Source organism: Triplophysa dalaica, chromosome 16, assembly GCF_015846415.1.
Source record: "Triplophysa dalaica isolate WHDGS20190420 chromosome 16, ASM1584641v1, whole genome shotgun sequence".
Classification (NCBI taxonomy): Eukaryota; Metazoa; Chordata; class Actinopteri; order Cypriniformes; family Nemacheilidae; genus Triplophysa; species Triplophysa dalaica.
The window spans coordinates 7,977,742-8,121,920 of record NC_079557.1 but is presented as its reverse complement, the minus strand read 5'-3'; the positions used below and the strand labels follow the sequence as shown (position 1 = coordinate 8,121,920).

General features: G+C 39.3%; 1 protein-coding gene across 4 annotated transcripts; it reads right to left on the bottom strand.

Annotated features, from left to right (window-relative positions):
* Positions 1–67,175: 67,175 nt before the first annotated feature.
* pcdh19 (protocadherin 19) lies at positions 67,176–119,144 on the bottom strand. Of its 4 annotated transcripts, none has more exons than XM_056770018.1 (5): positions 115,972–119,144; positions 113,001–113,346; positions 90,667–90,725; positions 87,932–88,104; positions 67,176–69,755 (listed from the first exon to the last, which is right to left on the bottom strand). In XM_056770018.1, the coding sequence occupies exons 1-5, from the start codon at positions 118,161–118,163 to the stop codon at positions 69,193–69,195; spliced, it is 3,333 nt and encodes a 1,110-aa protein (XP_056625996.1). In that variant the 5' UTR covers positions 118,164–119,144; the 3' UTR covers positions 67,176–69,192. The 4 variants fall into 4 exon arrangements, with proteins under 4 accessions (XP_056625996.1, XP_056625998.1, XP_056625997.1 ...); XM_056770020.1 differs by having other exon boundaries at positions 113,214–113,346; XM_056770019.1 differs by having other exon boundaries at positions 113,001–113,328.
* Between the last annotated feature and the right edge of the window lie 25,035 nt (positions 119,145–144,179).

Genomic DNA, 144,179 nt, shown 5'->3' with positions numbered 1-144,179 from the left:
GCAGGCTTGTTTCCGAAAGTGTTTTACCACATTTTTTATTTATACATCAAAAGGTTTTAATTCTGTCTTTAAATAAATACTTGCAAAACCTGAACTTTTTTTAATTCGCTTACTTCTCCTTCTTTCTTTACTTGGCAAAAGCCTGAATCCCCTTCAAAAGCAGCCTTGGCATCGTCTCAGGATTTAATACAGACAGACGTTAATTTGCGCAATTTGCAAAATAATGTTCTTGTTCTCACTATAGAACACGCACTTCTGTTGAAGATTTATGAATGTGGATCTGCACAGTACATCAAAACGCTACAGATGTTAATTTCTTATAGGTAGCATTAGATTTATGAGTATTTACTCGGTGTCGGCAAGCCGCATGCTGATGAGCTCCTGAGGCGTGTAGATCGCTGTATACATTAGGTCTAGAGAGATTCATGCACCTCTTGGTAATTTGGATTACAAATTCACATTCTGCATATGTGGCACTGCTGAATTATTGGAAAGCTTCATAAAATAAGTGTCTTACAGTTGTTTTTAAACTATAGCTTCAGCATCCCGTAGCAGGTTACTGATGTTCGGGAGGGACGTGTAGGCCCGTACAACTTGTTCATCAAAGAGTCTATTAATCTGAAAGTGTTATGACTGTGTTTACACAGACTGTGTGGACCTTTGCCAGTGCCTCACATTGGCAGCTTTTGAACTCGTGTCCCTATGGACTTCCCAGGTGGAGTCCGTTACCTAGGGGTTGATCTGGAAGAGCATGCGCTGCGCTCCGTGATTAATTAATTAAAATTTTCTGCTCAATAGGCCTCTGAGGAATGGAACACAGAGTCAGCAGTTTCCAATGCAACGTAAGTCACACAGCACACTGCGTCATTTTACAAATTAGTATTGGCAATTCGATAGCAAAGCTTTAAGTGGCAGGTTCATTACGCTCAATGTTAAACCAATTTTTAAAGAAATTAATAAACAAAAAACCCATAAGCTATTAAAGAAATGTTGGACATGCTATCTTGAATTAAGTGCTTAATTAGAATTTAGGAACCAACTGAGATTTCATCATTTTGTAATGAGTGTAATTTATTCATATTATTAATGCATTTGGAAATGCACTTACAGTCCCGTGGTACAGTAATGATTGGACTGTTCCTGTGTTGTATTCATACAGGTCGAAGTAAAAATGTAGACTTTTTCAGTCAGTCAAAGAAAGCACACTGGCTGCATGCAAAATCAAATCAAAGGGAGAAGTTTACCAGGAATAAATTCATGCAGTGTCATTTTTTTAGCATGCTTTTCACTAAAGGAATTATGCAAATCATGTAATGCCCAAAACTTATTTGCTGAATCCAATTTGCCACAATTTTAAAGGTCGTTTCTGAGTATTACTGTAGGTACGACAAACAACCAGAAACCACTACTGGGCTCTACGCAATAACTTCACCACCACCTGAACAGGCTCTTTAACAGGTGTGTTTAACAACGCTGACGACTAGACATGTCTTGATATACCTGATTACCATGCTGTTGTTCTTTATCAACTGATGATCATGTATAGAATTACGGCTGACATGATCACAAGAACCTAAATCACCCGCTTTCTGTGGGTGGTAATAGTTCTGTCAATAGTTGGACACAATCTATAAGGGGAAAAGAAAAAACAACAATGTATGGATGTTTGTACCAACACAATCTCACTGCAAAACGAAACTGTTTTACAATTTGGCAAATTCATATGATTTCGCACAATCTCATTCGTACATTTCAGTACGATTTGCTTTCGCACCAGTGACGTTCGGGTTAGGGGTGGGGTTTCATTATTGCTTTTATCTCGTAATCTTACGTTTTTGCATGATTCACAACGTACGAATTCATATGAAAAAGCCACCTTGTAAAAAAGTTACATTAGGAATTCTTGTTAGATCAGGTTGGTTTGTTTTCATAGCAAGATTCATAGCAGAATTTGTCTGATTCAAAAATGGAAGACAACTACTTTCAGATCACTTGTTTATATAAATTTTTTCCAAAGGTCATAGTTCATCATTAGGTACAGCAATAAGTACAGACTGATGAGGAGTGAACCTGGCAAGAACTCTTCTTGGTGAATGCTTAGAATGGAAATGGGGATATTCATTTTCCCAGGTGTAATCGTAACTGTGAACAACTAAAATATGTTTTATAAACAAAGTTCGGGAGGAGCACGTGCAGATTACTCACACGGCTGGCTTGCTATGATTAATCTCACCAATCAGATAATCAACCCGGCTGGCTTTCCATGACCAATCTCATAAATTGGACAACTAACTCAGGTGGTTTCCTATAACCAATCTCACCAATCATCACATTTATTCATTTGGCAGATGCTATTATCCATAGCGACTTACTAGTAGGAGAGCATATAAACATTTTGTCAACACACAGAACCGTTAGTTTAAAAAGCCACTCTACTAGGAGGATTAAAGCTGGAGTAAGCAACGGAGGGAACATTTTTTTCATCCTTTTAGCTTGGGAAAAACCCTTAACAAATACACAAGACTTTTTCTCTCTACATTTTCGCATCATCCCTCCTCCACTCCACACGATCAGCCCGTTTTTACCACAGTATAACGGGAGGGAACGACCTGAGTCCAGGCACATACCAGGCCCGGGGCACTCTCCCCTGGACAAGGGGCGGCGCTCCGAGTTCGGAGGAACTACCAAGTTTGGAGCCCTCTCCACGGGACAGCACACCAAATAACAATTCTATCCGTCCCTTTTCATCCATACTTATTATCTGCGAGGCAAACTCGTGAAATAAGAATTGATAAAATTGCGATTTTTTGAGTGCTTATGCATCAAATCATCATTGCTGTGAAAGGAGCACCATATCAAATGCTTCAATGTCTCAATGATATTAAAATTTTAATTATTTTCATTTTCATGAGATTTTTTTAATTTTTAAAATGAATTCATGTAAAAATGTCATGTAATCTTGCTTTGGAATAGGAATATAATTATATAATTTTAGGAAAAGTATATGTATTTTAAAGATGGATCCTCTTTATATGTGTTAACACCAAATATGTGGAAGCTTAGTAATAAAAACTGAACAAATCGCTGATGTGTGTGGTTTTTATTTTTAAGTGTTGATGTGGAAAAGTTTGATTTTTTTGTACAATTACATTTACAAAATTAATTAAACACCCAACACATTTCCATGGCTGATCCTGTAATCCTTTCCAATTCTTTTATGTAACACATAGTGGCCCTGTTGATCAAATCACGCTGCATCTGTTTACAGCTTTATGTTGTGTTAGTGTGTCACATCTCTTTATGTTACATTTCCATATGCAGGCTTGTCTTGACATTTGAATAACTGGCCAGCTGAAATATTGGAGTTTTTGCTAAGCCCCGGCTTTAAAGCTGGGCCTGTTTTCATCAATTTGTCCCTGTTGGAAGAACTTTGGCACGTATAAGACATTCTTCTCACAGCCTAATTCAGTCCATTTCACCCAAACAGCCATCTAAACAATCTAAAATGCCCCCAGTGGAAGTGAAAGACCAGAGTCTGCTAACTAGAGGAGAGAGAGTGTGTGCCTAAGTGGACATCTGTGACAGCCGAGTGTGTTTCCAGACATCCTGTATTGTAGATGGTCCTACTAAAAGCACCATATATGCCAGAATAATTTATATACGAACAGATGTAATTGTAGAGTAAGAAATAAGAGCAAAACAAATAAGTGTTTAGAAGAATCAGAATAATTATAGTGGGAACACTGCTTTTGCACAAAAGTCTAAAGATAAGCTGAAATGCTCCAAAGGTTTCTAGAGAAGTTTGAGAATATTGTCAAAAATGTGAAATATTAATTCATTGCAGATGAGTGATAATACACAACACGCTATTTTTGTAGAGTAATAATCACAAACATTGTAAAAACATTATATATTGTTACACCACATCATATATTATTATCTATACATCATGCTATTTAAAACAAATGAATGATAACTTTGTTGCATTGTAACACTTAAAATACAGTTAAATACAACTTAAAAAAAGCAATGCATTGTAAATACAAACAATAAACAATATATAATATACATTATGTTATATATAATGTCTAATATACATTGCATAATAAGCATATATACAGCGGCGGACATCATTAAGATAAAATTTTAAAAACCATTTTCAGTTCTTCTATATTTTCTATTTACAGGTATACGTTTAGGTAAAATTATCATTTTTGTTTCATTCTGTGAACAAAAAACAATATTTCTATCAAATTTCAAACAAAAATATTGTTTCTATTTGCATCTTTTTTCTGTAAATGAAAATTGAAGAAAAATGTCTAAATAACAGAAAATGTGTTATGCATTTTTTCAGACATCAAATACTGCAAAGAAAACAAGTTCACATTCACGTTTATGCAATGCAACAATAATATTTGTAGATGTATTCAGTAAAGGTTCATGTAGTTATGTGGTAACCTTGGTTTTTAATCACAGTCTTGTCATGCTGTCAGTCTTTCTGATTTCTGTTGGTTAGTCAATCCTGAGGTTTGAGTTTTATTGAAACTTAACAAACACTGGACTAGAATGGCCACAATACATCATAAAATGCTGCTTAAATAAAACTTTGGAATGGTCTCATAATTTTTCTTTGGCTGTACATGGGCCTACAAAGTGTAAGTATATATTGTTTCATTTTCAGTACACATGATACTATTCTGTATTTTTTACTCACCTTCTCCAGTATTCACATTTGAAATGTAAATAAACAGATCCAAGAGATAAAATCAATTATGGTAGAAAGTCAATAACTTTAAATCCCAATTATCATACGTGTGTCATGTCATGAGAGATATGAGAACAAATCAGATCTGGAGTTACTTTACTGCCATGCCACCATTTTTAAATTTAAATTTTTTATTTAGCTCAGTAAGCTCAATATAAATATAAACATAGATTTGGTTCTGCATCAGAAAACATTAATTAACCCACTGGAGAGATTTGGATTACTTAATGATATATGTTTGTGATTTTTGAAGCACAATTTTTATTGACATTATTTTATATTACATTTTAATTTCAAATGATTTGTGTTCAACTAAAAAACTTGCATACCTCTGGGACAGCATAAAGGTTATAGTTTCTGTGAACATATCCTTTTATTTAAAAGAATGACTTAAAATGGCTCTTGTGCATGCAAAGTTTATTAGAAATTATTTTTGTGAAATATGGTGTTCTGAATGAAAGATTTGAATTTCAATACATAATTTGAATAGAAAACAAACAGCACATCAGGATGTCATGGACACACTTGAACCCTCGACATTCAAGGAGAATGTCTCCCCAGCACTCATTGAAGAATACATTACGTTGTGAAATTGGCTTAGCAGAGCCTCGAAATACAGGAGATAGAATTCCGCCCCACTAGCCAGATGCCATAATATCAGTAAATGATAGTAAGATATGCAGTGTGTTCCTCTTTCCTCCCCTCCTCTTGACATCAATATGGAGCCCATTGGTATTAGGCTTACCACTTTATCGACCTGGGGCAGTGCAGAGAATAGAAGGGCTTTACCTCTGCATTTTACTGCAGAGACTTCTCTGAGATAAGTGATTTTAATCACACCGACCAGTGCTATTGATCAGGAAGGTGTTGTGTTCAATATAAAACTAATTTCAGAACCAATTACTCATTAATAAGAATGTCCCGGCCTTTTCTGTACATGTCTGATTTGTCTCAGCAGCTAATGGGTATAAACGTACAGTGCAGAAAGGAATTCAATACAATTTTTTGTCCGAAATGAGTAAAAGGTTGAAGATATGCTATTCTCTTTGTAGTCAAATTTAAGAATTTAAAATTCATGAAAATCCATAAAACAAACAAACTGTTGTAACAGTCCTTTCATATTCACATCTGACTGTCAGCAAACCACACAGCTTCCATTTTGCCAAGCCATTGGGTGTGGTGTTGAGAACATGCTAAACATTATTGGGACAGGTGGCAGCTGCAGCTATAAAGCCGACACAATGGAGGATGACAATGAAAAGATGCAGTCACTGAGCATTGGAAAGAGTCTTGAAAGCACTACAGGGCTTTTATGAAAAGCCGCCGGTCTATTTGAGCTTTATGGCACCGGGCAGAGTTATCAACCGTACACATTCACTCTGTTGGAAACAACAAACAAAAAACGTGACTATGCAATCAGCTGATTATACGCCACTTAGCACTGAAAACAGAAACCTGTTGTATCTGTAGGGTTTTGTTTATCATTCAGTGCCCCCATAGGAATACAGTACTGTAAGTGTGTAGAGCTAGCCTGAGGGTTAGGATGGTGTTCGGATGTATTGTTAAGAATGCAGTGAGTGACTCCAACTAACAAATTGGTGCTGTCAAGACCAGGTGAAAACGAAAAACACTTCTTTGGGAGGAAAGTGGCCTAACCAAGTGGCAGATTAGCTAAAAATGTCCTTAATGTGACCCACTGTCTCCCGGGAGGCCAAATTGCTTGAGTATCCAAAAAAAAGCGAGAGAGATTGATTGAAAAGTTAAGCAAGATGTGTTTGGGCATGGCACAGAGAGAATGAGCAAGAGGTCTGACTGCTAGCCAGCCGCTAGTGCTGCAGACCTCATCCTTCCTCATTACTGCCTCTTGTTTCCCCAGCAATCCTATGAGTGAACGACAGACTTCAGGAAGAAGTGCTGTTCTGCACCCATGCATCAATGGCACCAAATTGCATGTTGGATTGGTTTCTTCCTTCAGGCTGGCTACTTCTGAAAATGGACCATAGCACATTATGTGTGGCTGGGCAGAGTCCAGATCAAAAATGATTTCCGTTCTCCTGCATGCAGTCCATTTCTGTTCTCGTTTGCATATACAGCAAGCAAATGATCCAAAATTGGATATCACCTCCGATAATGGGTTGCAACGATGCAGTGAAAACATCCACCTGTGCTGTATTTTTTCTTCTTTTCTTCTTCACTGCAGTTTACCTGAAACCCACGAAAGGCTTAAACCCTTGAAATGAAAAATAATACAATTTCAGATGATCTTATTGCAGGCCTCGACAATCCTTTAAGAAATCAAAAATCTGAGATTTATTTGCAGTGATTTATTCAAGGTGTATGTGAACATAATGAAATGTAGCCTGCATGGTTTTATATTCCTCTCAGGTTTGGCAGTAATTGCATTCTCTTGAGTCATTTAGAATTGACACTCCACTTCAACAATGACAGTATTATAATTGCTCTGAACAGTCAGGATTCTGCATTGTGAGATATCAGCAAAGCAAGAAGAGTTGAGTCTCTGTCTGCCGTTATGCTTTTCCAATGAGACAAAAGTTCTGCCACTTTGCATACACAAATGATCCTTTTCACCAGACATCTGCTGAAGACATCCTGGTTTATGCAAGCTGTGTAACAGGTAAATGAAGTTGTATCTTACAGTCAAATTATTTATTTATGGCTATATTATGGCTATAATATTCCTTATTAAATTTCAGGCACTCAAAACCTTTAAAAACAAGTTTTTTTATGGACCAATTTGTATCACCATGTTGGACTTCTATTTCTGTTATTTCATTGACCTACAATATACTTAGGTTTAACATAAGATGTTGATAAAAAATTAAGGAAATATTTAAATAAATGCCTGAAAAATTCAATAAAAGTAGTTAAAGTGTTTTTACAGGGCTGTGTAAAATGATTGATTTGTTGATAGAAAAATTATTATAAGTCAATTGATCAGTTCAATAAGGTATAGACAGTTTCATCGGTCGCTCCTGCGCCTGACCCCCAGTTAACATCCGGTTTGTGTTTGGATAGTGTCTAATAATGCTATATATAATGCTATATATATTTATTTATTTATGTTAATATAAAGCGGTATCATTATTTTACTGTATAATGTTTGTTTGAAATAAACGATATGTTGTATTTTGTTGCATATTCATTTTTATTAAATAAACAATTTGTTGAATGGGTCCGTACGTAGTTTTGATGCATTTAAACAAACTGTAAGGTGCATTGACATGTTGCGGTTAATCTTAGTGTCGCAGTCTAACTTCAAAATATTGGCGAGACAAGTTACGCCAAGTAGGCTAACGGTTCTTCTCGTTCTCTTTTGATTGTTATCAGAATCTACATGCACTCTATGTTTGGGAATATGTACCGGAAGTTTGTTGATAAGATGAAACAATCTATTGAATGTAGGAAAGATTCGACTTATAGTTTCAATAGGGCCTTAGACATTTCTAAACAAATTTCACAAAATGACTGACGTATTACCCAATGTGATTTGGTATGAAAGTTTCTTAACGTTTGTGTTCAGAAAAGGTAATGCGCACTCCTATTTACTGATGAAATAAAACATTAAATTAGGTGTCCTTCAAATACGGTGGCCGCTAGGTGTCACTGCGCTGCAACAGAACAAAACACATGCAAACACAAAAAAAGCAAATTCAGAAAGCAGCTTCATTAGTTTGGCGACACATGCCCTGCAAATAGTCAAAACACAAACAAACACAGAAACGCGTTTCAAATACTCGCAACACAAACAAACACAGAAACGCGCTGCAAGCTGCACAGACGACAACGGAAGTGTTTCCGGGGGACCGCAAAAACTGATGCACCTGATTGAGACGTGCCTCATTTCGACTGTTCAAAATTGGTTAGTGGAGTTTTCAGCCACTATGAAGGTATTTGCTTTATAACTTTATTTTAACTTTCTTAACGTATGTCCGTAGGATATTATTAGCCTGTCGAATTGAACAGTTTAACAAACACTATGAGACGTAGTAGCTGCTCGACTTACATAAACAAGCGTCACTATAAAAAATGTAAAGGTATAAAAAGATGATTAAAAACTTGTCAACTTATTCTAATCGACATAGTCAATATGGCTGACAACTCCACTAACGAATTTGAACAGTCAAAATGAAGCGCGTCCCAATCAGATGCATCAGTTTTTGGGTTGTTTGTTATTCTGTGTTTGTTTGTGTTGCGAGTATTTGCAGGGCATGTGTCACCTAACTAATGAAGATGCTTTCTGAATTTGCTTGTGTTTTTTTGTATTTGCATGTGTTTTCTTCCGTTGCAACGCAGTGACACCTAGCGGCCACCGTATTCAAATCTGTCCACAACGATTTCTATTAACAAAACCACTGCAGTTTACTGTGCCGCAATTTAACTTCAACGGGTAATCCCATGGATTGTCTTTTTAGCATTGTGCAGAGGTTGGCGATGACAGATGAGGCACGTGAAGGATGAGGGAATGTGTAATTAAACGTAGAGAATCCCTCCAGGTGTTTTAGCGCCGTTCACAAGGTCGACGGAGTCAAGTTTAGTGCTGGTGCGTGAAGCGCAGCTGATGATCCGTGAACGTCCGCGCTCGCGAGGCCCTGCAGCGGCGCGGCCGTTGAACGGAAATCGGGCAGATTCCTCGGTAGAAACGCATGTAAAGCCTCCCTCCGAATCGATGAAGCGCACCATCGCCCATCACACAATGATATATGACTTCATCTGTGCGATTACTGAGACAACAACAGCTCTGGAAATGTCCAGCACACAATCATGACAAAAACGGACGAAATCCAATTGTGCCTGATCCACGATGCAAAAGATTACAAGGAATTGATTGACGCGATAGACTTTATTATTAAACACGGTTTATCAAACTTTACCTGTGTGTAAACTACACATATAAATTATCCCAAAATATTTGACTATTTCATTGGTCAACTCAATCGTGAAGCAAACTAGAGAATGACCGTCGTTTATATTATAAACTGTACAGCAATGTTGCTGTTTCAGTATTGAGATTTAGATGAACAACAAGATAGGCCTATTTTTCATTTTTATAAGTGCTGCAGACGGACTAGAATTTGGATTTAACTGGAAGGTGAGGAAGGCGTGTGTACGTCTCCTGCGTAGTGGCGTCACCTGCTACGTTTTTAGCGATTTGGTAGAGTATAGCGCTAGACAATGAATTTTCCCCATAGCCTTTGAAAGTTAGCCAAAATAAGTTTGGCGATTGTTTTTTTTAATGTTTTTTGGTAAATTACCTGAAATGAGGTCTATAGCTTACAAACCCCCTAAATATTTTCACGTTTTACTTTATGACATAAAACACACCAGTTATAACCCGCTTGTTATTTTTATTGTGTCTTTAAAACGGCGGTTGCTAACAAGTTGCTAAATGAGACTACTTCCTTTGGCGTGAACGTTAGACGTCATCGCGCATATAAATCTCACAAAAATGCGGCATTCGGACAAAATTGTCTAAAATTATTGTTGCCGATTCATTCACGGAGTAATTGATTACCAGAGAAAATGTTTTTAAAAAAGTTTGAGAAAGTTAGGGAGGCCAACATTGTTCAATAAAAAACTGCCCTGGGTCATTGCAAACATGACCGCCAATTGGCACGACTTCCATAAACGGACTTTGGCTTTACTTCTTATTCTTACAACAATGTGTTAAATGTTTGGTGACATGTTAGATTATTTTTAATCTGGTTGCCTTGCTGCTGAAAAAATACATCTAATTCTGTCACAAATGTCAATATGTAGGACCATCAGTTGTTTACACTTTCATGAATTTGGCAGACGCTTTTATCCAAAGCGACTTACATTGCATTATCCTATACATTTGTTTCTAAGCAGGCAATCCCCAGGGGTCAAACCCATGACCTAGGCATTAACGCCATGCTCTTAACACTGAGCTACAGAAAAGCTGAAAGAAGGATTTGATGATGTTATTGGTTTCCATTGGTTTCCATGCCACTAATAGAACTCAATCCAAATGACCAGTAGAGACGGGACCATTAGTTTACATTAAATCCAATGCATTTATCATTGTAATGCATTCGATGTTTCTTTGATGGTTTCTCTTTTATAAGCAGGGGTGGTTTGTGTTGTTATGTGATAATATTTGATCTCAGTTCATTGACGTTCCAAAATGATGTGCATTGTAATTGTCTAGTTCTGAGAGATCATGGAACTTGGATTTGAACTTCCGTTATTGCAGGTTTCAAATTCTGATTTTATGAGGCGACACAAGCCCACAGTCAACAAATTTAAAAAGATAATTTGCGAAAATGTGTTTGTTTAAAGCAAGGAAGATGATCAAAGATAAATGTGTGTAATTTGCCTGCTGTCTCCTGCACTTTTGCAGGAATTGTTTGGCAGTGGTACTTTTAGACTAATAATACAGTTGTTTATATGAAATATCCATATTTAAATAAGGCCTAGTCCTGTTTTAAGATAATCTCTGTCCGGGAAACCGCCCCTCATCGCTCATTAATAGAATAGTACAAAGCATATGGGTGTAAAGGTTATGCAAGACCACCTGTCAGTAAGGTGAGAAAATTGCTATTTTGGTCACAAGGTGTTAATAATGATACGTAGTGTCAGGGTATCTTAAAACTGTAGCTCAGTGGTCAAGTATAAAAGAATTAGATTTTTAAACAGATAAGTACAAAGGGTTTAGAATTGTTTGAGGATAATTGATCTGGTTCACCTGGCTTGTTAGAACTATTTTTCAGGAATTTTTAATGTATGGTTTTTCTTCTTATGGACTACATTGATTTTGACTAAATTGACTGTAAAGCGCTCTCTCTTTCTCCCTCTCTCCATTCTCTGCTTCACTTGTATTTTCACATGTTAACTTCATACATAATGTCAGTATGTCAATTATCAATCCCTTTGGTTTCCGCAGCAACAAGGTAGAAATTCTTAAAGTCAGCTAAGTCAAGAATATTGAAGTATGTAAAACTGAAAAGCAACCATTTATCTGACTGGCTTTTTTCAGATTTTTTTTCCAGATGTGGCTCAACAGCAGAGAAATCTTAGAAACTTACAGTTATAGAAGGCACTTTGTAAAAATCCTTTCACATGCAGTGTTATGATGTCCAGTGTGTTTTTCAAATAGCAGGCCTTTGATTTTTTTTATAGTCAGTCGGTGGGCAGGTAATAAACACAGCATTAGTGCTAAATACAGGTGAATGTCAGTGCAGGATTGTCCTCAAAGCCAGCTTTAATCAGTTAGAAGTCTCTCTGGTGGGATCGGCAGCTTGCGAAGATATTAACTTACCCTGCCGCAGCAGGCGTGATCCACATGTATGAGGGTTTAAGCCTTTTATGAAAAGATTGAAATTAATTATGAGACATGCATACATGTGAATGGGATGGGCCGAGGTTGTGTATGTCCGCATGAGTTATTGTTTTGATGACTTCAGAAATGGTCAATCACTGGATTACGTTTATTTTAAGACAACTGGCTTTGAAGAAATGTAGAAAATGGATGAACGCCAGTAAAATATGGCAACAGGTTTGTTTCTCTGTAATCTCCTGTTTGAAATGCTTATCGTCTGACATGAGGGATGTGCAGAATCTTAGAGGAAGTATGAGAGACGTGTGTGGGTTGGGATTTAGAAGGTAATTGCACAAGTAAATCTGGCTGAAGTATACAGTTGACAGACTTCCCAGAACTGTATGTGTGTGTGTTTGAGTGTGTGTTTGATAGGGTGGATCTATGACTGTGTGCTTGCTTGAGAGTATGTGTATTTAATGGGCCCTCACTTTGGCTTTGACACAACTGTGCAGATGTGCTTATTTAGATATCCAAGTCTCTGAAAGAAAACAGGATGTGGGTTTTGTTAAATGAAGAGAGTGTGAATATATCATCGAAGAATACGGCCTTTTTATTCATTTAATTTACAACATTATCTTCTCAATTTGAAATTTGTCATGAATTGCAGTGCTGTTAGTCAAGCCAACGTCGTGTATCATCGATAAACGCTTTGATTAAATGCAGGTGGAGATAAAATGCTAGTTTGCCTCATTCCTTGGTTCACTGAGAAACAAACATCTGTAAGCATGTAGCATTGTTTCAGCTGCAACTTGAATAATTAACGTGTAAAATGAATGGCAAACATCCCACTCATGTTAGTATACTGTCACAAAAATGTAACCTTTGACACAAACCAGGTGTTAGTACTCATTTTTTGGAGTGTTTACACAGTCATGCTGTATCCAAGGGACTCTGCGAGGCAGCACTGACTCAAAGCCAATTCTTCCCCTTAAGGGAAAGATGTCTTGCGTGGGATGTGCACACGGTTCTAGATGTATGAACATTGCATGTCATTCGCTGCATGTTGGCCATGTTTGAATTTGATGCTTTCCCAAAAGAAGATTAGCAGCCCTGTTGGGGCTCCACGGACTAATGTGCAGTATGATCTCTGTCACTTGCCAAGTGTTCCCTGGAATTTGGCCGCCGTTTTTTAGGGCCTGCGTACACTGACTATCCTATATGAGCCATATTTTATAGATATAAATATCCGCACGTGTTTGTGTGAGAACACCCCCATGTTTGTCCTTAGCATCCAATTAGGCGCAAATTTAAGTAATTTATGACTGCATTTCATAATATTTCAGTTTTCTTATGGAGGGATATCTCAGTCCACAGCTCATATCAAGATTTCATACTGCGGTTATCTTTTCCCACAGAGTCTCTCCTAATCCTTGGCTCATATTGATAATAAACTCTCATCCATAGATCTCGGGGAAGCATGATTTAATGTGAGCATTGATCAGATTAGCAGTAAACTATCTCTCTTAAACCATACGGGACCTGAACATCTAGAGAAAAAAGTAATAAAAAGTAAGATTGAATTAAACTCAGGAAGACCATGGTTTAGTGCCCCACCAATGACCTCTTTATTCCATAGACACTGTTTGGATTTGTGTTTGTGTGTGTGGAGGGGATTATAATGACCTACATTCTGTGCAACTGACGGCTGCATAGGGGCTTATGGTCCCTAGTTGTTCAGGGATGTTTTGCGTAGGTGAGCTCATTATTCCTGTAACACAGACTGATTTAAGTTTTGTTCTTTGTGATTTACTCTCTTCCTGTTTGTTATTGATTCTGATTACTTGTCTGTGCATCCCTTGATCCTGCACTCGGTTTATGTTTTTAGGTCACAGTGGCCATTTTGTGAACCTTAGGCAGCTGAGAGGGTAGACCTCAATTGTGTTTAGGACCGCAGATACCGTTGATATTGTCAGAGACAGACGTCCTCCATGTTGCTTCAAATATCTGTTCGGAAAGTAAACAGACTCATATTAATGGACGGAGGCACTCTGACAAACCCGTCAAGAGCCCTCATGACATGTTGGCCGACACTTTGCCCGGTCCGGTTCTTGAGTCTGTCATTTCGATAAGTACCTGAGAATCCCAATCACACAGACTTCAAGAAGTCATGAGAGAGGAAGCGTTGCCAAAATAGGACAAATAACAGTCATTTGCATTGGTAATAGACATTTCCGAAGTCCCCCCCACACACACACACATACTTGTCATTTTATTCAATAAATACCCAAGTGGTCTGTGTTGCTAGGCAACTATGACACAAGTACTGGTTGGGTTGTTTTAACACAATGTCAATGCCGGGCACAGGGCCCACTCTATGTGTAACCGAGGTGGCTAAAGAATTTGCATGCAGCAGATCTCACCTTAGAGTAAATTTAAAACCATGAAGATGTGAGTCAGTGTTATAAATGATGATCGTCGTATAACATTGCAGAACAATTTCTTTACGGCAGATGACATTAAATTGCTTTTCACACAACAAGAAGTAGAACAAATAAGACCAAAATATCAGTAGAAGTGAGTTTTATATTTATACACTAGACACAGGATGATGTATTTATTAATATTGTTATGTTGATGTCTATTAAATAAATGGTGCAGATGTGTTATAAAGCCGAGATTTTGTGTTTTACTGCATTTGTGGCAGGGCTAATGGCGCTTTCTCAAACTGCCCGTGTCCTTGAAGTGTAAGAATGCCTAGTTCACATGGCGTTCTGCCTCGTAAAGTGAACCTGACGTCTAATCAACACCTGCAACCTCCACACCCGGCCATGTGTCCAAGTGAGACTTCTAAAGTCGGGCCAAGCTTATACTCGCGACGAGACTTGAGAGAAAGGAGGGACTTTAATCAAAGCTCCACAAACATGAAATTATTTTCCCTCCTCGAGCATTTTATAACCTGGGCAGCGCCGTTCGGCCCTCATGTCTCTTTGAATTGTAGGATAGCTTTTTCTCTCCAGTCGACCAGAGAGCAGTTGTACACCTCACCACTAGCTTACAATGTGTATCTGGAGAGCCTTCACCTTATATTAGATTTGCCTTCACATTGTACTTGGTGGGAGTACTGCAGTGGCCATTCAGCTTTTTCCAATATTTAGACAATAAATGCCCCATGAAATACATACAGATCCACAGTAATGACTGCCATCCATCCTGGCCTGCATTTCAATTGCTTGTGCATGTACTAGAGCCTTTGTGTCTTCTCATTCTTAACCCAGCTGATTCACTTGGAGCAATTTGAGTGCTGATGCAGACTCTGTCTTTCGATCTAGTTTACAAAAGCGCGACTCTAATACCTCCCTCACAAGATGTCGTGAAAACCTCAAAGTCATTATTCATGCGGAAATTCGGATTGCAGCACGACCAATTGCGCTAACACTCTTCCCGCCTCCGAGTGGTGCGAGAGCACAGCCGCAGTCGGTCTCATTTTATGCCGTGCACAATACACTACAGTGATTTTATTTCAAATATTACCAGGAATTTTCATTAACAAATTAGTCCTAAATATCAACAGCCGGCTTTCCAGACAGGTCCCTGAGCTCAGCTTGCCGGCTCCAGCATTCTCATTAGGCTGCTGGGCCATACTAATTACAATCAATCTGAGGTGACTATGTATGACCTTCGGAGAGGTTAGAAATGTACGGCTGTGGGATTTAAACGCGTTACGACCGACGCTGCAGGTTCGGCCATGGGTGGCAGTCAGATATAGATACATAGGAAGAGAGGTGTAGCACTTTCCTTAAATTGATCCAGTAAACTAAAGTGCTCTAGCTTTCCGCAGCCTTATCTCAGCTCTGTCCCAGGGCTGTAATTGTTGATAATGTTCAGTAACCTGAACATAGTGGCAGTACTGCACACCCTAGAACGTGCCTGGCAACCCCAATACATTGGTTGAGGTGAGTGTATGGAAGACGTTTCCTAATATGGTTTCTCTCTGTATCTGCACAGCGAATGCGGATACAGCAGCGTAATGAAGATGGGAGCAAGACCCGAGCAGCATAATGTATGGAATTGAAATCTAACAGGATCCTAATAGGAGGTATGAGAAGACAGTAATTGAATTTATTGGAGGTATTGTGTTTGGATTGTTGTCATCAGAGAAGAGATTATTGTTATAGTTTTTGTGTTTCTCTGTATTTGAGTTAGTTTGGAATGGAGATTTGAGTAATTGGATGGATTAATAATTTTTGTGTATAGGTAGTTGACAAATAAACCGTAGATGTGTCCTATGTGTATAGCAAACATAGCGAACATTTTGAAAAATAAACAATGAACACAGATCTCTCCTCCGCTATTTTGTGTTATAAATATTATAAAATAATATATGTGGCCCGGGATCACAAAACCAGTCTTAAGTAGCTCAATAACATTTGTAGTAAGAGCAAAAAATGCACTGTTTGGGTCAAAATGATAGATTTTTCTTATATGAATAAAATCATTAGGATATTAAATAAAGATCTTCAAGTTCAATGAAGATATTTTCTACATTTCCTACCATATGTATATTAAAACGCAATTGACGCAGCAAAATCACAAGAATGCTTATCTATGAAATATGTATCTAAAATTTCAGCTTTCTGGTTGATCTATTCTCCACTAAGTCACAGCGGTAAGCCAAAGAAGGTTGCCGGTTTGATTCTCAGCGCTGGCGGGTAACGACTAAGTTGCCCTTGAGCAAGGTACCTTACTCCTACTTTCTCCCCGGTCGCTGCAGTGATAGCTGCCCACTGCTGTGCGTGTGTTCACCACTCTCTGGAAGGGTTACATGCATCCCATCCCAGGTCACATTTCGAGTATGGGTCACCATTTGCTTCACTTCAATAGAGAGTACTTCAATTTAAAACAAACCTGTTTCCTCTTAGCACCGGCCTGCTACAACGCATATGATAAGCAACTTCAAAGGCATTTTTCTCAGATTCCAGAGTTTAAAATAATTGTATCCCTACTGTATAAACTGTATATCTATCTTAACAAACCATATATCAATAGAAAGCATATTTATTCAGCTTACAGATCTTTATGACCTTTATGACTGGTTTTGTTGTCCTGGGTCACATATTACTAACAGTCAACAATTTTTCTGTCACACCATGGGATCATAGTTTTTAGTTTATCTATCAACTACCCATCTAGAGGAAAACATATGCTATATAGCACTTGGACATATAAAGATTTAGATCACACAAAGTAAAATGTAAAAACATATTATAAGGTTTGAGCATTAAACAAAGACTGCATCATTTATCATGTGTATTTTGACTTCCAATATTAAATAAATTGCATGAAATAAAAACATAAATAGTTAAAACAGTCCTTTCAATTATTCAATTTTGTTGATTCTCTTTGTACCAGGTGTGACTGGGGGTTTTGAAGATTTATTTTCTACGCAGTCTGGGCACTTCTCTATTTTAATCTTTAGCATTCCTTTACTTTTTCTTGTGTATCTGCACTTCTCACATGTTGCTGGTACTTTGTCACATTTGAGTCAAAGCGTCATTGTATGAGTGATTAATAGTGATAACATTACACTACAGGGATTTCAGATATTTCCACCTCAAACCCAGAAATAAATGTGTGGAACGGCACTTGAAGTCGGACATGGGACCTATGAACTCTCAGATCGATCAACTCTGTCCTCAGGGAGATGCGTAATTTTTTTTTTTTTAAATTTCTATCAATATCCATTGACATGCCTTAAAAAGAGACCCTCTTTCAACAAATTGACCAATCAATCAGGGTTTACGGAATTCCAGCGAATCAAATTACAGAGGCCAAGCAGCATTTCAGCCGATAAAACTGAAGACAGAACGTTCAGCCAATCAAATTGAAGAAGACAGTCTGCAGATGGGCGCTAATGACTGTCTGTGTAGTGAGATGTGAGAATGCAAACATAGCAAAGCAATGGTTTTACAATAAAAATGAGAAAGATTTCAGAGATGCAAACTGCTTATCTTTTGTGAATTCCATTTACATCCTATTTCCATTTAAGCATTTGGCAGATGCTTTTATCCAAAGCGACTTACATTGCTTTATCCTATACATTTTACATAGGTATTTGCAATCCCGTGGGATCGAACCCACAACCCGAACCTTTACGCTTGCATACAGTGGTGCTCCTTAACTAAATATAGTAAAAAAATTCAGTCAAAGTGACGTGTGAACATTAACATGTAAATTAAACCTCGTAAGAAGAAAGAAATTGGTCTTCCGTGTCAGTTTACAGAAAAAAACATCAGCCTTTTGCTTTCCTGGTCTTCAAAGAATAGTGTTCAAGTGCAATTTGGCCCTATTGACAGAGAAGAGACTTTACAACAAGAGTAGCTAAGACTGGAATGATTACAAAAGGATTTCTAAAGACTTGGACCTCCATCTGGCTTCTAAGTCATGCAGAATTTAACCATTTCTACTATCCCTAGGAGTGGGCGTACTACAAAGATCAGTGCAATGGCATGACATAGAGTCAGACATGAGTCAAAGCAACTCTAGGGTCACGTAAACCTGCTCCTGGCGTCTCTCGAGCTCAATAACGTCACTGTTTACAAATGTATCCGTGAAATGCTCTGCTGTTTTCTTCCGGGAGGTTACCATGGACGAAACAACTAATCTCCATAACATTGCTCCATGACTTAAGTGGGCCAAAGACTACAATGTTGCTTAAGCAATGTTCTAGGGACAGATGAGACATATTGGATTCTAGTAAATGTATACAGATGTATTGAACAAAGAAAACCAAGCACTAAATATCACCAACTGTATAATGAATGTGTCTAGGAAACTGGCCTGCATTTGTTGTAAGACAGACATTTTTAGTTGTAATTAGGAATTTCGCAGTAAAATGTATTAGTGTTCTTCTGTCTCAGCTGGTAGAGCACTGTGTTAAGATTCCCAGGGAACACACAGTGATGAAAAGACGTTTTGGACAGAAGCACCTGCCAAATGCATATTTGTAAATATGCAATGATCTTTAAATTCTGATCCTTACGGTGAGGACCTGCAGTTTGTGTTTGTGAGCACAGAAATTTTTGCATCTGATTTCAGTTTGGAAATGTTAGTGAAATCTAAGTTAAGACTGTTGTGGTGGAGTTTATGCAGCATTATATTGTACTCTATGACCTTATCATTCCCATGTGTTTCCTTCTGCAATAACAGTGATATAACTCATTCCAAACAATAACATGCATGCTGTACATTTTTATGAGACATTCCTTTATTTAGCTTTTCAATTTTTGTTGCATAGCCTATTAAAGCACAGTTTTCTCAGACAAATACAATTAAGAAAACCAATGAAATGGTTTAATAGAGGAAATCAATAAAGCAAGCCTAAGAACATAAAAGATGCTAGTCTTTCTGGTCTCTTCCAGCATAAATATAGTGCTGCCGCTTTGAGACATTTATTTGGCAGACACTTCTGTCAAGCAACTCACAGTACATTCAAACTATACATTTTATCAGTATGTGTTCCCTGGAAATCACACCTTTGACATTTGTTGCGAACACCATGCTCTTCGGGCAAAGAAGACATCTCTCTTTGCATGTAAAACTCTAACCCTAATCTTACCCTGCAATACATTACGTAGTCCAAAAATAATTATTGTAAAATATTCTCTAATGGTAGGTAGACCAAGTTCCTGAACTGTAAAAGGATTGTCCACCCAAAAATGAAAATTCTGTCATGAATTACTCATCGTCAAGGTGTTTCAAACATGTATAAATTTCTTTGTTCTGTTGAACACAAAAAAATATTTTTGGATGAGTTTGAAAAAGAAAAATATGTATTTATTTAATGTATTATTATATTTAGAAAAGCAAAAAGCTCTGGGGAACATTTGACTACCCCAGAAGTCTCAGTTGATAAATTCTTTTAAAATTTGTGTTCAGTAGAACAAAGAAATTTATACGGTTTTGAAACTGAGTAATTCATTACAAAAATTTAAAAATTAATAACATAAATTACAAATTTATGTACAAATTACATTAAATTAAGTTTAATCTAAGATTTTTTTATTTTGATTTGGAGTTTTTTGCGGCTTAAAATTACCTCCCTAGTTCTGTATCTACATTGTGCGTTGGTCTCTTATTTCAGGAGAGTAAGGACATACCTTTTTTATATAAAAAAATGGGATGAAAGAATTTGCTAAATTAATAAATGAAAATGTAATGTTTTTATGGTATGACCCCATTTAATTTTGTGTACAAAATGCAGAAATCTGAAAGAGCCTTAGATATTCCAGTACTGCTTTTTGATTTCTCTTGCTTGTTGTCTTTTTCCAGTGACATCATGACCTTTAGTGCTTTCTCTTTTTCTACCGTATTCACAGACATCCAGAGCATTTGCAGTGAGACTGTTTACAGCTAAACCAGTAAACCTGACTGTGCCCCTTCACCTGGTCTGTCAACCCTACATTGCCACACAAACCTTTCTCCTCAGATGCCAGTATGCAAATATGAATACGAGTGACATTTTAGTTTCATAGGATGTTTAAGTGAAAGCTGTCTCCCTCTTAATCTGTATGAGGGCGAAGTGTCATTAACGGGGCAAAAGAAAGCAACCGAGTCTAGACATAGTATACATTCCTCATGTAAGATATGCCGTATATAATACAAAGTTTCAACTTTGAAAGTGAAATTAATGCTGATAATACATAACAGCTACTTTAGTGATAATACATGAATTAAGTGAATTATAGGGAAAACAAGATTAGCATTTCATAAAATATAGGTATTATCAATGTGGAGAATAACCGAGCACGTTCTGATATGATTGGTTGCCTTCAGACTGCCTCACTCTTTACTCTGTGAGTATGGTTTTCGATTATTTTTCTTATTTTTGTAGCCACTTTTGTAGTGAACTCCGGTAAATCCCTTGCATTGTTACTCTGACTCTGGTGTGATGAGTTTGATGTCTAAGGAAAGATGTTTAAGATAAAAAGTTCAGTTAGGCAGAGCCTCATCACCTTGTTTGTTCCCAAAAAAATCACATCTGACGACCTTTGCACAGAGACAGGAGCACTCTCGCACTTAGTAAACTGATTGCTCTATTAAGTGAACCCAATTAAAATACTTATTTCACCAGGAATCTATTTTATATATCGCAGATTCTTATCATTGCCATGTGTGCACAAGCGATTAGAGATGATTGACGTGTCTATATTCATCTGTCTTCCTTTCTATCTAAATGTATTTTGTTTATAGGCAGACAACCATATGTACTGTAGGTTTGAATGGATGTCATTTTTTTCAGAACTGTCAATCAAGTGACTGGTAAGCTGTTATTACAGCAGAAAAGAAATGTAAATGAGTATGGTTTACTGGCATACTGTGTTAAGTCCCAGATGTTGTACCTCAAAGCCAAGCCCTACATCTGCAGTCTAGTGGCATTCAAAGTTGGTGAGTTTTCTTTTACTTTATTCTTGGTGTAAGATCAAATTCATTTAAATTGGTGATATGTTTTAAGTTTACTTTAATAGTTGAGCGATACGAAGAACGTGCGTTTATTTGAAACTTGCTTACGACTGGCCATAGCCCAAATCCAGAATCTTTATTTTCATATACTGCTACTATGCTCTTCTTGAGTGGAAATAATAAAGGACTGAAGTATCAAGGTCAGCGGTTATGTCTGAACTCCGACAGTTAAGTAAGTGGAATGCATTAAAAGTCATGTCACTGCTGCGCTGCCCGATGTATGAGTAACTGATATAATGGCTTTTGATGTACACCAGCTTATGCCTTACTCATCACATCGCGTGGTACATACTAACAGCTGACCAACTATCTCCTTCCCTTCCGTTTCACCACACGCTGTTCAGATACATGTGTGACCTGCATATAAAACATAATTATGTTTCAATTGAGAAAATGTATGCCTTCAAGAACCACACTGCCTGCCCATGCATGTTGGACACCCTTGTTATATAATCCTTGTATGTGAAATAAAGTTTTGAGGGTAACACATTTGTGGACACCATCACAACATTTGCATTACATTTATACATTTTATCCGCATTGTATGAGATTCTACATTCACTAGTTTCGCTAGTTTGCATTCACTTTGCTAGTTTACAAAATCACTACAACTACAGTATCATTAACTACTTTTAATTCACATAAAACAATTCTCAGGGTCACCAGTGAGTTATTTTTGGCCTCACATATAATGTCCTTTTTTAAGAATCTACCTCCATGCAGGAATTAATGATTCCTCCACCTCCCTGCACGTTGCACAGAGGGAGTCGGCGCAGACCACCCCATAGATTCCCAACACCCTTGAATCCTGATTGAGCTCCAGAGACTCCAGCCGGCACTGATGAATTGATGTGTAACAAGGAGACGCGTAGGCGCGGTACACCCAGCTGTATGCTTTATGCAGGTCGCAGACAAAAGAACGCTCCACGCAGGCATGAGGAATCTGATAATGGTCAGGGAAGAAGTCGTCTCTGCGGGGATCGTCCAGAATTACTAGATCCTTTTCTGAAGTGGTATGGTGAGGGAATGCTAATAAGACATTTTTGATAATGCATTGAGACGGCCAAGTCAAGTGCAAGGTCCAATGCCAGGAGGAGTGAACTTCCGAGCTACTTTTAACCAGGCTCTGACCAAGTAGAGTTAAGACATATTTAGAGGGAGTAGGTAGAACAGAATATCTAGTGGGCATCACCTGCTCTTTTCAGCGGCTTCTTTTAAAGAGGTTTCTTAGGATTTTAATAGATAACTTTGGTCTTTATATTACAATAACGCACCAGGGGGCCTAATTCAATTATGTCTTTATCAAGATTGACTCATATCCAATCAGTACTCGTGAGACATGACCACATCATAATGGAAATGTTAACAGTTATCCTTGGTGGAGTAGATTTGTTTTCTTTAACTGTGCCAAGACACAACTTAAACCCGTTTGCCTGTTTGTGCCCCCCAAAAAGTATGCAGTGTGGGCTGTAAGAAATCTGTAACTCACTCACAGCTTTTTCCTTTGAAAAAAATTATATTTGGGTTGTCGACAAATAAACTGCACATCTTAACAGGCATTTTAGCGCATCTAACGGTGAGGTTGCTAACTACAACAAATGACTCACTCCACCCCACCTTTTGGAAGCACTACAGCCGCTGAAACATGGCTAAGATGTCACCACGTTTTCGGTTCTTTGCCGAAGGAGATAACGTATTTATAAAACGCACTATGTAGAGCAGTTTGTCCGTTTAGGGGTACTGTAGAAAAACAATGGCGAATTCCATACATGGGGACCCGTAGTAAATGTAGATAGAAATAGCTCATGATCATTTAATAAAAACATTACGCTTCATTATGTTAGCTTTTTGTACACCACTGAAGACATAGTTATGCATATTATATTGCTTTTCTGTCAAAAGATCCTCCAAAAAAGAACACACAGCACCTTTAAGGAGAAGTTGGAAATAAAAGCGTTTAATAAATGTGACAGTTTTGTTTGTTGGTTTCGTAGTTATAAAGCGTAGTTTTCAGTTATAAAGAAACCATAGATTTGTGCTTGTTATGCTATAAAAAATGTGATAATACACCAGAGTCAGCTGTCTTCATGCAAAGTGCCTGTGCTGCGATGTGAAGTTTTCAAGGTGCCATTTTTCATGTCATTTGTTTAGATCTCTGATGCAATGCATTCTTTTACATGCAGAGGTTACAGCCCTGATGTCACTGACATTTGCTCATTAAGTGCCAATCAGACATTACCGAAGGCCTTAATTTGCCTGTCTTGTGACTGAGCACCTGTCACCGAGTGGCCATCTCTCACCCTACTTCCGCATGCTGTGCTGTGCCGCTGTCTGTCCAGTTTCTCATTATCTCCATGCCCTTATACTGCCCACATGGCTCTGTAAGTGGGTCAGTGCTGCCTACATTTGCCACAGTCCCAAATTTCTATCCGCTCTCATTGATCAGCCAGGCTGCCATGCTAGGCTGTGACCCAGAAAGCCTGCTTTGTCCGTTCACGCACTTCCCGAAGTTCAGAGAGGAAATGTGATGAGATATGCACCATGTGTTTAGCAAATCATCCCTCAGTGTTACTGTTCTAGAGTAACAGCGTTATTGCCAATGATTGCATCTGTACTTGCACTGGTATAAAAAGACCATATGTTCTATATATGTATCTTCAAAGTTGTTTATTCTTTTTAATGATAAATGGAAAACGGGTGGTTTTCCTTTTACAGAAAGACAGACCGTTTTAAATCATTAGGTATATAGCAGGGAAAAGATTATATTTAGAAAGTGTTTCAGCCAGACTACATGCATATTTTTTGTAGCCCAACATGTCCCCTTCATTTCACACCTCATTTTTGCAAAGAAAGGTATATCAAGATAGTCAGCCCGTTTTCCTCGGCATCTGCATATTACACGTCCTGAGAGATTTGAATCAGATAAATTAGGCCATCTTTGAACCGACGGACACATCTGTCATTCATTAATGCTGTCACAGAATCTGGAGAATTCTGCCAGCTGAGGCTCTCCCAAGAGAAGATCTCTCTCTCTCTCTGTCTTTCACGATGCTCAAGATAAAAACACAGTTAAAACATTAGCTGGAACGTTCTGCTTAAAACATTTTATATTTCCCTTAAACGAGCAGCGCAATTAGGAACGCAAAAACTCTGCAATCGTGGCAGGAGCCGTAATGGAATCTGGCAGCTCTGTGACAAGGGTGATTATGAGAACTTTAATTGACAAACTGTCATCCTTCCACCACTTCCAACAGACGGCAGCGGGTGTTGTTTCATCATTTACAAACACTTAAGAATTCGAAAACATGCCCAGGTCGTAGAGCAAGTGAACCGCCGTAACCCCACCGCATGTATTTAAATCGCGTTCCCCGTGCGGCCCGGATGACCTGAAGAAAGGCAGCTAGGACAGCGGGGTGCAGGCAATAAAAGCCCACCATGCCGTCTTCAGCAGTTCTTAAATAGTGATGATGTGCCCATAAGCAGTGCGGGCAGAAGAGTAATATCCCCTTTGAAAGGGTCCATACATGCGCGCGGCCATGTCTAAGTAAACATCTGCAACCTGACGTGAAATTAAAAAATTCACCTCTCACTGTGACTTTAATTAAAAACACTCGAATCAACAATTTCGCATGCAAGACAGCACTTCGGAAAAAAAGATTCCTGGTGGGTTTGCCTGTTACAGAGCAGTATTAGCATACTCTTATTTGTTTGTTTTTCTGTTAAGCCCTGACGCGTGAACTCCATCGCCTCTGATCGTTTGCGATAGCGTTCCTCGGAAGATTTTCACCAAACTTTCATCAAGATGCATAAGACTCGTGGCTGTGATGTACTGCAGACAACTATATACATGCATCCTTTTTCGGTAATTTAAATATTCTTCAAAGATGATGCACTCCAGGCCCTTTGAACCCGCATGGAAATACGATGTTTTCAGAACGAAGAAAACCGTTCTCTGTGGGATTGCTGGTGAACTCTTTCAAGGTTGGCTAAACAAAGAAAGACAAGTAAAATCAATGGCTCTACAAAGAAATTTCTTCCAATAGTTTGAATACGGTTGGCTTTATTCAAAAGCGAGAAAGGTCCTTACTTGTGTTTGTATATTATCTGTTCAAGTGTTCGCTATGAGCCTTAAATATTGATTCAGGACAATCTTTCTTTGATTGTTCTTCACATGTTTTTATCAGTAGAATTGCGTGTTTTTTCGAAGGATGGATGTAGATACAAATCAGAAAAAAGAACAAGCATCCTCTTGTTTTTTTAATAGTTCTGAAACCATCTCTTATGAAATGTGTAAAGATGCAATTCTACTGAGTGAATGTTGCTTTTATCTCTTTCCCTTCCCCTTGGCTTTCTAAGCAACAACCTGTTCTGACTGACTTACTGATGGTGAACCAGATCAGCCAAAACTTGTCAGAGTGGCGAGGCTCTCCAGAGGGAGCACATTAAAATGCAAAATTGACTCCATCTGGGTTTGATTTGCAATGTAAATCCACTTTGTTGCAACATAGAAACATGACGGTGATCGCAGTTTGAGAAACTCTTTGTTGAAGTGCAGCCATGATCTCTCTCTCGACTTTAGATTAGATGATTAGATTCAACTTTATTGTCATTACACATATACAGGTACAGTGTAACGAAATGTAGTTTAGGTCTAACCAGAAGTGCAATTAGCAAGTGCAGATATACAGTGTGAATAAATACAGAATACAATATTAGGAAAATAATTTACGTTGGGCATGTACTATGAAAATATGACAATCGGTATGTACTATGAACAATATATACAGAAGGCTATATACTGTGAACATTAATGTACAGGAGGTTATGAACAGATAACAATATAGACTATACAATAGTGCAAGTGACTTGAGTGTGCATTAGTTACAGACATTAGCTTTTAAAGTTACAGTGCAGTAGATGAGTTAATGTGGTTATTAAAGGTACGGTGCAATACATGAGTAGATGCAGATATACAGTCACAGTGCAGTAGATGAGTTAATGCAGTTATTGAAGTTATAGTGCAATAGATGAGTAGATGCAGTTTGTTATGCGATAGATGCAATAATGCAATAGATGAGTTACAGTGCAGTAGGTGAGTTAGTGCAGTTATTAAAGTTACAGTGCAGTAGATGAGTTAATGCAGTTATTAAGGTTACAGTGAAGTAGATGAGTTAATGCAGTTATGAAAGTTACAGTGCAGTAGATGAGTTAATGCAGTTATGAGAGTAGTCCATTAGTGCAAATGAGCATTCAGTGTAATGTTCCTGGTGTGCAAGTGAGCAGTATAGAGTGCAAATGATGCGTGTAAACAGTCCGGTAGAGCAGATACATGAAGTACTGGTGTGTACAGTTCCGTCATGCATGGCAGCCCTGTAGTGCAATGTAAACATTATAATAGCAGCATTAAGTTAAAGTTATGAGAGGTAGTGAAATCAGTGGGGAGCAGAGTTCAATAATGAAACAGCTCTGGGAAAAAAGCTGTTTCCTAGTCTGCTGGTTCTTGCCCGGAGGCACCTGAAGCGCCTACCGGAAGGCAGGAGAGTAAACAGTCTATGAGCGGGGTGAGAGGAGTCCTTGAGAATGCTGCGAGCTCGACGCAGACAGCGTTTCTTCTGGATGTCCTCAATGGAAGGGAGTGTAGTTCCTGTGATGCGCTGGGCTGTTTTCACCACCCGCTGCAGTGCCTTGCGCTCAGCAACAGAACAGTTCCCGTACCAGACTGTGACACAGTTGGTCAGGATGCTCTCTATCGTGCAGCGATAGAAGTTCACCAGGATAGTTGAAGACAGTTGGTTCTTCTTCAGTGTCCTCAGAAAGAAGAGACGCTGGTGAGCCTTCTTGACCAGGCATGAGGTGTTGGTGGTCCAGGACAGGTCCTCCGAAATGTGGGTCCCCAGGAACTTAAAACTGGAAACACGTTCAACAGCCGTCCCGTTAATGTGGATGGGGTCGTGTGTGCCTCCTTTCGCCTTCCTGAAGTCCACGATGATCTCCTTTGTCTTTGAAGTGTTAAGGAGCAGGTTGTTGTTTGAGCACCATGTGGCCAGGTGCCGTACCTCCTCCCTGTAAGCAGTCTCATCGTTGTTGCTGATGAGACCAATCACTGTTGTATCGTCTGCAAACTTGATGAGGGAGTTAGATCCATTCACAGGCCTGCAGTCGAGTGTGAAAAGGGAGTAGAGAAAGGGGCTCAGTCTTTCTTCTTTCCAGGATTTTTTTTCGCATCTTTTTTCCCACCCAGATAAAAGTTAATTGAATTGGATCCTAATCTCTTCTGAGATTGTGTCAAGAGGAAAATAAATAAATAAAAATGTTTAGTACGGGGGCACAGAAATCCCCTATCTCTCAATTTTTTGCCCTCTGGGATCGGGAGCATTCTCAAGGCTGTTTCTGACGATTAGGTCTTTGGTGTTCTCAGCTGAATGCCTCTTTTATCAGGAATGCAGGGCCTTTTTCATCGCCTGCCTGTGGAGAGGAGAGCGAGACGGGGCCTGGTATGCCAGCGATCAGCCGCGACTCTCTCCTCTCTTCTCCTGGAGGGGCTGACATTGAGCTAGACTCAACAGATGACCCGCACAATCACAGCAGCACCTGAAAATAAAATCGTCTCCCTTGGGCTCCCACCATCACGGTGTGCACGGAGAGTTTTAAAAGGCTGAAAAAGAAATCTCTCTGTGGTTCAGAAGCATGTGTCTTCTCGCCGCAGTTTATTTGGTATACATACAGTAGGTTGGATATACTGTATGGGTTGATGTGGGGTTTTGATATCGCTAGCATCATCTACGGATGTCTAATGCATACTAGTCCATATGACGCCACTGGCCGTGAGAATATTTGAGACCTTATATGCAAAGGTCAGAAAAGCGGGTAAAATCCATGGGACCTTCTCAACGTATATTGAGCAGCAACGTTCACGGAGAAATGTCGCTTGACAGTTAACACATCCATGTAACGCTGAATTATTGATCAGCTTGAGCATACCAGTGAAGCAGAGAGAGTATTGTAGTTATGGAGCATTCATATTAATGAATATTGAATAAGATTCCAGAGTTCAGTAAGATTTTTAAATAACTATGCTATTCGCAAAGAAATGCTGATAATATTATTCTGCAGCAGAACCTGTTAAAGATCTATTTTTAGCTATCCCACATCTTTCTAAATATTTTAGAGGAAAATAATATTCTCTTATTTTAAGTTCAGAGAATACAGAATATTCTTCAACACACCACTCAAAAGAGTTCAGTAGAATTTATAAACTGCCACATGACCGCGAGGCCTTGCATATTCTGTACTTTATGCCCCCAACCGAACTGTAGCAACGACCTTCCATTTGAACTCGTATTTCTTTTCCTTTGTTCAGGTGAACTGCTGCGACTGATAGATCTCCGTCTCGGCTGCTCCAGCTGAGAGTGATTGCAGAGGACCACAGGACTCAATGTGAGAAGGGCAGAAAAATTAAAGGGCAGTCGCTTCTCCGCCAGAAACGATTTTAAAATTAAAGCTAGGTTTTCAATCTAGGATATCCAGTGGGGAAGAGAATGCGTGAAACTCTTGATGTTGACATCTTATAAAAATGCATGAGACTGAACTGTGTTTCGAGAAATTGAATTATTAAAAGCAAACATTGTACAAAAATAGGTTTAAATCCATAAAACTCCTTCTCCCGGCGCTGTTACATTATCTCGCTAAAATGTAAATCTTGCAGGAGAACAAAAGTACGTCAACACTTCAATGTCTCGTTTATCCTTAGTGGGTTTTTTTCCGAAATTTTACTAAATCAAACTTTACGCGGGTATCTGTAACCCATGTAGGACATGCAATATAATTTACGCAGTTATTAATTTCTAAATGATCGGGACTGATGGCCAGACAAATTTGATGTATTGTTAGATGGCACCTAACTTTTAGACACTGGATTTATGAACCTCACTGCTGGGAGATAAATGTCTTCCATATTTTATGCTGTCATTTTTTATTCACGTCAGTAGCAGTGCATTTGTGCACATTTCTCCAGACAGAATACTAAAATAATGTCAGCGCTACCTGTCATTTATAGACCTTGACTGCAGTGGGTAAGGCGGTGATTCACAGGCTCAGTCTTTACCCACCTGACCAATTAGATGTAAGAGAGGCACACAAGATGGAGTCTGCCTTAAGGAGCAGGTACAAGCCATGCCTGCCTCACAGCAGTTGCTAAGCAACAGCATCTATAAAACTTGTTGCCAGTGGGCAACTATATATCTGAATATATTTATATAGTGAGGGACGGAATATGTGTGACTGTATATATATATTGAATGCAACAGTGTAGATAATAAAAAATAAATCTGTTTTTGCACTTAAATCCGTGGCCTTAAAGGGCATCGAGTCTACAGTAACAGAGAAGGCAGGTACTCTGCAGAACTGTGATTCAAAGCCCCGGCTTCCTGCATGTTTCATCGTTTTTTGCCTTTTACTACATGAAGACTATCTCAGCATGGGTTAATGTGTCAGAAAACGTGGGCTAGCCACTAAGCCACAGCTTTGACATTCAACATTATTTTTCCTGATATATCTGTTTTACAGGATGTGATACTGCTGCATTATTTTTACTGGTTGAGCATAAGACAGCAGCAGAAGGTTGGATATGTTATTCGTGTTGGCTTGGATATTTTGAGATTTTGATGCCAGGTTGGGTTATGGAGCAGGTGAGAGTGTTGATGCGAGACAGGTGATGTATACAGTAAGTACCTCTTTCCTTGATGCATGTGCACTGGGAGGAGATAAACAAAGACACCAAGGACATTTATCAGAATATGAAAGAAGCCGGGACTGTGACCACTCAAGCCTTTGCCAGATTTTGTAAGCCATGGACAAACTATAAATTTTTATACAAACAAAAATGACCTACTGTGTTGGAGTATGATGGCATATGATTGTCTCAGGGTTGTTGGACAAGAATTGCACACCAATACAGAGATGTAAGATTAATGGGTGCTTATAAAATAAAGTTACATATCTGCTTGCATCAAAGACAGCCTGTCTATCTCTGGCACATTTTTGGGTCTGGGTAATTAATACATTCAATATTATATCAATCATGCTGCCCACAGCTGTTTGGTTCAAAGGAAGTTTTGTATCATGGCAGATTGCCCAGGGCCCCGGCGCAGGAGAAAGCCGTGCCAGTTTTGCCAAAGGCTGACTGATCACAGGAAGGAACTTCACTTTGTAATTCAGCGGAGGGTAACGCTGAGAGCCCCACGCTTGTGGACCATGCTATCAGTTTTCTTCTTTCTTTGCACCAAAACCTTCCGTAAGCACATTATTGTCCTGCTTTTGTTTTTGTTTCCTTACCGGATGGTTTGTTTTGTTTCCTGTTGTATTGCCTCGACCAGGAAGATAGTTGCTTGTTGTATGGCATTTACAGTTTACTAAATGATTTGAATAAGCAATGCTTATTTAAGATTGACATGTATTTATAACACCTTTCCCATTAACCTCACGGATATTCAGATTAGATTGGTTTGTTCGAGGCTGTTGTCGAATGCACAAATTGAAAAAAATCACTGCTGTACCTGTGCTGTAAACTGTAGTTGTGACGTGGACAACATCTTTCCCATTTTAAAACCAGTTGTGCTTGGTGGATTTTTACGTGGTCATATAGTTTAGAACATTTGTTCTGTATGCCGTACAGTTGTTTAAATTGCATTCTACATGTTGGAGTTATATGTGACCCTGGATTACAAAACCAGTCTTAAGTAGCACGGGAACATTTTTAGTAAAAGCCAAAAATACATTGTATGGATCAAAACGATCATTAGGATATTAAGAAAAGACCATGTTCCATGAAGATACTTTGTAAATTTCCTAACTTAAATATATCGAAACTTTATTTTTTTTAGTGGATTTGGAGCCACAGTGTCCTTGATTAACAACTTCAAAGGCCATTTTCTCAATATTTCGATTTTTTGGCACCCTCAGATTCCTGAGTTTTAAACGGTTGTATCTCAGCCAGATATCCTATTCTAACAACTCATACATCAAAAGAAAGCTGATTTATTCAACTTTCAGATTGTGTACAAATCTCAATTGTGAAAAATTAACCCATAAGACTTTTTGTCGGTCACATATGTGAACTCTGTGGATCTCTGACTGTGGTAAAATGAGGGCACATCAGGCAGATGCAGAGACCAAGTAGCACGATGAATATAAATGAGCACAATGCCAGATAGTGGGCTTTAAGAGTTATACACATTGATACTTATTCAACTATTGTAGATTCAGATCTCAGGCAAGATTCACAGATTGATATCAGACAATAGCGCTTCACAGGACGGGGGGCCAGAGAGACACGCTATTGTTCTTTTGAAGGTGGGGTCCTGGATCCCCCGCGCATCTCTCTTATTCACGTCCCCGACAGGACTCTGAATTAGCTCTCTTAATTAACATTTACCAAACATCTAGAAGCCATGTTAAGGTAATGGGACACCCTTTAATCATTAATGGAAACAAATTAACCTTTGAATATCAGCAAGAGGAAGGTTGTTAGTCGTACCCTCATCAACCATGTGCTGTCAAGCTGATTGCAGATGCGCGGAAATGTCGCTGCGCTCCGTGTTAAGCTGCCCCATTGCAGAGCTCAGGGCTAGAGGTGGGGAGGGAAGTATCGCGTATGTGGGGCATTAAGAAGCTCATTATAGTCCTGCACAATCAAATCAGGTCAAGGCAATGCGTCGCAACCCGCAGGAAGGATCTGATAGCCAGCTCAGAAATGCCGTATAATAAGTTAATTAGTCATTCGCTTACTCGAACTTGGAGCTACGCTGTTACTTTATTTTATTTTGTTTATTTGAAAGGATTTCAGTGTAGCGTTTTGGAATTAAGTACAAGGATTTTGGTATAGGGAAGCATTGGTAGTACTTATTCTTAGCAAGAATGTTTTTTTAGTAGGGCTTAGGGGAAGGTTTTTAACCAAAAGTAATGTGATGTAACAGTATACTTTGAAATCTATTGATATTTTCACGCAAAGATAAAAGTTCTTGAAATATTTAAATTATTGAACTGCATGTTGCAATGGTTTTCAGTAACTGGATTTTAAAACTTTTTAAACGTTGATGCAGAGAGCAGAACGACTGGCACATTGAATGTCGGTTCATGTGTGTCTTTGAGTCTATGATGTGTGCAGATGATCAGCAGAAAACAGTAAAATGTGAAACCTGTACTTTGGATATTTCATAAATGTATTTTTTGTCATGAATATTCTCGGAGGGTTTAGCATGGTAGTGTGCATGACATATAAATGTATTTGGCCTTGGCCGAATAGATCTGCTACGCTGCTGCTGCGGCGGAGCAAGTAAGGAGACTTGCTACTGCCAATACATCCAAAACATGCTGCTGTGTGCATATATGGAATGCTGCTGATGCACATATGAATACATGGTCACCTTGTAGCAGATCTATTCGGGTGGAGCTGGGGAAGGAGGAGGGTTCTGAACGCGCTGCACTGCTGCAACAATCACTAGACTAGATTTAAACGTAGAGCAGCAAGCTCATTCACTCACATGCCAATCACTTTGCCGTGAAGTAGTTATGTCGGATAGGTTAGACCAGAGCCATTGAGAGAGAGAGTTCTGCCAACAGAAGTCCAAAGCGCTGGAGTGTCACGTGATTCATCGAGCCTTCATATAGATCCAGGAAGTTATATTTTCTCTTTAAATGCTTTATTTCTTTCCTTTTTTTATTCATCAAATGGCTTTTGTATATAAATGCGTTAATTGTTTACCCCAGTTGGTCTGTTTAGTCGCAGCTCCATGCGTAACTAGTAACTTCCAGGAACTATTGAGACCCCGTGTCACGGGATTCATGGAGCCTTCAGATAGTTCCATGAAGTTATATTTTCTCTTTAAATGCTTTATTTCTTTCCATTCTTTCTTCATCAAATGGCTTTTGTCTATAAATGCGTTAATTGTTTACCCCAGTTGGTCTGTTTAGTCGCAGCTCCATGCGTTACTAGTAACTTCCGGCAACTATTGAGAGCCTCCAAAATCCGTTCCATTGGAGTCAACGAAGTTGATGCAACTCTCTCTCTCAATGGCTCTGGGTTAGAGTTAGGACTGCGCCGTCTAGAGTTTCATGGCAAAACTAGTGTCATATAGTTTTATTTTATTAATTTTTATTCAAATATATATTTAAAAAAAATTTAGTTCAAAATTTTGCTTAAAACATTGTAATGTTGTATGTTGCATTAATTAATACGTTATCACTTGTTGATTGTTTGGTAACACTTAACAAGAAGGTTGAATTTGTTAACAATTAGCTAATGTCCTTCAAAGCATATATGACATTTTTGGTAAAAAAATACTTCATGTTCTGTTGTTTCCATTGGTCCACTATCCAAATTCTAAACAAACCAAGAATATAACTGCGCAAAGTACAATGCTGAGGGAAACAAGCTAATTAAACGCAAAATGTAGAGAATTTAAAAATAAACATGTGGTATCTGTATCTCTGACCCAGATACAGATCCCCACCCCTTTTTCTCCATCACCAATTTCAGCTAATCTCAATGTCGTGCCCTGTTCAGGCCCATGGTGATCAGGAACACGGTAATTAATGTGATTGCATTGAGTGAACATCCCAGTGACTCTTACAATATGTGACCTTTAAATATCACACTTGGAGCCGAGTTTGGCAGTGTGTTTGAGGCCGGGCCGTGTGTGAAAGTGGACATGTGGTGATGAGGCTGGGGAATGTTTGACACAGCTGTGAGGTGACAGCTGCCATGAAGCTTTGCTGGAGAGAAATAAACACATCAAGCCCGTGCACAAATATCTCACTGCATCCCGGTCGTTAATTGCTAAATTCAGACCTTTTGAAATGTTTTTATGAATTCCGCAACGCAACACATCTCAGTTTTGACTTTTAAATGAGATGCCGTAATCCTGATATATCTGTTTTCAGGTTCCCTCCTCGGCCACATGTCCGTGTGCCCGCCAGCCTTCGTCAGGGAGAGATCGGAGAGAAAGAAAGAGGAGCTATTTTGCGGATGATAGTTTAATGCAAATCAAATAGAGCGCAGCCATAATTCACTCATTCGTTATTCATGAGCGTACTCCATGACTGGCCGGTGCTCTGCCTGTTGTGTTGCGCTGAAGGGAAGGTCAGGGTAAGGTGAAGTATCGGCATGCCCGCGTCTGTGGCGCGCTGGAGCGGACAGTGACAGAAAGACAAATGACTGTACGTGTCCGTTCAGGGCTAGTGGCTATGATTGTCTCTTTAGAGATTTGTGGGTGTCGGTGAGCGTGTGGGTGTACAGGTGGGGGGTGAGACGGGTCGGATTGCTCCACTCTGCTCGCGTTTAGGGTCTCCTGGGCTCAGACTTCAATAAGGAAGCCTCGCCCAGCCGCTCTGAGCATGAGCAGACATGAGCTCCTGGCTATGTCTCTGCAATAATAATTATAAAAATTAATAAAATGTGTCAATGCGTGAGAGCCAGCGGTGCTTACTAAATCATTTATGTGGCATTGACGCATAGGCTAAATTTTATCACAACAAATCAGCAGAACTTTTCTCTTGCTCTCTCGATCACCCTTTTTTCATTAGATGTGTTTGTAAGTTTAAGAGCCACTGATCAAATTACGGATTGTACCTTCCGAGCTGAAAATAATAGCAGAATTACACAGTGCTTCTTTAAATTCACAGCATTTCTCATTGGTTTACTTTTAAAACGATTTGCTTTGATCAACAGCCTTTTTTTAGAGAGCTTCATTAGTAAACGGTAATAAATATAGTAGATTGTTTTTTGATCATCTACATTTAAGGAATTATTTCAGCAGTGTACTTTAGAACAACAATCCCGCCATTGTAAATTGCAAGCTCGTTAAGGACGACAGAGTAATTACTTTGTGGCCTTATAGTTAGATTTATGCTCATCAGTAAATACAGTACAATCAACAGGCTTTGTATATAGTGCCCCGGCTCCTTTTCACTAGCTAAGTAAGAAGCTTGATAATAAGAAACATTGTATAATTTACATAAAAGGTGATCTGAATGTCACAATAAATGACAGTCATCCCTCCTCAGCGTACATACATGCTGAATCCCATGCATGGCTGTACCTGCTGAAGTGCATTGTGGTACCAGGTGCAAGACTGGAATTCGATATGTTTCAAAAATGATGTATAGCAAAGTTATGAGGTTTCATGTTTTCGCCATTTAGAGTGGCAGCGTCAGACTCATTGTATTACTTAACATGTGATTGCATTGCACAGTCTCATGTTATGGTGTTCCCACTTTGCAGGATCCACCGATAGTAATTTAGCCAAACAAGACTAGTTACAAGGATGTTGTCTTTGTGAATTGCTGAAGGCGAGGTATGTTGTTCTATTCAACATTAAACATAACATGATACACAATACATTATACGGCGGATTAAATGCATCACAGTAACACATGGCCTCTGGTTGCTTAGTGCTTCGATCTTAAAGGGATAGTTCACCAAAATAGTCTTCATTTAATCACCCTCAGATAGTTCCAAACCCATATAAATTTACGATCTCATCCCCCTTTGACTCCCATAGTATTTAATTTCCATAATATGGCAGTAAGGTGGGTGAGATCAGTTTGGTTACTGACATTCTTCCAAATATCTTCCTTTGTGTGTGGCAAAACATGGACATTTCAGTTTGAAGCAACTAGAGGTAAATGATGACACAATTTTATTTTACTTGCCAATCAGATTTTTAAGTTAGAACTTCCCGGTTTATAAAGTACAATACTCTGTTTACCGTTGGTCATTATCTGTGTTGTGTTAAAATGTTGGCAGTGCACACCACTTCTCCACTCGTCATCTTTAGCACAAGACACATTTACCAAAGATTAAATGCATGGGGGAAGCAACGATTATTTTAACAATTTATGCCCTTGGCTCAATACAAAGCAAAAGAACTGTCAGCGTTTAACTTGACAAAGCAATAGTAAAGACAGACAGACTTTAACCTCTCTCCGTTTAAGGATTCACCTCTTCAGCTGAGCGTTTGAAGGTGCCTGCCTCATAATTGGCTGCGTGTGCCCCCGGCCTTTCAGCTGTCAAACACTCATTAGATAAAGATGTGCATATTAAGCTGTTATTGATGGCTTTGTCTGATTTATTTGCATTATGTTTTGATTCAGAGGCACAGAGAGGAAGATGGAGTTATAATGAGAATCATCATCGGGGCAATGAGGTTGAAAGGCAATGGAGCCATACAAATGCCATTACCAACTGTGAAGCAGGTATACTCGATGGAAATATAATGGCAGAGAAATGCACCAATAGGCACAGTGTTTCTCAATGCACCCTAAAGAGGGACGGTAGCAAGGCAGAAAGAGGTGTGTAAAGATAGCATAGAGAAGAATGCTGCAACTGGATTTGAGGACAAACAGTGTTTAGTAGAGATTAAATGGTTAGTGTGAAAATGGACTGCAAGGTTCGGCACACTTGGTTTGGGTAATTTTTTTATGGTAGTTCATATTATGTATTTTAACATTTTTTAATGTATAAATAACTATTCATCCATTTTTAAGATAAAGTTATTTCAATTTCACAAAATGTTGTGAAATCTGCTTTTTACCAGTTGTGGGGATTTAATGCATGCAAGGGCAAGGGACTTATTATGAGAGTGCAGTGTGCAATTGTCTGTAAATGTCAAATGGTGTTGAGTGAACAATGTGAAGACATCATGTTTAGTCATAAATACAAAAATAGACTTAATACTCACTTTGTGTTCTGTTTCTAATCTAATTATCTGTGAACTACATGTAACTATATGGAGAGATACACTTACTCTTAACAATTTATTTAGTGAATATGTTGCGAAGTCCTATTGCTCCGCAATATTTGCCACTTATGCACACCACCTTATAAGACAGGTGAGAAAAGAATGAAGAAAAATAAAAGCACAAACACACAAACAAGAGTAATGACTCTGAATACATTAGACTTACCTGAGGGTAAACATCTCCATGCGGCGTGAATGTACACACTCGCTTTCATCGTAAAACAAGAGATAACATATCAAATGAGGATGTCAGGGGGGAGGTGAGAAGATGTAAGCGTATAAATTTGCTGCCGTCACACAAAGACACGCTTTGTATAAAAAGAGGAAGCGAATGCTATGATCAAAGATCTTTTTGTTACAGAGTACAATTTCATTTCCTTCAATCTGTCTGTAAGATTAAGTGCCAGCCCAGCAAATGATTGTTATTCGTTTTGATGTCAGTGACGGCAGACACTTTGGAACAATGCAATATTGAGCCTACAGACAGACAGATTGTAATCGAGGGATATGCAGTGGAGACATAGGTCTAGCCGCACCCAGACTGGAGGTAAACTCTCTAGCATGTTTTATTTAATGGAAACAGACACAAGCGTATGCGATACACGCGTGCTGGCGTGATGAAGGCACATGTGCATTTGGTGGATACATCTGTCTATTAGAACCACCGCCAGATCATGATGACTCCCACTGCTGTGAAAGCCCATGTGCACGCTCAGTGATGACCTCACTTAATGGTGCACTTGTTGCGCACATACAGAAGGGTATCCCATTTGTCATTTTTAGGCACGTTTTTTAGGGGTACTCGTGAGCGCCCACTTTGCATCCTCCTTGATGCCTGGTTTAGCCAAGACTGAATCTAATGAAACCCTTTTCACTCATCTCCTGTTTGTTTGAATGGAGAGGGCACAAATAGTCTACTCTAAGGTCCCAGACTATTGGATCTGGCTGGAGTGCAATGGCATATAACAGCCACTGGCTGGAAAAGGAGCACACATTAATAACCAGGCGGCTCCACTCCTCCTCTATTAATCATTAAAGCATATTGATTCATAAGAGCCTTGCTTTCCTCCTCAGTTTAAATGAGAATGAGCTCCAAATTGATCCATCAATCCATCACTGGTGCACAGTAAGCATCAAAATAGTTTGTGCTTGCGCCGCTGGTAACCTGGAATTGCCAGACGCCAACAAACAATGTGGTTGATGAAGCCCGTAGGCCAGTGTAAGTTAGCACCGCAGAGAGTCACTTAAAGGTCAGTTGAAGCTGTTAAGTGCTGCTATTGATAGGGCTCTTTACAGCTTGACAAGAAGTACATGAAATGACAATGGGATGGACAAATGTCAACAATTGGACTATTGAGCAATATTGGAGAAAATTGCCTAAACTATATAAATCAGCCTGGCAATGTGTATCAGTATTGAATAACATTATTGCCATTACTACATTTGTTTGGTTCACTGTGGTTCTTCATAGCCAGGTTAATAAAAACAAATGAAATGAGAGAATCAGGTGAGACAAAGAAGATGATTCCCTTGTGTCATCGTGTAAATCAGTGCATTTATTTATTTTAGTAGTTATATTTTAACATAGCATGCATGATTCTAGTATCCTTCATGTTTCAATAAAAACTTAAATGAAAATACAAAAAAAGGGAAACAGGAAGAGCTTCTGGACCGGTGTCGTTTGCAACTGGCAAACTGGTCTATAGAGTCTGTGGCCAACCTTTCAAACTGGAAATCAAAATTCCTTTTAAAGTCTACATGAAACTGAAGTAATGGTCGTATTCTTTATATCAAAACGTATATCCAAGTGAAAAAGATTCTGAAATGAGAAATAATGATGGCCGTTGCTTACAAAACGGAGGCAGATTTGAATATGAGTTTGCAGTCATGAAGGATTATTCCCCACCAAACTCACCATCGGCACCCTCTCATGAAGAAAGCTCCGCCCTTGCGCCATTCCTCATGACATAAAGTGATGAGAAGTCGTTTCGAGAGGGGGAGAAGGATATGCTGGCATATGAATGAAAAAAAAAGAATTGCACAGATAAGTCACTCATAAAAAAATAACACAACAGTATTCCCAAAAATATGACTCTTCAAATTTGATTTTATGCCATCTTTAAACATGCAAATTACTCTCAATTAACGTATATGCTATTCAAAGCATCATGAGGTACACATTTGCGGCCATTAAATATTCATTAGAGTCCTGAATACCCTTAAATCAAGGTCTCGGGCATTATCTGTCTCCTCACGGATGTCATTAAGTTCGGTTACATGCCCTCTTGCTCCACACACTCAGCGCGGCACAGCGCAGGCCACAGATGGACACGCACGGGGAGGTGCGTGATGGGAGCACGGCCTCGGACGCAGAGCTGTCCCTCACAGCCATGTAATAAAATAAACATTGTCACACACAGACACATAGCTGGCTAGTCAAAAGTAAACTCGGTGTGTGTTCGTGCGCACAAAAAGCCAAGAGAGGCCGTAAGCGAGGGAGAGGAGGAGGTGGTCCTGGGGAGCGGGTGTGATTAGCGTATCAAGCATGCATCAGAAGCCCTCCAAGCTGTCAGCGTGTTCGCGGGGCGTCAAGATAAGTAGCTTTAATATTCAGAATTGCAGCGGCATGGCAACAGTTGCCTCGCTCCCTCAGAACGGGACTGGCTTTCAGAGAAGCCAAGCTTTAGAAAGTTGCGCGACCTTTCCCTTGACCCCGCCGCTCTCGGCTTCTTTAGACCTGACCCCCAGCAAGCCTAAGAACAATGAGCGCAGATCCTCAAAGGACGGAGGATCTTGGGAGACTAGACCATAAAGCTGTGCTAATACTTTCTGTTTATCCATTTTAATCCTCTGTGGAACTAGTCCGACCTTCTGCTCTTTGCTCTGACCCCACAAACACACCAGTAACTCCCCCGCAGACTTGGGTTACCGCATCAACCAGTGATCGAAGCTTGTGAACAACCCCAGTTTTCACCCCATCCACTTACTCAACCTATTCATTTATTAGATCCCGCAGCGTCCTTTGGGAGAGCAGAATTATAAGTGAATGAACTGATGGCATTCTGGAAATAATGAAGGACCTTGAATGACAATGCCGGCGATTGTCTACATTGTTGGATGGTTAAAGTTATCTTATTATGAAAATATTTTAGATGATATTACTGATGAGGCTTTAAGGAGGTTGATTTGATAAAGATTGAAAAATTCAGTTAGTTAACATCAGCTTAAGGCATAAGCACTGTTCCCAAGGGTATGCTAAAGAAATCTGATGCTTTCTGTCTTGTTTGTCAAATATTTGTTTGTGCTGTACAGTCTCATTCTTTTTGTGTTGCTTTAGTTATAATTTATAATTTTTTTTGTATTTAGTTTTATTAATAAATAAATAAATTAATAGCTTTAGTTAGTATTAGCAACAAGTGTAATGAGTTAAATCCAGTCCCGGTGACCAACTGTACATTTTGTATGCTACCTTTGTTACAGTATGTATTGTATACAGTATAATATATTCATGGTCCGACTGAAATCTTGAATCTCTAAAACTGCAACTTTACTGCAAGTAAAAAACACTGACAACACAAATTCAAAGGTGATTCTTTTAAATACTTTAGTGCTTAAATGTTTGCAAAACCCACAGATGAAGGGTGTCCAGCAGTAATTTTTTATGAAGAACAATTCAAAACAATGATACTGATGTGTTTCAAGGTATTAAAAAAGTCCAAGATGTTTTCAGTTTAGACAGCTCTAACATTATTTTAGTCTAGGACTGGCCTTAATCCCTGTCCGGGAAACCGCCCCTGAATGTTTACATACTGTATATTCCACAAGACAAAATAACTGAATTTACACAAATTAACCTGAAGTTTACTTTCCATAAATTTGTATTATTGTGTTTTGCTTTCTCCGATCAGTGCCGGTTATTTTATGCAGGAGTCCCTGGTTTGTCTAGTGCAGTGAAGCCCCACCATGTTTAAGTAAACATTATTACACATTCTCCTTCACATTTCCGTTGGAGCTACTGTGTAAAAGTTTGAGATCCAGCATTTCACATCCATGCACAACTTTAACAAACATCTGCAAGTATTCATCGATGCTCAATAAGGCAACACACTATTAGGAGCTTAGGGGATGTAAACTTTTAAATAGGATGTTCTGTATAAATTGTAGTTATTTTGTCTTCTGGGAAATATGTAAATATCTAAGTACCCTTCAGAAACTACATATTTACATATTTCCCAGAAGATTTTATCTAGTAGAGATATGTAAACATCAGTTTTATGAAATGTATGCAGGGAAGTGCTAAGTTAAAAAATAACATTTTTATGATTACAATTTTAAACATATTGTGGCTGCTGCAAGAGGTACGTAAATGGGAGAGTATACTAATATATGTATTAGTTGTGCCCTCAAGTTTAAAAATATTATTTTTATTGTGTTATAATAACAATTGATTTCCATATTTGCCTGAATTTAGTTAAATGACGTGCTTTTAGGTATTCATACTCTTGTAGTACAGTGGGGTTGGTAAAAGTAGATCAGCCTTTAATCCCTTTACGCTGAACCTGTCGGAAATTAAGAGTAGAAAACTTTGAAGTTGGATTTGATGGACAGCCTTCCTTTATTCTGTCCTTGCGCTCACATCATGACTTCTTCAAAACTAACTTTAGCAAAAAGAACTGTTCTAAAGCTGCCCTTTCATTCCAGCTGGATATCTGCCATATCTGTTGTCGGATCCATCAAATGATTAATGGACAACTCTCTTGGGATGGAACTGATCAATTAAAAATAGATACCAAGGCAGTCTGGAAGAGCGATTGAAAAACAAAACGCATCAATTACAGAAGGATGTCGGTTCTCGTTTGGTGAGCCACATTGATGACTAAACCAAATTTGCTGCAAAGCCATTTTCATTTAGTTTCTAAGCTCATGCCATCCCAGCTGACAAAAGAAACATCGCTTTGCTGGAATGCTGCATTTTTGGAAGATCCTTGCAGAACATGCAAGAGGTAATAATTGCGAAACGCTAAGGGCGATTAGAGCAAATAAAGGAAGATCACAAATGACTGAAGCACAGATGGCGCATGCAAAAACTCACTAGCATTTGTCCAAGATGTCTTGCCAGTTTTTTAGATGAATGTTGGTGAAGATTTGATTGTCCTTGCGAGGAGAGCGTAGCATTAGAGCTTTATCATCGGGAGCAATCTCCATTTGGTCTTTATTGAGAAATTGGCACTCTCAAAGGCTGCATCACAATCTAGTCATCATAAGTAGTCTATTCTCATCTCTCTTTTTCTTGTGAAAGACGGATTTTAGTTGTTTGAGCTAGCGCCTGACTGATGGCTCTTTTGGGAGATGAATTATGTGGAATATGTTTGCCCTTGAAAATGAATTCACAGAAGCGTAGAGGGCACAGCCACCAATGGCGCATGAAGCTTAGATGAGTTTTTACTCAACTGCTTTGACCGTTCACCGCTTGTTGCTTTTCTTATGAGTGCCCTTAAATCTTTAAGTTGGCCTTTGGCGCTTTATATGTTCTTTATTGACTCTGGGTAAGAGAACATGTTTTTCACTGTAGCCGTAATAGTCTGAAATGTAATGGCTCATGAGAAAGAATTGGTTTTTATTTGTGTGATCATTTAGGAGACTTTTTTGATGGATGAAGAAATTCGAGTAATGGAAGGCAGAAACATTTGTCTTAGAATAGGAAAGAACACAACTTTGGTCCCATAGGAACCGCATTGTTTCTTCTGTTGTGTTTACTTAAAATAAAACAAATCTAAGAATGCTTTTCATCGCAGATAACAGACAAAAGGCAACCCAAACATAAATGTCCGTCTGTCAATGAAGGTCAAACTTTTATTTAAAGTTTCCCAGCACGACCGATCAATGACATTTAAAGAGGTTTTAGGCTCAAGTGTGCTTCAACCTTGAAGCTCTGATGGCCCTGCGCTGCACACTGCGATTCTTCAATTACAGACAGGGCATTCTCTGACAGGAGATGACATCATGTTTCATCCGCGCCGGACGGATGCTTTCACCCAATTGTGTTTCGTGCAAGACTTCGGGCAAACCTTTGGCTTTGATGAAACCGTTTCGGCCCAAGTTCGTCTTTCTTCCTCGCACAGGTTACGTTAGATCAGTGCCACCAGATAAATTGTTGGCGTATGACCGAAGTCACGTAAGGTGAAAATAGGAACATAAAAAGGAAACTGAGCAAAAGACTGGCCCTGTGCCTCTGTCTCTCATTAGGAAAGTCACATGTGGTTGAGTTCTCCAACAAAAGGTCAACAATGGCCACTGTTAATGCAACCAAGAGTGAAATAATCTAACGTGGGGCGGTGCGGCATATTTTCACATTTCTTTGCAGTCCTCATCCTTCAAAGGCCATGCGCAAAGGTGTGACACCGTCAAATAAATGTTAAAGCATCACTCAGAATACTAATGTATGGATGATGTTTGTGTTGAACCTGAGAAGACATTGAATGACAGCAAGAACTGTGAATAAATAGCACATGAAAATACATGCTATAGTAAAATGCTCTTGGATTATAAATTTTGTTTAAACATATCATGGCTAAAATGGTTTTCGAGGCAGTCTGTCCAGCATATTTTATTATGTGTGGATCACAACTCAGTGCTTAGTGAAAAACGAAAAGTGTTTTCTTACAGTGCAGAAATATAGGCAATACTTTGTCACTGTTCTCCAGAGTAAGAATATGCAATCATCTACTGTCCCGTATACTTTCCCCATGAGTTTCACTCTTTTGTTTATATTCTTCTTAGCAAGTGCACAAGCAGCGTAAGAGACTTGATACAGATAATGGAAATTGTCTGTTCTTGAATTTGTCTCACGGGTGATTTTCTTTGGTGTGACGACATGGAGTAATATAACATATTTTTAGATGGCTTTTTAGGGACACCGAGGTAACTGAGATGACTGACAACAACCTATAGGAAGTAGCTAAAGCAGGCCAAGATGCTAAGAAATGCAGTCCGGTGGTGCTTGTACTCTTTCTTTGGTTGTATATGCTGTATATATGCGTGCTGTCACTTTGTGTACTTTATTCTCTGAGAAAATATGTTTGTCTGAGAAAGGAAACGTCCGATTCAACATAAACAGGCCAAGCTGCTTAGAAATGCTGTCTGGTGGTGCAGTATGTACGCATGCTGTTACTTTGGGTACCTTATTCTCTGAGAAAATATGTTTGTCCGAGAAAGGAAACGTCCGATTCAACATTAAAAAGCTGACTCTTCAGAGGCCTGACAGAGCTCACAAACAAGGATGTGCCCTACAAATGAGGGAGCTGAGAGGAGTACAGCCCAGATAAGTGAACTCAAGTCAAACAAGGCAGTAACATCTAGGGATAGCAATGTGTGGATGGACAATAGAGTCAAAAACTAGCTTACAAAGCACACCTTTCCGATACTTAAATTAGATAATGATTAAAGCGTAGTGACAGTGAGTGAGCAACTTGATGACAAAAAGTTGTGCAGAAATGAACTAAAAAGATATACGGCCAGATGATTTACCTTATGACAAACTCTTTGTTGAAGGAGGCCATTGGTTACTAGGAAACTAAATACTGTTCATTCTTTGTCACATTTTTCATTGTGTTTTATTTTGTTATGGGAAAACACAAATAAGTTCTTCCATTTATTAAGACAATACGTGTCATGTCTGTCCACGGTCTGTTTGGTTGCAGACAGGCTGTGTAAAATCTCTAATTGCTGATCACTGACAATAATAGTTTGTCAACGATAAAAACAATATGTTCCACAAGTTATTGTGTCGGTTGCTGCAATTTGTATACTTGCACCAAGTTTTTAGAAAAGAAAGATACTTAGGAGTAATTGGTATAGTTTGAAGCCTAGAGGGACAGAAGGGTGACAGTAGTCCTACCAGTTGATGTGCTTTGTTCTTGAAAAGGGCTTGCCCTGGCTAGCTCTTTAGCGTCACTATGCCTTGGAGGAAACAGCCAGAGGTTAGAGTACCCAGGTCACAGGATTCAAGCCTTGAAGCAAAATTCAGGTTGTAGAGAAAATCACATCTACCAGCCGTCATAGGTTTGGCCTATGACGCTAATATTAAGAATCAGCTGCAAGCATGGTCGGATAGATTGAAGAACCGTTTAGCGAGGCGGGAGCTACTTTCGTTTTAATTTTTTGTCGTAAAATTCATCAAATACAATTAGCAGTTCAGGTAGGTCTGAGCTGCTAGAAACAGAAATAGACTACAATGTGATATATTTAGTCCACTCAATGAACTTTTTAAATGATTCCATAGACTAGCAGTCTCATTAGATTATAGACAGGTACTTTATGTAGCGTGATGGGTTTTTCTCTTGTGTTTTCATACATTTTCATGCACTTTTCTTGCACAATTAGCAAAGCAAGCTCAGGAAAAGATGAAGGAATGAAGATATATTAATAATACTTGCTTTCAAAGGTCAGGAGTAAATTGTCTGATATCGTGAACGATACCACAGATTATGATGTGATTATCATTTCGAAAATTCTCTGTGATCGTCTTTGGCCAGCTGACATTAGCCTGCTATCTCAATAGGTGAAGCGCACGAGTGCCATTGAGAATGATGATTTCTCAGCCTGATGTTGGAGAGAGTGATCGAGGGCTAGCTTTTCAAGGTCTGCAAGTTAATCATGCTAAATGTTTTAGTGCCATGCAATGTCAATCTTTAAACCGATTAGGCTAGCATATTATGAAACTGTTAACAACGTTTCTCGAAAGGCCGGAGATGCTGCCGTCTCTGCCGTTGAGCTCAAATCGAATCACACACATCTGCGAAGTAAAGTCTTAGACCCAGTCCCTGCTAATCCACCCCCCACCCACAATCCCTCACCCAGTGCGAACAGAGAGCAAGGGACAGACGCACAGGTAAATTAGGGCCATTGAAACCACACGTTGTTCCAATCACACGACCTCATGCGCAATTTCTCTCTCATCAGACGGATTGAATGTGCCCTAAATTTGGAATAAAATGAGGAGAAATGGGGTTGCTTATCGAGGAATTCCCAGGTGGCAGCGCTCGATGTATAATTACGCCGCGTGGCATGCGGCTTGCATTGTGAAGAGAGCACTGCTTTAATTACAGAGCTACCTCTGCTCTGATGATAGGAGCGTCTCGGAGTCTGCTGCCGTTGTCAGCTAAAAACTCTGTGTGATCCCGTGTTCAGATACTCCGCATGTCTCATTAACCTGCCGGCGCTGCTTGTGTTCTTCCTTGCAGAACTGCAAGATGTTCGTCTTCCTAAAGAAGCAGGAGAGAGCCTTCAGCAGCCTCTGTGCTGAAACCAGCTCTATATCTGATGACAGTCTAGCACAGGATGAGACGCAGATGGTAGACATGCAGTCATGTTTAGAAGTATTCAGTGATGAATCATCTCTTGCATCTCATTATTTGTCATAATGAAACAATGAGGCTGGTAAACATAGCTTTCGCGTACCATACAAACATATTATCAAGTCTGTGTGGTGTTTAAATTCTTCGAAGGCTAAATTCAATACACGTCATTGGATAAAGTTGTTTTTTTTTGGGAGGGGGCGCTATTGTGGTAGACACATGACAGCTTCTTCATTAAGGAGAGGGACTTTCAGTCTATTGACCATAAGATAAAGTCCTTGACAAACAGTCTGTGCGCTGTCTGTGAGTGTCTGAAAGGTTCCCAAGAGATCTGACTTTTGCACTCCAGGAAATACTCCCACTTGTGAGCAGCAAAACAATAAGATCTGATCATTATGTGAAGCTTTTAGCTTTAAAATGCCATCAATGTTTTCAACATCCCTTGCCAGCACTTACAAATCTCATTCTTTTTAGCCTGATTGAAAGCTTTAGTTCCTGGTTCTTGTCTTCATCAGTTTCTGGAAATAAGAGAGGTTGCTTCCACCCATTCTAGACTATAGTGCTAGCACAAAGTATTATTATTTTAATAGAAAAAATGAATAGGTTTGTTTTAAATACATTTTTGAAGCTATACAAAGGGGAAAAGACATAGGGTGGTTCCTTATAGAAATCATATGCTGTCTGTAAACTTGGAAAATAGGACATAACTTGACTAACAAGCAAAAATATCCCCTTTAAGCCGTCTTTGTGAAATAATAGATTTAGCTTGTTTGGTTTATGTATTAGTTATCATGTAAGTATAAACAACACTGTTACAGCATTTGTTAATTTCAGTTCATGGTCATTTCAGCATTTACTAATGCATTTTTACTAATACACTAAGTTGCAAGCAATATGGATATTGCAAAAGAGAGCAATTAGAATTGTTAATAATGCAGGATATTTGGATCATGCAAATGTATTATCTTTGAAGTCACGTATATTGAAGTTCATGGATTGGGTAAAATTTAAGACGGCTCAGGTTATGTTTAAAGCAAGACATAATCAATAATGAAAACTTGGGTTTTTTTTGAGAGAAGGATTAAACTTTAGAAAACTTGATACAAGAACAACTTTTAAAAGTAGGTTTTGGAATAGTTTGGATGCTGGTGTTCATACAGTGCTCAAACAATGAAAGGTGTAAAAGGTTGTATAAAAAGTATTTATTTGAAAGATATTTAAAAATATAGAGTCCGACGTGAAATGTTGATGTTATTTTGTCTGATTAGAAAGAAAGTAGGCGTTGTTGCATTGCAAAATATTTGTTGTTTTGTTGTGTCTAACATGAACGAAGATGAACAAATGCTGAAGAACTACAGTATACTGCTCATTGTTAGTTCATGTTAGCTTATGCTTTAGTAATGCAAACAAATACAATCTGTTACCGGTTGGTTAAATATAACATTGACTAAACATCATTTTCTTTGGCCCTCCAAAAATATATTTTTGTGTTTCACTAAAAACAAGAAGAATGTCAAGTGATGATAAATATTTTCATTTTTCTTAATCAAAGCTGAATATCGTTTGTGTCCTTCTGAAACCTTGAATGTCCAAATTTGCTGTTTTCCAGGAAATTAAAGAAAAAAACAGTACTTATTAAATGGTTAGTTGACGAGTTAATACTTTTTAAAAGTTCGATATTTTCAAAACACAGTGACAAACATAAACAGCAACTAATAAGAATTATTTATAGCAAAAAATCACGAAATATGTAGATCAGGTTTCAGAATGATATCAGTAGCATTGTAGCATTGTCAAGATAATTCAGTTAAAACTATATCTGGAAGAAGATTTAAAATACATTATTCAGTAGTGGTGGATACTATTGAGACCTGGAGCAGTATTTATTTCTTTTTTTTAATAATTGCCCTTATAATAGCAGAGCATGTGCATTTTGAGGAAAATTATAAATATTTTTCATGCTGGTCCAGAGCACTATCATTAATATCACTATAGCATCTAGAATGACCTGTGGGAATGTGTTCTGAACAAAACAACTTCCTGTGGCATTCGTCTATTTGATTTCCTGCAGTAACCTTGGTGATCAGTTCTTAGGGCCAATTAATTCAGGTCACAGTTCCATCTTATTGGTCCATGCGGCAGAGAACCGAGCGCTGATGCAGCCTGAATACCAGCCAGGCAGAAATATATTCTCAGGTCCCCTGGCACCTATTGGCGTCTGCCTGACAACACTTCCAAACTGGCAAAGTCCTTGGTCTCAGCTGCCAGAAAAAGGGACCTTTCAACTTCCCTTTTAATTTGCCCTGTCCGTCTTTTACCCTAGAAAAGGCTTTTTGGGGGGAAATGTCGCAAGTAAATCTTTTAGTCTTAGAAGCTATTCGTTTTTATTTGTGCCCCATAGGGGTGGGGTCTAAGATGTCAACATGTTTGCTTGTGTGCATTTGTATGAAGAAAATGGGCAGACTTGTGCTTTGCGAGGAGCTCGTGGATTACAAATTAGGCCTAAACTCCTCATTGGTTATTCAGGTCACTACGGGACAGCAAAAGCTGGTCCACTTACAGCAAGGTAAATTTAGCCGATGGACTTAAGGAAGCTCTGTTTAGTTAGACCTTTGATTTCAGCTCCTCCAATGAAGTGGCAGCTTTGATGTCGGGTAGGTTGGACTAATGAACATCTAATGAGCCGTCACATGGTGGCCAGACATTTCGAATACATGTCTGATCTTACGATTTAAAAGCCTATGCATCTCTATTTGGCTGTATGAGACTTGAGACGTTAATAAATGAAAGATAAAAAAGGGCAGAGTAGTGGCCATGTTACATTAGTTTCAAGGCAACATCAACCGAACATTATTTCCTAGTGTTTGCTCTCTATTCTTCTGTTGTTTTCACGTATTTCCACAAAGGATACTTTGGCAGACTTTGCATTAGTCATGTAAAAGGTCTTTGAAGTAGATGATCTTATTTTGTTTTCTTGCATGTTGCATAAATCCTCAAGGTCGTACATAGACTGTATGAGCGATGTCAGTCCGTCACAAACCATGTAATTTTCTGGCAGTTTACACCAATTTACGGAAATGTCTATGTTGCCGAGCTCTACAAAAAGTCTAGAATTGTTGTTTGACAAGAGTTCTTTCCTAGATGCAACATTAGAACTAGATAGCATCTGAATAGCTTATTCGGGAAAGCATGATTGCTTTTACTCTAACTGTTAATGTACCAGAAACCATTCACCCTGGAGACCATCATTTGTAGTTCAGCGAGAGTTGAGAGTGGAGCGTATAATAATGCAATACAAATCTGTGAATTAGAGCCGATTTGAAGCCATTCGCCTGCCGTCTCACTTTGTTGTGTTATTCGGAAAGGTTATACAGTTTATAACACAGACCGGGCGTGTTTTGTAACCTTTAGTCATGATGTGCCAAGCCCCTCGAGGCTGATTGCTGATGCATTAGTGCTCTCGCTTTGACTTCATCATACAGTGTTTAGTGCATGACACACTCTCAGTTCCCTTCAAAAGCAGTTGCGACCTCTGCTTGCTGTGTGCTGCCGTCTTTTCAGCGTGGCCCGATACAACAACAGAGTTTCCATTGTTACAAATCGAAAAGAGAAAATAAACCAAAGAGACTCTTTGAATTTCATCATTGTTGGGTAAAGCAGAAACTGCAACACTTGCTGTTAGACTATTTTGTTTTAATGCGTATGTATGTACTCCTGTCTGTTTACTTTATGCGGGGTCTCTTCTACGAAGATAATCGCTGATCCTCTCATTGTGGAGGGTCGTGATTGGTCACCAGAGATGCCGGGATGTTAAAGGAACTGCAGTGAGAGCATTGTAATGGGAATGTTTTACAAACTAATATGCTATTTAACACCCAAGTGTATTTAAATGTTTTCTTCAGAATTGAGGCCAAGAATAATATTGCAAGACACTGCGTTATTCCAACCTGAATTCTCGGGTCTTCGTAACTATTAAACGGGGTGGCGTATTCATATGAATTTGTATGTTGTGAATTGTACAAAAACGCACGATTACTAGAACGAAGCTATACTGAAGCCCCATCCCTAACCCTGACGTCAATGAGATCGTACAAATTCATGTGAATTAGCCAATATTAGCCAGATCGTAAAATAGTTACGTTTTTGCTGTGAGATTGTTTTGAATGTTCCATAAACTGTCCGTTTTGATTTCATGAGTACTTCATGAGTACTAAAAATGTTTTAAAATAGATTTCTTATTAGAAAAAATTATTGGAATTTAATTGTCAATATATTCTGTCAAAATATGAGTTTTTTAAGTATTTAATTATTTAGATGAACAAAACTGCTTTCAGATTTTTTTATTACAGTTTTTTTATCTGTATTGTTGTTTGATACATTTTAACAAAAGCAATATGTCTCTTATGCCAAATTTACCCACTGTGATTACAATAATACCTGGCCTTGAGAGGCATTTAAGACATTTAATCACTCCTGTCCACAACCTTGCTACAGAAAGGTATGAATTCTCATCAGAAAAAAATGGCACTTGTCATTCAGATAACTCTTAAGGGCCAAATTGAATGAGTTCTCCCGCTACCACAAAAAGACTGACATCATGCTACCTTTTAAATTTTAGTCCCGACTTGATACCGAAGCCACTGTACTTTTGGCACCACTTATGTATTATAGTAGCGTGAGATCAAAGGCGTCTGTTGTAGGTGGGTTGTAATTGGCTTTGCAGTGGCACTGTCTCTTTTATATGGACCCCAAGAGGAAAAAATGGAGCCAACTTCCTCCCTGGCGCTCGACTGTTTGACTGGGTCTTGATTGAATCCAGAACACAGTACACACAGAGCTCCTCACTCCCATTGCTTTTATTGATTAAATAATGAAAATGTATTTTAATAATACAGGAATTGTATGCTATCGAGAGAGAGAGGCGGCCATCTTTGATACCTTGAATCAAGCTCACAAGTACCTGCATTGTTTAACTGTTCCAGCCTATACAGTTAACATTATTACTAAAAAATTGAATGTGTGTCTGCATGTCCGTGTGTGTGTGTCTATGTCTATGTGTGTTAGTACATGTGCATAATGTGTGTGTGGAGCGTTTGTTTATGGGTACGTCTGTCTTCTCTGTTTTCACCTTTTTCTTGTTTTGACAGGTATATATCTTTATTTGATTTGCTTATAGTCAATATGTCTCATGTACAGCTGCTTTGTAACAATGAAAATTGTAAAAAGCTATATATATAAAGTTGAGTTGAGTTGAAATTGAAAGCCAAACATCAGTCCAGCTTTCATATATTAAACCTGATGGATGTTACACTCAGTCGTTGGGTTTAAAATGGACAAACCCAAACGCTAGTTTTTAAATTATCATACGCTGGGTTGTTTCAACCCAATGGCTGGGTTGTTTTAACCCATTGTTGGATCAAATATAAGCCATAAATTGGGTTTGTCCATGTTTGACTCAAGGATGGGTTGAAATTACCCAACATTTTTTAGAATGTACAGAATTTATATGAAGAAACAATCCATCCACTGATGAGCTTCAGGTCGGTAATAACCTCTCATCTGACACTGACGCTTTGGCTGTGATAACGGCAACTGTGTTCTGATGTTAGAGTTGCACTGTGTGAATATAGATGAGTCTCTGATCCCATTATCTAACCAGTTTAACTTGGAAAATCCCCTTGGCTAAGTAATCGCTTCTGAAAAGCCTTTAAATATGAATGAGCTGTTTGTCTTGCTGTAGGGGTTACGGGGGTGGATGAAACGATAATCAATGTTTTAATGGCAAAAGGCAATGCCGAAATTAGTCATGATGAAGAATTGATGAGTGGAATTATTACAACTAGGAAATTGTATGATTGTGTTATTATGAAATAGGAAAATGGAATTGATGAAAGTGGTTGTGGGTTGGTGTCGTCTCTGCCAACTGCACATCAAGAACAGTGGGAAGATTGGTTATTCGGTTGTATTAAAATCAATGTCCTGGGATAATTCAACATTAAATATGCGGTTTATCTATTGTGATAACAGCTTTTTATCATTAGGGTATGAATATATTGCTCTTAAATGTAAAGTTTTTTAGCACTATTTGTGACTTATGGTGTTCATTGCATATTTTGTGATTATGTAAATCGAACATTCTTCAAGAAAGATGTCATTCTGACTGCGAATTAGCCAACAGTAGACATCCTATCAATTCACCATTAGTTATTAATTAAATTAGAAAAATAAAAGAGTCAGAACTCTCGCAGGAACTGAATCACAGAGGAAAAGGCACAGGGTCAAATTAAAACGCTTTTAACACTGACTATTTAAAGATAAAGAAGTACAGATGTAAAAAAATGTAAGAGACCTTCATAAGCCCTGTGGAAAAATCTTTGAACAAACTTTCTAAAGCTTCAATTAACTGTAAGGTATTTCATGTGATTTCCTTTGAGTTTCCAGGTAGTTTTAAATTCTAAACTATCATATATTCAAACTCTTGCTGTTGTACTATGCCTTTGTCTATTGTTTGATTGACCCGTGACGATTTATATATTTATTTCGGTGTGATTTTAAATTGCATTGAGCGAGGTGTGAAAATCTCCATTTTACAGCACGGCCACCTTCCGTAAATCCTCTCCGCTCACACAATCGGCTGGAAATCTACTAAACACAAGCACAATGGGTCTGTGCTGATGGCAACCTGTTTAATAGGAGCTGATCCCCAGCTGTTTAAATATGCAATTTGTTTTACAGCCTACATCTTGCAAGCTTCGTAATTGATACAAAGACTATTGAAAACAGTATGGCTGCCTTTCGCTGCAAGGTGAGATGGGCTGGAATGCAATTGTTCTCTGTACAAATTGGTGGTCTGTAATGAGGACCACCAGGTCCTAAAGCATTGTCTCTAGTATAATCAGCAATATGCTGCACCCTAAAGATGGTTTAAGGAGACAGTGGGACAGGCCGTGAGACGTTATAAAGCCCATTGGTCAACACCATTCGCAAACATGAGGGTCTTATTTGCATTGTTTGGTTTATTGCCCATTCACTCTCTTGGGGCGTTTTAGCCACCCACCCCCTACCCGGTTCCCTCTATTTTGAGATCTCCCCTTTTTACTCCTAAGCCCACTGTTCTGTGTCTTCAGGTTTTACTTTTTTATTTTATTTTGTACCTGACATTGTCAGGAGTCGGGTTTTTCTATGAGAAGTTTATTGCTAGCATATAGAATGTATTCTTCTCGCTATGAGGGTCAATATGAGTAGATGATGGAAAGGCTGTTGATAATGAAATGTGAGTGGATTGTCTTGCAAGGACGGCAGACACATTCCCCTGCTCAGCCAGCTGTATGGACCTGCATTATGAAAAGAAACAAGAGCAGAAAAGAGAGAGGGAGGTGGAGGAGAAAGGGAGTGTGGTGACACTTGGAGGGGGAGACGGGCAGAATGTATAAAATTGATCTTTGTCATTGTGGCTGCGTGAGGTCAAAAGCTCTGTGTTTAAAGGCAGTTTTTAAAAAGTGACGTTCACCACATTTGACCTTACTGAAAGCCTGGGATAGAATGTGCATTGAATAAAATTCAGAGCTTTTGGCTCGGGTTATGTGAATAGTAAATAATGTTGAAAAAAGTTACATTAACAGGTTAGTTTATCCCAAATGAAAATTCTGTCATTGTTCATTCATCATCCTGTCATTTTAAGCCTATATGCTTTTCTTTCTTCTACAAAACACCAAATAAGATGTTTAGAAGAATGTTGGTAACCGAACAACAGAGGTACTCAATGACTTGAATTGGTTTTGTGTCCATACAATAGTAGTGAATGGCTACCGCAGTTACATCTCACGAATATTTTCATCCAAAGCAGCTTCGAGTACATTTATACATTATTTATTTCTGTATATTTTGGGACTCGACCCCATGACCTTTGTATTATTACAGTAGTGCCATACTCTACCATTTGAGCCATAGAAACCCAATATGATTTTAATTCATTGAACAGAGGAGAGTAACGAAATATTTGTAAAATTGAATAGCCGCTCGTGTGCACTAAAGCTTTTGATTGGCCAGAGACCGCTGGTGTGGAGTTTTCTGATGGCTAATATCTACTCTGGCCTGTGACCTATAACTCCTTTATGAAATGATGGCTTTGAATGGCATTATAATTTCCCTGACCATGCCCACTTGTGGAAAATGGACATGGCAATCGGCGGGTCGTCCTCTCTTGTAAATTTGAAGTGATTTGTGCTGCAGAAATAAACTCATGTGTACGGAGCATTACCCTGTCCGCTCTCAACCTCGATCAGGTCAATAAAGCTTTCGCAATGGATGATATGAGCTCTATTACAGACACAGAGGTAATGAGAGAGCTTTAAATGTGGGCTTGAGAAAATGAATCCGACCTGACAGAATGGGAGGAATGAATTATCTTCGGGTGTCAAAGACAATATTCTGTTTAGATGTTATCATCTGACTATTCAACAAACTTTGTCATTCATTCACACAAGTCCATTAAGTTGCTTGGTGTCTGAGTTGAGGTCTCTCATACTCCTGACATTTCTTCCCAAATCTTGGCACTCTGCCTCACTGCTCTGGACCCTCCTTCTCTGACTCTGACTATCAAAACAACAGTCATTAGACAAATTTGCATTGGTGCAAGATTATGTTAATTATCGCCAAATTATCACTTCATTAAACCGGGCAGAGATAAATTATCTTTTAGATGAAATTCTTGCAGAATGGGAAAATAATGATACAAGCAAAATAAATAAATAAATATAGATTTGAGTAAACTAAATAAATAAGCAATCAGAGGGAGCAGGCAGCAAGCCATTCTCTCACGGCACAATGGAATGTGACAGAACGGGTTTTTTGGAGAACCAAGACCACCCATTTCTTCCAGAAGCCTCCTTATGCGGCGCTTTATGGGGACCCGTACGCTTTCCTAATTGAGGTATACATTAATCATTCCAAATACCAATTATAATGAAGGCCTTCATCATCCTTGCACAGCACCCTTTGTTTCCAAAACACAGTGTGCTGCTCGAAGGGAAGACTGCAGTATAATTTTGTAGATTGATGTCTCCATAATAATCATTATTATTGTAGGTATTATCTTCATGACAAATTTTGCTCTACTTTTTCCGGGCGAATGCAATAACGTTTGAATGCCACCGCCACTGTAAACATGAGAGCGGAGGCATTCAGATGCGTTAAGATGCTGTAGTCTACCGCATTACCTGAATGTGTGTCAGAGAAGATTACAACGCTGGAGCCTGTGCCCAAGTACAGTATGTTCTAACTCTGGTCTGAGAACGGTGGAAAGATTGGATTGCCATGGCAACGTCAGCAGGACACCTCATTCCCTGTTGCTGGCCTGTGGTTGGTGGCACATAAAAACAGATGGAATGGGTTTGGCTTCAGAGAGCATACGCACGGTTTGGTGAAGTCTCTATAGTCATGTTAGGCTTTGTTCTTAATCCAAGGAGGCAGCAGTAGTTCATTGTGGCCGTTTCCAATTAGTCACCCTTTCTTTCTTATTGGGTAGCTTTTGTTCAGTGTGACTTATTGTTAGTCATTTTGTGTTTCCTGGGAATCAAACGTCAAACGTTATTGTCGTTATTGTTATATGTCGAAGTAGTGTAAAAAAAAAACTTTGTGCATTTGTCTTTCAAACAAAAGGAATGTAAGGAATGTTGTAAAGAAAACCATCCTTTTTTAGGGATAGTTCACCCAAAAATGAAAATTCTATCATCATTTACTCCAAACCTGTATTAATTTCTTTGTTCTGCTAAACACATAGGAAGATATTTGGAAGAATGTCGGGAACCAAACAGACCTTTTTTATTGCGCTTATGCTTTTTGTTGTCCTAATGTTGTTCCAATTGTTTCCCTCATCTGTAAATCGCTTTGGATAAAAACGTCTGCTAAATGACTAAATGTAAATGTGAACATAATATTTAAATAATTTTCCCTACTATGGCAGTAAATGGTGGATGAGATTCTGTTTGTTTACTGACAATTTTACAAATATCCTCCTTTGTCTTTAGGAGAACAAAGACATTTATACAGGTTTGGAACAACCTGAGGTTGAGTAAATGACGACAGAGTTTTCATTTTTGGGTGAATTGTTCCTTAAAGTGTTATTTTTGTGTTCTGCAGAAGGAAAAAAGTTGTACAGGTTCGAAATGACATAGTCATGATTGAATTTTATTTTTTGCCCCGTACTTAAAGAAAATCTACATTTGGCTGTCTTTGTGATATATTTCCCATTGATATAACCATATTATGTTTATGATATGTTTTTCTGGAATAAATTCATGGAGATTTTCCAAAACGGTTTCAAAACAGCTCACCTTTTGTCTATTTTGTCTACATTTGCAAGCATGCACCGGGTTCACTGGAGCAGAGCGTCTGCTTTCAAATTCTCACTTTAATGTTCTGTTTTCTTCAGCATGACAACATCTAAAATCTCGATTGCAGAGTACAGGAAGATTAAATGAACTGTTGCCTTTGGCTGAGCTGATTCTAGTGCTTTTGCATTAACATCCACACAACTTCATGCCCTTTTGCTTTTGCTTTTCTACCACTTATCTTTTCTTTCTCAGACAGGCAAGGAAATTGATCGTCTCAATTGGTTGCTGTAGTAGCCTGGCGGAATTTATTTTTCTGATGCTCGTGTCTGAACACACAGAAACCCAGTGGCCATAGATCACATAATCCTCTCAGGGCCCTCTGTAATGGTAATGCTGTGTTTCATTGAAACCCATCGGATTTGCTCTCATTCACTAGTTGTAATTTGGTCATCTGAATGTAAAGGACTATATCCTGGTTCCTGGTAAATTCAAAAGATTTAGATATCCAAGGATGCAAAAGCCATTTGGCAAGATAGAGCCCTCGGACATCTCTGCTGTAGTTATTAAGCATAGTTTTCTTATTGTAGAGGCCTTATACAACTGTAGGTTAAGTGCTGTGGAAGAAACGCTAGTATTTCAGTAGTCTGGTTTTGATTCTGTATTAAATTTTGCATACAATTTTGCCACCCTGGTTAAATAAACACCCTAGAATAGTCTTCAGTCATTGCATGCCCTGGAAATGTCCCAGAGGAGTCAATGCTGAGATTTTAGACATAACAAATATAATCGGTCTAATGGGAGACCACATTTTCTGTGTACCAGTCAAAAACAGTACAACTATACGCATGATATGATATATGATCTACTGTGTAAAATGAAACCGTCTCTCCTCTTTTTCTTTTTAATATAACTATCCCTCTTACCAAGTCAGACTCAAGAGACACAAAATCCAATTTACTTCTCCCGCTCTACTTGAAGTTTGTACACCTGTCCTCACACTCTTGGCTCCTTTTCAGCTTTTTGTTTCCACCTTTAATTAACATTGAAGAAAACAAAGCTAACATGCGCCGCTAAATCATGCAATGTCACACAGCTCAGCTGAGAGTTTATTGGCCACAACATTAATCTCAAATGGAATTAAGGCCATTCTTGCAAAGTACAGTTGTGTTATATACTTTATTTATCTATTTTTAATTTATTCGTGTGAGATAACTTGGATATAGCACATGATATTAAGGCCCAGTATACAAAATTTAGTGGCATCTAGCAGTGAAGCCTTGTGCATCACAACACTGGTATTAAATAAGCAACTGAATAATATGTTCAAAGGAAAGGGGGCACGGTGAGAAAAAATAAATGTAATAAACAAGTGGTTAAGCAACCGAAATCACAGTGGGAAAAGATAACAGGATATCCCCTAATCACTAGTCTCTTAACAGTTCAAATGAAAAAATACTCTTAGAATTTACTTCATTACAATTTTGCACAAATATCTTTTAAGTAAAATGTGCTGCTATAATTCAAGTACAACTTACTATTAAGAATAAAGTAAATTCTACTTATTAAATACATTTAGATCAACTGCCAAGGTAGTTATATCTACAAAAAAATATTTGTGTAGTCTCAACACAAAATATAAATATAAAAGTAAACTTAATTTTACCAAATTAAATGGGTTAAACATAATAAAACTGAGTTGGATTTACTTAAATAATTTGTTGAAATAAAATTACTCAAACAAAATAATTAAAATCTTAACAACACAAATTAGTAAAATTTGTACATTATTTAATAACATGTTATTTTTTTATTTTTTTAAACTGGAACATAATTCGATTAAGTATATTTTAATAAATTCTATTCATAAAATCATTTAATTTGCCACAGAGGATGGAACGCTACAATTTTAGTTGAAGGGACTGAGAGTTGGGAATTGTTTCATTGATATGCGTGATCTGTTTGAATCAGCACTCAGAAAGGCTGCCAGAGAACTCTTGCTATAGATTTGCACTCATGTGGGATGCTTTTCAGGATCCTCTGACGGTGAAACATGGTAATTTTGAAGATAGGAATGTGTGAGATGAAATAGCGATTGTCCTTTTTTTCTGTAACATGAGTTTAGATAGCTGTTTTGTAGGTAAAGATGCCAAACATCTTCCAAAATAATTTGATATTTCTTGTCTTTGTCCAGTTTGTAGTTAATCTTGTTATTTAAGTATGCAATAATAATCACTGTATAGCTATGTTACATCGCATTTCTTTGCAACATAAAATTCTTGTTTTTTGTTAGTTTGTCCAAAACCTACATTCAACGTAAGCTTAGCATCAAAACAAACCATTTCGTATTGAAACCGAAAAGCTAAAAGCAAAAATGTTGCATTTGAAGACAGAACTAGGAAAATTCATTAGAAACAAACCATACAACATAAAAATCTTAGTAGTGAAGCCAGTGTTTCATATGCCTACTTTCTCAATCAAAGAACATTTTTGTTTTCCTTTTTGTCCCCACAGCTTCTTTTAGATCTCATGCAGATGGGTTTCTCTCTTTGAGATTCCTGTTTTGTTGGCACCTTTTCAATGTTACAATGGAAACCTGGTATGCACAAAGCAGAAAAGACAAGTGTAGAAGAAGAACACTGAGTTTAGGTTCCTCCAGGGCAACAGGGTCACCACGGGTGAGGTTTTTCTTTCATGTGGAACTTTGTAGCAAATATTGAAATTTTTTGCTATCTGCAATTTATGTTCTCTTTTTGCTCTGAGCAAAACGAGAGCCGTGGGAGAAAATCATTATTTTGACATTTCTGAAACCGTTGCAATCTTTATCAAAATGACCAGATGATTAGTTTGTGCTCTTTCATCATGAGGTCTATAAAAACCTCTGTTGTGTCTATGAGATTGTTTTGGTGGTGTTATAAAATAAGCACCACAAATGACAGCAATATTTCTCTCATTTGAATAAGCTGATAATGGACAGCAATTTGAGACAATCTGAGTTGAATTTATATTGTGTGCTCTGTGCATTATTAAAGTGATAGTTCACCCAAAAATGACCCTCCTTTTACTTCAAACCTGCACGACTTTCTTTCTTCTACAGAACACAAAAGAAGATATTTTAAAAAATGTAGGTAACCGAAAAAACAGTGGGACCCATTCACTTCTATTGTATGGACACACAACCTATGCAAGTCAATGGTTTCCACCTTTGTTCGGTTACCAACACTCTTCGAAATACCTTCTTTTATGCCCTGATGATGAGAAAAAGTCATACAGGTTTTTCAATGACAAAAGGATTGAATAAAACGTAGCGTAGCATTAAAATTGTATCATATAAAATAATACACAGTTAAAATAATGATTCATATGATGATTAAAATAGGATCAGAATGAATGAGTACTAATCACTGTCTTACATAAGATCTCCCTGGTGTTTGGCCATTAACAAATGCTCCAACAACCTGCCAAAAACCCTATGTGCCATCCAAATCTCCCCAACCCAGTGCTGTTCACCTCAATATTGAATCACTATCACCCTGGGCTTGTACTATCCTTGAGCCAACTCAAGATCCTGGTCCCCTTGTAATGAGCAAGATAATTAATGAGAAGCATAACCAAACAGTGTGAATTGTGTTGGCTTTGTTACCAGCACCATATCACACAGATGTGCAGTAAACCTTGCCTAAAAATAAGACCTCTCGCTCAAACAAAGAGAGAGGAGCTATTTATACGAGTCTCAACTGCTGAAATGACTCATTTGCACGGAGAAGGAGGGACGGAATGCAAGCTGACAATGAACTCAGTGCTAACATGTGTTAATGCTTTATTTAGTTGGCCTGTTTGATCTCTACAAGGTCAACACGTTTTTACGTGTCTCGACAGCTTGGAGGAGCACAGTGTGGAACAAACAATGGGATGGTTTAGAAAGCATAACAATGGGAAGGAAAGAATAAAAAACAAAAGGAGAGAAAGAGGGACTATTTTCTCTCAGCACCACTATGTGCAGAAATATGTTAAATGACAAGACTGATTTTTAGCTTGCTCTTGCACTTTTCTGATCTTGCTTCAGAGTGCGATCCATCTTGTCGAATTACTGTAATGTTAGAAAGAATAGACCCAATCGTTTTTCAGGCCTCTCTATTGTCACTTTTGGGTTTTGTTTAAAAGGCTTTCTCCTGGAAAAGAAATGAACATAATAGCTATGATTCACACCGGCAAGACAGAAAGAGATCTAACAGGATCATTCGATCCCTGTCAATACAAAAGCCTCAGGTGCTCTCGTTCTCAATATATGATTCTTCTTTGGTACAGCCGCGGTCTACTTGTATGCTGCTGGAAGAATTTCCTTGTATACATTTTTTTCTCGTCTTTTCGGATTAAACCGAGCATCTAACATACGTGTTGCTGGTATAATTCACTGCCGCACAGAAAGGTTAGGTCAACTAATCAACCCCCCAATAATGCACGTCCACTGGGCTGGCGGAAAAGGTCCAAGTCTGCGATTGGCATGGAGGATAATGGAGGCTGCGAAAGGCCAGTCTTTAATTTCCAGGCCTGCTTCGGCGCTCTGAAAAGGGGGTCACTGGCAACAGTTTAATAGAGGCTTTTGGCCGTGTCCTACAAGACCTGGATTGAGAGGGCGTCTTGGGTCAGGTTGCAAGTACACTAAAGAATAGGCAGTTGAAGATTGTCCTCTCCAAAGGGCACATTCTTTAGATAGACAAGTCTGGAAGAGTCAAACTTATCAGGGAATCAGGCGTGGTTATGATATCATCTGCCTGCCTAAAACCCAATTACAGGGTAGTGGCTGCTTCTCGATGCCACAATGAATCTGGGCAGCCTACGGTTAACACAAAACAGTGTGTCATTTCTCATTTGCTAGGCTGATTGGGGTTATATTGTGGGGACTCCATACAGATGAGGCTGTGTTTGTCAGATTTGTAATGGTAGGTGGGAAATGGAAGGGCTAATCAACCTTGTGACTGACAGTAATGATCGACCTCGGGTCCTATGTATAAACAAAATAGAAATACCCGCGTGACGCTTCTCTTAATGATCTGCTTGAGCGTTTATCCTTGCTACAATCATTTCTTGCATCTTTCACTTCGCCGTAAGTGCATATCTAACGTTCAGCTAAGGATTTTCTTTCTGTGATGGATAAATCAGACAAAATTTCTGTTTGTTTTTGGATTTAGCCTTGGCCTGTGTTGCTGTGGTCACATGAGTTATAAATACAGTGTCTCAACACAGTGTGTAGATTTTTTGTGGGCTTTGGACTACAAACCTGGCTGCATTGTAGAAATTGATTGATTTAGTATTGGCCACATTATAAGGTCAAATTTCCTGGCAGACAGTCCTTTCCTTCCTTCCATACCCTTTATACTTATTGTTTCGCAACTTGTAAATCCATAACCCCATTCTCTATTGTAATGAACCCTGACTTCCTGCAATTCACACTCCCGGATCCTTCAAAAGAAGAGTTAATGTGACGAGCGTGAGTTGCAATAACAACATTAAATCTTCAAAGCCAAAAAATCTGATCCATGTTGCAATTTATGTTAGTGCAGTTTTTTTATTTTCTACACTGACCAAAATTATAAACGCAACACTTTTGTTTTTGCCCCCATTTTTCTATGTCCACAAAAGGCCTATTTCTCTCAAATATTGTTCACAAATCTGTCTAAATCTGTGTTAGTGAGCACTTCTCCTTTGTCGAGATAATTCATCCACTTCACAGATGTGGCATATCAAGATGCTGGTAAAACAGCATGATTATTGCACAGGTGTGCCTTAGGCTGGCCACAATAATAGGCCACTCTAAAATGTGCAGTTTTATTACACAGCACAATGCCACAGATGTCGCAAGTTTTGAGGGAGCGTCCAATTGGCATGCTGACTGCAGGAATGTCCATCAGAGCTGTTGCCAGTGAATTGAATGTTCATTTCTTTACCATAATCCAAAGGTGTTTCAGAAAACTTTACAGTACATTCAACCGGACTCACAACCGCAAACCATGTGTAACCACACCAGCCCAGGACCTTCACATCCATCATCTTCACCTCCAAGATCGTCTGAGACCAGCCACCCGGACAGCTGCTGCAACAATCGGTTCACATAGGCAAAGAATTTCTGAACAATCTGAAACCGTCTCAGGGAAGCTCATCTGCATGCTCGTCATCCTCATCGGGGTCTCGACCTGACTGCAATTCGACGTCGTAACCGAATTTGAGTGGGCAAATTCTCACATTTGATGGCGTCTGGCACTTTGGAGTGGTGTTCTCTTCACGGATGAATCCCGGTTTTCACTGTACATGGCAGACAGCGTGTATGGAGTCATAAAGGTGAGCGGTTTGCTGATGTCAATGTTGCGGATCAAGTGGCCCATTGTGGCAGTGGGGTTATGGTATGGGCAGGTTTATGTTTTGGACAACGAGCCGCAGGTATATTTTGTTAATGGTATTTTGAATGCACAGTGATACCGTGATAAGGTCCTGAGGCCCATTGTTGTGCCATTCATCCACGACCATCACCTCATGTTGCAGCATGATAATGCACGGCCCATGCTGCATGGATCTGTACACAGTTCCTGGAAGCTGAAAACATCCCAGTTCTTGCATGGCCAGCATACTCACCCATTGAGCATGTTTGGGAGGCTCTGGATCGGCGTATATGACAGCGTGTTCCAGTTCCTCCCAATATCCAGCAACTTAGCACAGCCATTGAAGAGGAGTGGACCAACATTCCACAGGCCACAATAAATAACCTGATCAACTCTATGCGAAGGAGATGTGTTGCACTACGTGAGGCCACATCAGATATTGACTGGACAGTAAAACTGCACATTTTCGAGTGGCCTTTAATTGTGGCCAGCCTAAGGCACTCCTGTGCAATAATCATGCTGTCTTATCAGCATCTTGATGTGTCACACCTGTGAGGTGGATGGATTAGCAAAGGAGAAGTGCTTACTAACACAATATTTAAGAGAAATAAATCTGTTCTGTACATAGAAAAAGTCTTGGATCTTTGAAGTCAGCTCATGAAAAATGGGGGCAAAAACAAAAGTGTTGCGTTTATCATTTTAGTCAGTGTATAACGCCAGGCCCATATATTTCTGACTCTATGAGTCAAAGAGATCAAACACAGTTCACCTCTGTTATTTAATGCATTTGATTCATATTCGAATTCGAATTCATATTCACAACACACAATTCCACGATTCCCAGTGTTCTTCACTTTCAAATCAGTCTGACCTTCCCGTGCTATGATACTCTTCCTCCAACCTGCTGTGCACTCCAGGCATCCCTGCACCTCATGCAGATGGGCTGTATGGCTGCACGCAGACAGTCTCTGTGCTGGCTTTAGGTCGATCCGATTACTCTCCTGTGGTGAAGATAATGGACTTGCCTGAAGGTGTGGATCTTCAGGAGGGGCCATTATCTGCCTGACAAGTCCTTCTTGGTCTTCTAAACAAGGCCATAGCGTATCAACAAAATAATATGGCTTCCCAGTAGCAGATGAGTATGTCACATACATAAAAAGAATGGATCTTAAAGAAACAGTTCCCTCAAAAAAGTCTTCCTTTACTCACCCTTAAGTTGTTCCAAATCTGTATACATTCCTTTGTTCTGATGAACACAGAGAAAGATATTTGGACGAGTGCTTGTAACCAACAGTTCTTGCCACCATTGATAACCACAGTAGGAAAAATTGCTTTACAATTTATTCGTTCTGTTAAGAAGATATTTTAAAGAATGAAGCAAAGCAAACAGTTCTGGGGCCCTTTTGACTACCATTGTGGTAGACAAAAGTGTCCAAGACCTTTTTGGTAACAAGCATTCTTCCAAACATCTTTCTCTGTTTTCATCCGAACAAAGACATTTAAAAGTGTAAATATAAAGAGTATATATTAAAGAAATATAAAGAAATATATATTCACTTATGTGAATATTGTGTGTCGTTTAGCCAAGGGCAGTCACAAGACTTCAGCCTTATTGTGATTCCAGTATTGAGAATTCAGGGGGCTGCAACTTTGTCCTAATTCGTTCTACAATTAGCATCCAAATAAGAAGTTATAAAAGAACATTGGTCCTGAGATCTGTTGACCCGTCCTAAAATTGGACCCCAACAGAGACACAGCAGGGTGGCTGGACGGCAGCCCAGTACTGACACTCAAAGTTTCTGTTTTTTGGCCCCGACAAAAGGTCTGTCCATATTAACACAAATATTAGCACAACAGTTGGTTTTGATCATTCAATGACCATTAAAATCATCAACATATCCAAATTAAATCTTTAAAAAACAGAAAAGGACTTTTTTAAGGATGAATATTAGGAGATAATTCTGGTCATTACTGTTAGCAATTTTTTTCTTGTAAACTGCCAGTGCTGGGTTATTTCCATGGTTGGGTAATAAATGGACAAACCCAGCCGTTGGTTCAAATTAACCTAGTTTAAAATGACTCAACCATTGGTTAAAACAACCCAGAGTACATTTTTTTTGTGTGGCAGCCATTTCTTGGCAGATGCAGGAGACAAAACCGATCCCAGAGGTTGGCCTGAATGAAGAGTGGGTCACAATGAGCCCTTTCCCTCTGGAGCAGCTGTGGGGCTTTTGATAGAATTAGGTCAATTCAGGAATAGAAATGGCTGGAACTGATTGAGGGGCCCACTCAATGGAATAAAGTACAAACTGTTTTGTGTTGGTGATAAAGAGTAGCACACCCCCACCCCCTCCTTGTGAGCTTTTCTTTGCGTGTCTGTGTCAGGAATAAATCATTTTAACTGTTCTCCGATTCCCCTTCTACCATTTGTTGAAATGATAATTGAAACATTAATAGGACGTTAATAGGATGTGTGTCCCGGTAACCCTTGAGATAAATCTCTGTATAATGAGATGAATCACCCTGACCAACAGGAATCTTGTGTAATTAAACATGAGATGACGAGAGTCATTAGGGGATGTCTTTACGTTTCATTTACTCGGAGAAGCAAGGACCAGCATTGAGTGTGACACATTTAACAATCGGTGAGTGCATTTGTTTGATAGCGATTAACATGGTTGCATTTGGTGCACTTGTTTCATTTTATCAGTGGCTGGGAATCAAACCCATAACTTTTGCCCCGCTAATGCAATGCTTTGAGCTACAGGAACACAGTGTGTTTGCTATAGTGATTATTAGCTACAAATGTCTTGAATTAGAGGCTTTTACCTACAGCATAAGACTTAAGGTTAAGTGTAATGTGCTTTAGGTGCTACTGGGTCTGGAAAGTTTTAAAACATAACTCACGTTGGGCAGGGTAGTGTAGCCACCATAAGCAGGCATCAAACTGCATTGTCAAGTTTTCTGAAAGGAAAGGTGACTATATCATATAGCCAATAGATTTCTCCGCCATTTGCTACATCACCATTCCTGTAAAAAGTTGTAACGGTGCACCTCTCTTTCATGAGACACTATGTCAATTGAGATCCGTTGACAGCTATTGTTTTGAAGGATAAGTAGCATCACATTACACTGGGTAAGAATCCAAGTAATAATGTTCTTGGCCATAGTTGCTTGTATCATCCACTTCAGCAAATTAGAACGACCAGCAGTCTGAAATTGACACTCCTCAGTTGGATAGTTCCCAAGCGTCTGTTCTATTTGGCAGCACTAGGTGTAGTTTCTGTATTCTTATTTTATTTTATTTTTTAATTCCTAGGATAAGTTAACATTACAAGATTTGAAAATGCTGTCACAGATAGAAAAAACAGTACCTCTGATACTAATCAAAATCACAGTTCTCAGACAGCACCAATTCTCATTTGATCCTCATCGCTAAAGCGCTGTCGTCATGCGCATAATCATATTACTTTCATGGAAAGTTTTCAGTAGATATGCATATCACATTATACATTGTAATGAATTACGGCAAGACAAAAGGTCGCTTAAGGGAGGTTAATTGCAGTATGCTAAACTCAGGTTGTGCTCATTAGCTTTCAACAATGCAGTCTAGCTGTCTTCCCATCTTGCCATAGCGGATCCTTTCCATTACGATCCATTTGGTGGCAAATGAAAAAGTGTGATGGAAACATGCAGAACTGATGAATTTAGACAAGGAGACAAACGTGGAGAACATTAATAGTTTAATAATAAGCTGCAGTATACATTCAGTGATAATTCCGTTTTTCACGTTGCCAGAAGCTGTTTGGTGAGACCAGCAAAAACATTCAGCTACTAGATTGCTGTCTTTTTTCCCCCCACACGTTGCTGCTGTTTGTACTTCCCACGTTGTAAAATAAGTATTGCCAAGAAACCCATAATCCCCTGATGGGGTGCTGATTTCGCAATATTTCCCAAGACCCTCCAGCCCTCATTACGGCAATTCCCCCAAATCCTGCTTGGTAGGGCTTGGTAGGGCGTTTTCAAATGAGCTTGAGAATGTATGTAAAGAGGGCTGTACTTGATGATAGAGGGACCAAAGCAAGTTTGTCTTACAGCATCTGTGTTTGCAACAGGAGGGTTTGCCTTACGTCTTAAACACGATACTTTAGAAATGAGTGGAACCACCTTGAAATGACAATGTTACTCTTACCCTTACTCGAGAATGTAGATTAACAACAACCTGTTATCTTGAAAGTTTAATGTTTGTTGCAATTTTTGGTTTCTTTTGCTATCTCACTCTACGCTCATTGTACTGACACACTACGGTTGGTGTTGGTTTTCTTTTTTGTCATTTTTTTGTCATTTTGTCTATTTTTGCCCACACAGAAACTTGATGGCACAAGAATTGACCAATAAGAAACTCTTTTACAACAAGGTAGACTGCAATCAACAGTTGCCAGGGGTAACACAGTGAACAAAAATTCAAGATCATTTAAAAAAGAAACATAGTCAATAAAAAAGGGGAAAAAGAAAGAAAAGAAAGCCAGTTGATTTCAAGTATAACTTACTGATAAAATAACTACACAGCATTAAATATTCTCATTATACATTTTAAATTATTTATAAAATATATTTTGGCATATATGTTTTTTTCCTTTTTGTGTTTGTGTACAAACGCTACTGTAGCTTTAGTTGAACACCAATGTTTATTTTTTCAGTTTTTACTTCCGCAACAAAACATTAAAGGGATTGTCACATAACAACAGATTATTAAAAATGATAGTAGTAAACCCTAAACAGAGTTCCACATAGCAAGACGTAAGTGACGACCCCTTCTATCCTAGCCCCATAGTCAAAATCCAAAAAAGTACAAGACCCGAGCACAAAGTTCTAGTAAACTGCGCTCCACTGGCTACAATCAGGAAAGGGCACAGGAGATTTCAAAAGCAACATGTCTGATTTTTTCTTTAATCCATATACTGTATATATATATTTATATCTGGTTGTGAGTCTGAGGGATTGATCTCTCCCTATTCCAGTTTTTCGGTGAGTTTGAGCTGATAGCGCGACTTCATTTAGCTCCATCTTTGATAATAAAATAAGCACTGTAACGACCTCACGGTTTTCTGACATTGGAATGTCTTCGGGGGGAAACATAGAAGGTTGCCTTATCAGACCAGTGAAGAAGCCCCTGAAATGAGATCTGCGGGAGCGCTCCTGTGCGACGTCCCGCGAATCAGACATTGGCGTGAGAGCGCAGTCGGGCGGTAAGAGTTCTGCTAATGTACATCACCATCTGTAACATCGGAGGGACCCACGTCCTCTACTGGAACAGTGAGCGGTTTGGCAGCTGAAGCAAAACTGCATACCAAAGAAGGCATTTTTCGAACAAAGTCTCTTTAGAGTCTACAAGGCATGACTGTATTTAGATATGACCAGTCGTACGCTGGCAGGTCTTTCTCCTCTAAGGGTAAAATGCGAGGGCGGGGTTGAGCATGTCACGCAGCACACAGTAACCAGCCTGTCCACTGCGGACAGAAGATTGCGACAAACATAAAAGCATTGCTGTTGCTACCAAGCCACAATGACACGTTTTTAGCTCAGTTTGTTCGGCCTCTGCATTAGTACGTCCTCGTGGGAATACGTTGTGCAGATGTGTTCCTTCCCCAGCCCATACAGCTCGACACTCGCACAAATACACACACATAAACGTAAACATACGCTCATAATAGCGTATGCCGTCTGTGTATATATGCGGAAGGCGGTTAAAGCACAATGTCCTTCAGGCGCTTACTTCCAGGGGACTCTTTCTCACGGCTGTCCTGCAGGAGCGTGTTGATCTCCCGCATGGGCGGCTCACTGTCCTTCCCCTCTGGCTGCCGTAGCAGGCTGTGGTTGGCTATGCGCTCTGCGTCCCGGCACTTAAGCGTGTTGTAGGTGGAGGGCGGTTTAGACTGGGGGCTCTTCAGGTGCACGGGGGAGGTGATGGGGCTGACGGCCTCCCGACCGTTTCCAGCCTCGCGCACAGCTCCGTTGGTCTTGGGGCTGCAGACAGCCGGCTCTGCCATTTGCCGCCTGCCCCTCTGTTCGCTCCGTTCCTCGTCCGGCCCGTCTTTGCCGAAGGTGGCAAAAGTCCTTTTGGTGGTACCGCAGTCCTCGTAGTGAGGTACGTCCACAGTGGTGGCCTCGATAGACAGGGCGATGACGTTGTTGCGACCGTGTTCGGGAGATTTCGCTCTCGCCGACATCGGCACCCTAGGCATCCAGCAGCGGTCCGAGTGGCCCAGGATTCGACACTCGTCTTGGCAGTGGAATCCTTCGGATTGATCTGCAAAGAGAGAGAGATGGAGAGAAAGAGTTAGGTTTGTTTCCTAAACAGGGCAGTTTGCAGAGCTTCGGCTTATTTGTGGTTTGTGCTTATTCTTCTATGGATCTCAGCACAGTTTGTTTTGAATCTTTTATCTTTTCACCACATGTCAAAGCTGGAATGGAGGCAAGGAATGTGGCAAGCAAAACAGTTCCACTACATTTCAGCAAAAGCTCTTGCCTGGCTCTACCACTTCAAGTTTTGTGCTAGACTTTTGGAGGGTCTTTTAATAAACCAATTAAAGGATGCATTGTGAAAACGAAAGTGGATTCGCCTCTTGCGAGTAATTGTTTCACTCTGTTGCAATGCTTGTTGAAAGGAAGGTTTGGATATTTTAGTGTGAGGGACGTTGTGATACGCCGTTGTTAAATGCTGATTGTTGTGCTCTGTCATCTAGCTGGCAGTTTTAAATATGTAATGACGCCTTAAAGCTGTTGTGGAGTTACAAAAAAAGATTTGTCAGAGCCAGTATTACTACAGATCTACCCTTTGTTGGGTTTAAAGGAAGGGCTTTCAAGCTGTTTTTTGTGTCTTTATAACAACAAAAAGCGTGGCTCTCACTGGTTGGAGTTGAGGAGCTGTTTGCTTTTATTTAAAAGAGATGCATGTGTATTAATCAATGCAGCTCTCTTTTTACCAGTAGTCAGCCAAAAACAGCTTTTCAAGCCGAGTCCTTTGACTCCATACATATTTCATTATTGGCCATCTGGATAGACGGCACTCTCCCTGCTTAAATGTTTACTAATATACACAAATGGCATTTGCATAACAAAATCTCTTCCCTAAGGCTTGCATTCATTGATTGCTGTATCCACACGCTGCTGACAATTAATGAAGAAGAGCTAACGCTTCAAACTAAAAGCTTGTTGCATCAAGAATGATAACTATAACGATATATGATTCAGTTTTGACTGTGCGCTGCAGTTTCATATTTAAAGGTGCATGCCCTTTAAAACTGGAGTGGATATTGATTGGCTGTAAATGTTTAATCGTTTTATCAGCTGGGAAAAATTGCTTTGAAAATGATCTCATATATATGGTTCCTCTGAATCGTTATGGTTGTGTGTGAACTCTACTCTCTTAAAAGAATTATAAACCTAAAATATGAAATTTTGTCATCATGGTTTTAATCCAGATATCATTTAAAACGTGTTTAAGACTTTTGTGTGCAACACAAAAGAAGATAAATGAAGAAATGTCTGAGTGGTTTTCTGTCCATGTAATGGAAGTCAATACATTATGGAATTACAAAAGGGTGAGTAATAATAAATAAATAGGTGAACTACCCTTTAAATGATAATCATATCCATATATTATTATTTAAGTTATTGCTATAGTATTTGTTCTTTGTGTGAATGAGGAACAATAGAGAAGTCGGAGAATGGAGAAGTCAATGAAAGTTAAGATATATATTGGATACTGTACAGATTTTCTTTAGCGATTTCCTATACGTTGGGTTGTCACCCGTCAACAAAAATAGTAAGAAAAGCTGCCAAACAGATGTTTGTTGACACATGTTGACAGCTTCCCTATTGGTAAAACAGCCCAAGGGTCGAGGCCCTAGTACACACTGGCAGCCTACGGTGACAGCAAGGGATTGTGGGAAGGGTTTGCACATTTACATCTGGCACTCCGAGCTTGACGGATCATCCAATTAAAATCACTAATTATCTGTCTTTTCCGAGACTCTGAGGGACAACGCAGCTTTGGGCCCTGAATCAATATTTAAAGATTGGAGTGTTGCATTCCAAGGCCTCTGCTGCCAAAACTTGTCGCCCTAAAATGTGATCTGATGAGATTGACGGATTACTGACCAAGTCGGGGGACACTTCAGGTCTCCTGCGGCACATAAAATCAGAGGCGTAAAAATATGCACGTGTTTGCCTATGTGTCTTGGTGCATTATGAGAGAGATTTGACCCACATATAGAAAGCAGCATCCACGCGCAACCAGGCACGCGCGCGCACACACACACACACACACACACACACACACCAACTCGCAGGCGAGCAGCAGGGAGAAGGGAGAAATTAAATTGAAAAAGTAAAAATAAATTGGAAAGTAAAGCTCTGGATCGACTATGGTATCTCAAGTGGCTCAAATTTAGCCCATAATTACCAGTCCCTGTGAACACACACAAGTCCACATCTTGAAGGGGCTTTTCATCACCAAAAGTCAATGTTATCACCATAGCAACAAGGGTGAGTCTCGCCATTATCCAGATATACAGCGAGCAACTGCAGAGGACGCCGCACCTGCCACAGCGCACGCATCTGCCTACCCAGAATTCCTGCTTTTATAGGAATCTGCTTTTCTACAGAAGCATGGATTTATCTGTATCCTGTCGATCAATACGAGGCACTTCAACAAGATTCGTTGAATGCTCAACACATACAAAAGCACATTTTCTAATTCTCCCCCTGTATGACAGGAGGGACATGCACATACGTAGCCTCTTTCCTTTAGGGGGTCTCCCGTGGAGCGATTCTCTTGTAAATTAAATCGCTCTGAAAGGAGAACGCCATTAGTCGCTTTCTCGCATCCTGTCACTGGTTCATCCACAAAACTCACAGATGTTTCTCTCAAAGGTCTGTAGTAACCACACAAAGTTGCAATAAGACATGACAGCCTGTCAACCCCGAAACAAGATTCTCTTCCTCTCTTTTCTCGATGAGAGATAGAAATATAATGCAGACAAATGAAGCAATTAAAGCTTCAATGCCGCTGATCTTTGAGTCGAGCAGAAGAGAGTATTAAAAGGCAAACGGCCCTCCTATGGAGAAAGTCTATTGAAATTCATCAGATCCGGGAAAAGACTTAAAATACAGTCCAGAGTAGTCAGTGGGAGCATTTCCTATCAGAGATTTAAAGCTTGTTAATTACCTCGGCTCTGGTTTGATGCAGAAGCTTGTTTTTTTTGCCGTTCCACATTTAAAATAGTAATAATAGTAGGTACAGAGTTTTTAAAAAATGTCTTTAGGATGAAAGTCTCGGAGCGTGCTGACAAATCGGAAATATTGCGGTTTAATTTTTGCACCGGGGGGATGAAAGAATACAGGAGGCATTTGGGAGCATTTTTAAATATGTGTACCTCCATCTACATTCTGCAGGGCTAAAGAATAATAAATAGCACCACTTGTAATGCAAAGGCTGAACTCGTCTGATAAAAATCCACTAGCGCTCTCATAGCTCATAATAGAAAAACATCAGTCCGCTTCAACGTCGAGAGAGAAACCCAGCCCAGATCTTCCTCCTAAATGTTGAGCCAAAAATCAACGATAACTAACATATTTGCTTAAGGCTGACTGAATCTAAGAGATCGCTGTGGCTACAAGGGTGGACACTGAAGACAAAAGATCTGTCTTTAATTTAATAAAAGGATGTCTGTTTACATACATAAGGCTAAATTAGCTAGATTTGTGGCTGGGCTGAGTCTTACATACACAAAACAAAAGGAATGGCTTTTAATTTGGACAGAACATGTTTTGTGGCAATGCCAGACGTTTATCTTGTTTGGCAGCTATTCTGCTCCTCCTTGGAAAACGCACTTTCTTTTCGCTCCAAAAATGTGGGCATGGGCGGCGGAGGTCTGCAGTGTTGCTGTAATCCAGAAAGAGGGCTGAGGAAATTTCGCTAATGTGCCTGTTTAGACAGGCTTGGACTCGGTACCAGGGAGAGCGGGCATACGCTCGCGAAGGCAGTCCGCGACTGGGGATGTAATTGCAACCAAAGAGCCCTGCAGTTTTAGCTTGACACTATTCAGTCACTTTGGATTTACAAGCTGAGGAAAGAACATCGTTCCTTTTAGAAACAAGGTGAAACGGACAAAGAAGCACACGCAACACGTTTGTAATAAATCGCACTGAGCGGCACAATAATGCAATGGTTCAAAGATTAACAATATTAAATATGAGGATGATTTAGTGCGGCCAGATACACAAAGCATTAGTTATTCTTCTGTTTGTCTGCCTCCATTGTTGTTCTGTAATACCCGCCTGTTGAAACAATCCAGCTGGAGCCGGCTCCTGTGAGAAATAATTTCTCAGAGCGAAAGGCCAGACATCAGTTGTGGCGCTTGTTTTATTTCTTTCTCTTCACCGCAGGTGGCATGGTATGAGAGAAAATAGGTGCCACATTAATCCGTGTGACCCCGTGAAGTACAACCCTCTGCAGGTCGGCGTTCCAGTCAGGTCTTTCACTGCAGATTCCGCATTCGCTAGCGCGCTGCCCTGGAGCGCGGCCACGCGGAAGCGCCTGTCCAGCTGTTGTTTGTTAATTGCGCTCTGTGTTCAGTTGGCTATATGTGACACTAAATAAGTGTCACGTGGGCATTGTTCATTTAATTCAGGCGCAGGAAGGGTGGTCTGGGTGGATTTGCACAGTGCTTTCGTCCAGGCTCGGGTCACGTCAGGTCTCCACTGTAACACTATCGCTAGCTGCCATGCACGGGCTACGACAAGCCAGGCAGACGCTGGGGGCTTCCCATGAGGGAGAGTCCAAGTGCTGCTGTCATCCCAGCCAGGCAATTCAGTCTGTGCATCATAAATCAGCCGCGAGCCCTTAGCCCTGCGGGACCACAAGATGGAGTGTGATGGTCTTGTTTTTACAAACAGTGGAGGAGGATGCGTTACTGAGCCACGAAGATGGTACTCGGTGTAAAGGCCTTGTTGGAGCTGCTCTCCAACGTTCACACTCCATCTGCTCGCGCTCTCTCTCTTTTCTCCCTCCAGCGCTTCCTGTTTCACACCATCCCGAAAATTCTGCTTCCTTCTTACCCCTGTACATCTGCTTCGCTCTCTTCCCCTTTCAATTCCGTGGCTCCTTTAGGAAAGTGACATTGACGTTCTACGTCTTTCTTCAGTCTGATATTAATTATTGAAGTTATTATACTCTCTGCTTGGTCTTGTTAATGCCTGTCATACGGGTGACAAATCAGGAGTTCCCCGTGCCGGCTTCCATGTCTTAACATTAGTACCACTCAATTTATGAAAAAGTAAATCAGGGTCTGGTTTATCTGGCACGGGCGTGTATGACGGTCTGACTCCTTGGTTAAAAAAATTGGACTAAAATCGTGTAGCGTAATCCAGCCTCAAACACACACTGACAATTTATCTCATGTCTGCGGTTTACCATTGCACCATTTATTTCAACCACTGCCATTTGTATGAATTAGTATCACGGCTAGAAACTATGTATCCCCACCCTGTCAGCCCCTACATGGCTGGTCCTAGTTAAAGGATGAATTTCTAAACTGGTGCTGACAAACAATGCACCTGCCTTAGATTAGGACAAACAGTATCTGCTTAACAACTGTGTAATAGCATGAAAAAAACTGCAATGGTGATGGTGTGTTATGCAAAATGAAGCTGCTTTATGTAAAAGAGAGAGGTGGGTGCTGGAAAATAGACCGCTTGATGTTATGGTAATGAGCTCAGCTTGTCTCATGGCCTGTGCAGGTTGAAACTAGAAAATTTGGCTTTATTGTCCATAAATCAAATATTGCTCTGATTGTTACTAGAAATATATTTTTGGATTATATTAACTGAAAATTTAGATAAGACATGTTTATTATCATGATCCAATGCCTGTCTAGCATGTTACACCAAATCTAATAGGGATAGTTCACCCAAAACAAAATTCTGTCATCTTTACATCGCCTCTTCTCATTTCAAACCAAATTTCATGACTTTCTTTTCAATGCAGAACACAAAAGAAGATATTTAAAAAAATGTTGTTAACTGAACAGCGGCAGTACCCATTGACTTGGTTTTGTATCTATACAATATACTTTATTTTCATCTTCAAGTGTTCTTCTTTTGTGTTCTGCAGAGGAGAAACATGTCACGCAGGTTTGAAATGACAAGTAGGTGAATGAATAATGACAGAATTTTGTTTTGGGTGAACTCTGCTATCCCTTTAAACTGAAAATACCATTAGCATATGACATCCGGGAGCCATTTTGTATAAAAGACATCTTGAAGATAGTTTAGTGATGTGACTGTACTTTTCCTCCAAGTAGTTTAAAGCCCTTAGAAGTCCTTAATGATGTGTTACTACACACTTATAGCTGTTGTGTGGTCAGTGTCATGAACACTGTGTTAACCCAAAGGGTCAAGCGACCTCCTGGATTGGTCCTCCAATGATAGAAAACAGAGGGAATCTGACAACAAATAGGGTTGTATGTCTCTGCACCCTTCATGGGTTGGGAAATTACAGACTCCCTCATTAGTTTCAGACTAGCTCAGAGAAAGGCACTGTTGTGGTACTCGACCCCGAGCTCTCATGATAATGGCGGACCCCAAATTAACCCGACTCATAGATCTGCCATGCACGCCGTTCGGCCCGTTTGAGCTCGGTCGTTTCAAAAGGATTGGTTTGTGGAGGACATTTTTAAATACTTTATAACAAACGCCGCATTCTGTGTTTAAGCTTGACCGAGCGATGTAGCTAATTTACTCGGAAACCCTTGAGTCTGAGAAGAGCGAGAGAGACAAAGCACATAGTAAATTACATCTGTGAGGGGACGAGCTGGGCTTTGGGGGTTGAGGGTTGGGGGGGCTACGAAGGACGTCAATGTAGTGGCTGCAGCGAAATTAAATGATCTGTGAGAGGACCATATTGCCTAAATCGGTGAACCTTAGTGAAATGTGATATGTATTTTTTACTTGAAGCAAGCCTATGAGAAAAGGCTTTATTTGCAATTAATAGGCATCCAGCCCGATTGTAACTAGCTTCAGGGATGGCAAAAATAGATGTGGGAGTGCACAATTGTACAGCTTTCAGCTATTTACACTCTGAGTTTTATGACTTTCCTTTTGTTTATTCAATTTATTTTTTTACTTTGCCCACTTCAAGAACTGTCTATATTTTGGACTAATTTGTCTTTATGCTTTTGTTAGAGGTTACAAGGTCTACCCCAAAGGAAGAATTAAGCTAAATACTCTAACATGTTCTATTACAGCTTCTATAGATTTGTCTTCCTCCCATTGTGCTATTAAAAATGTGTTGTTTTTAGGCTTGTTGCTTTATTCAATGAGAATGGGTCTGATGCCTTGTTCCTGTCTAGCTAAGACTGACACGAACGCACCTGGACACAATACAACCCGAGTACGTAAAATCAATGGGTCTTCCTTTCAACAGCTGGCCCCAATTGCGTCAATTGAATACTGATATCTCCACACTGCCATTCCCAGTGAGATGCGTGTGAGAAGCCTGCTTGCTTAGACTTTGTTACATAATTAATGCAATGTGCCTTCTCATACAGTCATGTTCACTGTGTCAGCTTTGGCTATGCCTTTTATATTCTGTTTTATCTTGTTTTTCAAACTAGCCTTTTTTCTCTCACACTTTCTTTCTTTTGTCCCTCGCTCTTCCTCTTCTTCCTACCCATGTCTGCATATTTCTCTCCTACTTTCTTTTAACCAACTCCGTCATTACAGTATTTCTCATGCGCCTCTCATCGTTCCTCTCATTTCAGATAATGCAGGGCAATTTAACAGTATCTGTTACATTATTCCTTAGTTTTGAGACTTGATCGCAAGTGTCTGAATTTCGAGATTGTGCACCATTGAACTGAGAATGGTCTAAATTTGAAGTCTAATCCCGTTTCATTTGAATTAAATTCAAAAAGTAAACAGGGTGAAGATTTTTTTAATACGAAGAGAATTATGAACATTTTTGAGGAATATGTGCATTTTAGGAATTTACAACTGTAATACAATAAATCATGTTCAAATTCAGAATAACATTTTTCAATATGAATTTCCCATGAATAGTAGCATTCCCACAAAACATGGACAATTTCCAGAGCCGTTACTTTAATGATGTTGAAAAAGAAACTTTTCTAAATTGAATTCATACCGATTATATAATAAATATAAAATATATAATTTTTCAATACTGTATATCTATATATATATATATATATATATCAATTATTATACTTATTTATTTTTCCATTTGACTTCCTGCAAGGTTCAAATTTTTAAATGGAAAACAATCTTCAAGTTCAAAATTGTGCCAAACCCTGAAGTATATACAGACTGACATCACCATGTGTGCACGTAAAAGGGTGTTTGGGAAATTGCTACCTGTAATGAAGCATCCGCTTCCCCTCAAACCATCATAGCCTGACCCAACCTGTCGACTGCCTGTGTCCAGGCTCATGACAGGAGTGGGCGGCCAAGAGGAAGGACATGACAACAGAGCCCTGCTGGCTCACCTGATGCTTATTGTACCTCATCACTGTGATGGTGAATACGGACATACTGCAGTCAGACTCAAGTCCAGGTGCAGTATAGCCGTGCCCCCTCTAAGACGACAACCGTCTGGCCTCTCAACAGGGACACCACACCCTGTTTTGTTTTCACATCCCTATAGATGCTTACATTCACCTTTTTAATTTCTACTGAAAGCTTCTCAGCGGTGTGTCAGCCCTAATTTGTATGTCTTTCTCCACTCTCTGCCACTAGCGCAAAAACGCATCAAGCTTACAACAGCCGTTCAGGGGCCCTGACCAACTATTGCCAGACAGTATGTAATATCGAGTAAAATAGACAGGCATTTACAGGAGGAGAGGCAGTGCAGCTGAAACAGCATCAGCAGCCTTTGCTTTGAATCACAGCCAGAGTTTGGGGAGGGGACATATGTGACTGCTCATCTATATGCTGCAGAATCTTACCTTAAAGAAAGCGTGACTCATGCACTGAGCAGAGAATCTCAGCAATGAAGTGTATTCCTCGGTACAACGTTCTATTAAAACCCTATCACAAACCATTCACCCACAGTTTCCCTCTTAGTCTCTCGAGTAATGGGGGTTAGGAATGGGAAGTGTAAGGAATTGAATCATTCTGGTTCCAATTCTGATTCCTCTTAATGATTCCATTAATGATTCTTTTAGTAGTTCACAGAAAGAAAGATTTTGATATGAGAAATGCAATTCTTCCTGCATTTACCGCCTTAAGCAGTCTCGTTTGTAAGGATTTTAGATAGCAACAGAACAGATATAACAAAACATCAGGTTCCAAAGCAATTGTACTGACAGGTACGCACACCTTACTTACGTATACATTTCGGCGGTCTTAGTCAAATCATGTTACGAACTGACGTAGATTCGCCGGGGTGTGGTTATACGAGGCATTTCAAGCAGGTCTGCGTGAGCATTCGCTTCCCGTTAAAAAACATCTTTTGTTCCAACACTTACATTTTTGCAATTGTACGTGTCTAATACAGGCATTGGCAACCTATTACACACCAAAGACAAAGAAAAACACATATTTCTGGCGAATCACCACTTTTAGTTTGTTTGCATTGACAAAAGAATGCATTAGAGGAGTCAAAGTTATGAAAAATATGAATTTCTGGTATTATTAAATAAAAATAGTTCTGAATTGTTCTGAATAATCTGGGATTCTGGGATAAAGAAAAATGGCAAAAACAGACCTCTAAGTCATTGGAAGTTGAAGGGGCATTGGCAATAGGAGATACCCAGTTGTCCCAGAGTGGTGGGTGGGATTGCAAAAGGCACAATGTGGGCAGAGTTGCTGTAGCAGAAGTTAATTGGATTTCCTCGGTGCCCACTCCTGCTCACATGCAGGCTTGTGACATTAAATGCGCTTATCTATGACAGAGAGTTATACTGCGTATAGAGAAAGCGACTAGTCTTCAGGCGCCCTACTGACCATACCCAGTCTATGCTCCATCACAATTCCGGCACAGCCAGCTCAGTGCTCGACTGCAAGGGTGGGCCGTCTGCCATCCTATATCACAACAGCCAAATGGTCCTGGGAGCAAGACCCCAATAATTGTATGACAAAAAGCTTATTATCTCATAAAGCCTGTAGATTAAATTAGACATATATCATCAACGGCAAATCATGTAAGTGACAGCCAGATCAGAGCGCATGCTTTAGATCTTTTGAGATGCTAATGTGAGCGAAATAATGAGAAAGCAAGAGGTTTTTCATTGTTAGGATGCATATTATCCCTTAGTATGGAAAGACAAAAGGGGCTTAGCTCACGCTGTGATGTTTGGCCCGGCTGATTGTGTCGATCTCCAGTCTCGCAATGCAGCAGCCCATTCTGCCTAGTCTTTAATGGTTAGTGCACAGGAGCATGGGAGCGTCATTAAAAAACCCATTTTGAGGCCTCCCCGTCTGCCATTAAACTTAACAGCCAGCCATTGCCGTTCGTTTTTATCCTCCTTTTTAAGGGGTAGGGGTAAGCCCCCAAAACCATGAAGGTTAATTGGTTACTCAGAGGATGAAGCGAAAGAGTTATGTCTGCCCTTTTTGGAAGGCTTGAAAACAAGACCGTACGCTGAAAAAAAGGGGTTGCGTGAAGTTTAGGTAACATGCTCAAAATGCATGCCACACAGTCTTTCTCCTCTGAGAAAAAGGTGGCTTTGGGGCCACTTTTTAGAGAAAGGAAAGAGAGCATTTGCACGTAAAAGGTTAGCTGGGGGGTCTGCATTTTAAAGCCGAGCGCACAGGCCTTTGGGCAAGGTAGGAAGGGTTGCTGGCCCCGTTCTTGGTTCCTGCCTTTAATCTTTCATCAATGGCTCATAATCTAACCCCGGCTGAAGTCATTTCTGTGCAGGAGGGAGGATAGTTTTACTGAAGAACTGAATTTGAACCCACTGAGATCCTCTGAAATGAGGTGAGTGAAGATGCAGGGAGGACAGAGGGATGAGGGAGATGAAGGTGTGCCTGTGAACTCAGCCAGCCATTTCCCACAATTCAGTCACCTGCCGTCTGATGGCACATCTGTGCATTTGCATTTCTGCTGTCAAAGGTCTTGATCATTTTAATGTTGACATCATGACAAATGAAAATAGATCAGAGTGCTGCCCAGGGTTTAAACCTTTTCTTAATGGCTGTAGTTACCTCCGACCGACAGGCATGGCAGCTTTTATTTTATTTTACAGGATGAAATGTGATGTCAGGCAAAACAGAAAAAGGAGCTGGCAAATGGAATGTAGTAAAGCTTCTAAAAATGTGATTTTTTCCTGAAAGGAAAGCTCTATATATATTTAGATGCACGCTGTGTTAATATGAAGGGGATAAAGAGAAATTCTCGCACTGCCGCAGTGACAGAGCAGCCAGCTCTCTCTCTCTCTCTCTCTTATTTTCCCTCTATCTTTTTCTCCTTCTCTATTTTTTCTCTCTCTTTCACTCACTCACTCACTCACTTACACCCTCCTCTCTCTTTTCTACCCAGCTGCAGTGATAAATGTCTCTTTGTATTCCGGACAGAAAACTGCCGGTTACAATGTACTTGTCAGAAGACAGCAGATTTTTTCTATTACAGTTGGAGAGTATACGCGTAATCTTTCTTGGAGTGAGCGAGCCCGGCGCGAGAAAAAAATATACAATTGACATTTGGCGAATGGCATAAATGCCGCAACAGCTTATCGTGTGTGTTTGCATGCATGTAGGCGTGTTTGAGAGCGCTTTGCTCAAATGTGTGCACTCTTTTAATCAGTGTGTATTTCAGTGGACACACATGCGGTTTAGTCCGTAAGCGGGGATCAGGGATGTTGAGTTACAGCGAGTCGAGCTGAGCTATTCTAATGGGAGTTAATGGAGTTGAGTGGGGTTTGCTGTGGGTGCTGTGGGCTGCGTGCCAGCGGGGATCTCATCCTGGCGTCTATTAAACTGCCTGCCCACTGATAGAGGCGAGCTTTTTTGGCAGCGCTCGCCACGAGGTCCAATCCGCTCCTCGTCAAGCAAAGCGGCTGTGAAGATGATGGGCCTGTTTACCTCAGCATTGCTGCTGACGAGATTTCACTGATTGGATGAACGTTTTATCCTCAACGTGTGATCTGCAATTTACCTCCGCCCAGATAGAGAAATCCTAGGAGGGGATGTGGGAAATGCTTCTTTGGAGAAGTGGGTTCCCTAGCAGCAGTTACGAAGAGCCCATTACACATGGAGAGGTTCCAAGATCCCTCTGCAGGGATGGATTTTGTCTCACCCCGCTATTAGTTACGTTTCGGTTAGAGCACAGCTGGGGCTTCAGTTCGGTTAGCTTTACGTTCTGTACCCTAGGGGCTGCTACTTTATGCCCCTGGGCTTTGTTACCTGTGGATTTTCATGTAATGTGGGCTTGGATAAGGGCCATGTGTCAGAAAGAGCCAAGAGGGTATGGAGAACATGGACATGGTGATGGAAGGCGGGTGGCTAAGCATTAAGACAACTCTTTTAAAGCGCAGATCAATCAGGATAGCAATTTGGCACACTGGAGACGGCATGGCGCCACACTGCAGCTCGCTGTATTTTACGCGTCTCAATGTGCCTTTGCAGCTAAAACCTTTGTCAATGCTTTTATTTTTACAATCTCTGCCTTATTAACCCTTGAATGCACACTTTTTCATTTCAACTTTCTTTTAGTTTCGCCCAGCTCGAAAATTGACTTGGGATTGAAGAGCAATACTTCTTTCTCATGATGACTACCAAACAGCACATAACCTTGCCTAAATCTCCTCTGTGTTCAACACAAGGCCAATCTCAGAGGATTCTTAGTTCTGCTGAATTGCACCCGGGTACATACTGTATGTGTTCAACAAATAGCTAGGATTCAGAGTGTTTTCTGAGGAGATTATTAACACGCAACCATAAGCAGGCGTTGGCAATGAAATCCTGAGCCCTTTTTTCCTCTCCATCCCGCTCTCTTTCTCATTTTTCGTGAATCAAAGCCAGGATTGTCTGGAAAATGAGCTGTCAACTGAGGGTTTGCGATGAGATACATCAACCTCATTGCAGACCCTAGAAATAATGAACCTCTCTTTTTTTCCCTCTGATATGTTCAATAAGCTACCCATAACAAGTGAGGGAAAGATAAGAAGCCCCTTTCTTGAGCTGATTAAACCCTATTGCGAGTATTCAGATGGAGGTTCTGCAGATGGGGTTCAAGGGAGAGAATGCTATTCAGAGACCTGTGATTGTCTGAGATGTTTCCGTGCATTTTAGAGGAAAGCACACCTTTAAAGAGACAAAAGATCTCAAGGCCTACCTGCCACAGTATGGTGCGAAAGCGTTAGAGGAAAAAACACAATTCATTTCCTTTATTTTGACACAGTGTTCTGAAGGTAACAGCTGCGGAGGTAAGCTCCAGTACTTTCCAATAATACTCTCACACTTTTTTAGAGAGCAACATGAACTCCTAAATGCAGAAAAATAAATAGCATATTTAGGTGCCATTTGTAAAGAAAATTCCTGTAGCCGCACAATTTCATTCTAAGTGTAATTCCAATTATACCCTACCAGTCATAGGTTTAGGGTGACCTGACTGAAATGTTGCTGGAAAAACCATTTAATCTGAAAGCATATTCTCAAATATTTTATATCATATTAATAGACAAAAATGTACCAATTTTCTAATGTCTAAAAAAGCATGGCATCTGGTAGGTACATTTTTGCAAATTCTAAGTAAAGGGCGGCTACTTTCGAAGATTCTAAAATACAACTTAGTTTTAAATTTATTTACATTTTGGAAAACATTTCTATCAGTTACATTTGTTACATCGTAGTTTTGATAATTTTTTGATTATTCTAAAATAATAGTAAAAAAAAAGGATGAGTGAGTGACCCTAAACCTTTGATTTGTGAATATCCAATGTTTTTCTTTTTTCTCTCCCATATCAGACAGAATTTCCATAAGCCTTTAATGTATGCTTCAGTCAAATGTTAATATTAGTTTTGTAGGGCAAGTCAGCTGTCATGATGCACTCTCGGGTATTCAGTTCTAAACCGAGATAAAACCACTCCAACCTGTCAAAAGGCTTCATTTCTCCTCCTTTCTGAAACTCTCTCACCCTGCTTACCTGACTCACAGTCCTCTCAATGTCTGCCTCTCTTCCTGTCTTGTTTTTGACATCTGTCAGCATTTGCATTAGGTGATCAGAGACGCCCAGGCAGAAAATGTTCACCCAGAAGTTTAGGGCAAGTCAGTTCTACATAAATGCCATTTCAGTTGTCATTTCATATAGTACGAACTCGGCAGGTTGTTTGACTGTCGCTGAAGTTGGGAAATGTGAACATGCAGATCTGCAGCGGTTTAAGGACTGTGGAAGCGTATGTGATGGGCGGGTTACGGGGGGTTGATGAAGGAGACAAAAGGGAAACTCTTTTATCAATTTCATCAAAATCAATTAGACGCCGGAGTGTACTGATGTGGCGCTGGGAGGTGGAGGGAGTGTGAAATCCTGGGGCATAGGAGGAGATACATGCCTATGGGGACATAGCGATTGATGAATAAAAGACTCTCAGGGCCGGGGACACTCTGAGTGGAACATGCTGGAACTCAGCAGCTGCAAATTGAGCTGCCAAAGCTCTTCAGTCTCCTCTGGGGGTGAGAGACAAGAGAGAGAAGAACGAGAGCTTAATGGTGACTGTCATTTTGTCTGGTGGGACAGAGACTCTACAAATAGCCTTCAAGCAAAACTCCGGCCCACAGCAAACAAAATTAACACTCGATCCAAGTGGAGAACTCAGAGATTCATCAGGGCCCTTCCATGCCAATTATGCCTTTGAAGCAAACAAAATGCATTTTGTTTAGTCATATCCTGGTACAATCTGCAATTGGAGTCATATGGGAAAAATTGAAGGGCTAAAATGTTTCAGAGGGTAAGCTGTAAGCTGGCTGACTGACTTGAAACTACTTAAGAAACTATTTTAATCATCTTATATTATTTTTATTTTCAATAATGAATTTTATGCCCAGCTAACTTTTAAGCTCTAAGCATATACTGTACAGTATATCATACATATTGGCAGATTGTCAAGTAAAAACACAATTTACTTGGCTAAAAAGCAGACATAATTATAAAAACATTTTTCTCTCAAAAATGTAGCTGTGGGAAAAGTATGTAATTGGCTCAACTAATAGGAACAGCTTTGCCTCGAAATGCAGGAATAATACTACAGAATTTTGGACTCTTTTAGTACATTAAATAGTTTCGGACTGGTTTTTGAAAATGAGAGTTGGAAATTGTATTATGAATTAATAAATGTATTACCTCTCATTTAGCTCCATATTTTCATTTGAAATGTAAATCCTTCATATATCCCCCAAAGGATACTATTAAAAATAATGATATGAATAAATGTCAGTTTTTTATGGCTCCACGTTATAGATGCTTCTCATTTCAGTTGATAGCAGACCTGAAATATATTTAGGTGTATATATTAGGTTATCTCTGACACAGAGAGTGACACTCTTGTCCCACTTTTCTCTATAGAAGTCAAGTCAGGGCTTTAGGCGTAGCGGGAAAGATTCAGTCCGTCAGCACCGTGCTCCATTCATCACCGCTTTACTACACTTAAATCTGAGCACTGTGAGGTAATTCTGTCCTAATGAAATCATTACTGTCGGCTCGTGACCACCACAGCCGGCTACAGTAGCATGAGCACCGTCTCCCACGCTTCCTGTGAAAAACCCACCATCTCTGATACGTGTGAAATTTCGTGCCACAGAAGCCCCTATAAATTGCTCTGTTTCTTGAAGGAAAGGGAACACAAACTGCAGGAAATAGACATAGATCCTGGTAATAGAATAACAGGGTATGAAGGAAGCACCCCTGAGGAAGTCTTTGTGCATTACGTATTGAGAGACTACAGTCCTAGGAGGGCTTTTTCCCCTCACCGAAGCCCGTTCTCACACTCCCTCTCACAATTGAAAGAGTCGGCGAGAGAATTTGGGGAGGAGCAGTTTTAAAGCTGAGGTAACATTGTTTCCCAAGTGGAAACGTTACCTTTTCAAAGAACTGCGTGAATCATAAACATTTACACAGTTCGAAGGCCTGGGGAACAAGATGGTAGGGAGCTTACTATCCCTCTGCTTCCTGCCTCTGTTTGTTTTCAGGAAGCATGAGGAAGAAAACAAAGCAAAAAAGAAAGTCTTCAGATTCAGAGCCTCTATTTGTGTCCTTTGGTTTAAACGTGTCTCACTGTACGAGAACAGTTAAAAGATAGATCAGAGGTATTCTCACTACAATGGCTAAACGCCTCTTGGTGAACGAGTGCGTTTATTGCCTTGCTTGGAATATGTTGGTTTTTGCTAAATCTGTGATTGTCGAAATGTATTATACTGACACTAAACTTTACGTAGCTGCAGCAAAATAAGGCAAAAGAGCCACTAAACACACCACATCTCTATCAAATATTTCAAGCAAACAGTTCTCCAGAGGTTTGCGGACTCTCCCGTCCTGGAGATTTATTTGTGCTTTGTGCCAATTCAGTCAGTGAGTCAGCAAATCATCACACACGCTTTAGCGGTATGATAAGACTACAGAGATTGTAACGGAAAGCGAGTTCCATTTGCGGTGTCATTAAATTTTCGTGTATGTAAGGGTCCGTGCTCACTTCATTTAATAATTATCAACAGGCCTCATTACGGCCCTGCCTACATGTGCCTACAGACTGGGTTTAAAGGACGGGTAACTAAAATGAGACCCATCTATTCACTGTTTCTTTTCCTTGGAGCAACAAAGCTTAAAGCTGGGGATAATATGATAGAGGACGTGCATCCAAATTCCATTAGTATCTGATACTTGTCACCGTCTAATAGCTTTGGTTAAAACTGACGACATCGCCGTTGAAGTGCTTGCTCATTTTGCTTATCAGCCATCCTTCATTTACGGTGTTTGTTTGCTCGTGAACAGATAAGAGCTTGGCTAATGATAAAAGGGCTGACCTGGAAAAGCTTCAGCCACTTGCAACATACTCTCAATTCTTCTAATTGTGTTCAGTTATGTGAGCGGTGAGCAAGAGGACATGTCATGATGCATTTTATGAGACCTATATTAACATGTATTTCTTTGACATCCACAGAAGTTAAGCTGAGACTCACCGATCATAGTTCATTATTCGTTGACAGCAAGTTGGCGTCGAAAGAAACGCGCCAACGTCTCCATCACAGAAATGTAATTCCTCACAGCAGTTTCCAGAAGAACACAGAGCGTAACACTCTCCCCGGCGAGGCTAACAACGCTCAAACAAATCTGCTGATGCATCCGACACGTTTGCGTATAAATTGTAAATAGAGGACGTTTCCCCCTTTCCGGTTGCCAGGTAGCCATACGTCTTGCGAGAACAAACTGGTTAATTACGCTGCTTGAATTAGCCACAGAACACACGATCTGGAGCAAATGAGATCTTAATTGCTTCACCTGCCAATTCCACATAATTCAGGATCCCGTTTCACCGGGGGGGAACAATGAAGAACAAGCTCAATTATTTTATGTCTGTTCATTCAATGCTTTCTCTTCCTTAGCTCTTTCTTATTAGGCCGTTCATCCTGAAGCGGGACGGTAAGGTAGCGCAAATAAAAGCTGTAAGCGGTACTATGACTCAGAAGTCTAGAAAGATGCAGTCAGCCGCGTTTTTTATTTTTGTGCACAATGGACGGCGTGACATGCATTCCTTAAAATCCAATCCTAGCCGATTTTAATGACCTCATCTTACTCGGCTCTCTTATTCAGCAAATGTCAAGCTCTCGTCGTAATTCAGACAATTGGCTGACTCATTTCTATCCAAGAAGACTAGAGTTCTCGCTATTGACTATTCGCTACTTTTGGAGGTGGTCCATTGTTCTATAAAGTTCGGATCAAAGGCTGATTGAGCATGACAACACAAAACAATCGGTGTAATAAAACCGCTCTAAGCCCTCCTTTGGTCTTCCCTATGCTTTGATTCCCCGTAGCGCTGCCACCTTGTTCTGTAACTTGGTTTGTTGAGTGGCAGTAGCAGAAAGTGAACATGACCCCCGGTGACTCCTGCCAACAAACCGGATGTCTTTAACGCCAGTCCAAAAAAGAAACATCAACATTAATTCCCAGCTAAATGATCCGTGTGAATTATGCATGAGGAAACTGGGTGTTATGTAGATTTCCACCTTCAACCTGTGTCAGCCTAATTGCTGCCATTTAGGTCTAGATCTGAAGCCCTGCAGTCGACTGCAGACACGGCTCACATCCGTCAATAATGTTGCCGGCCTCTCATCAAAGACGGGCCGGGAAAGGGAAAGAAAGTGCTGTCTCTACAATAGCACGGCGCCTTAAGGCTGGCTGTGCCTGCAAAGCTTGATTTGTACTTTGAGTTTTGGAATATTTGCATTTAGTTGAAACCATTCCGTCTTACCTTGGTCGGGTAACTGTGAGTTGTTTGGAGGTACGGTCATATTTAGCACGTCATTGACGGCCGTGTCGGCATAGTGGCCTCTCTGAACGTCGTGTTCGCTATCGGTTTGGTCGCTCTCTTCGTGCCCGCTGTCCTTCAGACTGTTTCCCTCCATGTCCTTGAATGTTGACGTGCTGCAGCCAGGTGAAGGAGAAAAGATGAGGGAAGAAAGAAAGTGTTATTTAACTGTCAACTTTGGTTTCCTCATTCGGTTTCTCTCGTCACCCCATGCTACCTCTATTTATCCCGTGTTTAGTGCCTAGCCGCCCAGACGCCAAGGCTGAAAAGAATGTGCTTTTATCACATTCTGAAATGGTTGGGTAAAGGATCGGGGGTGGCTGGCCTGCACTCTCTGTGGAAGTGCAGAGCTGTTCGGTGTTGGATTATGGCTCTGAGTAAACACTCAATGTTTCTTAAAGTTCTTTTTAGAAAAATCACTAGCACATCTGCTGGTATTAAAGACCCCATGAAATGTTTGTCCAGTTTTGACATATTTCCTACTAAAACGAAATATGGGTCAAAGTGTTATTCTTGCTTTACATAGTCAAAAGCATTTAGGTTTCATCACATCTCAGCAAAGCCGTGATTCGCCACTTGCTAGTCAATTTTAGGTTATATCGAGGGAATATACTCATTTACATCTAGTCATTTATATGGAAATACTTTACATTCGTTTTTTGTTAACATTACTAAATACATTAACTAACAATTAGCAATATAGTTTTCATCATTTTTTAATGTTTGTAATGTCAGAACAGTTGTTCCTGTTAGTTCATGGTGCATTAATTAATGTTAACATTTACAACTTTTGATTTTAAAAACGTATTAGTAAATGCTAAAATTAACAAGGATTGATAAGTGCCTGAGAAGTCATTTCTGTTCTTAGTCAGCTAAATGTAAAGTGTAACTATTGTCTGATTTACTTAAATGCATATTCACAATGACTACACAGCCTCTTTAATTTGTTGTTGAGGATGTCTCGGCTGGTCACACAGATTAATCTGATCCTGTTTTACCAAAAATTAATGATAGTAAAAATGTGGGCAAGTTGTCTTCCATCAGCTCCACACATCTTAATGTGACAGCCAATCGAAACACTTTTTAAGCAACAGAGAGGATCAGAGACGCATGCGTACATGCACACACGCTGACATACACAGACAAAAGCATCTCTGTTGTCGCTTCTGAGGAAGAGAGAGACAGAAAAGATTCTTGCAACGTCACTGCAATGGTGGTAGCGCAGCCTCTGATTTTATCAGTCTAATTGCACCTGTCCCAGTCTGCGCACCCACAGGCTCCGGAGGGGATTTCTTTGTTGTGTTGCTGAACCAAACAACCGACACTTGAATAGTCTTTGTTTATGTAAACACAGGAAAGGCTTTTTTCAGGAGATAAAATTGCTGTAATTGGTTAGAAAAATGCAGAACTGAGGTTGGCTGGAATGTTCTCTAGCTCCAGGTGAGAGAGGCATTACGGTGCTGATGCACTTTCATAGTGGCTTAGCCCCCGGGCGGCGGAGGACCTTTATTAGGGATGTCTGCATGCCAATGTTCCATGTCAGTCAATAAGCTCTTTTAGGTGGACTGAGGAATGCTGGCCAAGTCCTGCCAGTACAAAGGATCTATTGTTCTTGCTCTTTTCTTCCAGAATGAAAAATAACATTACCTTTTTCTTATCTCTGCGGCCTTACAAAGGCCTCCTTATGTGCTCCGAGGAAGAATCCTCAGAAATTCCGGGGATTAATATTCTTGTGGATTTTGCTATCTGATTAACGTCTAAATGCGTGTATGCTCAACCGCCCAAGCCTCCGCTCTGGGCTACAGCTTTAATATTCTCTAACATGTAATATGTATACACGATTGGAGGATTTTGATGGAATTATTCATAGTAGCGGAGAAGCAAGTAATACTTAAAGGGGATGTGCCTAGTCAATTATGAAACTGAATTATTAACGGTGAACATTGACCATATATAAACACACTTGGTTATTAATGTCTCGTCTAGGTTTGTGGCCAACCATGTTCTTCATAGCAAAATTTTTAATAAACATGTAAATATTCAGCGAAATGCAATCTTAAAGGGGTAATATCATGAGCATCTACGTTTCCTTGATCTTTTGAAATAATTATATAAATTGTCATGTATTAACATATGACTGACTTCACATCAAAATGAAAATTCTGTCATCATTTACTCAGCCTCATGTTGTTTCAAACCTGTATACATGTCTTTGTTCTGATGAACACAAAAGAAGATATTTGGAAGAACATGAAGGAATGTTTCACATTCTTCAAAATATCTCCTTTTGTGTTCAACAAAACAAAGAAACTTATACAGGCTTGGAACAACTTTAGGGTGAGGAAATGATGACAGAATTTTACAGAATTATGACTTTAACTGAAAATCTACATGCGTGAGTTTTGTCGCATATTTCACGTGAAAAGGATGTTAACAAAGAGGTCTTAAACGCACAGCAGCATAAAACAGTCAGTTTCATTCTCAAGGTCAAGGAGGGGAATGAAAATGCTCATAAACATTTTATCCTGTCTGTTTTCGTTGCAACAAAGTTGATACGCCTCTTAAGTGGAGCCATATGATAAAAATCAAATTATAAAAAAACATTTATGAAATCACCCCTTTAAGAAAACTTCAGAATAAGTTAAATAAATTAATCTGATTGCTTAACAAAGACATACCTTTTAATGAGGTGTGCTCTGCTGTTTACATAACTGGAGTCAATGGAATAATTCTCCGTCTGGGGGAAAGAGACAGCATTAGAGAGAGAAAGAGAGAAAGAGAACAAAAATGAATTTAATTATGCAGCAACCAAAATAATGTCACCAGTAATTGCCTTTGAATAGAAATGTTATTTTACACAAAGACTGTAGTTAGCTGCCTGAGCTTTCAAAGGCAAACTCCCCCATTCTCTTTCTAAGCACATGTGGGCTGTTCTGATGCAATGAGTCTGCTCCCGTCCTCACTCCTCCAGCCTTCCCTCCCCCCAAATCCCCCAACCCATCCTCAGTCAGACCACGCTCTTCAAAATGTCATTAAGGCAGACAGGGGAATAGATGAGGGGTTGGGGGTTAGAGAAGAAAGTTTACGCTTTTCTTTTGCTCGCACTATTTTTGAAGCCGTAATGTGGAATATCAAATAAAATAAATAAACGGAGGGAGGACATTAAGAGCACGCCGGGGGACTTTTTAACTTTCCGTTTGCAAATGAAAAGTCCTCGGTGATCTGCATGTGATGGCTCTATGACCCACATTGACAAAATGTTCAAGAGACTTCTGGAAGTCAATAGTGTCTGAATAATTCTGTGGGTAGCACTGCCAAAAGATTAGCACCCTACAGATTAGTACGGAAGAGGAGTATACAACAGGACTGGGTGAATTGATGCTTTCTGGTTTCTCTGGTTACAGGAAATATGTTATTACATATATTACAAAATAACCTCAAAAAGCCATAAATGGTACACGTATATTTAGCTATATACAAAGATGAATAAACGACACCAACACTTTGAGAAACACATAGCAGATGTTCAGTAGTAGCCGGTCTACTGAGAGAGGTGGAGACGAGAGGGAAAATCTGTCCATTTTGGTGAAAGATGGCAGGTACTATCCGTTCACTCAATATGGTGATAAGATGCAGGTGTTTTCCACAAGGAGAAGCATGCCGGCTTTCTCAGCTTCGAATTCACTGATTGGAAACCAAGATAGTAAAAGAAGTCAATGGCTTCCTTCCAGGGGTATGTCTAGCCATCATCCCTTCTGACAAAAACAGCCTCTCAGACGAAAAGGAGGTTAATGCAGACAGTGGAACACGACCAATGATTATGCCGCCAGCCAAGGACATCCAGACTAGCTCAGACAGATACAGGCTATCATCATCACACAGGCAGAATAACTATGATGCCAAGCACATGTGTATTTCCTTCATCTGTTCATATCAGCAGTGGCTAGCAGTTATCCAGCACACAAAAAATATCCTTAAAGCTCCAATCTGTAACTGTTGCATCAATAGGGCTCAGTTTGACATGAAATTGAAGGTTATTTGCGTTTCTTTACATGACATCTCAAATAATGAATCATAATGAAATGCCTAGTGTTATGAATCATGGTTAGATAAGGAGACACTTTTGTATGTGCTTTCTCAATAACCGATTTGTTTATTTCTATATAAAACATGTATGGATTGCAGCTTTAAGTTGAGAAATATGGTATTTTTTATCTCTCTTCACAGTCTGTGTCTTACATTAGTCGATACACAGGTTATGTCCACTTCAGGTCAATCACAACACCACAATGTCTTCTGTACCGTCTTACCTCTACACAACCTAATTGCCTCCATGCATGATAATATTTTAATTACAAGTGACGGCCGACCAGGCATCTAATTGAGATCTTTGGGCAACTGAAATCTGGGCCCAATGAAGGTTAACGCTCAGTTTTTGTGTGCGACGCGTTTATGTTCTCGTTGGTGTGGGTGTTTGGCTCTAATTAAACCTTAAGTCATTGTAATCAAGGAGATAATTTGTAAAAAGCCATTTTAATTAACATTATATTAGCAGACGGCAATTTGGAACATACTCTTGTTTGTTGTCGTCGCGGCTCACGAGCTCGATATTTGCGTCTTTCTTCTCGTCCGGCTTGACTCCATTAATATCAAAGTAAACGGGCATGGACAGTTATTTCGGCACTCTAACCGGGCATGTACATGTTTGTATATATGTGCAGAGAAACTTGTTTTTATGCCACCTGTGTTCTACTTTAATTCCCTGGGAGAGCTCATTACAGCGCCTTTCCATCTCCGCGGTCATCCTCAAAAAGACTAATGAACAGCTATGTGCCGCGTAACAAGGGGCAAACTTCATTAAAAAAGACAGTATACAAATTTCCGAATGATGTGCTCTGCGTGGCTGGCCCATAATTGGTTTTGAATGGCGGGCTCTGCGTTAGGCTGGGCTCTGCTGGGAGAGTGAGATTCGGGACTGTACTTCTCATCGCTCTGCCTTCCCTTTAGATTTGACTCTTAAAACAAATGAGAGCCCTGTTGAAACGCCGTCACGAGTCACAGATCCATGACCCTTTTACGAGTAGAGCTGCTATCGACGATGCGGGCTCAGTCATCTCAGCCGTTTTCCTTCTGTTGACATTTTGATCTCTCTGCTTATATCAGAGTGGGCTAATTGGAGTAATAGCTTCAGTTATGCAAATGCGGCGGCTGTTCCGCAGAGACGGTCGCTGCTGGAGATTTTGAAATCCAGTCCTGCGCCGTATTCGAGCACGTATCCACGCGTTCTTTAAAGAATGTGATAGATAAGTGCTAATATTCAACAACAAAAGCGTCTATTGATGTGTAGTGATGATTCACTAATGGTTTGGCATAATTGGTGTGCTTCAACAAAAAGCATATCAGTTCCATTGTGCATTGCTTTTTTTTGTATTATCATTAATTCAAGTTGAGGACCAGAGGGCGTTCAGGAGGTGCCCTTGACCCTCTAAGGTCTTTATACCAGAGAGCTTTCATGCATTAGTGGCATTATTCCTGTAAAGTAATGTACTGCATATGCCTACGCCGCTAACCGCCATCAAATCACAGGGGCTATCAATATTTCTTTCCCAGAGGTCGGGTTTCAGGCTCAGAGATGAGGGATGCTTAAACTACAGCTAGGCTGCCACAAATGGCTACTTAATCAGGTTCTACAATGTGTTGTTGTGATCCAAGCGGCCCCAGTTTGGCGGCCGGAGTTACCCTATACCCGTAATTATTGTTCTGTTTCTTCCCACATACTTGAGGGTCCGGCGGGCTAAATCGCACCCTAAGAGCTCTGTGAGTGAAGGCGGAAGGGCAGAGGAGGCGAGTAATAGAAAGAGGGCTGTAAGTGAGACCTCTACCCGGCTAAGCAAGACCCTAGCTAGGTTCTCTAACCTCATTTCTCTCTCTTCTTTTCTCTGCAACCTGCTGCCCCTAACCTCGGCGACCCGCTCCACCAAAACTCCTCCAACTTCATCCGGCGGAGAGGAAAAGCAATCTCCTCGCTTAGTTGCTGCTGTGAGATTTGATTTGCCTTCTTCCCAGCGTGACCATCGGTTGCGTACTCCGGATGTGAGAGAGTGTTCATTGTACGGGGCAGATGCATCATGCAGGAGTTCTCAGAGTGGCAAAGAATAAAATAACGCACTTGTCACGCAAGCGAGGTAATTCATGTTTAATCTGTTTTGAGGTTTGTGCATCAGGCCGTGCAGTTGTGCTTGCATTTACACATGGAGGGCGTTCTGCACTAATCTAATTGCTGTTATGCACGCTATAATAGCAAGTAACAATCATCAGACTCCACCCTTCTTTGGACCGCCATACATTATATTACTATTAAATCTGCGTTTAATTCATTTCTGGAACCAAAACAGTTAAATTAAGATGTAAGGTCTTCTTTAACTTTAAACGTGTTCTGCACATTAAGCAGCTCCCAGTTCACTGCTGTGCTCCTAATGTCAAAGTCAGAGAACGAAAGCGTGTTTTCACTATACTTCTGCTTAATACAAAAACGAAAGACGCATTAAAGGTATAGTTTACCCAAAAAAATATTTTTACTGACTCTTGTTTTATTCTATTTGTAGCAGAAAGAGTCTTTTTAATGTTTGAAAGTGGATGTAGACCATGCACAGCTGTGGTCACCATGTACCTTAATGTGTAGCAAAAAAAAGGATTTTGTTAGATAACTCCAGGCATCTCCGGTTTGAAATGACACTAAACGTGATTAAATGATTTCATTTGGGAGCACTATCGCTTTAAATATCTCAGTACCCAGAGACATTGGAAATAAAAAGGTCCTCAAATCGAATAAAACATTTCCATTTGTTCAGCTTGATGGCAATTTGATGCTCACCGTTATTTGGAAGCTTATTCTTCAGACATCTTGAGGCTTATTTACACAGTCTCGAGGCTGCTGGGAGGAAATCAGTACTTTTAATGAGTCTTGTTGTTTATCTACCTACATTCACAGGAGCATACAGAGAAGTTAAAATGAGGTAAAGTAGTTCGTAACTATTTCTTGTAAAAAACGGAAGAAGGCAGACAGGCTTTGTTGGGCTGGGTTTAGTACTAGTAGCAGAAATGAGCCTGTAGTGACGGTTGCATTTTTTACCGAGGCTTAGGAAATGTCTATATGTGTACAAATGTAGTGCGAAGGAATTGTGTGCCAGTGTGTGTCTGAGCTGCAGAGTTTCACTAGCATATAACACTCCTACACAAGCTAATCTCAACATGACGTTGCTCTTCCCAGCCATCACTGATCCATTTCTTTCCTCTCACAAACTCTCTTTATTCCTTATCCAACATGCAGACCTTCTTTAATTTTTATTTTCATTCTTTTTAGCTTCCCACCCTCTCAAAACTGCGGCAAGCCTTCTCGTTTCACCCCACCCCAGTCCAATCTGTCGCTCTTTGACATCTCTTCATCTCGTCTCGCTGAGTCAGTGCTCTGTGTGGCACCCTTGACAACAGGAAGAGACCACCATGGCTCCCTCTCCTCTGTGGAGTGAAGCACCTGGTAGGAGTGGATTTATACTTCCCTCACCAGCTCAGAGAAACACATCACAACGGGTGGAAACTCTCCTCAGCCCGGTGTTAGGTTGCCAACCCCTGATTATAGAATTTCCCATAGATCCTCTGCCATCTGCTAGATTATAGATTTCCCCTTCTCTTCCAAACCGTGTGAGCCCTAGGGGAGGCTCTACAGTATGAAGAAGGTGAAAGAGCGCCTCGGGCTCGTTCTTGGCATCAGGATGAAATTACGTTTCTATTTTTGCCACTTCGACAGCGGGCGTGATGAATATGAGGATTCGTTGACGTTTAATTGCGGCCGGCTACCTACAAACACAAATTATAAAATTTCAATCGCAACAGGAGCCCATGTGACAAATAAGCTGCCAGATCCTCGAGATCTTTCCACTTCATCACCCGTCAATTCACACTGGACTCAATTTGCACCATTGCGTATTCATCTTATTGTATGAAAGGAAACCATTTTCAGGGGTGAATGTTTGATAGATGATTAAGATTTATACTGGCCTCATATTAAAAAAGTCAAGTGCTGTCAATTTTTTATTTATTTGCTCCCTGAAGTAATTCATAATCAACGGCATTTTTCATTTATGTCTGTTTTTGTACCATTTTTAGTAAAGGTTCAAAATGCCACCTATACATGGCAAGTGAACCGATTCATTGAAAAAATCTTAGTATACATAATCATCACAGTTAAGAATAGCTATAAAATTAAATTAACATCAATAATGATGTCTTAACACAATAAACAAGTGGAACACATTTTTAATCATTTATTTTGTGATGTGTCAATAAATATCTCGGCTGGGTATTTTGGACACATTCAGCTTTATTTCTCCCCTCATAATTTTTCACAGTATGAATAATTATGACTTTAAATTAAATCAAAGTTGATTATTATTATTGTTTACTTTATTATTGGCCAAGTCATGTGATGTAAATTTTTAAAAACAACAAGGGAAACCTATATTATATGGCTAGCCAGCTTCACATTATTCCACTAACTAAAGCAAAAACTCCATGGGGATAAAACAGTGTGTTACAAATGAGTAAACACAACACACTTCCCTACTTTATTCGCTCATGGTTTCTTTCCCTGCGGACTCTAGTAGCTATATTTCTTTTACGTAAAACAATCACATACAACTAAAAAAAAGCTAGAAAAGCAGACACTGGTATTTCCCCTAACAACAGCTGCATCATAAAAACAGAGAGAAAGCAAGAAAATGTTCTTTTGTTTGATCCCATATAAGACGTATATGTTACATCCACTCGCATTCAGTTTATAAGTAATTAATTATGCATACATTAATAGCATCTGTTTCAATAATTCATAAGGTCATCCTATGTCAAAGCTCCTTGCCTTTTAGCGTGATGCAAATATTTAAAAGCCCATTCTGTCATGCTTATCTGCATTCCAGCAAAGAGGGTCGTACAGGCGTGTTCACTAAAACATGGTTAATGTATTACAGTAACAGTCCATCTCTAATTCTCTGTATGTGTGTGTGTGTCTTTGTCAACTTGTGATATTTCTTGGCCTTTGTGGTGTTTGGAAATGGATCAGATACTTTGTCCACTATAAATAGCTGTTTCGACGTTACAATATCTCTGTCAAGCCACATTGTGTGTGTGTGTTATATAGATTCATCTGCTTGGATGTTTTACAGGAAGCAGACTGGTCAGAAACAAACACAAAAGAAGGTTTGTGTGTGTGGTTGGGTGGCTATTTTTTTTCGAAGCACAATTCAGCCCCTCACCTAATGAAACATAAATGGTATCAACTTATTCAAGTCCATCTCATGGGATTTTATTCTTCAAAACCTGGACTACAGGCATTCACACCCCCTTATTCAAAAGTTTCCCTACAACCACCTGGCGTCGCATGGGGCAAACAGGCTGTGCACTTTGGCTTCCCTTTTCTTATTTCTCTCTATTATTATTATATGTTGTATAAAGTGTTATTTCTATTAATCATCTAATTTAAACAAATCTCAAAAGCCTTAATATTAATCGTATCCCAATGTATGAGTAACACCTTAGATCATGTGGTTTGTTAAGCAGAGGAGCGTTTGCTTTTTTTGGACATTCAATTTTAATTTGGGGGATGATGAACAATAGAGGAAAAACACTTAAATTAAGAAATAAAATGAAAGAAAGCGACCCAAACTATAGCTAGAAACCAGATGAGAAACCAGGGTTTTCTTGTTTGATTTGTCTCAGCAACGTTCAGAACGCACTTAAAAACATCTTAGCACCTTCTCTGATGTGTTTAGAATGCTCAGACACATGCCAAACTGCTCCAGCTCCACTGTTGAACCTACAGACAGCATGCTGAAGAAAGTAAACACTTCTTCGCCAGTTAGATTCACAGCTCTGGATGAGTACCATTTTGCACCACAGTCATGCATCTTTCTCTCATAGATACGCAGTCACTAACACATGCAGAGGCGCATTCGGCAGGCTCGGATGAGCGATGCGAACACCTTTACATCGTTGTAATATCCAGCACTGGGCTTCAGCAGGGAGCGCCGACTCATCCATTCCGGATTCTGCTTTTGTTATGAGTGTACATCATATAGTCGCTTGACACTTTGATCCGAAATAATGCCATGGCATCTTGAGCTATGTTCTCCCAAATATCTCTCATCGCGGCCGGGATGTCTAACAGACCCTCCCCTCGCATTCACCTCTCCCGCTGAAAGCGTGACGTCTCTTTTCACGATGACAACGCACAAAGGCATCTATCCAGGTACTTTTTTATGGATGAAAATGTGCAGCAGCACATTACAGACTCGGAGTCTCTCCGAATATACTTCCTGTCTCTCCCTATCTCGAGTGCACTTTCTCTTCCTCTCTCTCTCTTTACCCCTCTCTAAAATTGATTGAGTCGGCCTCCTTATTGACATCCCTTTATTGACATGCTGAACAGATGAGACGGAGTGCGTGGAAACGCAGCAGCGCCGGGGCTTCTGCAAACGGGAAGCCGTGCTGTAGGGTACAGGAGGAAGTTCATCATCTAATCCCGCCAACCTCCCCCACTTACCCAAACAAACAATGTTTGTTTGTCTGTGAGTACATTATAGTTACCTCAAATAATGTGGCTTATGGAGAATAGACGGGTTATTACTTTTCTAAATGATCAGACATATGATGTTTGCTTGACGGATGATCAATAGCGTACAAAAACAACAGGCTCATATTACAACAGAACTATATCTAATGACAAGAACATTTCAGATATTTGGAAGTAAATTTGTGACTTGGAAACCACCCAGACCAAGCTAGCTACTGCATAGCAACACCTTTTCATTTTATTTCCACTAATATACTATATAATAAATACACAATGCTGATCATAATAAAGAAAAAACAAAAAATACTTTAAGAATCTGTCAAAATCATAAAAACAATTTTGTCATTTACTATGCAAATAACGGCATCAACTAAATAATCTTGCGTTTTTCATTTTTTTTTATATAATTCTATATAAACATAAAGAGTCTGCAAGTCAGAAATTCAGCAAGCATACTATTTTTTTTTTTCAAATGACTTCAATTCTGTAAATGGGGATCTATATAAACAAATAAAGTTACTATTTTTTCTTCCTTTCTTGTAAAAAAGTAAATTCAGAAATACTATTGTGACTAAAGAGCCTACACATACTGGTGTATAAACCATTACAAACACATAAAAAAAAAATGTTTTTGTTAGTTTAGGGGACAAACCTTACCTTGGGTGGTCTTACAAATATGTAAAGCACTGTATTTTTTATCACAGATAATAATAGTGCCTAGGAACTCCCACAATGCCCGGCTAGACAGATGGGCAGATAAAAGCTCCACTGTAATCATAACAAGGTTGACCCAATCAGCACATTCGCGATGCAGTCCTGTAATAGTAGGTAACATTCAGATTTAGACACGCCGGACACATCTGCTCCTAATATCTGAAATGGCCTTTTTCAGCAGCTGTCAGCATCAGGACGCTTTACTTCGAAGCACGTCACTGGCTCATGTGTAGACAGATGAGCAGATGTTAATCAGTGCTCTGACAGTCTTCCATCAACCCTGCGTGACAGCGTCCCCTCACCGCCCGTTACAAGAGGGACTGCCGATAGCTAATCCCAGCATGCATTTCTTGAGATTTTTAATTAACCATTAGCTTCAAAACCCCTCAACGCTCACGACTATTACTTAACACCCTTCCCTACACTTCTTTAACACTGTCCAAACAAATATATCCACATAAGCACAAACACACCTTACATGAATGCTGACAGGCTCACACCCTTGTTTTACATTCCCACATCCCGGGCTCAACCACACGCATGCACGCACACGCTCAAAAGTAGGCCAGTAGGGGTGCAGCTCTGCTCGGGTTCCCAGAGAGAGCGGAGCAGCTTGTGGGCTTGTTGTGGCGAGGAGGGCCAGATGCTGCGGGCTTGACCCCACGCCACCGCGCCAGCTGAAACACACCAGGATTATCTGTGCTGACTTTCTTTAATTTAATTTGTATTAGATAGTATTTAGGGGCAAACAGGTTTAAGGGGGAGGGGTCGTGGAAAAAACAACATACGGCCGGTACATCGGCCGTCCGCAGAGACGGTGGTCTTGGCGCTTCACACATCTGCAGTCACGGAGATAAAGATTGCATTCTTATTTGGTGCCGCACCCGTCCGCGCTCTGCCTTTGCACAATGAAGCGTTTCCTGTAATAAAACACCTTGTGTCGCGCTCTTTTCACCGTGACTTCATTTAAATAAAAAGCTGAAGTCCTTTTGTTCTGCCGCTGTAAACAACGCGACATAATTGCGTCTTATCAAAGGCTTCTGGGCGCGTTTGTGTACATGTGCGTGTGGGTGTGCGGCCGTGTCTTTCGCAGTTATCAGTGCCCGACATTTCTTAAGGCTGACTGTGCTTCTGTTCAGATGCAGATTGAGAGAGTTGGGCTTTGTCTCAGTGCAGTGGCGACTAATTTTATTCATCTGCTTTTATTCCGCTCGTCCTGATTAGCAGCCAATTTCATTCCTCGCAGGATGATAACAAACTGATATCCCACAGCGCTGGACTCTTTTCATTTATTCAGAGGGCTCCAACTGTGGCCTTTCCATTAAATCTTCAAGATATTTTTCAAAAGCAACGTGGAAATCCCTCTGCAGTCTGACAATTTAAACTTCAATAGCCAATACTTAACAGGGATTCAAGCTATGCACGGGCGGAAATGGTCTCCTCTCTATACGCAGAGTTCAGCTGTATCTTGAGTTTAATGCCACTTTTCGAGAAAGATCTGGGCATTTTGTCTGAGAAAGAATATTACTTTGAGCTCTTTGTTTGTGTTTGTTCAGCTGACAGGCTTGTTAATAAAGCCAGCATGTACTGAAACAGGCCTTTTTATGGAAAGACAAGTATAGCGCAGCCACACACACGCATACGGCACAGCTTCGAAAAAAGAACACAATCAGTGCCGCAAAGACAGAGTGTGTGAGCGACTATAAAAAGCTAGTACTGTAGGATAGTGTCAAAGTGGAGAGGAGTTAATCTTCCTCTGTTTTGATGGCAAGTGGAATAATTGGGCTCTCTTACACTCATTACACGAGAATAATGCCAAGCTAAGAGTTCTCCAACAGCTCCAATTTTGTTCAGCTCAAGCTATGAAAAATAGCACTTCCCCTGATTAGCAAAAACAGAGAAAATCTGACACCTGGGGTCCCGAGCTCTAGATTATTAAGCAATTTAAGACTTTTTTTGAAAATGAGCCTTTAAAATGCCATTGTAACGTCGAGAGACGTCTGACGGATATTTCAGTAGCCTGTGCCCAGGTAATTATTTTCAGAAAGCCTTTTTATCCCTTTGACTGTTTGTTTTATATGAAAACAGACTATTTATGCCAGCAGATACATTTCAGATTTAACTAATAAGTCAAGCTGATTTTTTACGTTTTAATTAATAGAATCCTAATTTGTAACATTCTCATTTTAATTATCACCTGTTCACCATAATAGTGCCCATACTTAGACTGTGGTTTAACAAACCTGGCAAGACTGCCAAACAGTCGCTCGGGAAAAATGTGACATAATGACTGTCCGGGTTAACAGGCCCTCTAATAGAGATCATAAGTGAGACAAGAGCTGAGGTCAGCCAAAAATAAAACAAAGGGGCGGTCCGGACTATAAAGAGAAAGAACATTTGTCTTTATTTGCGCCAACATCCTATCAAAACAGGCCAAATGTGATTGACATCCTTGCCCTTTTTTATACAAACACAATATTAAAAATGTATTAAATTTGTTGAATGCGTGATGCATAGTTGTGCTTGGAGTATGAAGCTCGGCTTTAGAAAGAATTCCCGGGAGGTTTGCACAAAATATCACACATTCTGCTATAACTATGCTTTTTTTTGTATATTCAAATAAAACCGATATTCCCTGATATGTGGCTCCTTGTCTTTTTTTGCAAAATAATTGTGTCAATTAAATACCTCTATCAATCATTTGACCATTATGTACAATACAAATCTCTTTTGGCCCTACTGTGCTGAAAAAAGTTTCTATTCATATGGAGTACTTTTTTGTCAGCCTTGGTCAGAAAATAACTTGATGACTTTATTGGGAATTCAAAAGGAGAGCATCGAGTGACGTTACTTTCTCCCGGCGGAGAACAGGTGCTCTCAGAAGCATGCAGTTAATAGGAGGTTAAAAAGGTGTCACCTTGTAAACAAGAAACTACACACACGCACCTCTATTTTTGCATTGCTCCCCAAGTGACCGTCTCCCACTGGATACTTTCCCTCTGCACCAAAAAAAGGATTAGCTGTCTTTGTCTTTGCCTCAGCTCTCCCCCTGCGGAGACCTATTTCTCTTGTTTTTCACCCCCACGAGACACATGGCTCTCACTTTCATGCACTTTCAAACAACACGTATGCTGGATTAATGCTTGTTCCCCTAGCAGCCCTGACAGTCAGACAGCCAAAAACAAAACAGAAGAAAGTAACACTTCATTAACGATGCCCTAAACAAACAGGCCCAATTTGCAAGGCGGTATCGTAACTTCTTTTTATGCCTCGCAACAAGAAATAAATAAATCATTCAAGTAATAACAAAAGCAGCCTTTATTCTTCAACTTCCAGTTAGCCACTTTACAAACATTTGTTTTACGGCGTTATATGAAGCGAGCAAATAGAACTTTCATCCGTCTTCATGAACAAGGATTGAATTCAAAGTGAAAAACGAAAAGGTTCTACATCTTCATAATTCAAAGGACGAGATTCGTTCATGTCAATCCACTTCCTGGAATAAAATAACAAATATCTACAGGCGTATTTACACAGAGTGAGCTGAACAAGGAGTGGTGGCGTGTATGTGAAGACTCGAGTTATGAAAAGGATAATTTAACAAAACTTGCATGCTGCAAACTGTGGCATTTTTCATGTAGCTTTGTTGCTGTACTATTTAGAAATTCATATGTGGGCTTTAAAATGGTCATAAGAGTTGAAATCACACAAGAATGTTTATTATTTTGCAATTTAGAAATTAATATATGACTTATGATCATACATTACATTTGGAGTTAAAAAAATGAAATATGTATGCCTAAATAGTGACTCATAAAGTGAATTCAAGAGTGACTCAAAATCGAAATGTGTTCATCTTTATTTAATTATTGCAAGTGACACTATATTATATATATGGACTAACGGACGGACAGACAGATATGTGCCATGTTTATAAAATATGTTTTTGTGCCATGTATATTATACATGTATCTAAAGTATGTTTAAGGCATATGCACATATATAACACACATACGTTTTTTGGAATTGATTAATCACGATTAATAGATTTAACAGACCTACATAGTTATCCATATGATATCTACATGCTACCCATAAGTTATTTACATTTCTTTTTTTGAGAAAGTCACCAGGAAATGTTGAGGGAAGCAGTGATAAGCATCTCTTATCCTTTTAAGACTGCCCCTTAATCCGACTGAGGGGAAGCTGCAGCTTTAAGAGATTTAGTATGGATTATTGGTAGTCTTTAAAATTAAACCAAAAGTCAGCTGTCTGCAGTTGCTCATGCAAGCTGGAGCCCACCACAGCACTGTGACTTGAGCGTTATAATTAGAAACACTATCTCTCCCTGTCTCTGACTGTCCAGCTCAATAAGCAAGACCTTAGGCTCCCAGGTAACGTCTGTCTGCCTGGACTCTTGTTATTGTCTGTCCACACTCTCACGTTCACCTTCTAGCTGCCTGGTTCTTCTAGCAGCTAAACCCCAGACATGCCTCTGGGCTACAGTGAATGACAGATCCTGCCTGTTGTCTTAGGCACAACAAGGCCAAATCTGGTCTTAAGCCTGCTGAGTAATCATTTTAAGACACGAGATGAAGAGTCTCTCTAATCTGTCAGCCTCGCTTGTCTGCAGTGCATTAGTCCATCTATAAAACACGCACCGGACCGACAGTACCTGTGTTCTATCTAATGGCAAGCAATGTTTTGAAGTAACTAAATCAGCAGGGGCCATAAAATATGAAAATACCATAAAGCAAACACTGTCATCGAGAGCCTGGAGCTACATTGTCAACCTACCTGCACCTTTGTATTTCAGGACACGACATAAAAATAGACCACAATAACAATTAATCACGCTCTGTAGGGAGAAACTAAGAACCCCTGAGAGAAAACTGTCGCTCCCCATTTGTTATATGAAACACCCAAGACATAATAAACAAGAGACCGAGGGGGAATAACAGCCCTCACCATTACCCCCTCCAGCCTTATTTGTGACAAATCAACTTGCAGCGTTTTGGGCGTGTCTTTAGAAAAGGGTTCGCAAGGGGTTTCGTCACTCTGTCGGTTGGCTTTAGGCTAACGACGTCTCAAAAGTTTGGTAAGGGGGCGAACGTGTCGTAGCGCACCCGTGCAGCTCAAGGACAAATTACATCCTTATCATTACAGCTAAGGAGCGAAATGCTTCAACCCTCCACTATTCCAGTCTTGCACATTCTCGTCTCCCTCTCTTTCGGAACAGCTGTCTTGTCAGAATGTGGTTAGGGAGGCCGCAACCCCTGCTGAGAGCGCAGCGCCTAGAAACAGAGCAGCAAATCAGAACACACTGATCTCATACATTAACTTTGGCTCTCTGGCTGCAGGACATCAAACGTTGGACGTGATGAGAGAGTCAAAGCAATCCTCTATTGTGTCTCCAAAAGAGGGCAGCTTAAAATCATTTTTATGTTTTCTGTTGCAGGGGCTGGCTGGTATTCATTGGCGGTCTGTTGGGTTTTCAAGCTGTTTTGACATGCAGGTTTTCAGGTAACCTCCCGAAACAGCATATCGTAAAAGTCGGCCAACTCCAATCCCCTTTATTCGGCCTTAGCAATCAAAATGCAAAACAGTATTAAATTCTCAAAGCATATTTTGCTAGTATGTCCTCACTTAACTTGAATTTGTTATGGACCTGTTCGGTTGCATGTTAAAGGCATGACAATGAGCACAGCTAAAAAGAGAATGATGGGATGCGAGGGGCTTGGAAACAAAAACGAAGGGGAACGGGCGACCACGATGATTGGAGTGGCTTGGGCCCCTGGAAGGATGAACCTGGTCATAGCCCATTAGGAAAGAAGCAAACGGTTGCTACAGCTCATTACATGCTCTGCCTCCTGTTCTATGGCTGAACAATGCACAATTATGTTGGCCTGCTGTTTTCTCAGCAATACTGCTATACAGCCGGCCTGCCTGCCAACAATCTCACTGTTCATTAAGCCACCTCACCACACACTCAGCACAGCCTGCCTACCTAGACAAATAACACAGTTGCCAATGGACCCACAAAGGGACTGGTTATTCTTACTCTTGTAAAGCCAGTGCACAGAGAAATTAATCTCGGCAGATATATGGTCCAATTTTCGTTCACATTCTCTCAAGAAGGATTTTTTTTCCCCTTTCATAAATATCAAAAGAGCAGAGGCAAGTAATAAGGGCAAGTTCTTGATACGTAATTGACTCGATACATCAAAAGTTTGTATTAAATGTGGAAAAGTGAGGCAGGTGAGGGTCGATACATAAACAATTACATTCTCTGATATTAATCTGTAAAAAATAAAGGTGCCAAAAACTAAGCCGCAAAAATCAACAACAACAAAAAGTCCTATGTTGCAAGAAACCAAGGCCGTTGTTTTTCTAGATCACTGGACATAAAATGGGCTTGACACTGTTATGGTTAACTTTGTGTCTTTCCATCTTGTATAGATCCAATTTATGATCATACATGAAGTCTCTGGCACTCAGAAAAAGAATAAATTTATTCAGTTTGGCCATTTCAAAAGGTCGCTCTGTGTTTGCCTGTGGTTTCAGCCTGACGAACATTTTTTCTAATAGCTATTTTTTCTCTAATAATAATTCCACAGGCGCTTCCCTAAATGCTTTTGTATCCTTTAACTGGGGTCAGGGAACATCCTGTTAACATCCGGAATGACCGGCCCTCAAACGATAAAGAATTACAAACGTCTGGCCATTCACAATGTATATTGTTATGTTTTACTGTGCTTTGGGAAATTCATTGAACGTAAATAAACATTAAATAGCTATTTAATTTCCCTAAAAGGTCTGTGTGTGTGCAGATCCCTCGGTATTGTAATTGGCAAGTAGGTATCAAAATATTTGGAAGGACATCTGTTCTACTAAATCACATTTCGTACGTGCACATATACTCACAATCCACTAGTCTGATTTCCACCCACAAGGATTTTTGTGTATTTTTGGAGTTCTCGATTTGTTCAGGTCCATGCACTAGACATGCAACTGTGAAGATTGTAGATCATTTGGTAGCTAAAATAAGCAAACAATCCTGTGCCTTGCCCATTATTCTGTATATATAATTAAACAGATTCACAAGTATTGTGTAGAAAGTTGTCTGTTCTACATTCCCTGTGGCAATGCCTGTATGCCTTGTGTTAGAGAATGTAGGCCGACCTTTCCCATCCTATTAATTTAACCACAGGCATTTTCAGCGCTGGCAGCTAAATCTGTGTTAATGAGAGATGAGGCTAAGAGAGAGGGAAAATCATTTATAAAGTTATTTTCCTCTCTTGTGGGTCTCAACTGTATCTGTATCCGGCCAGCTACTGTTCCATCAGAAGTCCTTTTCACAGGTTCCATCTTGCCGCCCTGATCTAAGCGATATCACACATTAAGTGTTACTTTAAAAAGTGTGAAAAAAGTTGTTGTTCTTCTCCATCTGTTTTTTAGTGAAAAGAGAGTCGAAAACAAAGTAATTTTTTAAAGGTCCAAGTGTAAATGAGGTGCCGCTTTTCTATAACCTAAGGGCTACAATGTTCACTCAATTGTGTACAGGGGACTGAAAAGGGAAAACATAGACGTAACCATTCTAAAAAATCAATCCAAGTACAGCTTTGTAGGTTATGTAACAGGCATGATTTTTTTCAGAAATGCTTTTCATTTGTTTCAAATCAATTGTTTGTGAGTTTTTTTTAAAAGGAACTTGTTTAAAATAATCATACGCATGTTAGTTGACGAATAAATCGCGGGTCATATAGTGTGACACAGCAAAATAAAGCAAACTGTTAATAGTACATTGTTTTATATTATTAATATTTATTTTTATCATATAAAATAGCATAAGAGAGATTTATCTTCATTATTAGATTTTTTCAAAAAATTTGCCGGCACACTGTAAGAATTAGCATTTTAGTCTATGAACTACTCATATACACATATTGAAATTACTCATATACAGCATGTTGAATTTAAGAACTGATTAACTCAGTTACTGTCTACCAAATTGGCATCGAGCATGCATACAGTGAAACATCGCGATGGACAATAACATCGTATCAGTTTGCTAGATGGCCATCTGCCAAAACATTAAAAACAATTATATATGTGCTTCAGACTGCCCAAATCGCATTTTGCGCGAAATTATTAAGACAGCGTGAGCATTTTTACAAGTATTTGCACATGTACGACTTGCAAATTTGGAATTTCTTCCAGTTGTTATTTCATTTGGAAAGACAAGTAGGACGAGATTTTGAGCCCACCCGTATAGGCATTTGATTAGTCAACAGCGCGGGTAACTGATGTTACCCACTCCCATCGTGGATGCGCACAGTTCATGTCGTCATTTACAGGTTTACACAGAATGTCATAGTGTGGACTCGGCTCAGTCAGCTGTCAATATTTGTCTTGGGAATATGCTTAACGCGTATTGGGATGGGATGTGCGGACGACCACAATCACTCCTGATGACAAAAGCTGCGTCATTCAGGGGAATCACGATGCGGCCCAATAACGTGATGGCTGTCAGCCATTGGCCATGGATGATGTCATTGTCTATCGGCCCAACCCTAAACTCAATAAATCCTGTGATCTCTTTTCAGGCTGCTTTGGGGACAACTGAGATGAGAGTAGAGACGCTTGAATTGTACTGCAATCTTTTTAGCCGTAGAAAAGGGGACACACAGAACCAGACTGAGCAAGTATACAACAACGATTTTAAATGGAAAATGCAATTTGTCTTGCATTTGTGATCTCACTATAAGATCAAGAAATGCTGTCACAGTACGTGAATCTGTTTTTCTTTTTCTGTCTGACTGAGAAAATCATGTTCTCAGCTTTTTGTCTCATATATTTGAATTCAGACAGCAAATGAAAGCTGATGTGAATATGTTACAAGCAGCATTACGCTTTTTCCATTATGCCTCATTTTCTACCTACAATATAATGGTTACTAGAGAATGAGTTTGCTTGACTATATTGCACTAATAGTGTCTCACTTGAATGTTCCTACTTTAATGGGACTGCAGTCCTTTTAGTAGTTCCTGAAATGTTCGTGTTAGTAGGCGACTCTTGAAGGCAGAGTGCCAGCAAGTCTATGGTTTATAAATATAACCTTCTTTGAAAATTCCCATCTTCATCTGCCAGAATCCAATCAGAATGCATAGCGATGTACTTGAGATAAGATGAGTCTCTCTCATCCCTTTTCTTCCCGCTCTATCTCTCGTACTGTCTATTTTGCTCTTTGGCACAAAAACTGCAAAAAGAACATGCATGCTTGAGTTGATAAAAAAAGTTGGAGTTGGCAGTCTTAGAAAAGTGTCTGTTTGTCTTTCGGTCTGTCTGTCTTTCTTTCTATTATTAATTCCCCATCTAATTGAACTGTCTACATCAAAGTTCTCCATCACAGCAGCCTAGTTCAATGGAGCTTGTTCTAAAAGCCCTTCAGGGAGCAAGCCTGCTGTGGCCTTTACCTTATCGTGTATGGGATTTACGTGATTAATTGGCTTAGTCTGATGAAAGTCAGAGAAACAAAAAACCCGAACACAACAGGTAAAATAATGATTTAAGAAAAAAGGATTCAGTGTTTCCCCTACCATTATATAAGGGGGGCGCCCCGCCCTCCTAACTGCTCGCCCCGCCACCCTTGGACGTCAAGTAAATTTGATTTGATTTTCTTTATAGCGCCAGATAACAATTTGTTATTTTATTAAACAAACTAAATAACCCTTAAGTAATATGTTATTTATCTTATTTCCACGATGGCATGTCTTTTCTGTCTGTGTTTGCGCGTTTACAATTATCCCAATGAGTGCGCACACACGCTCACACAAACAAACATTAGCGGACAGAGAGCGCACGGCGGGAAATATGTCGCTTCAATCAGATGAAAACCAAATGAAAATATTTGCGTTTTTTAAGAGCTCACAGGGAACTGAAGATGGCAAAACTCACTCCACTGCGAGTAGCAGCCGGAGTAGCTCTCCTGCTCCAAGTCTAAGTGTTGCGCATCCTGCCCATGACAAGCATCAAAAGTCCATTCATCACCGGATGGCGGTTAAAATGTATATTAATGAATTACATGCCGCTTACTATTTACATATGTGTGTTTAAAATGTTTTTAGTCAGGACATTGTAAATCTGCTGATTAAATAAGACAAGAGATATTTAATACGCTATGCAGATGGCTCCGTGTTGTATGGGAATGTCACATGATGACGTTCAGAACAGCGCACGTGATGATGTTCAGAACAGCGTCCGCGTCTGACAGGATTATTCTCCAATAAATACATCATAGAAATTAAACCGTCTCACAAAAAAAGCCCATTTAAAATTAGTTTATCATATAAAGGTATTAACTATCATTAACGAACAATGAATGAGCAATATATTTGTTAGTATTTATAAATCTTTTATTAGTTCTTTACTTTTTTAAGCTCTGGCCCATTAATATTAACAAATACTTCTATACATTTAACAAAGGTTATTTGCCAAAGTAAATTTTAAAAAGATTTAAATACATTTATTTATATTTATATGTAAAAAAAAATATTTTACAAAGCATTACCCTCCCAGACAATCAATGTATGTGACTAGATAGATAGATAGATAGATAGATAGATAGATAGATAGATAGATAGATAGATAGATAGATAGATAGATAGATAGATAGATAGATAGCACATAAAGAATGAAAAGGAAATGATTTCTCGTCAATTTTCCCCAACCAACCCCCCCCCCAAAGCTGTAAACCTAGGGGAAACACTGGGATTGATTGAGAAAGGAGAAAATAACTACAAGTTTAAGGACTGCAGATCCGTTGCAAACAACAGATGATGTAGCTATATTCATTCTGAGACTAACAACATTGCTTTTAAGCTATTTTAATAAGTGAGAAGGAGAGCTAGAAACAGAGTGGCTCATTTCCACCAAAATTAGCTGGAACAATTTTTCCCAGGATTTTTTCCCCCAGACCTGTTCCTGTCTGCGCTTCCATTGCAGTCTAAAGTACCGTGAAGATTAGGCAAATCAGTCCGATGACATAGGAGTGCATCCTCTCAGTCGAGGTGGGCGGTGATGTCGAATAACGATGGCGTCACATAAAGCGACAAGCACTCGTAATTTTTATGTGCGACAATGCCCTGATTGTTTAACCGACACTATATTTTTAACTTTAAAATTCACCAAAGGGCATGTGTCTTTTTACCTGTAAACGTTCCTCCACATCACATGTTAAAATGTAACATAGTCCGATTTATGTGATAATTTCTTCTGTAACAGACTGCTAGCATCTGGATAAGCAGAACCTAAATTATTATATGAGCCCTGTGTTCGAAAATATGCCATAAGAAAAATGAAATAGAAAATATTTATTATATATATATATATATAAGAAAATTAAGTAGCTACAGAGTAAGGAAACAGTCTGTCTCCAAGCACAAAACCACCAGCAAAAAAGTAGATCAAAACATGAACGAATTTTGGCCTATGACAGTTGGAGCGAAGCCTTCCACACATTCTAAAAGACAAAGCTTTCTGAAAACATTGTGGACAACTCCTCAGAGACTGGCAGCACAGAAGCATCTCCAGAGAGTCACAGGGTGTCATAAACAGATCTCACCTGGAGCCCATCATGTTCATGTTTGTAAATGCTACTGTATAATTAATAGGATAGTGCAGTGTGATACAATTGATATCATGGTATGAGTAACATCATAGCAATGTTAGATTACTAAAATATATTTATTTGGTATCTGTGTGTCCAGAAAAAAAATACCAAGTACAAAGTAAATACACAGTGCTCTTCAAAAGCATACAGCTATCGCTCAAACAAAGCACTGTGCATCCACTTTCATGTAAATTATTGACATTATCAATAAGCCGGCAGTGTGTAATTTTAATTAAAGTTATGCAATATTACTTTCCTTGGAGAAATACCAGGGCGCTATTTCTAACGTGCATTTTCAACCTATATGCTCCTACTGGGTTTGGAAAATAAACCAACAAACCACATTTCAAAATGACGTTTGAATCATGTAGGGCTGCGAAATCGCCTTTGGGCCTTCATATTTCTAGGGTTGTAGATGCACTGTTAATCACGACTGTACCAGCCGCTATGTCCTCACCAGACCTCTGGGAAACCCTGACTTGTAGAGTCAAATGTATCCAAGCCCGGGCTCGCAAGGCGTGACAGAGCTATTATCGGTCATTTCACAGCTGCAATATTTGATCGTGGCCCATATAAACTGAGACGTGATTACGCCAACAGCATTTTTGCGATGTTGAAAAGGAGCCGCTGTATTCTGTGATGAGAAGGCATCTGGACATACTGTAATCAGTTTGTTTTTGAGGCTTGGAAAGGGTATAAGCAGAGTCGTGGTCAAAAACATGTTAGTCAATGTCAGGTTGAGCGGCACACATGATAAAACCAGCATACAAATGAACCCACACCTTTATCAGGCAAAGAAAACATGCCGGGCCCTTAAGGCATTACAACACATACATATACTTTATCTCTCTCGCTTTCTTTCTCTGCTCTATTGCTGTAGTCAAACAACAGAGATTAGCATTCGAATTCATCGTACTATCACACTCCCCCACCCCTCTTAATTCTTTGTCTTTTCATCAGCCGAAACAAATACATGTTCTTTAATCCTGCTGCTTAGGCAGTTTTATTAAAGGATTATGCCACCGTGCACAGCTTCTACACTCAATGTTACACTCCATAATTCCTTTGTCCATCCAGCTTTACGTTTAGTCAGACCGGCTTGTATACGTACTTCTGGTAATTAGATTTTTTATATCCTGAATACGATTTGAGGATATAGCGACAGTTTCAATATATTAGTGCTATATTAACTGTGACTTATTGGTTTTGCAAATCTTTAGACAAACAGTATGCTGGATCAGCCGGTCGCTGTGCAATCTTTGATGTCCTCTTCAAAAATACAAAACTTCATACTGTTGTTATTATTATTCCATGCACCAGTCTGACATTAAACTGTGTGTATTTGGTACCGGCCAACAATCAGAGCAGTTTATGGATTGTGAAGGACGGATTGGTTGAAACGTTTCCAACACAGTTAATTTGATGGCAAATAGCTCAGTGTACATTCGAGGTACCAGCTTGCAACTCGAACACCCATACCACCCATAGAGAACAAGAGCTTAAGTGCAAATCGTTTTTCAGCTAGAGTTGTTCTTAATGTCTGCACCTGAAATGACACGCAGAGCTGACGATTAGCCAGGTCAATGCGTTTGGCAGATGTTCAGGCTACAGCACGGTTGCTTAGAAAAAAAACCAAGAGGGAGCATAAAACAGAGGTGGACAAAAAAATCCACTTTGGCAAACATCCAATCATCGGTTTGCTCACTTTTATATTTTTAAGGCATCGCCCATAATCAGGTTCCCAACACTAACAAACAACAGTAAACATGAAAGCACCACCAAAGGCTAGAAGAAACCATATTTTCAAGAATAAAAAAGATCTGCCAAAAAAATCTAAGCAAGCACCCCGATTCCTGCCCACTCTGTCTCTAAAGCATGCCAGTCATCAAGTAACCAGATTTAGCCTTTTACACTAGGTTGACTCAGCCGCCCCGACCCCGCCCTCCCTTGCCACTGTTAGCCATGGCAGGCTGAAGGATGGAGCAGACTGGAGCAAATCTCACCTCAGGCAGCGGCATGCCGTTGATGATGAGGTCAGGCTGCTGAGGGCCCTGCCCTGTGAAGGTATGGTGGTAGCCATGGTTGGGTGCAGCATTCCTGGAGTTCTGGTTCTCCACGTTGAGGAAGGTGCTATCGGCGCGCCTGCAGCCCAGTGGAAGAGTCTGCTGGTGGTAGTCGAAGTAGTTGAGCGAAGAGGTGAGAGACGAGCAACTCACCACATTCATCTTGTCCGTCTCCTCCACGTCCCGCGGCACCAGCCGGATGTCGTTCTTGCTCAGCTTCTTCTTCTTGCTGGACTTCTTCTGGTTGCCGTAGGAGTACTCCGCCACCCTGCGCAGGTACAAGAAACTGAACAGACTCAATAAAGCAGTGCTCTGCCTTCCTCACTAAATGCACAGCCAGGGCCAGGTCCTGCCTGGCTCGGGCTTAGGTTCCAGACCCATAATCATTGGCAGCACCAGAGAGTAGCCACATTCAAGTGACCTCCGGCCACCAATGGAGTCGACATCCCTCATTTGTTTGTATTTCCATGCTCGGCGGGTCAACTTGTCACATGCGCACATACACAATGCAAACATGCCAAACCACAAAAGCGTACAAGGCGACAAATCATACTAAATAGCATAGCTAGAGTAAGCAATAATATTCAAAGCGAAACCCACATTTGTCTGCTTTCTCACTTCAAACAAGCCCACTGGCAGTTGTGTTGTGAGTTTCAATTCTCTGAGCAACGCTCTGTGGCTACTACTAACTTAATTTGAGGGTTTTGATTCTAATCACAGTAAATGAGAAACTTGGAGATTCTGCCCTGAAGGATGCTTAGGTTGCAACATATCCACTCTAAGCATATACTTGAGAGCTCATGAGAAGAGTTGGTGTAGTAAACATACTTCGTCTGAGCTATTCCCCGTTGACCCCTCTCTTTTTCCCCCTTGAGGATCATTATATATTATAGCCTGAAACAATCTTACACTTATTTCGTTTTATGTCCTCTGAAGGGCACGCATTCGTTTTAACGCACGCTTTTCGTTTAATGGTATTCTCTCTCTCTCTCTCTCTGCCCGCACAACACTACCTAACAAAGCCTCCTCTTCTGTGGTTTTCATTTGGATTCAGACGATGTCTCCCTGCTCCTTACTTTTTTCTGGCTCAGAAAAAATTATAACGGTGCAGGACCTTATCTTTTTCAGAGCATCAAAATGCTTTTTCCCTTCCTTGAGTTAAAGCGGTAAAAAAGTTAGAGAGTCTAAGGCTTTCCTAATAGCTGGCTGAAAAGTGCAGTATTCTGTCATTGTTGAAGCGGTAAGCTTGTATTTTTCCTCAAAGCAATGGAGTGACACAGTAGACTGCCAATGAATAAGTGAAGATTTCAAAGGGGTTACTTCTTCAGGGCCCTGGGCATTGTAGGAAAACATTACATTTAAATTGGTTTGGCCACGAATACACTTCTAAACACAATTTTATTTTTATCATTATCTGTAAATTATTCACGTATTTAAAATATTTGTATTGCTGTGATTATGGGAAAAACACTTAAATCGTTATTGTATAACCTTTGTTGTTTTATTAAAATTATTTTTCAAAGTACTTTTTACTGTAATAAAGTCATATATACTATGTTTGGCTGTCTTCACAGCAAAGACATTTCAAAGAATCTCAGATGAGCCAGAAAGGATTCAGTGAGCACAGCAGAAAAGAGTATCAAGCACTCTCACTAACCCCCTGCTGGGAGAGCTGAAAGCCTCCGTCAGGTTTCTATCTGGATAGGAAAATAAATGTTAATGATGGCAATCTAAACACGGCCATCTCTAACTATCCTGCCATCACGATGAGGCAGATACTGTATATGCCTGACCATTGAAGCCGGCTTACCTTCTTGAAGATGATCGCTTACATTCAGCATCTTTGTTAAGATGGATCATTATCCTGTCGCATTGCATGACAAAAATGTCAACAACAATTTCAGGTAGAAAATATGGTAATGGTTTCAGGTTAAATTTGCAAAACCAATTTATATGGAAATTTTGAGTGTTAATGTAGCAGTGGGAAATCAACACTGGCCAATGTTACAGACTGATAAGTGTTCATTCTACAGTAGATTAACAAAATAATATTCTTCTACACACACGTCTCAAAGACTATTACACAGTGATACATCTGCATGATTTGCCTTTTATGTAGATAATTAATAGTAAGAAAGTGTCAACGTTGCTTTAGCTAGTAACATTAGATAGCTATGGCCTTTCTACGATATAATGATAAACTGACATCTATTATCGCAATCATAATATATTGCCAAAGCCATAATGTGGGAGCAACAAGTTAATATTTTACTCCAACAAATTTGAGTAAGGACCTGAAGTGGGCCTCAAATGTCAACAATATTTTTTGCAAATGTCAAGCTCATGCAAATTCTGTGTGTTTATAATTGAAAGGCCTAAGCTTACCTTAGATGCATGGGTTTTATTTAAATAATATTGCTCACTTTGAAGAAGCACCTAATTTATGCATAAAATAAATGTCTTATATCATAATGATGATCATTTTTTGCTTAAAATATTTGGTAGCTATTTATTTATCTGAGTTGCTGACATTTTTGGACTGTATTGTTTAGTTTAAAACAACATGATCTCAGATATAATATTTAATATAACTGTCATATTGTATTTTATATAAGAGTTCTATTACTGTCAGTATATTCATAATGAAAGACAAGAGTGAGGAGATTAATAAAATCATCTCCTGTTATATTCTCGCATATTTGTGTCGTTGTGTATGGCGGAAGCAGACCGAGGCCTATGAACGCATGCACAGGTAACAAGGACACAGCGCGTGCAAAGCCAACATTCACATTAATCATGCTGTCATGTTTCAATTATTACATGCATTCGGGAGATTAAATACTTTCTAGTACAATTCAAATCATACACACAATATTACACGCTAAAGACATATCAAAAATTGTTTGGGTACCTGCAGTTGTACGTTCGGATTTCCTTGTTGTCCCTTTTGCACTTGACTGCCACAAAGATCATTGTGACAAACAAAATGACCGCAATTGAACCCAGTGCAATGATGAAAATGAGAGAGAGGTTAACGGGTCCGATTTGCTCCTGTGTGTTCATGTCGGGGGAGAGATAAATGACAATGTAGGCAGAGGCGGATAAGGAAGTTTGGCCGTGGTCGTGCGCCACCACCGTTATTTGGTAGGATGGTTTCGCGTTTTCCCCAAACGTCTTTGTGGTTCGCACCTCGCCGTTTATCTGGTCAATTTCAAAGTATGCCATGTCTCCTTCTGAAATTGAATACGTTAATCTTCCGTTTTCCCCCTCGTCGTAGTCATCGGCTTTTATTTGTGTAACCAAATAACCAACTCCAGCGTTTTTGGGAATTGATACCTCCGCGGTGCCGTTCACCAGCGGCGGGGTCGTCATCACAGGTGTGTTGTCGTTTACATCCAGTACGACGATGCGCACGGTGGCGTTACTGGTCAGCGGTGGGTCACCCCCGTCCTTTGCTGAGACTTTGAACTCAAACGTCCGCGTATCTTCGTGATTAAAAGCCCTGACCCCGTATATTTCACCGTTGGAGTTGACTGTAACGTAAGATTCCACAGACATCCCCCGCACCTCCGATTTGATGATTTCGTACGAGACTGTGCCGTTCATGCCCAGGTCAGGGTCTCTTGCGGACACCGCCAGGAGAAACGCACCTGGGACATTGTTTTCGAGAACCATTGCTTGGTAATGGGGTTTGGTGAAGTATGGTGGGTTGTCGTTTTCATCTGTTACTTTAACAGCGAAGGATTTTGAGCTTCTGAGCGGGGGATATCCGCTGTCCTCTGCTAAAATGGTCAGATTGTACATGTCTCTCTGCTCTCTATCCAGACGACCATCAACAAGTAAGGTGGAGAAGCTCTCGAATTCGTTGAGCCTGAAAGGCACATTACCCTGCAGTCTGCACTGCACTTTTCCATTCGCACCCGAGTCATTGTCTGAGACTCTCACCAGTGCTATTACATATCCGAGAGGCGCGTTCTCGCTCACCTCCACCATCTCACTGTTTTCTGACAGAAGTTTGATTTCTGGTGCGTTGTCGTTCACGTCTATTACATTGACAATCACTTTGCAGTGGGCTGGGATTGAGTTTGGACCCAGATCTTTGGCTTGTACATCTATTTCGTGGACGTGCAATTCTTCGTGGTCCAAAATGCCATTTACTGTTATCACACCCGTTTTGGTGTCTATTTTGAACATCTGTTTGGTTAGATTGGAGACAAAGTTAATGAACGAGTAAACCACCTCGCCATTGGTTCCTTCATCCGGATCCGTGGCGTTCAGGTCTATGACAAAAGTGTTAATGGGGGAATTCTCCAGCACGTTTACAGTGTACACCGGCTCGTCGAACACTGGATTGTTATCATTCGAGTCGATGACTTTGATGTTGAGTTGCACAGTCCCAGACTTTGGGGGGTCACCGCCATCCTCGGCGGTGAGTTCAAACGTGTAACGGGACTGCGTTTCTCTGTCTAAAGTCTTTTCTACCACAAGCTCTGCGATCTTGGACCCGTCTCCCCTCGTTTTAATCTCAAGACCAAAAATATCATTGGGGGTAATTGTATAGGTTTGAATGCCGTTGCTCCCCGAATCCGGATCGCTTGCCCCCTCTAGGGGAAATCTGGTACCCGGCGCAGCGTTTTCTGAGATTTCTATGTCAATGTGGTTGGTAGAAAAGCGCGGCGCGTTGTCATTCACGTCGATAATCTCAATTTTGATCACGCAGATCTCCATCGAGTTCGACATCACCTCCAAAGAGATGAAACACTTCGGTGTCTGTCTGCAAACAGCGTCCCGATCAATTTTTTGTTTTGTGATGAGCAGTCCGGCGGGGCTCAGATTAACCCATCGCGGCTCGGAATTGGATATGACCCGCAAATAAGGCTGTCGGTTTCCCAGTACAAAACCCGCAACTTTTGCGTCTGCCGTCACGTTGGCGATCTTTGTCCCCGGACGCATCTCTTCTTCCACCGTATATTTCAAATTAAAAACTGCATCGACTCCAGTCCAGCACATAAGAAAGCACAAGAACATTTGTAGGAAATCCATGTCCTTTGAACGCATTATACCTGTTGATGTCTGTGTCCACGCTCTTATTTGCGCTATCATTTATTAACATCGACACATATGCACATTCGGCACGACGTAAAGAAGCCCAAATAACTCACGTGAATTAAATCACAGTCTGGTAGATATCCTTTAAAATGAACGAAAATGTTTATATCAGTGATGAAATTCATCTGATTTACTGATTTCGCAACTGGTAACTTCCGATTTGCTTCACTGAAATCTTATGAGGCCAGTTGCGTTATTTAAAAAATAAAATAAAAATTCTTCATTAAACGAAGAATATAATTTCAGCATGCACATTTACGCAGTTCAGAGTAAACGGCATGTAAACCGACCATTTTGAGTCCTTGCGAGAAAATAAAGATTGAATACAAATGTAAATGTCCTCTCGAAGGTCCTTAATTTGTGGATGAAAGACAGAAAGAATCCGATTCAAAAAACGATTATTCTTGATATCATGATTCGTGACACGCATTCGTTTTCTTGGAATAAATTTGGTTTTAAAGAACCACTCATGCCCAACAATCCGTATAATAAACTGAAGTTAGGATGTCTCCTCCTTGATCCGAATTTATGTCCATACACATATCCATCTGAAATTACAAAAAAATCCAATCTTGTTGAAAAAAGAGATGCAATAGCACGAGAAAATCGGCCAGTTTCTGGAACTAGATAGATGGTGGAGAACCAGTGTTAATTCTAGTTTAGTCCACAATTCAGGGATATTCCTAGTCGTGCAAGCGGTGGCTGCCTTGTCCACTGAAGATCCCGGAGATTTCTCTCAGCAGGGTAAATATATCATATGAAGGTATTTCAGCTGCTCCAAGTCCAGAAAGAACGAAACAAAATCCATATAAAAACACGAAGGAAATATCAATGGAGTTAAATCTAGGACTTGCAAGTGCAGCTAGACTAGCCCCGTCGTCCGGTCTGAAATATCCAGCCTAAAGATGAACCGAAATACAGTTCTTGATATAGTTCTTAAATGTGGTTCGCTGATGTAAACGCACGGCGCGCATCTTCAGCGCATACTGTCGAATGCACAACTCAGTGTCTTGCGCTCAGTCTCAGGACCCGCAATCCCCACAGCCAATCAGAGGTTACACTGGAGAGTTGGATTTGCTTGTGGGTGGGGCAACACTACAGCTATGAAACTCGACCAACTAGCTCCAGTTCATGCACGCTCGATGTATGTTATCCGCGCTAGTTGTATATCTATAACTATAACCACTGTTACTGTTTGTTTAATGATCTGAGTTTACCCTAATTCAGAAGCAGTTAGAATGACGGAGCGATTTATGCCTAGTGCTTTCAAAATTATTATTGCAGACTAAATATGTTTGCATGAAAGTGACACGAACGAGCGAAGAAAGGTCTCTTTTAATGTTTAAAAAGTCGCTTGTTCAAATATTTCCGCAATTCGTGTCCTATTTCCTAACTTAAACCTGCTGGTGTAGCCTATTGTGCGCATACAAAACAGCAAGACTTTAATCTTAGATATTATAGCTTGTATGTGTCTTGGCAGAGATCGTGGTTCGTTGTCCCCATGTTATAAAACATTTGTCTTTATGTACAACGTTTGAGATTAAACATGATGTAAAGGTTGTCTACGTGTTGCGCGGAGAGCCCTCGGTGATGAAATATCTTCACTTACTGTCATTTAATCGAGTTAAGAAATATTAATGCTATACTCGCATTTGAACAAGAGCACAATACACACACTTCAGTTCTCCGTTGTTCGTTAGATGACAGCGTTTAGATCTGCGACAACTGCGAATGTTAAACGGAGCTGCCATCGTTCCTATCATTGATGACGGCCACGATGTATCAATGACCACCCATAACCCCTCCCCCCGACACACTCACAGGCGCGCTCGGGCGTAACATGGGATGAAATGGTTATGGGCATTCAGTCTAAAGAAGGAACCTTACTGATTCAGTATTTGACTGGGGACGATTTCTCTAATGTAATGAAATATTGTACGGTTAAAATGTATTTCAAAAACACAGTATTTATTAATTTGTTTGTTTATTCTATTTATCACGTTTATTAACATATTGTAAGGTGAATTTAAGGTATTTTTATTATCTTTTGAAATTGGCAATACAATACGTGGAAATCCCATAAGTATGATGCATATTTTGTTGTATATCTTGTACATTTGCGTTGCATGTGTTGTATAAGCACACATATATGTGACTGGCCTATATTATTCTGTACATGTGTACTTATATTTAGTTTCTTCGATACAATATATTTTGATGTTACAGTGTTTCCTGTCTAATCATCACCTACCGCACCTTTTTATATCATTTAAATTTAAACTGTGTGTGTATGGCCCACTAACACACACAGGAACATGCACAAATGAAAACAGCAGCGGTCGTGCTGAGAGTAAATCGTTTTTAAAGTCACAAGGCTGACACCTAGCGGCCGACACCACACACTTGAACAAGTTGCTCTTATGCTCACGTGATGAGGCTTTTTTTTAGACATAACTTTTGCACAAAAAGAAACGCTTAATGTTTTCTTAAAGTTTTTTTTTACAATTTTCAATGAGAAAAAAACATTATTGCTCGTAATAATATAATTCGTGCTTTATATAATATTGAATGCATTGCATTATGTGAAGTTGCACTGCTAGTTGTATCTTTTTAATAAATGCTTGATGTGGTTGCGATAGCCTTTATTTTTCAACCGCCTTTATAATGTTAAAATATTTTTTTTATTTAAAATAAATGTTGAAATTAGTACAACTTTGTAGGGGAGGTTGTAGGTGTATCAGTCTTGGCAACTTGTTTTATTTTTTTATTGTACAAATCAGACTATGGCTATACATTTTGACATGAAGGTTAAAAGATGTTATATTATGAACAGGCAAGTTTTTGTGTTTTGTGTTTGCATTTTGTATAACTAATGGTGCATTACTTTGTAAATGTGAGATTATAAAATTACATTTATTGGACATAATGCTATGTCACTCAACTGGAAACATGCACAGAATATTTGAAAACTACTCCTGTATAGTTCAAAACAATAGACACGTTCATTGTGCAGGATATCTCAGATACTCAGGTTCTCTTTTTGATTTTTGCTTAGCTTCCTCAGTTATGTGGCATTATTTGTTCTCCTGTGAAGTTTTTTTTTTGATACTGCAATAGGAAATGATGCATATGGATGGGGGTTTTAATCTTGCTGAGTTCCATTCAATATAATGGAAGAGAAATGACCATCAAAGCCAGAGTGAATTCAGCCCAGTGGTGAGACACTACATCAGCAAACAGAAAGGCAGCGATGGCTCTCAAATAAATAATAACAGACACAGGATAGCAAAAAGATGCTTTGAAGTTCTTTGAAATGAACATCACGGTAAAAGGAGACCAAGATTCGGAGGAGGAAAACAAGCTGTAGTTACTGACAGCTTGCAAAATCTATTTATACATTTATTGTAAATGTGTGGATAATATATCACTGATTTCAATGTACACTTGTATTATTTTCCCTGGGAATCATACCCATTAGGCTCCCTAATGCACTGCTCTATGAAATGAGCTCAACTCATTTTTATTTATGCTTGCGTGCGTGCGTGTTTCCAACAATTTATTTTATTTTAATATGCTCAATGACAAACTAAGTTATGTGGCTGTAGTCCTTTTAGCCCTGTGCCCCTCTAACTGTGCTCTTTGTGTGAATTGCTAAAGCAGCTCAAAGGTGCACACAGGCTACAGCCCAAGCTACTTTGTGCAGCAGGAGTCACTCAATCATGCAGTGGTTTGAACTTCTTTAAGACACTTTTTTCCTCGAAGCCTTGAGCCAACACTTTCCACAGTACACAGAGAATAACTGATTTGAAGCTATATTTTGCTGCTAAAGCATGGCACACTTCTGTGGCCGGTCCCTTCTGCTCACTTTGAAAGGAATATCTGAGGCTGGCTGATATGTTACCCCTGCAGCCTCGCTGCTGCTGAATAGCATGGGCGATCACTGAGACTCAGGCCTACAGGTGTCAGATGGAATTGAAGAAGAGGTAGAGAGAGGGGCAAGGAAATGAGAGAAAGCAGGGAAAAGGGGAGGAGGAAGGACAGTGCTGTATTTTTTTATTTTAAATTGGGCAAGATGGTGGCTCTTGCTGAAAGGACAACCCTATTATGTTGTTCGTCTCTAGTGTTTTTTTAGGAGTTTGATTTTCTCTAATGATCGTGACTGGAGGCAATATGCAGGATGACTGACAGCCAAATCCACAGTCCTAGGTTCTGTGATGTCTTGCAGTGCTGGTTGTGCCTTGATTTATCGTGAAAAAACACAAGCTCCCCATTTGAATCCCCCCACCCCCCGCTATGCTAGGAGGGCACTGTTGCACCAGTATTGAAATACTTGTTGTTTGTCTCAGTACTGAGACAAAGAACAGTCTTTTATTCTGAGTACTTATATGACACAATATTGATTTCAAATGCTTGTGTTGGATTCTAAATATTCTGTGTTTTATATTAATGTATTTTTCCTTGAAGGAATTAGTTTGGATTTTCCAGTAACTTACTGATCCTTCTTGCTGTCCTTTGCCCCACAGTTTAACAGAGGTCTTGTTTAAAGATTTTATCCTGCTTTAGTGGTCAGGACCTTGAAACGACCCGTCAAATATTTTAAAAGAAGTTTAAAGGGACAGTACACAAGAAAGATCTTCAAGTAGTTGGCTACTTGGCTTTGTGTTTTACAGATGCTACAGTAGCTTTAATGAAATTTACTGCATTGATAGATTATATTTACATGTGATCCCCGATTGCCTTATATGCAACAACTGTGAAACCTTTAAACGCCATTGCTAGGCGCTGAAAGGTCTTCGCGATGGCTGTTTAAGTTTTCATTAGAAAGAAAAAAAACGTATAGTGTGAAATGAAACTGCTGTTAACTGTTGGTGGCAACTGTTTAAACAGCCAGAGTAAAGATAGGCCAATAATTTAAAGGGACAGTTCACCTAATAATGAAAATTCTATTCACAAAAGAATATATTTGCAAGAATGTTTGTTACCGAACAGTTCTGTGGCATCAAAACTACTATGGTAGTCAATGGTGCCACACAATGGTTTGGTTTCACATTATTCTAAATATCTTCTTTTGTGTTTAATAGAATAAAGAAATGTATACAGATGTGAAACAACATCTGTCATTAAATGATGACAGAATTTTCATTTTTGGGCGATCTGTCACGTTAATTTAGCTGGTTTTGCAGAGTTATGTACCCGCCAGATCCCTTTGCTCTGCAAACAAACAACGTCTTTTCCTGCCATTCCAAAAAGGTAAACAATCTCTTTTACGTACCTTCTCTGGATCGGTTCCACATTTATGGAATGTTCTGCCCGCCGCTACAAGATCAGCAGATTCTACCGTCTTTAAGAATCATCTGAAAACACATCTCTTCCGTCAACACCTGACCGATTAGTTTTGACCTTAGATCTCTTTTATACTTTAAATAAAAAATCTTTGCTTTGTATACTGTGGCAGGCTATGAGAGCAGTTTGTTTTTATTGCTCTTATGCTTTTTGTTGTCCTTATGTTGTTCCAACTGCTTCCATTGTTTCCCTCATCTGTAAGTCACATTGGATAAAAGTGACTGGAAATAACTAAATGTGTGAATTTGGTTTTGTGTCAAAGCTATCGTTTGTCGATACAAAACGCGTCTAATTCATATGTGTTTTGAAGATGGCATATTTGTAAGTGTTATTAATTGGAATTAAATGCAATTATTCTATACTATATGATTAAGAAATCTTCGATCTACATTAATCTGACACTAGATTTCAACAATTAGTAATATTTGAACAATTAAAATACTATGGCCAGCTTGGCCTCATAATGTCAAAGACTTGCTAGCAGATCTGGAGTGGGCATACTCGAGGGACGAAATGTACACAGTAGCTGAAGCCACGTCGTAGGATTCATCACTGTATCTGGCACTAGGCACAGCTGCAGCCAATTAGATTTCACTCTACTCTAGGCCCAAACAAGATTGAGCTGTATTTACACTTCATTGTGGAATTTATGACGGCTGCAATTGAGACTAATAATTAGTAACCCAACATCCCATTTGCCAGAATGACGTGTTTAAGAGCACTTTGTGTTTAAAAACACTGACGTGTTTTCTTTATGCAAGATTAATTTGAATATTTCAGTATTTAGATAGCAATTAATACATGTAGTGCCGCCATCTTTATGGCAAATTAATCGCTTTAGGTCTCATGTCTCTTTAATTGCTGTAATGGCTTTTAATAATTTACTCTTGATGTTTGAATCCAGGGGACAAACATAAGCTACTTTTCTAAAATGCACACTCCCACTTTTTTATTAACGTTACCTGGTTTTCGGCATTAGACGATGGCTCGTTTTCCATTTTAGTGGTAGTGTGTAGTGTTCTTTTCTCACCTCAAGCCACTCACACAATGAGCACAATCATGTGTTGAATGAACCACTAGAGACTGGAATTCCAACCTGATTACCCCTATACGAAGAAATCAGTTGCCTTTGTTTAGTACTCGACATAAGCGCAAAAAACACCTCATACTCGGTAGTAACACGTTGTCGTTTGTCCTCATGCTGTTTGCATCACCTGGCCTATTAGAATGTGTTTTTTGTAGGTCGAGGTCTGATTGATGTTAGAACATGTAGGGTAAAACACCTGGAAATGGGCAGCCCTGGGTGGGGCGGCCCTTTGTCTGATAGCATCAGCAGGATGGAGAGCTTATCAGCCTCTGTCCCCTGGGTGTGTGTTTACAGCTGTTCTCTAGTCAAGACAAATTAGGAGAATGTGAGGCATTAGGCCACTTCAGACACTTTTGTGTTTTTGTAAAGCTGAGGTGGTTTGTGTGCCAGCGTGCACTCACGTCTTTATCTCTGTTTTGTTTGGATCGTTGCAGGTAAATGAATGCCGGCGGGGGGTGTGAGCGTGATAGACAACAGGGCACAGAATTGAGCCGGTCCTGCGAGCAGATTTGACAGCATGTGTTGAGAACATATGTGACTTCAAGTGTATTTATTCACAGGGGCTTAGCAGACATATTGCTGTTGTTTATTTTCCTATCTTAAATATCGTCTGTCATATCTAGTATCTAAATATATATTTCTGAGTGGCGGGGAGAGCTTTATTGCTCATATTACTTCAAATCTCTTCTGGCCTCTCGAGTCAATTTTTGGCTTAATCCGCAGAAATTATGTTTTGACTAGAGCAGGGATCTCCAACCCAGCTCCTGGAGAGCTACCGTCCTGCACACTTTTTTATATTTATCAAGCAACACTCAACACCTTGATCATCTGTTTAAGATGTGTTTGATCGGGGTTGGAGCTGAAATCTTCAGTTGTGGAGTGAGCCGTTGGTTGTGATTCGCAACCCCACCTCTAGATGCCGCCACATTTAATACACTGGAACGTTTAACTAATAATGTTTTTTGTGCTCTTACAGGTCATGAGGAATAAACTACTGTCAGAAGACGGATAAGTAAAAGCACACTGGCCAGGGTTTGCGCATATATAATGACACAAAGTTCTTGAATGCATGCTGATGTTTTCTGTAGGGTTTGTAAAGTCCATCTAAACCTCTATGCCTTATCAGTTTATAAAACTATACCATATAAAGTCAGCTTTTTGTCTTGTTTCTGTCTGCCAAGCAGTCTCAAATAGTTGATGCCACAACAAGTCATTTAAGGACAGCAGTGTCTGTCCAGCGACTGGTTCTCGAGAGCACTTGTTGTATCAGTTCCTTCTTGTTGTGCTGTGTCAGCTGCCTTTTGTGTCGTGTTCACACTGAAATGCATAGCCCCCACAAATCAGATTGGATTTTGAGTTTTCTGTATATGCATGAGACGGTCAGTAAACGGATTGTGACGGCTCCTTGGGGCTGAGAATAATATAAGCCAACATTAAATATGTATTAAATGCTGGTATCAAAGTAGACCCCTTGTCATAACAACCAATATTGATATCTGACAGAATATTCAGAAGGTTGTATCAGTTTACCTTCTTTCATGTTTTTGCTCCAGATCTCATAATGTTCAGACTCTATAAATGTCTACAACAAACCCATGAGAGAGATCAAACAAATATTGCCAGGGAGGAGCTCTGTCTGGTGTTGTGTAGCTGTAGAGGCTTCGCCAACTCGGTCTCGACAGTGTGACAGGGAATTGCAGTTTTTCTATTTGGACGATGATATCAATAAAGGTAGCAGTCCGCCGGGACTGCTGTCAAATTCAGTTCCCTCCTCCCTGAGGAAATAGCTTCTACGTTGTTTATGTGTGCGTTGTTTTCGGCTGACTTTCTACACATAGCCTGCAATGCTGTTTGCCCCCCCCCCCTCTTGGACGAGGCGCACGGGCTTGAATTAAAGGGAAAGGGGGAGAAAAAGAAATTAATATGGAAATTAGCCTGTTTAATGCCTTAGGCGATTAAGGTGCTTTAAGGTGCAATGAGAAGGTGGCGGTTTCCAATGCAGATAGCTGCTCAACAGCAAACGCAGGGATATATAGAGATTCTTTTCCTTGGGAGGATCGTTCGCCTCCCCACTGTAAGGATTAAGGAAATAGCTTCTGAGAGGCATGGCATGCTGTTTAGTGTACGCTAATTGCACATCCAGTATTGAAAAGTCTGTTCGGGGCAGATTGTGGTTTTGTGCGTATTTGAAACTTTTTCACTTCCACCCTTCTTTTCGCCTCTGCGATCTTCCTTTACAGCATGTGAGATTTTTACGCTCTGATCAGTCATAGCACAACTAGCTTACTGCTTGACCTGATAATGCAGGCAGATACACCAAAGATGAATATATTTTCTCCTTAAGAAGGTTGGAATTCCCACTGGGCGTGAGAGAACTGCGAATGGGTCAAAGTGCGACCGTGGGGTGCTTGACTTGATTGATCTGTCTATTTTTATTCTCTGCTTTTTATCTGAGGTGAGCCACCCCACCCGGCATATCCTCAAGGCAAGATACATTGGAAAACATTGCCTCTCCCTACGTTTTGGTTTGCAGTAATTGTGCTGGAGATGGCTGCAGGCTTCATTATCTGTCTTTGCAGGTAACAGGCATTAGTGCGTATAGTAGGGTGGGCAGAGGAGGAGGTGCGATGTCCTCGGGTTATGGGAATTCCTTTGCTATCAGTGGCAGCCAATGTTTACTTATCCCTCAGGGACAAGGGAGGATCACAGGGTTTCAAAACCCTCGGGACCCAAGGTGTCGGTTGTGCAGTGGAATGAGAATTCCCTCAGTGTCAACATTTGTTTTGCTTCTATGTCATTTTCCTAAAGCTAGAGCCCAATGAAATACACACACACAGTATGAAACGGAGACATTTTTTTCAAAACCGAGTTCGTATTTGACGGTAACAGAATTTTACAGGACATACAACTCAATGAAAAATGTTATTTACTTCCCCTTGTGAAGAGATGCAGTTCACTAAGAGAAATAAATCTTTAAAAAATGTGTAGATGTTCCTTTGTATTTTTTCATCGACTTTATTCCAAGATGACGCAAAGACATTGTGCAACTACGTTTATTTTCTTCACAGCCTGAGATCTTTTGATGCAATTATCACATTAAAACATGTTGAAAGGTGAAGATCTGTGCTAGTTTGATGTTTTGCTACATCAGGGCTATTCAATTAAAGTTCCAAGAGGTCCGGTCTTTATATTTTCTTCCAAACGGAGGTCCGGACAATATGTTTTTTGAAAAAAAAATTTAATCAATTTAGCCCAGTTGTAAATACTGTATAAAAGATATGATCTTTTATAAGGCCATTTATTTCATATTTTGATATATGTATGTATAGGCTCTGTGGCTTATGGGAATGCCCTCTAAATAGAAGCCTGATAGAAGCCTTTACAAATTAATATTTGTAAACAAAAAAAAACTGACAACATGCAAACAAAAAATGTACTGTAACAATTAAAATGCTATAACTAAAATCATAAACAGAAAACAAAGTTACTTATTAAATAACTTTCCGTGCCATTTTCACCATTTCACTTTAAATAATTTCCCAATTAAAACATTGTTCATTACAAAATGTGAACCTGCTTGTGAAAACCCAACAAATGTCCTTCATAAAATCATCCTACATAATATTCTGTGAAAATATAACAATATCTTCAATATTGACTGAATAATACCAAAATCTTAGTGAAATTATTGCTTGAAATTAATCTTTGATGCTTGTTGTCTAATAATCAATTCTATTATGAGACTTTAGCCTGGGTTTTCACAGGGTCACAAATGTTTACATGCTGACCAATAAAGCTAATGTTAAATGTAGATAAAAACGTTATGGTTAATATCACAAATGTGGTTGAAAGGTTGGCGACATATAACAAACAGTAAACAGACTAACGGATAGAAATGCTTTAATATTTGATGCATTTTGTTTTCTGTTTTGTGTCCACAAAGGAGTGTCTGCACAAGGTTAAAATATGCACGTGTTTGCTGCTCTTCAGGCGCTTAAGTAGTAAATATGATACACCGTGTGTCAAAAATTGTGATTTATTACCCAAATTTATGGCCCCCTGCTGTGTTTTTATGATTATGACCTCGTTTGACCCCCTAATTTATGGCCCCCTGCTGTGTTTTATGATTATGACCCCCTTTGATCGTGCAACGTGTGTACATTTATGACCTTTGTTGATGATCATAAAAGATGTTTGTAATGTCCAGACCTCGTTGTCACACACCCCCCCTTCACAGCGGAAGAGATAAGGAATTGGTTTGGTCAATGAGCTCCTGTGAATGAGAGCAATTAAAAGTTAAAGAATACAAGAAGCACTGATGTTTAATAAAATAGATATATAGAGATCAAATAAATAAGACAAAATAGTCAGGTTGAGATTTTTAAGCTTAAATATAACTTTTTTAAAACATTATGAACTTTTTTTCAGAATGAATGGTCTTTGACCATAATCTCTATGGATGAAATGACACAAAATGAGTTAAAGAATTAAGAAGAACTGATGATAGATAAATAGCGTTTAACTGAAATAAGATTAAATATTTTGAAAATCAGGTTTTAAGTTTAAAAATAACTTGATTGTGTTAAAGTGTGATGCATGCAGTCAGTTGATAAAATTGAAGTTCCAGCTATGCTCGAGGATTCTCTGTCCCCCTTCCTACCCACACACACACACACACACACACACACAGACCTCCCACCCCCAGAACAAGACAATGCTTTCAGACATGTCTCCCAACACCTGTGTGAAGTCTATGTGATGAGGGTGATTAGTATATGAGGGGAGAGATAAATGAAATGTTAATGCGTGTGATGTTTCTTCTAAGATCAAGTAAAAAAGTTTATAAAAGTCTTGCTCTGGTTCCTGGGTCTGGCACCCCACACCACCTGGCAAAATGTTGGTCCCATCCTACAGGACTTACAGCGGGTGTCTGTCTCGTAACCCAACATGACACTAGGGGTCTGTCTTTCTTATCAAGATGTCCCAAACAAAGGTCATATAGGTTCATTTTTATGACTTGGTAAAGAAAGGTTTAGTTGAGTATGAGAAATAACTTGCCTGTGTTGAAAGCTGTTGCACGCAGTCAGGTGCATCCATCTTGCATTTATGACACCCTTTTTGTTGTTCAGGATTTTTGTGTATGTAATTTCCAGACCTTGTTGTTTCCCACCCCCCTTCTTTGTAGAAGAGATGAGGATGTGGTTTCAGAATGCTTGGTCTTTAGCCGTAATGTCTGTGAATGAACCATTACAAGATGAGTTAAAGAAACAAGAAGCACTGATGTAAAATAAAATTGATATAAAATGAAATACGATAAAATAATATTTTAAAGTCGGGTTTTCAGTTTAAAAGAACTTGCCTGTGTTGAAGTGTGATGCATACAGTTAAATGGTCAAATGAAATGAAGTTCTATCTATATTGGAGAATCCTCTCCCCCCCTCCTTCCTCCCCCCACAAACCCCTCCACCCCAAACCAAGAGCTAGCTGTGACCCTGGCGGTCTTTTTACCTGGTAACATGATGTGCTGTGGGTGATTTGTAAATTCGAAAGAGATAAATTTAATGTGAAAGTGGGTGACGTTTTTTCTAAGAGCGAGTTGGTTTTGACTTTTATGTGACAAATGATGAAAAGTGTTTGAGGTTTTGTCTTCTTATCAACGGGTTCCAAACAAAGGTAATGTTTGTGTGTTTTAACAACCTGGTAATTAACGTTTTGGTTTGTGTTTTTATGACCTGTTGTTGTGTCCCCACTGTCACTGCTAAGGTTCTACCCCCATTCCAGTTGGTAAAAGGTGGTTCCAGCCTGTCAGCAGGGATGTCTGTCTCCAAAGACAGAGTGAAACCTGTCTGTTGGGGTTGTGTTTATAATATAGGGAGATAGATGAAATGTTTATGTTTGTGACGTTTTCATTTAAGAATCTGTTGGTTCCATGTTTAAGTCTTTTACCTGCCAAATGATGAAAGTGTTTGAGACTTTGGAGGTCTGCCTTCTTATCAATGTGCCATGAACGATCTTTTAATTAAAGGAAATGACCCGACATGTTCTTCCTGGTCATAGAGTGTGGGTCCGAATGTGAGTTTTTGTTAGACTAAACAAGGTGCTCTGACAAAGGTTTAGTGTGCAAGGGTTACGTCAAAGATTCAATTAGAAAAATATGTGTTTTTCATCATGCCTGATTTTCTTCTTTCTGTGGAAGATGTCGGAGGGTGTCTGCTAGGCATGTAGAGCAAGTATATTACTGGTATGCATTCTTAACAACGCTCGTCAATTAGCTTTTGATTAATGCACGTGCCCGACATGTTCTCTCTGCCTGTGCAAAGAAGGCAATCCACATGCCTTAACACCTCTAAACTTTCAGTTAAACACAACTATAGACTTTAGGAGTTAAGTCAAGGACTTAACAATGTTGTGAGGTTCTGTCCTGGCTGACTTTCTTCTGCCTGAAGAGGCCACGGGCCTACCAACCACGGGGGTGGATGAAATTCCGGCAACTTAGGCAGATAAAGGATCTCTTTTGAACCTCACATTAAAAACCAAACATGTCAAAATCTGGTTTAGGGTTAAACTTTTAAACCTGAACTTATAGGAAAAACATATATCTACATCTCCATTTTTTTTAGTTCTACATTGTTTTATTTAATGAATGTTCAGTTTAAGATGATATTAAAAGATCTCAAATAAGGATAGTCCCCTAGTTTAGTTCTAACCATAGGTTAAAATATAAATGTTTAGCATTCTTTTCAAAATTCAAGAATGATATCTATTTTTATTTTTTAAAGAATAAGGTTTAGTCTAATAATTTATTTGTATCCTGTTGAGTACAGACAGTGTCACAATGTTTTCTTTATGTTTATAGCCTCTGTTAAATAAGTTGAAGCTAAGGATTCAAAACTCTTTGTAAGTCGCTTTGGATAAAGCGGCTGCTAAATGTCTAAATGTAAGGATGTGTTTATGTAAATAGGTAAAGAGTTTTTATTTTGAGGGGCAACCCTGCAACCCCTCAACACTCCCACATCCACTTTTTCACAGCTTAACTGACAACTTATTGTCACGATAGACTGCTGTGAGACTAGAGTTTCTTTTTAGTTCCAAACCTCTACATTGACAAATTGTGTGTTGTATATCCGATCTAGCAGGAAATCAAAGCAGTCCACACAGTAAGTGTTTCTGTTTTACATTATTTTAAGGGCATTTAAAATGTAAGGGTTTAACAAATGGTTAAATGTTTTTCATGGTTTGCTCTAAAACTTCTGAACCGGGGCAGGTTTTATTTAACTGTCAGCATTTTCTTAAATCGCATGCTTCTCACTCAAAAAACATGTCTTGAATGTACATAACTTACTAAATAAACACATGCCGACTGGACATATCAAAATAGCAAGAGAAATACATTACGAAATACATATTAAGTTTTTAAGGACCCCTATATTTTCTCTATGTGTAAAGTGCTTTTTATGTTTTTTCCAGACAGATCTGACAGATTGTGTTCTAGATTGGGAATTACACGTAAATGGTAAAACTGGTTTACATTTAAAATATTTTTTTACATGTAAAATCTAGACTTAAAATTTAAATAAATGTACAAATAATCAAAAAATGGCTTTAACATGCAGGGAATTGTGCAACTTCTGCAGACAATGTGTCTTGTGAAACGCTGTTATTGGTGTTTTAAATGTTTCAAAAACACAAAGAGCCACCACGATAGATGTGCTCTAGTTTCGGCTCTTAGAAAGTTCTTCATTTAAAAGATTGTACGTTACCTCTAGTTTCCGCCTTTGGTCTTCTCATCTTTTTTTTTCTTGATTGCTCTATAAGTACTGGCAAACATGCATATCAGTAGAATTTAAATTGACCTATGACTTATGTCTCTCAGCGGTGTAGACCTGCTCCAACAAATGGTACATTCATGTGCATTACACAATCCAAAACTTGCCTGTTACTTTAGGTATGGATTAATGTCATATATACACTACAATGCATGTACTCTATAAAGATGTGATTTTGTTAATGCATCTGTTGAAAAAAAAAAGAGAGAAATACTTGAACGATGAATACGTGTCTTGTGTTACCATGTTGTCTCAATAAATAGAAATGCTTTAAAAGAAGAGCAAATTATTTAATCCTACTAGGCCTATAACCTAAAATACACAACATGAAAGCAAAATGGATCTCTCACTAACAACAGTTTTTAACACACAAACAGGTTTGTTTACTACAGGAGTTAGTAGCATCCCCATGTGAGTGTCAAAACATTTTCCCTTATCCTAAATCATTCTCCTGGTAAACATGAGTATAGTTTTAACACCTGCGTTTAGTCAGTACAACGTTTTACACTTGCATTACATAGAAGTAGTTTTGTTTTGGTTCTCACTGTTTTGTAAATATTAAAAGAGGCCATGTGATTTGTGTTTAGAGTAACTTAATGTGATGTGCCGGTGATCTTTTGTTAGTTTCATAGTTTTACTAAACCTAAAGAATTAAACAATGAGCCTCGTTTCAACTGCTTTGCCAGTAAATGTAGGACAGCTTTTTCATTTTCTGAAATAATCTACAGAGAGCTATAACACAAACATGATTTCTATTTATTTATTTTGGTTTTTGAAAAGATGTTAATTTGAACTTATTCATGAGTTCTGCCATCTATATTTCCTTACTTTACTGATTTATAATTAGCTGGACGTTTTTTTTCTTTGACGTTTTTAGTTATAACTGTGCAGGTTTTAAATAGTTCTTTTTTCAAAAATCTAATTCTTAAGTTTGAACCAGTTCACTGTTTTTGGGTCTCATGATCCTCACTGATTTATCCAAAATGTCTCAGAATCAGTTGTTCAGATGTTTCTCACTGTTCGAGCCATTTGATGTACCGTATGATTGCCTTCATTTAATAAAAAAAAAAACGTATTTACATCCAAAACCTTCTTCATCTTAATGTCTCTATTCATTTTATGACTCTTCTAGTAATTTGCTATTGTGTATGTAATGTTTATTCTTATACATTACCATCAATATTTGGCCCTAAATATGCATGCAGTCCCTATGGGCTGAAAAAAGAGGGTGCTATCTTGTAGCTCAGTTGTATTTTACTAAACAAAGCATCTAAAAACAGATCGATTTAGGTTAGTTTTTCCTTGAAAGTAGGAAGGAAAGTTGTTTATAGTGTCTGCCCTGCAAAAAAATAACCTGTTAAGGTTCTAAAATTTACATTGAATCATAAAAATGTTTTACATTTAAAAGTCTTACCCAGAAGTGTTGGTTTGAAAAGTGCTTGGAACGTACCCACGTACAAACAACTAAATGTAATCTGGTTACAAGAGCACAATCTGTTGTCCTTTGTGTCAACACAAAGCTTGTGTTGTTTCACATTTTCAATGAAATTCTGAATATTTATTGTTCTATGTAAGTAGTCTGTTTAAGCTGTTTTTAAAATGGCAATTATAACAGCAAGTAAAATGAAATATATTTATTTGTTCTAAGTAACTTTTACAATAATGTACTATGCATTTTTCATGCCTCTGTTCAGATTTAAATATGGTAAACTGTGCAGGAATTTCTGGAACAGACCTAGGTAATTATACTATAATATTGTAGTTTATTCAACCAAACAAAAACAAAGGCTGATATTTGCAGACTTCATTGATCCAAAATCATATAAATCAAGTACAATCACATCCAAATAAAAAACAAATATGCAAAAAAGGGAAAATTGATACACTAAACTAATAATGCTTAACTAGCATGATCTAGACATCATTTCTTCAACACAATCAAAACAAATATAAACTCAAATCATGAAGTTCCCCCGTTAGCACCATGTCTCTGTTTCCATGAGTTGTCACTTTTTTTACATCAAATAATAACATGCCGCTTTATAGTAATCAACATCAATATGTCAATGTCTAATAATATTGTTTGTGTGTGTGTGTGTGTGTGTGTGTGTGTGTCTGTGTATCTCTTAACAAAAGTGAACAGTGACTTTGTTAAGGGTTAATAAGTTTCAGACAAGCACTGGTGAGATACAAGATAGTACCGCTATATGTTTGTGTGTTTCTATGATCAGAGGGCTGTTCCATATAGCAAGATTATGAAATAAGCCAGGCTTAATTTGTTAAATCAGTCGAATCGGTTTCATAAAGCCAATTTAAAATAGGGGAAATTCGTCTGGTCCGGGCCAGGCTATCTGTCAGGCTAAGCCTTAGTTGTTGCTTAACTAGAGGTCAATGTAATGTGTTGATATTAACAATGGTTCTCTGTCATAATGCCATATCACATCACCTTAATGGTATAATGATATAAAAATGTCAAGAAACCAATTATATTAATTATAGAACACATTAATACATTAATTTATTGTCTGTTGTCATACATTTGTGTTAAACTATATCAATTTGAAATACTGTAAATGTTTAAAATAATTTCAATAAACTTTTAATTCAAATATTCCCCATATAATTGTTTGAAATTGTTAAAGCTATTATCAATTTATTGGGGAATATTTGAATTAAAAGTTTATTGAAATTATTTTAAACATTTACAGTATTTCAAATTGATATAGTTTAACACAAATGTATGACAACAGACAATAAATTAATGTATTAATGTGTTCTATAATTAATATAATTGGTTTCTTGACATTTTTATATCATTATACCATTAAGGTGATGTGATATGGCATTATGACAGAGAACCATTGTTAATATCAACACATTACATTGACCTCTAGTTAAGCAACAACTAAGGCTTAGCCTGACAGATAGCCTGGCCCGGACCAGACGAATTTCCCCTATTTTAAATTGGCTTTATGAAACCGATTCGACTGATTTAACAAATTAAGCCTGGCTTATTTCATAATCTTGCTATATGGAACAGCCCTCTGATCATAGAAACACACAAACATATAGCGGTACTATCTTGTATCTCACCAGTGCTTGTCTGAAACTTATTAACCCTTAACAAAGTCACTGTTCACTTTTGTTAAGAGATACACAGACACACACACACACACACACACACACACACAAACAATATTATTAGACATTGACATATTGATGTTGATTACTATAAAGCGGCATGTTATTATTTGATGTAAAAAAAGTGACAACTCATGGAAACAGAGACATGGTGCTAACGGGGGAACTTCATGATTTGAGTTTATATTTGTTTTGATTGTGTTGAAGAAATGATGTCTAGATCATGCTAGTTAAGCATTATTAGTTTAGTGTATCAATTTTCCCTTTTTTGCATATTTGTTTTTTATTTGGATGTGATTGTACTTGATTTATATGATTTTGGATCAATGAAGTCTGCAAATATCAGCCTTTGTTTTTGTTTGGTTGAATAAACTACAATATTATAGTATAATTACCTAGGTCTGTTCCAGAAATTCCTGCACAGTTTACCATATTTAAATCTGAACAGAGGCATGAAAAATGCATAGTACATTATTGTAAAAGTTACTTAGAACAAATAAATATATTTCATTTTACTTGCTGTTATAATTGCCATTTTAAAAACAGCTTAAACAGACTACTTACATAGAACAATAAATATTCAGAATTTCATTGAAAATGTGAAACAACACAAGCTTTGTGTTGACACAAAGGACAACAGATTGTGCTCTTGTAACCAGATTACATTTAGTTGTTTGTACGTGGGTACGTTCCAAGCACTTTTCAAACCAACACTTCTGGGTAAGACTTTTAAATGTAAAACATTTTTATGATTCAATGTAAATTTTAGAACCTTAACAGGTTATTTTTTTGCAGGGCAGACACTATAAACAACTTTCCTTCCTACTTTCAAGGAAAAACTAACCTAAATCGATCTGTTTTTAGATGCTTTGTTTAGTAAAATACAACTGAGCTACAAGATAGCACCCTCTTTTTTCAGCCCATAGGGACTGCATGCATATTTAGGGCCAAATATTGATGGTAATGTATAAGAATAAACATTACATACACAATAGCAAATTACTAGAAGAGTCATAAAATGAATAGAGACATTAAGATGAAGAAGGTTTTGGATGTAAATACGTTTTTTTTTTTATTAAATGAAGGCAATCATACGGTACATCAAATGGCTCGAACAGTGAGAAACATCTGAACAACTGATTCTGAGACATTTTGGATAAATCAGTGAGGATCATGAGACCCAAAAACAGTGAACTGGTTCAAACTTAAGAATTAGATTTTTGAAAAAAGAACTATTTAAAACCTGCACAGTTATAACTAAAAACGTCAAAGAAAAAAAACGTCCAGCTAATTATAAATCAGTAAAGTAAGGAAATATAGATGGCAGAACTCATGAATAAGTTCAAATTAACATCTTTTCAAAAACCAAAATAAATAAATAGAAATCATGTTTGTGTTATAGCTCTCTGTAGATTATTTCAGAAAATGAAAAAGCTGTCCTACATTTACTGGCAAAGCAGTTGAAACGAGGCTCATTGTTTAATTCTTTAGGTTTAGTAAAACTATGAAACTAACAAAAGATCACCGGCACATCACATTAAGTTACTCTAAACACAAATCACATGGCCTCTTTTAATATTTACAAAACAGTGAGAACCAAAACAAAACTACTTCTATGTAATGCAAGTGTAAAACGTTGTACTGACTAAACGCAGGTGTTAAAACTATACTCATGTTTACCAGGAGAATGATTTAGGATAAGGGAAAATGTTTTGACACTCACATGGGGATGCTACTAACTCCTGTAGTAAACAAACCTGTTTGTGTGTTAAAAACTGTTGTTAGTGAGAGATCCATTTTGCTTTCATGTTGTGTATTTTAGGTTATAGGCCTAGTAGGATTAAATAATTTGCTCTTCTTTTAAAGCATTTCTATTTATTGAGACAACATGGTAACACAAGACACGTATTCATCGTTCAAGTATTTCTCTCTTTTTTTTTTCAACAGATGCATTAACAAAATCACATCTTTATAGAGTACATGCATTGTAGTGTATATATGACATTAATCCATACCTAAAGTAACAGGCAAGTTTTGGATTGTGTAATGCACATGAATGTACCATTTGTTGGAGCAGGTCTACACCGCTGAGAGACATAAGTCATAGGTCAATTTAAATTCTACTGATATGCATGTTTGCCAGTACTTATAGAGCAATCAAGAAAAAAAAAGATGAGAAGACCAAAGGCGGAAACTAGAGGTAACGTACAATCTTTTAAATGAAGAACTTTCTAAGAGCCGAAACTAGAGCACATCTATCGTGGTGGCTCTTTGTGTTTTTGAAACATTTAAAACACCAATAACAGCGTTTCACAAGACACATTGTCTGCAGAAGTTGCACAATTCCCTGCATGTTAAAGCCATTTTTTGATTATTTGTACATTTATTTAAATTTTAAGTCTAGATTTTACATGTAAAAAAATATTTTAAATGTAAACCAGTTTTACCATTTACGTGTAATTCCCAATCTAGAACACAATCTGTCAGATCTGTCTGGAAAAAACATAAAAAGCACTTTACACATAGAGAAAATATAGGGGTCCTTAAAAACTTAATATGTATTTCGTAATGTATTTCTCTTGCTATTTTGATATGTCCAGTCGGCATGTGTTTATTTAGTAAGTTATGTACATTCAAGACATGTTTTTTGAGTGAGAAGCATGCGATTTAAGAAAATGCTGACAGTTAAATAAAACCTGCCCCGGTTCAGAAGTTTTAGAGCAAACCATGAAAAACATTTAACCATTTGTTAAACCCTTACATTTTAAATGCCCTTAAAATAATGTAAAACAGAAACACTTACTGTGTGGACTGCTTTGATTTCCTGCTAGATCGGATATACAACACACAATTTGTCAATGTAGAGGTTTGGAACTAAAAAGAAACTCTAGTCTCACAGCAGTCTATCGTGACAATAAGTTGTCAGTTAAGCTGTGAAAAAGTGGATGTGGGAGTGTTGAGGGGTTGCAGGGTTGCCCCTCAAAATAAAAACTCTTTACCTATTTACATAAACACATCCTTACATTTAGACATTTAGCAGCCGCTTTATCCAAAGCGACTTACAAAGAGTTTTGAATCCTTAGCTTCAACTTATTTAACAGAGGCTATAAACATAAAGAAAACATTGTGACACTGTCTGTACTCAACAGGATACAAATAAATTATTAGACTAAACCTTATTCTTTAAAAAATAAAAATAGATATCATTCTTGAATTTTGAAAAGAATGCTAAACATTTATATTTTAACCTATGGTTAGAACTAAACTAGGGGACTATCCTTATTTGAGATCTTTTAATATCATCTTAAACTGAACATTCATTAAATAAAACAATGTAGAACTAAAAAAAATGGAGATGTAGATATATGTTTTTCCTATAAGTTCAGGTTTAAAAGTTTAACCCTAAACCAGATTTTGACATGTTTGGTTTTTAATGTGAGGTTCAAAAGAGATCCTTTATCTGCCTAAGTTGCCGGAATTTCATCCACCCCCGTGGTTGGTAGGCCCGTGGCCTCTTCAGGCAGAAGAAAGTCAGCCAGGACAGAACCTCACAACATTGTTAAGTCCTTGACTTAACTCCTAAAGTCTATAGTTGTGTTTAACTGAAAGTTTAGAGGTGTTAAGGCATGTGGATTGCCTTCTTTGCACAGGCAGAGAGAACATGTCGGGCACGTGCATTAATCAAAAGCTAATTGACGAGCGTTGTTAAGAATGCATACCAGTAATATACTTGCTCTACATGCCTAGCAGACACCCTCCGACATCTTCCACAGAAAGAAGAAAATCAGGCATGATGAAAAACACATATTTTTCTAATTGAATCTTTGACGTAACCCTTGCACACTAAACCTTTGTCAGAGCACCTTGTTTAGTCTAACAAAAACTCACATTCGGACCCACACTCTATGACCAGGAAGAACATGTCGGGTCATTTCCTTTAATTAAAAGATCGTTCATGGCACATTGATAAGAAGGCAGACCTCCAAAGTCTCAAACACTTTCATCATTTGGCAGGTAAAAGACTTAAACATGGAACCAACAGATTCTTAAATGAAAACGTCACAAACATAAACATTTCATCTATCTCCCTATATTATAAACACAACCCCAACAGACAGGTTTCACTCTGTCTTTGGAGACAGACATCCCTGCTGACAGGCTGGAACCACCTTTTACCAACTGGAATGGGGGTAGAACCTTAGCAGTGACAGTGGGGACACAACAACAGGTCATAAAAACACAAACCAAAACGTTAATTACCAGGTTGTTAAAACACACAAACATTACCTTTGTTTGGAACCCGTTGATAAGAAGACAAAACCTCAAACACTTTTCATCATTTGTCACATAAAAGTCAAAACCAACTCGCTCTTAGAAAAAACGTCACCCACTTTCACATTAAATTTATCTCTTTCGAATTTACAAATCACCCACAGCACATCATGTTACCAGGTAAAAAGACCGCCAGGGTCACAGCTAGCTCTTGGTTTGGGGTGGAGGGGTTTGTGGGGGGAGGAAGGAGGGGGGGAGAGGATTCTCCAATATAGATAGAACTTCATTTCATTTGACCATTTAACTGTATGCATCACACTTCAACACAGGCAAGTTCTTTTAAACTGAAAACCCGACTTTAAAATATTATTTTATCGTATTTCATTTTATATCAATTTTATTTTACATCAGTGCTTCTTGTTTCTTTAACTCATCTTGTAATGGTTCATTCACAGACATTACGGCTAAAGACCAAGCATTCTGAAACCACATCCTCATCTCTTCTACAAAGAAGGGGGGTGGGAAACAACAAGGTCTGGAAATTACATACACAAAAATCCTGAACAACAAAAAGGGTGTCATAAATGCAAGATGGATGCACCTGACTGCGTGCAACAGCTTTCAACACAGGCAAGTTATTTCTCATACTCAACTAAACCTTTCTTTACCAAGTCATAAAAATGAACCTATATGACCTTTGTTTGGGACATCTTGATAAGAAAGACAGACCCCTAGTGTCATGTTGGGTTACGAGACAGACACCCGCTGTAAGTCCTGTAGGATGGGACCAACATTTTGCCAGGTGGTGTGGGGTGCCAGACCCAGGAACCAGAGCAAGACTTTTATAAACTTTTTTACTTGATCTTAGAAGAAACATCACACGCATTAACATTTCATTTATCTCTCCCCTCATATACTAATCACCCTCATCACATAGACTTCACACAGGTGTTGGGAGACATGTCTGAAAGCATTGTCTTGTTCTGGGGGTGGGAGGTCTGTGTGTGTGTGTGTGTGTGTGTGTGTGGGTAGGAAGGGGGACAGAGAATCCTCGAGCATAGCTGGAACTTCAATTTTATCAACTGACTGCATGCATCACACTTTAACACAATCAAGTTATTTTTAAACTTAAAACCTGATTTTCAAAATATTTAATCTTATTTCAGTTAAACGCTATTTATCTATCATCAGTTCTTCTTAATTCTTTAACTCATTTTGTGTCATTTCATCCATAGAGATTATGGTCAAAGACCATTCATTCTGAAAAAAAGTTCATAATGTTTTAAAAAAGTTATATTTAAGCTTAAAAATCTCAACCTGACTATTTTGTCTTATTTATTTGATCTCTATATATCTATTTTATTAAACATCAGTGCTTCTTGTATTCTTTAACTTTTAATTGCTCTCATTCACAGGAGCTCATTGACCAAACCAATTCCTTATCTCTTCCGCTGTGAAGGGGGGGTGTGTGACAACGAGGTCTGGACATTACAAACATCTTTTATGATCATCAACAAAGGTCATAAATGTACACACGTTGCACGATCAAAGGGGGTCATAATCATAAAACACAGCAGGGGGCCATAAATTAGGGGGTCAAACGAGGTCATAATCATAAAAACACAGCAGGGGGCCATAAATTTGGGTAATAAATCACAATTTTTGACACACGGTGTATCATATTTACTACTCGCTTATTTGGCGGGAACGAAGCAAAGGTCTGCATATTGAGGATGACTCTGCTACACAATGCATTCCAGAACTCTTTTGTAATACACATTCATACAACTTCTCTCAGGAATGTAAATGTAAACAGTAGGTTTAGGTTGTAAATGTAGGTTGTGCTTTTGACAACAACAGTGTGTTATGATCAAAATACCCATCTTCTAAAGAAGTGGTTCTCAATAGGGAGTGGCCCGCAAGCGGACCCCAGCTGATCTCCAAGAAGGCCTCAGGATGACTAATAATTAAAAATGAGACAAAATAGGCATTGAAATACATTTTAAACAACTAGAAACCAAGATATTTCTTTTTATTTGTTCATTTTTGTATAGGATTAACACTTTTCCAGTTAATGTCAAGCTCTAAAATATTTTATTAGGTAGAAATTTCGGGTCTTTGAATATTGTTGAAAACAGCTGGGAAACTTGGAGTCAAAAAGGTTGAGAACCCCTGCTCTAATAGCTAAGAACTAAAATACTTTCCATTTGAGCTTTTGCAAAGCTTTTTGTGATCAATCACTGCCAGTTAAAAAGTCCATCAGGAAGCTGTTCTTTCAAACAACATCATTATCATTTCAGATGTGATGAGGTTTATTGTTATTGTTAAATGCTTTCCGTTCTGTAGGTACGTAATAGTATGCTTTCATGCTGTGTCACATCTCTTGATATTTTTGCTTTTTCACTGGCATTTGTCTATTGGTAGATAGAACGTTTATGAGTCAACAAGATCAGCTAGCAAAGCCTATACTTTGAGTAGATAGGGGAGCTGTGGTTGAACAGGTGACCTCTCCTCTGGTGAATTTATGTGTGGGCGTATACACAAATGTGCATTTGCAGAGAAGAAAGAATTTGCTTTCTCTGAACCTCCAATTTCAGAGCAATGGTGTTGCCATTCACACATGCAACATATGCATCTGCCTTTAACGCTGAAATTTCTAAAGTCTAAAGATACATTTTGTTGATAGTTTTCATAAGCTGCTTGAGTAAAAGGGGCCTTGGTCATTTTGCCATCAACCTTTTCTTCTCAGATATGCTTCTTAACTGAAACCAATAAGATTTTAGTATTTGATCAAAAAAGCTACAACAGTAGCAGGTCCCCACAATCGCAGGTGCGAAAGGCCAACATCATTCCCTATTGTTTACTGAAATGGTGGTGCTTGTGATAGCTGTGACTGAAAAAGAGATACCGTAGCATTTTAAATCTGGCTTTGAGCTGCAGTAAATGCTTTAACTAATCTCCTTGTGCTGCATGCGCATATTCCGGCTTGGCTGATTTTCTCTGCCCTCCGGGTGGGCTCCCAGGACCGGAGAGGAGGGACAAATTTCCACCGCTGAGGTTTTTCTATGAAGAACATCAGAGAAAAATGTTGACTTACACACATGCACAGACGGATACACAAACAAGCCTGGGTGTCGCACACAGCACCCCTCTAAAGGCACGGGATGATCTTTGCCAGCGCTAGTAAACAAAGGAGCAGGGGAGCCTAATCCGCCAGTAAATCTGAGGATCATAAGTAAATCACCTATTTTAGAGATTAAGTCCAATAACAGTCTGAAAATGACAGAGGAACAGAGATATAAAGAGAAGTGTGTGGGAGGGGCATGTTTTCAGGTGTTTTTCAACGGTGCTTTGTTTTCTTTCACCTCACGTGTGTTGCTGTTAGATAAGAATGTAATATGATAGACTCAAAGCTGGGTAACTAATCTGATATTTCACCTCAGCGAGCGATAGGAAAGATATAAAAACACATTAGGAGTGGGCACTAAGAGGATTACAGTATGGAAACGGATGTGTGGTGGCTTTTTAATCCACTCATGTTTAACCCCTTCGAGCTAGCCAATCGCGCGCGAGCAAATTATAATTCTTGTATCGTCTTTGATGCCGACGTTCCGCTCTACGTTTAGGCCAATCCTGATTCGACCACCCTCGGGAACAAAACCCCCAGCCATGCCTGGGCTACCACCCCGGTCTGTTGACAGCGCTATGCTCCGTTTGGGTGTGTTTTAATCTGCTTGGAGACTGTCATTAGGAGTGTAAAAGGATTTTACGTCTGGCTGCTGGTATATTTGCGGTGGAGTGCGCGTTTGTGTGTTTTTGTATTTACGTGGATTTGGGCATGTCTGAGCGATTGTTTCAAACACAGACCGGCTGACTTTATTATAATTCCGCAGAGGACACTTAATCTGTCGCCTCACCTCAGTCCCTTCCTTCAATGGCTGGAGCTCTCAAACAATCCACTGCAGGACTGATTAGCTTAACCCACAGTTCAAAGCCTGTTGCTTGACTGAGCCGTGATTATATCGCTGGATATGAAGTCTAACACTTGAGAAATTACACAGAGGTGAGGTGGGGTGGTAGTCATTTTACCCCAGCAGGGCTTTCTTCTGAAGTTAAAGATCCAGGCTCGAGGCGCTGACCTTATGTCGTCGCCCTTAATTAGCACATATTAGAGCTGCGTGACCTTCAGGAAGGCCACAGGCATCAGAAACGGCCCTAAAATAACAGGTGCCAGTCTTCATTACGGAGGATATGCTTCCTTTCAAAATTCCTTATCAATCATCAATTAGGAGGAATGAGGCCGAGGACACTTGTACTATGTGACATCCTAATTAATTGCCG

Excerpts from the sequence above, each read along its gene's own strand:
- pcdh19 (XM_056770018.1), bottom strand. The coding sequence starts at position 118,163 with ATGATAGCGCAAATAAGAGCGTGGACACAGACATCAACAGGTATAATG. Across the intron at positions 113,347-115,971 it reads ATCCGAACGTACAACTGCAG|TTTCTTGTACCTGCGCAGGG; the intron begins GTACCCAAACAA and ends GAGTCTGTTCAG. Across the intron at positions 88,105-90,666 it reads AGAGCACACCTCATTAAAAG|CACGTCAACATTCAAGGACA; the intron begins GTATGTCTTTGT and ends ACCTGGCTGCAG.